The sequence below is a fragment of the Dendrobates tinctorius genome, unplaced genomic scaffold, assembly GCF_039654945.1.
Source record: "Dendrobates tinctorius isolate UK_male_01 unplaced genomic scaffold, ASM3965494v1 ptg000020l, whole genome shotgun sequence".
NCBI classification, from domain to species: domain Eukaryota; kingdom Metazoa; phylum Chordata; class Amphibia; order Anura; family Dendrobatidae; genus Dendrobates; species Dendrobates tinctorius.
Genome location: NW_027361688.1, coordinates 30274665 through 30418843, shown reverse-complemented (window position 1 = coordinate 30418843; position 144179 = coordinate 30274665).

Here is a 144179-nt window from a genome sequence, read left to right as displayed (position 1 = left end):
GATGTACCTAAACAGTGGAAACCCCCCACAAGTGACCCCATTTTGGAAACTAGACCCCCTAATGAACTTATCTAGATGTATGGTGAGCACTTTGAACCCCCAAGTGCTTCACACAAGTTTATAACGCCTGGGCGTGAAAATAAAAAAATCATTTTTTTCCGCAAAAATGATATTTTTGCCCCCAATTTTTTATTTTCCTAAGGGTAACAGGAGAAATTGGACCCCAAAAGTTGTTTTGTAATTTGTCCTGAGTAGGCTGATACCCCATATGTGGGGGTAAAACACTGTTTGGGCGCATGGCAGAGCTTGGAAGGGAAGGAGCACCATTTGACTTTTTCAACGCAGAATTGGCTGGAATTGAGATCAGACGCCATGTTGCCTTTGGAGAGCCCCTGATGTGCCCAAACAGTGGAAACCCCCAATTCTAACTCCAACCCTAACCCCAACACACTCCTAACCCTACTCTGAGCCCTAACCCTAGCCCTAACCCTAACCCTAATGGGAAGATGGAAATAAATACATTTTCTTTTAGTTTTATTATTTTTCCCTAACTAAGGGGGTGATAACGGGGGGTTTGATTTACTATTTATGGCGGTTTTTATGTTTGGCAGCTGTCAGACGCTAAAAGACGCTTTTTATTGTAAAAATAGTTTTTGCATCACCACATATTGTGAGCTGTAATTTTTCCGTATTTTGACCCACCGAGTCATGTGAGGTCTTATTTTTTGCGAGATGAGTTGATGTTTTCATTGGTATCATTTTCGGGCACATGACATTTTTTGATCGTTTTTTATTCCGATTTTTGGGACGCAGAATGAACAAAAACCAGCGTTTCATGAATTTCTTTTAGGTGGTGCGTTTACGCCGTTCCGCGTGCGATAAAATTGATAAAGTGGTTTTATTCTTCGGGTCAGTACAGTTACAGTGATACCTCATTTAGGTCGTTTTTTATGTTTTGTCGTTTTTTTGCAATGAAAACAATTTTATATAAAAAATAATTATTTTTGTATCGCTTTATTCTGCGAGTTATAACTTTTTTATTTTTTTGCGGATGATGCTGTATGGCGGCTCTTTTTTTGCAGGACAAGATGGCGTTTTCAGCGGTACCATGGATATTTATATGTATCTTTTTGATCGCGCATTATTGCACTTTTTGTTCGGTGGTATGATAATAAATCATTATTTTTTGCTTCGTTTTTTATTTTTATTTTTTAATGGGTTCGCTAAAGGGGTTAACTAATGGGACAGTTTTATAGGGCGGGTCGCTACGGACGCATCAATACCAAATATGTGTACTTTTATTGTTTTGGTTTTTTTTATTTTGAAAAAATGGATTTATTGGGGAATTTATTTATTTTTTTTTACTAATTTATTTAGCGATTTTTTTAAAATTATTTTTAACACTTTTTTTATTTTTTTTTACTTTATTACCTTGTCCCAGGTGCGACATCACTGTCCTGTGACAGATCGCTGATCTGTCACATCACAGATCACTGTGACAGATCAGCAATCTGTCACAGGCAGTTCTGCAGACTTCCTCATGCCTGCGCTTTGCAGGCAGTGAGGAAGTCAGCTCCCTACAGGCCCCTGAAGGCCCCCGTCGCCATCTTGGATCCGGGGGTGTGTAGGGAAAGAGACCCCCGCAGCAGCGCTGCACATTGCGCTGCCGTGGGGGGCTCAGGGAAGCAAGGAGGGAGCCCCCTCCCTGCCGATGCTTCCCTTTAACCCCCGGTACACCGCGATCCCGTTTGATCGCGGTGTACAAGGGGTTAACGTGTCGGGGGCGGTCCGTGACCGACCCTGACACATTGTGCTGGGTGTCAGCTGTGATAATCAGCTGACACCCGGCCGCGATCAGCGGCGCTCACCACGTGGGCGCCGCTGATCGCTAGGACATAATATTCCGTCCATGGTAATTAGGTCCAGGGTCACATGGACGGAATATTACGTCCCTTGTAGGTAAGGGGTTAAGGATGACCATAAATATGGTTATAACCAGCATACAGTATTTTTCGCAGTGTGGCATCGGATGTTTTTCGCCTCCTTAGGCCTGTTTCACACTTACGTTTTTTCTGTCAGTTGCAATCCGTTGAAAAGGCGGAGAACGGATCCGTGGCCATTGAGACACCAACAGGTGCCACCGGACCGTTGTTTTCATGGATCCGCCGAAGTCTGCATTTTAAAGGAACCGCAGCCAAGAGAGAGAGATTTTCGACGCTCCCAGAACGGCATTTCATGGTTAAAATGCCTCCCGGAGTAAAGCTCCCGGCATGCGCACTTAAAAATAGCGGACCGTCAAGGCAAAAAAAAGTTGCATTGTCCTTCTCATCCGCCCGGGAGCCGCTAAAATCTTGGCGGAACCCTTAAAATAAGGGGTGGGAAGAACGACCGTCAGTCAAGATCCACCACTAATATAAGTCTATGGAGGATAAAAGCGGATCCGCCCATTTTTCGGCGGATCCGTTTTTTTCTAAAATTGGCGGATTTTGACTGACGACAAACAACGGACGTGTGAAACAGCCCATAGCTGTAAATATGACTGCAGCCTCTGAACTCATTATTTAAATTACTTACGGTAATTAGCAATTGCGCAGGAAAAAAAATTATATTAAAAAAAACAGGGTGTAATTACTCTTCTGTACTGATCTCAAAGGGACATCTTAATTATAAGTCAAATAACATGCATTTATTTATCAGGTGTTATATTCCAGAGCTGCACTCATAATTCTGCATGGAGGTAGAAGTACACTACCGGGCTAATAAAATAAGCTATTTCTAACTAGCTGAAGAGCCCGACGTTGCCTGGGCATAGTAACTAACTGTGGTTAGTTACAACAAATGATAATGATTATATTGCACATAAAAACATTTCACATCATATATTCAACACATTCAAGAGCCTTTTGATAAACAACATTTTTGGTTTTTCCTTTTGGCGCAAAGATGAACAGATTTTTGGCAGTTCCAACTTTTGAACAGGCCACGTAAAGTTGACCATGAGAAAAGCATGGAGATTGCAAATCGATCCCTACTCCTTTCAAGGCCTGTCCCTGAGCCTTGTTAACGGACATTGCAAATGCCAATCGAACTGGAAACTGGAGGCACTTAAAATCAAAAGGCAAATCAGATGGAATGAGTGGAATTCTTGTAATGAAAATGTCCTCTCCTTTGGCACATTCTGTTGCTGAGCTGTGTATCTAATCCTATCCTGTGTGATACTATCTGCTGAGCTGTCTATCCTGTGTGACACTGTCTGCTGAGCTGTGTATCTAATCCTATTCTGTGTGACACTCTCTGCTGAGCTGTGTATCTAATCCTCCCCTGTGTGATACTGACTGCTGATCCGTGTATCTAATCCTCTCCTGTGTAATACAGTCTTCTGCTCCGAGTATCTAATCATATCCTGTGTGATACTGGGTTTCCCCTGCAGTCTGTGTCAGAGGGTGGTCTGTGTCAGCATGGTAATAAATTGTTATTTCCAGCTTTAAAGAAGGACGATAACACCATAGACATAAGAATAATAGGCCTCATTTACCACAACTGTCTACAAGGAAAACTGTTGCTCATGGCAACCAATCACAGCTCAGGTTTCACCTTTTAAACAGCTCTGGGGTGAAATAAAAGATGCTTAGTGATTGGTTAGTATGTGGAGTAGGCATGGCTTGATACATACATACACTCAGTTTTATACACTGTGTTCCAAATTATTATGCAAATTGGATTTAAGTGTCATAAAGATGTTATTTTTTGTTTTTCAAATAAACTCATAGATGGTATTGTGTATCAGGGCTCTTTGGATCACTGAAATCAATCTCAAATGCCTGTGATAATTAGTTTGCCAGGTGAGCTCAATTAAAGGAAAACTACTTAAGAATGATGTTCCACATTATTAAGCAGGGCACAGGTTTCAAGGAATTTAGGAAATAAAAAGGATCTCTCTGCTGCTGAAAAGCATCAAATAGTGCAATGCCTTGTTCAAGAGATGAAAACATTAGATATTTCCCAAAAATGTAAACGTGATCATTGTACTGTTAAGAGATTTGTGGTTGATTCTGAGCACAGACATGTTTGTGCTGATAAAGGCAGAATGAGGAAGGTTTCTGCCAGGCAAGTTCATTGGATTAAGAGAGTGGCTGCTAAAAAGCCATTACAAACTAGCAAACAGATATTTAAAGCTGCTGGTGCCTCTGGAGTCCCTCGAACCTCAAGGTGTAGGATCCTTCAAAGGCTTGCTGTGGTGCATAAACCTATTATTCGGCCACCCCTAAACAGTGCTCACAAGCAGAAACGGTTGCAGTGGGCCCAGACATACACGAAGACTAATTTTCAAACAGTCTTGTTTACTGATGAGTGTTGAGCAACCCTGGATGGTCCAGATGGATGGAGTAGTGGATGGTTGGTGGATGGCCACCATGTCCCAACAAGGCTGCGATGTCAGCAAGGAGGTGGAGGAGTCATGTTTTGGGCCGGAATCATGGGGAAACAGCTGGTAGGGCTCTTTAAGGTTCCTGAAGGTGTGAAAATGACCTCTGCAAAGTATATAGAGTTTCTGACTGACAGCTGTCTTCCATGGTATAAAAAGCAGAAACGTGCCTTCAGGAGCAAAATCATCTTCATGCATGACAATGCACCATCTCATGCTGCAAAGAATACCTCTGAGTCATTGACTGCTATAGGCATAAAAGGAGATAAACTCATGGTGTGGCCACCATCTTCCCCTGACCTCAACCCTATAGAGAACCTATGGAGTATCATCAAGCAAAAGATCTATGAGGGTGGGAGGCAGTTCACATCAAAACAGCAGCTCTGGGAGGCTATTCTGACTTCATGCAAAGAAACACAAGCAGAAACTCTCCAAAAACTCACAATTTCAATGGATGCAAGAATTGAGAAGGAGATATCAAAGAAGGGTTCTTATGTTAACATGTCACTTGGCCTGTTAAGCTATTTAACTCCAAAATATCCTTTTTGTTTAGTGAATGTGACCTCCTAATGCTGCAAATTCCACAAATGAGCATTTTCAGTTCTTTAAAACATATCAAATGTTTAGAAATTCTACTGTGCCTAATAATTTGGAACAGTGCAATTTGAGTTTTTATTCATTTTGGAGATTATACTGTTATTATTATTTGATGCATACTAACGGGTGATGACTTTTATTAGACTGACTGTCATTTGTACCGACTATTTAGGAAAATCAGAGAAAAATATCATTTGCATAATAATTTGGAACACAGTGTATACGGTATATAGATTTCAATGCATAAATATAATTAGGCAATTTTGGAAAGTCACTTAAAAGTTGTTAAAGGGGATTCCCAGGACTTTAACCTCTTCATCACCAGGCAATTTTTCTTTGTTTATGCTTTTTTTCCCCCTTCTATCGAGATTTTTTTTTTAATTTTTATGTTGATATAGTCACATGAGGGTTTGTTTTTAGCGGGTGAGAATGATTCATTTTACAGTATAATCTGAAAAATAGGGGAGAACATACAGTAACTACATTGGGTAAAAGGGTGAAGAAAAAACTTTCTCAAATTTTTTTTTCTTTGGGTGTTTGTTTTTTATTTTCATGTATTCATTGAGCAATAAAAAAAACAATCTGGTAAAGGTCAGTACAATTACATTGATACTAAACTTTAGTTTTCTTTAATACTCCTGGGGCTTAAAAAAAATTCCAAGCTATGTTATATAAAAAAAAATATATATATATTTATTTTTTTTTTTGTTTTTTTTTGAGGGAAGATGTGGCAACCAAATCCCAGAAATTTTTAGTTTTCAAATTTGTTTCCTTGTTTACCATATGTTTAAAATAATTTTAGATTTTGATTGATTTTACACCTTTGTGGGCATTGTTTTTTTTAAAAAACCAACACTTTTTAGCAGGGCTGTGGAGTCGGTAAGCCACAGTTGCGACTCCGACTCCTGGATTTTATCAGGCTCCGACTCCGACTCCGGCTCCGACTCCGACTCCTTCATAAATGGCCAATTCATAACAACAAATTTACTGTTGTAAAATATTAAACATCGTGATTATTCAGTTTCTCACCATCATATAAGTAATCAGACCACTTAGAGCAAAAACTACATTTATTAGAATACAATTAGAATATAGCAAATAACTTTTATAAACTTTTCTAAACTGTAAGTAAATATGCAATAAACACTTTTATGCAGTTAATAAGAAGAAATCTATAAATTTGTCCTCAGAAAAAGTATTGCCTCTGTCAGATCCTCCTTCATGGATGCCCTCAAATCTGATCTAATTATTTTGAGAGCAGAGAACAACCTCTCTACACTAACTTGTGTTGGTGGCAAAGCAGTAACCACTCGGGCAACATCTCTGACAATGTCAGGATACAGAGGAATCGCTTGTTGCACTGTTATTTTTGATGAACGGTCAAATTTCTCAATTTCTTTTAGTGCACATGAAAAAGTCTGCTGAAATGTACTGGCTGTGTTCCTTGATGGGGATGACTCTTCTTCTATGCGGGAACGCTTTGCACGGTCCTTGTGATCCAAATATTTTTCGAAATTAAATTCTTCATCAGTTGATGATGAGGGTGAAGATGTGGCAGGACGACCAAATTCTTCTTGTTCCTCCTGACTGTTCTGCAACCCTTTCATCCTTACTGCTATTTCAAACAGAGCTTCTTTTCCTTTACTTAGCTGTTGATCATCTAGAAGAATCCGATGCATTGGGTCTACATAAACAGCTGCCAAAAGAATGTTATTTTGTAATAGTAGCTCCTCTCTCCGTTTCATTGATGTAGCAATGCCACTTGCAATTAACCCTCCTCTTTGGGACAGGCAAAATATCAGGTTCTTCCACTCCTTTAAGAAAATACCTGGAGTTAAGTCCTCTGCTTGTAATTTTTTAGTCACTGTAAATGGGTGCTCTAGCAATTTTTCCAGCTCAGTCACCTGATTCCACTGACTTTCATTTAGCGTCAGTTGAGGGTTAGCCATGTCTACAAGAAAGGTTTTCAGTTGAACCAAGCGCTGAATCATTAAGTACTGCCCCATCGTGTGGCTTGATCAATAATTGCCCCTTTTCCAGCACGTCTCTTCAAAATTGAGTCAACTTTAGGGGTTCTGGCAACAGTAGCCAATTTTCTCACCTTGCCAATCAGTGCAGCAGCATGTCCTTCTTGCAGACTGTCTCTTATAGCCAGCTGTAGCGTATGCACAACACAGCGCATGTGATGAATGAAAGAACATATTGACACAGTTTCAACAAGATCATCTAAACTATCATGTTGCTGTTCATCTGAAGCAACTTCAGTTTGCTCCTCAGTTACAATACTGTGTTCCTCTATTTCAAACTTTCTGTGTCTGTGGACCCAGAATGTTCTTCTAGCTGCTGGTCACCATCATTACTCTCATTCATTAGCTTAATAGTACTTATCATATTTGAAGCATTGTCAGTTACGACAGAAAGAACTTGCTCTTTTTTAAGTTCATAGTCTTGCAGAACCTTTTCCACCAAGACCTGGAGAAACTCACTGGTGTGATGAGCTTTGGTGACTTTACTGCCAATGTCTTGGTAACTACAGTGGGGAAAAAAAGTATTTAGTCAGTCAGCAATAGTGCAAGTTCCACCACTTAAAAAGATGAGAGGCGTCTGTAATTTACATCATAGGTAGACCTCAACTATGGGAGACAAACTGAGAAAAAAAAATCCAGAAAATCACATTGTCTGTTTTTTTTTTCATTTTATTTGCATATTATGGTGGAAAATAAGTATTTGGTCAGAAACAAAATTTCATCTCAATACTTTGTGATATATCCTTTGTTGGCAATGACAGAGGTCAAACGTTTTTGTAAGTCTTCACAAGGTCGCCACACACTGTTGTTGGTATGTTGGCCCATTCCTCCATGCAGATCTCCTCTAGAGCTGTGATGTTTTTGGCTTTTCGCTTGGCAACACGGACTTTCAACTCCCTCCAAAGGTTTTCTATAGGGTTGAGATCTGGAGACTGGATAGGCCACTCCAGGACCTTGAAATGCTTCTTACGAAGCCACTCCTTCGTTGCCCTGGCGGTGTGCATGTTGAAAGACCCAGCCACGTTTCATCTTCAATGCCCTTGCTGATGGAAGGAGGTTTGCTCTCAAAATCTCATGATACATGGCCCCATTCATTCTTTCATGTACCCGGATCAGTCGTCCTGGCCCCTTTGCAGAGAAACAGCCCCAAAGCATGATGTTTCCACCACCATGCTTTACAGTAGGTATGGTGTTTGATGGATGCAACTCAGTATTCTTTTTCCTCCAAACACGACAAGTTGTGTTTCTACCAAACAGTTCCAGTTTGGTTTCATCAGACCATAGGACATTCTCCCAAAACTCCTCTGGATCATCCAAATGCTCTCTAGCAAACTTCAGACGGGCCCGGACATGTACAGGCTTAAGCAGTGGGACACGTCTGGCACTGCAGGATCTGAGTCCATGGTGGCGTAGTGTGCTACTTATGGTAGGCCTTGTTACATTGGTCCCAGCTCTCTGCAGTTCATTCACTAGGTCCCCCCGCGTGGTTCTGGGATTTTTGCTCACCGTTCTTGTGATCATTCTGACCCCACGGGGTGGGATTTTGCGTGGCGCACCAGATCAAGGGAGATTATCAGTGGTCTTGTATGTCTTCCATTTTCTAATTATTGCTCCCACAGTTGATTTCTTCACTCCAAGCTGGTTGGCTATTGCAGATTCAGTCTTCCCAGCCTGGTGCAGGGCTACAATTTTGTTTCTGGTGTCCTTTGACAGCTCTTTGGTCTTCACCATAGTGGAGTTTGGAGTCAGACTGTTTGAGGGTGTGCACAGGTGTCTTTTTATACTGATAACAAGTTTAAACAGGTGCCATTACTACAGGTAATGAGTGGAGGAAAGAGGAGACTCTTAAAGAAGAAGTTACAGGTCTGTGAGAGCCAGAAATCTTGATTGCTTGTTTCTGACCAAATACTTATTTTCCACCATAATATGCAAATAAAATGAAAAAAAACCAGACAATGTGATTTTCTGGATTTTTTTTTCTCAGTTTGTCTCCCATAGTTGAGGTCTACCTATGATGTAAATTACAGACGCCTCTCATCTTTTTAAGTGGTGGAACTTGCACTATTGCTGACTGACTAAATACTTTTTTTCCCCACTGTATTTCATTTTTGTCACAAACAAATCGGACATTGATGGCAAAATAGTTCACTCTGTTACGTATGCAGGCATCCATTTTAAGAAACAGAAAGCGTCCCTAGAGAGTTTTTTTAAGTTCTTCCTTTTGTTTAAAAGCTTCTTCGATTACTAATTTTCTAATACTCTCTCTCTCCAGAGAAACACCAAGCTTGCGGGCCATTTCCCCATTCAGACACATAAAAGCTGGTCGTGAAAATAATGAAATAGGCACACTATCCTTTACAACAAGCTCTATGATCTGTTTTTTAAATGTATCTACTGTCATTGTCACAGTAACTTTGTCACTGACAAAATATCTTGCAACTGATGGCTGCAAAGTTCTCTGCTCCTTTGTTTGGCTGGAAGAGCTGGGCACTGGTTCATTGGTTTGAATGCAGTCTTTCTCATCCACTGCTTTCAGTACTTCTGGATGAAAGCGCTGTAAATGTCTCTTTAGATTAGAAGCTCTGGTAGGAGCATTTTTATCTTTGCCTGAATATGCACTCATCTTGGCTTCACAGCATTTGTTTTCGTCTGGATCATTTGTCATACACTGACAGACATAATGTTTTCTATCTTGAGTGATGGTGAAATGTTCAAATACAGCTGATTTAATGTGATGCTTCTTTGACATTCTCAGGTTTTTAATTCTGCATTCACAATCCAAATGACAATTGTTTTTCCTAAAAACAATTGTACAACATTATTGCCAGGTCGTACAACTGATATAGTGGTCAGTAATACTGTTATTATTCCTCATGTACTCACAGTTAACTGATGCAAAGTTTGTTGAAAGGATAATACTTCTTACAGTCTTCCTCTTCTGAGTAGCAGGCAGCTGTGAGATGCTTGGAAGACGCACGCCTAGTATGATCTAGTCTAGAGGAGGAGCTTTACTACTAAGAATTTGCAACACATTTTCACTTTCAGTTTCATACATTGTAAGTAGGGGGGTTGGGGCAGCATGAGGTTAACCAAGTATAAGATTAGATAAGGGCAGTGGAGAACAGTGACACACAAGAAGTCAGAAATGTCTCTATCTCCAGCAGAACTGCTTATCACTGTTGTTCATAGTTTGATAGAACATATATATTTGAGTAACATTTATAAAATTCATATGAAAGTTCAATTATGAAATATTAATACATTTTTTTTAAAGCTGGAGTCGGAGTTGGTACATTTCTACCGACTCCGACTCCAACCAAAACTAACTCCGACTCCACGACTCCGACTCCGACTCCACAGCCCTGCTTTTTAGTGGCGCTGTAAGATACTGATAGCAGTATCTAAGGGGGTAAACAGGAGCGAACATAACCAACTCCGGTCGCTGCTGTTAGAGACAGGCACTCACATGAGCCGTGCGATATTTTTTCTCACTCCCATTGGCAAGTCTCGGCCGATATACAGTGGGTATGGAAAGTATTCAGACCCCTTTAAATTTTTCACTGTTTCATTGCAGCCATTTGGTAAATTCAAAAAGTTTTTTTTTTCATTAATGTACACTCTGCACCCCATCTTGACTGAAAAAAACAAACAAATGAACTTTCTGCAAATTTATGAAAAAAGAAAAACTGAAACATCACATGATCATAAATATTCAGACCCTTTGCTCTGACATTCATATTTAAGTCATATGCTTTCCATTTACTTGTGATCCTCCTTGACATGCTTCTACTCCTTCATTGGAGTCCTGCTGTGTTTAATTAAACTGATAGGACTTGATTTGTAAAGGCACACACCTGTCTATATAAGACCTCACAGCTCACAGTGCATGTCAGACCAAATGAGAATCATGAGGTCAAAGGAACTGGCCAAGGAGCTCAGAGACAGAATTGTGGCAATGCACAGATCTGGACAAGGTTACAAAAGAATTTCTGCAGTGCTCAAGGTTCCTAAGAGCACAGTGGCCTCCATAATCCTTAAATGGAAGAAGTTTGGGACCACCAGAAGTCTTCCTAGACATGGCCGTCCAGCCAAACAAAGCAATTGTGGGAGAAGTGCCTTGGTGAGAGAGGTAAAGAAGAACCCCAAGATCACTGTGGCTGAGCTCCACAGATGCAGTAGGGAGATAGTTAAACTTTGTGGAACTTTCTTCTATCACTGCAGCCCTCCACCAGTTGGGCCTTTATGGCAGAGAGACCTGACGGAAGCCTCTCCTAAGTGAAAGACATATGAAAGCCCGCATAGAGTCTGCTGAAGAACACATGAAGGACTCTCAGACTGTGAGAAATAAGATTCTCTGGTCTGATGAGACAAAGATAGAACTTTTTGGTGATAATTCTAAGCGGTATGTGTAAAGAAAACCAGGCACTGCTCATCACCTGCCCAATACAATCCCAAAAGTGAAACATGGTGGTGGCAGCATCATGCCATGGGGTGTTTTTGCTGCAGGGACAGGACAACCGGTTGCAATTGAAGGAAACATGAATGTGGCCAAGTACAGAGATATCCTGGATGAAAACCTCTTCCAGAGTGCTCTGGACCTCAGTCTTAGCCGAAGGTTCACCTTCCAACAAGACAATGACCCTAAGCGGACAGCTAAAATAACAAAGGAGTGGCTTCAGAACAACTCTGTGACTGTTCTTGACTGGCCCAGCCAGAGCCCTGACCTAAAGCCTGTCAGGGTCCTGACAGCCCCGGCGTACAGCCTCTGCTAAGCATGGACTCACCGGCACCGTAGGGACCCCTGGGGACAAGAACAGCCGGACAATAAAGATGCACGGGACCTGAATGTAGAAATTTAGAAAGCCGGCACAGGACCTACGGTCATGTGAACGGTCATGTGACTGCAAGGGGGCAGGGCTTAGCGTCCTGCTTTGAGAGGAGGAAGAAAACTCAGTCGGGCAAAGCAGAGGTCAGGCACAATCCAGGCAAGCGAGGTACAGCAGGGATAAACAGACGGAAGGTCAGACAAAGCCAAAGGTCATACACAAGATATCAATACAGTACCAGGGATGAGACAGAACGGACAGTCAGGGCCAAGCAGAGATCAAAAACCAAACGGACGTAGAAGGTACCAAGCAAAATCCAAAGCGATATCCAGAGAACAGACTGAGTCATACACAGGGAATCAAGCAACCAGAACACAGCACTAACACACTCAGGGGTCACCACACAATGCCAAGGGCAAAAGTATAACTGACGGGGGATGGGAACTTCCTGACTTCCTGAGAAGCCTCCCTAGAACCAATGAGAGGCCACCCTAATAGGTCCCAGGTGTGCAGGTGAGAGTCTGCACTGCGATCAGAACATTGACCCCAGAAGTGCCAGTCACCCAACAATGGTATCATGACAGTACCCTCCTCTCAACGGGGGGCCTCTGGACCCCCAGGTTTGCCCGGGTACCTAGCATGGAAAGCCCGAGCCAGACGATCCGCATGCATCAACCGGGCCGGCACCCAGGACCTGTCATCCGGCCCATACCCCTTCCAATGAACTAGGTACTGTACTGACCGCCGTACCAACCTAGAATCTACAATGTGACCAATCTCATATTACACATATCCATCAACCGAAACCGGAGGAGCAGCGGACTCGGATTCTCCCCGGACTGCTTCAAACGGCTTCAGTAGAGATCTATGGAAGACGTTAGGGATCTTGAAAGAGGGTGGGAGGCACAGCCTGTACGCTACCGGGTTGATTTTTTCCACAATCTTGTACGGGCCAAGGAATTTGGGGCCCAACTTGGCTTACGGAACCTTTAACTTAATGTTTCGCGTGGAGAGCCAAACTTTCTCTCCCACCTGAAACATGGGACCAGGTGTTCGTTTCCTGTCCGCGAAAAACTTATACCTGCCTTGAGACCTAGATATACGCCGCTGGACTAATGCCCATGTATCTTTTAACCGGTGAACAGAGTCCTCAGCCCCGGGGCCCCCCGAATCCAGACGAGAAAACTCACCAAAATGAGGACTGAACCCATAGTTGATGAAGTAAGGGGACATACCAGTGGACTGACTCACCCGACTATTGAAGGCGAATTCAGCCAATGGCAGTATATCACACCAGTCATTCTGTCTAGCAGAAGTCTGAGGATCTGTTCCACAGACTGATTAGTGCGTTCCATCTGACCATTACTCTCAGGATGGTATGCAGACGAAAAGGACAGAGATATCCCTAATTTTTAACAGAAAGCATGCCAAAACTTAGCCACAAACTGCACACCACGATCAGACACCACATTCAGGGGTACCCCATGCAAGCGGACCACATGCTGCACAAACAATCTGGACAAGATCTCAGCAGAAGGTAATGCTGGCAGGGGTACAAAATGAGCCTGCTTACAAAATCTGTCCACCACTACCCATACCACCGTTTTACCCCTGGAGGAGGGAAGATTGGTAATAAAATCCATGGACAGATGGGTCCACGGTCTTTCAGGAACTTCCAAGGGCATCAGCTCCCCCGCCGGCCGGCTATGGGAGCTTTTAGAACGAGCGCAGACCCCACAACCAGAAATGAATTTCTTTATATCAGAACCCAGAGTAGGCCACCAGAAGATCCTAGCCACCGCCAGTTGCGTGGCTGATATACCAGGGTGAGCACACAACTTGGATTCGTGGAACTCTTGCAAGAGTATAAGGCGAAGTTGTTCTGGGACAAACAACTTGCCCCCTGGTTTGGTCGCAGGAGCCAGCTGTCAGAGACACCGCACTACACTTGCTCATAAAGCCAGTGCGTGTGTCCTGAGTACAGAAGCAGTGCTAAGAGTTACCTGGGGAGCAGGGCAGCAGAGGTGACCAGGCGTGCTTCAACTAATAGTGTCAGGGTCCAGAGAACTCAGATTATGGCAAAGCAGAAGTCATGCACAGTACAGACCAGCGAGGTACAGGAGGGATAAACAGACGGGAGGTCAGACAAAGCCAAAGGTCATACACAGGATCACAGTACAGTACCAGGGAGGAGACAGAGCGGATAATCAGGGCCAAGCAGAGATCAAAACCAAACAGACATATAAGGTACCAGGCAGGATCCAATGCGATATCCAGGGAACAGACCGAATCATACACAGAGAAACAAGTAACCAGAACACAGCACTAACACACTCAGGGGTCACCACACAATGCCAAGGGCGAAAGTATAACTGACAGGGATGGGAGCGTCCTGAGGCTATAAGAAGCCTCCCCCAGAACCAGGGAGAGGCCACAATCATAGCCCCAGGTGTGCAGGTAAGCCTGCACCGGGATCACAACCTTTAACCCCAGAAATGCCAGTCATCAGCACTGGTTCCAGACATTAACCCCACGTGTGCGAGTCAAACCCGCACTGAGATCATGACAGTACCCCCTCTCTACGGGGGGCCTCTGGACCCCCAGGCTTGCCCGGGTACTTAGCATGGAAAGCCCGCACCAGGCGATCAGCATGCATCAACCGGGCCGGTACCCAGGACCTGTCCTCCGGTCCATACCCCTTCCAATGAACCAGGTACTGTACCAACCGCCGTACCAACCTGGAATCTACGATATGACCAACCTCGTACTCCACCTGCCCCTCGACCAAAACCGGAGGAGCAGCAGACTCGGAGTCTCCCCGGACTGCTTCAAAAGGTTTCAGTAGAGATTTGTGGAAGACGTTAGGGATCTTGAAAGAGGGTGGAAGGCACAGCCTATACGCCACGGGATTGATTTTTTCCACAATCTTGTACGGGCCAATGAATTTGGGTCCCAACTTGGCTGACGGAATCTTTAGCTTAATGTTTCGCGTGGAGAGCCAAACTTTCTCTCCCACCCGAAACATGGGACCAGGTGTTCGTTTCCTGTCCGCGAAAAACTTATACCTGCCTTGAGACCTAGATATGCACCGCTGGACTTCTGCCCATGTATCTTTTAACTGCTGAACAGAGTTCTCAGCCCCGGGACACCCCGAATCCAGACGAGAAAACTCACCAAAATAAGGACTGAACCCATAGTTAATCAAGAAAGGGGACCTACCAGTGGATTGACTCACCCGACTATTGAAGGCAAATTCAGCCAACGGCAGTGCATCGCACCAGTCATTCTGTCTAGCAGAGGTTAGACACCTGAGGATCTGTTCCAGGGACTGGTTAGTGCGCTCCGTCTGCCCATTGCTCTCAGGATGGTTTGCAGACGAAAAGGACAGAGACATACCTAATTTTTTACAGAAAGCACGCCAAAACTTAGCCACAAACTGCACACCACGATCAGACACCACATTCAGGGGTACCCCATGCAAACGGATCACATGCTGCACAAACAACCTGGACAACGTCTCAGCTGACGGTAGTGCGGACAGGGGTACGAAATGAGCCTGCTTAGAAAACCTGTCCACCACTACCCATACCACTGTATTACCCTTAGATGGAGGGAGATTGGTAACAAAATCCATGGATAAGTGAGTCCATGGCCTTTCGGGCACTGCCAAGGGTATCAGCTCCCCTGCCGGCCGGCTATGAGAGCTTTTAGAACGAGCGCAGACCCCACAACCAGCAACAAATTTTTTTATGTCCGAACCGAGGGTAGGCCACCAAAAGATCCTAGCCACCGCCAGACGTGTGGCTGAAATACCAGGGTGAGCACTCAGCTTGGATTCATGGAACTCCTGCAAGAGTTTCAGGCGAAGTTGCTCTGGGACAAACAACTTCCCCTCCGGCTTGGCCGCCGAGGCCTGCGACTGGGCCCCCAGAATCTCCCGTTCCAATTCAGATGCGACCTCTGCTATCACAACCCCAGGGTGAAGAATGGAGGACGGTGGCTCAGGGGGCGACACCGGCTGAAAACTGCGTGATAAGGCGTCAGCCTTGACATTCTTAGATCCTGGACGAAATGTAATCGTAAACTGAAAACGGGAAAAAAAAAAGTGACCAACGGGCCTGTCTGGGCGTTAGTCTATTAGCAGACTCAATGTACGACAAATTTTTGTGATCCGTGATCACCGTAACCGGGTGACTGGCCCCCTCCAAAAAGTGCCTCCATTCTTCAAACGCCAATTTGACCGCAAGAAGCTCTCTATTGCCTACGTCGTAATTTCTTTCCGCAGCAGAGAACTTCTGGGAAAAGAAAGCACATGGCCTGAGGTTTGTTAGAGTGGCAGGCCCTTGGGACAACACCGCCACCACCTCAGAGGCGTCCACTTCCACGACGAATGGTTTGGACGGATCTGGCTGCACTAACACAGGAGCAGACATAAAACATTTTTTCAGCATTGCAAAGGCCTCTTTTGCGAGCGAGGACCAATTTCTCACATCCGCACCTTTGCATGTTAGATCCGTGAGAGGTTTGACCACTTGCGAAAACCCCCGGATAAATTTGCGGTAATAATTGGCGAACCCCAAGAAGCGCTGAAGACCCTTAAGATCTCGGGGTTGCAACCAATCCGCAATGGCCTGCACCTTCTTGGGGTCCATGCGAAAACCCTCACCGGATACAATTAACCCCAAAAAGGACAACTCTTGTACACAGAATACACTTTTCTCCAATTTGGCATACAAATGATTTTCTCTAAGCCTTTGGAGCACAGTTCGTACATGTTCCAAATGAGAATACATGTCGGGGGAATATATCAAAATATCATCCAAGTAGATAACGACAAAATGACCAATGAGATCCGAGAATACCACGTTGATGAAATTCTGAAATATGGCAGGGGCGTTGGTAAGACCAAACGGCATGACTAAATTTTCAAATAGTCCCTCGGTCGTGAGGAACGCGGTTTTCCATTCATCCCCCTCCCGGACCCTTATCAAATTATATGCCCCCCGAAGGTCCAGTTTAGAAAACCACTTTGCCCCTGATAGTTGGTTACATAAATCGGGAATCAACGGAAGGGGGTACGTATTCCGTACAGTAATTTGATTAAGCTCCCGGAAGTCGAGACAGGGACGTAACCCGCCATCTTTTTTCTTTACAAAAAAGAAACCTGCCGCCACAGGTGAGACTGAAGGACGTATGTGTCCTTTGCGCAGACTTTCAGTAATGTACTCCTTCATAGCCAAGCGCTCAGGACCGGACAAATTAAACAGACGGGCTTTGGGTAATTTAGCCCCCGGGACCAGCTCAATAGCGCAGTCAAAGGGTCTATGTGGCGGTAACGTCTCGGCCTCGCTTTCGGAGAATACATCTTCGAAGTCCTTCAGGCATTCCGGAATACCTTCCAGCTCGACAGATGATACAGACACAGATTTAACTGGTTCAACCAGCAGTGCGGATTTATCACATAACTCAAAATCATTAAACCCCCATTGAACAATCTCCCCCGTTTTCGAGTTAATAACTGGGTTATGGCGTTGTAACCAGGGCATGCCCAACACCAACCCTGCAGGTAGATTGTCCAGCACAAAACAACTTATGTTTTCCACATTAATAGCGCCCACTCTGAGCGAAAACACATCAGACATAAAGCGAATTCCCTCCTTAGTGAGGGGAGATGAGTCAATGGCCATCACCTTGATCGGAACCTTGAGCCTAACTGTCCCTATCTTGCAGTGTGTGACCAATTGGGAGTCAATGAGGTTAATAGATGATCCGCAGTCCACGAAGGCTGTAGAGGAAAAAGAACTACCGTCCACAAATAGTTCCACAGGCAGTAATACTTTAGAAAACGAGGAAAATGGTACCTGAGGGTCTGAGCAGCCTCCCCGTTGACTACCCAGACCTAGTCGTTTCCCGTTGACCGGGTTTGAAGACGGGCAATTCGGGCACTCCCTTTTCCAATGTCCCGTTTTACCGCAGTAAAAGCATAACTGCTTGTCCTTCCGGCGTTTCCTCTCCGTATCCTTCAGGGAGAGGGCGCCTACATCCATGGGCTCAGGGGCAGTCTCTTTTCCACTGGGGAATAATGGAGTATCAACCTGCATCACCCCTCTGGCCCGCAGCCTGCGGTCCATCCGGACGGCCTGGGTCATGGCGTTGTCGAGAGAGTTAGGTGGGGGATGTAACGACAAGGCATCCTGCAGCCGCTCGGACAAGCCTCTGCGAAAGAGTCCTCGGAGTGCGGCGTCGCTCCAAGAGACCTCTGCCGCCCAGCGGCGGAACTCAGAACAAAACCACTCAGCTGAGTGTTTCCCCTGACAGACACTCATCAACATATCCTCTGCCAATCGCACTCGGTCAGGTTCATCATAAATGTGCCCGAGGGCCTCAAAGAATGCGTTCACTGACATACGTTCAGGAGCAGAGGAAGACAGAGAGAAAACCCATGCTTGCGGAGCCCCCCGAAGTAGGGAAATAATGACCCCCACCCTCTGGAACTCATCCCCGGAGGAGCGGGGCCTTAGAGAAAAAAAAAGCTTGCATCCTTCTCTGAAAGACCTGAACTCCTTTTTGTCCCCTGAGAAAAGGTCTGGCAATTTGACCGGAGATTCGGGGGACGCTAATGACACATCCCTACCCCCAGAACTAGAAGCCCCTGCATCGACAGCCCCTGCACAGTAACCACCAACTGTTGCTGGGTCTGGGCCATCATGCGTTGTTCCACATTGAGCTTATGGAACATTTGGGTCAGGTGCTTGACCTGATCAGACAAGGCTAGTATGGGATCCATGAGGATAACACACACCTTTTTTTTTTTCTTCAGACAAAAAAAAAAACTGAAATGGTCAGTTATAATGTCAGAGACACCACACTACTCTTGCTCATAGAGCCAGTGCGTGTGTCCTGAGTACAGAAGCAGTGCTAAGAGTTACCTGGGGAGCAGGGCAGCAGAGGTGACCAGGCGTGCTTCAACTAATAGTGTCAGGGTCCAGAGAACTCAGATTATGGCAAAGCAGAAGTCATGCACAGTACAGACCAGCGAGGTACAGGAGGGATAAACAGACGGGAGGTCAGACAAAGCCAAAGGTCATACAGAGGATCACAGTACAGTACCAGGGAGGAGACAGAGCGGATAATCAGGGCCATGCAGAGATCAAAACCAAACAGACATATAAGGTACCAGGCAGAATCCAATGCGATATCCAGGGAACAGACCGAGTCATACACAGAGAATCAAGTAACCAGAACACAGCACTAACACACTCAGGGGTCACCACACAATGCCAAGGGCGAAAGTATAACTGACAGGGATGGGAGCGTCCTGAGGCTATAAGAAGCCTCCCCCAGAACCAGGGAGAGGCCACAAACATAGCCCCAGGTGTGCAGGTAAGCCTGCACCGGGATCACAACCTTTAACCCCAGAAATGCCAGTCATCAGCACTGGTTCCAGACATTAACCCCACGTGTGCAAGTCAAACCCGCACTGAGATCATGACACCAGCGACTGGGCCCCCTCAATTTCCCGTTCCAATTCAGACGAGATCCCTGCTAACCACCACCCCAGGGTGCAGAATGGAGGACGGTGGCTCAGGGACAGACACAGGGTGAAAACTACGAGATAAGGCATCAGCCTTGACATTCTTTGACCCTGGACGGAATGTAATAGTAAACTGGAAACGAGAAAAAAAAAGTGACCAACGGGCCTGTCTGGGCGTTAATCTTTTAGCAGACTCGAAGTAAGACAAATTTTTGTGATCAGTGATCACAGTAACCGGGTGACTTGCCCCCTCCAAAAAGTGCCTCCATTCCTCAAACGCCAACTTAACCGCAAGAAGCTCTCTATTGCCTACATCATAATTTCTTTCAGCAGCAGAGAACTTCTTGGAAAAGAAGGCACATGGCCTGAGGTTTGTTAGAGTGGCAGGCCCCTGAGACAACACCGTCCCCACCCACCCCCACCTCGGAGGCGTCCAACTCCACCACAAATGGCTTGGAAGGATCTGACTGTATAAAGACAGGAGCAGACATAAAACATTTTTTCAGCGTCGCAAAGGCCTCTTTTGCAAGTGAGGACCAATTTCTCACATCCGTACCTTTGCATGTTAGATCCGTGAGAGGTTTGACCACTTGCGAAAACCCCCGGATAAATTTGCGGTAATAATTGGCGAACCCCAAGAAGCGCTGAAGACCCTTAAGATCTCGGGGTTGCACCCAATCCCCAATGGCCTGCACCTTCTTGGGGTCCATGCAAAAACCCTCCCCGGATACAATTAACCCCAAAAAAGACAATTCTTGCACACAGAATACACATTTCTCCAATTTGGCATACAGATGATTTTCTCACAGTCTTTGGAGAACTGTTCGTACATGTTCCAAATGAGAATGCTTGTCGGTGGAGTATATCAAAATATCATCTAAATAGATAACGACAAAACGACCAATGAGATCCGAGAATACCACGTTGATGAAATTCTGAAATATGGCGGGGGCGTTGGTAAGACCAAATGGCATGACTAAATTTTCAAATAGTCCCTCGCTCGTGAGGAACGCGGTTTTCCATTCATCCCCCTTTCGGACCCTTATCAAATTATATGCCCCCCGAAGATCCAGTTTAGAAAACCACTTTGCCCCTGATAGTTGGTTACATAAATCGGGAATCAACGGAAGGGGGTACGTATTCCGTACAGTAATCTGATTAAGCTCCCGGAAGTCGAGACAGGGACGTAACCCGCCATCTTTTTTCTTTACAAAAAAGAAACCTGCCGCCACAGGTGAGACTGAAGGATGTATGTGTCCTTTGCGCAGACTTTCAGCAATCTACTCCTTCATAGCCAATCGCTCAGGACCGGACAAATTAAACAGAAGGGCTTTAGGTAATTTAGCCCCCGGGACCAGCTCAATAGCGCAGTCAAAGGGTCTATGTGGCGGTAACGTCTCGGCCTCGCTTTCGGAGAATACATCTTCGAAGTCCTTCAGGCATTCCGGAATACCTTCCAGCTCGACAGATGATACAGACACAGATTTAACAGGTTCAACCAGCAGTGCGGATTTATCACATGACTCAAAATCATTAAACCCCCATTGAACAATCTCCCCCGTTTTCCAGTTAATAACTGGGTTATGGCGTTGTAACCAGGGCATGCCCAACACCAACCCTGCAGGTAGATTGTTCAGCACAAAACAACTTTGGTTTTCCACATGAGTAGCGCCCACTCTGAGTGAAAACAAGTCAGACATAAAGCGAAATCCCTCCTTAGTGACGGGAGAGGAGTCAATGGCCATCACCTTGATCGGAACCTTGAGCCTAACTGTCCCTATCTTGTAGTGTGTGACCAAATGGGAGTCAATGAGATTAATCGATGACCCGCAGTCCACGAAGGCTGTAGAGGAAAAAGAACTACCGTCCACAAACAGTTCCACAGGCAGTAACACTTTAGAAAATGAGGAAAAGGGTACCTGATGGTCTGAGCAGTCTCCCCGTTGACTACCCAGACCTAGTCGTTTCCCGCCGACCGGGTTTGAAGACGGGCAATCAGGACACTCCCTTTTCCAGTGTCCCGTTTTACCGCAGTAAAAGCATAACTGCTTGTCCTTCCGGCGTTTCCTCTCCATATCCTTCAGGGAGAGGGCGCCTACATCCATGAGCTCAGGGGCAGTCTCTTTTCCACTGGGGAACAATGGAGTTTCCACCTGCATCACCCCTCTGGCCCGCAGCCTGTGGGCCATCCGGACGGCCTGGGTTATGGCGTCCTCAAGAGAGTTAGGTGGGGGATGTAACGCCAAGGCATCCTGCAGCTGCTCGGACAAGCCTTTGCGAAAGAGTCATCGGAATGCGGCGTCGTTCCACGAGACCTCTGCAGCCCAGCGGCGGAACTCAGTACAAAACCACTGAGTGTTTCCCCTGACAGACACTCATCACCATGTCCTCTGCCAATCGCACTCGGTCAGGCTCATCATAAATGTGCCCGAGGGCCTCAAAGAATGCATTCACAGACACTCTCTCAGGGGCAGTTGGAGAAAGGGAGAAAGCCCAAGCTTGTGGTGATCCTCTTAATAGAGACATAACAACCCCGACCTTCTGACTTTCGTCCCCAGAGGAACGTGGTTTCAAACTAAAAAAAAGTTTGCACCCCTCCATGAAGACCCTGAACTCCTTTTGGTTTCCAGAAAAAAAGTCAGGCAGTTTAACAGGTTGTTCTGGGGACACCAAAACAACACTCGACCAAGCCCCCAGAGACCCAGGAGCTAAAGCCCCCCGCACTGTCTCAGAAACCTGCTGCTGAGAGCGAGCCAGAGCTTGCTGCTCCAGAGAAACCCTGAAACATCTGACTCAGACTTTTCATCCGGTCAGCCAGAGACTGTATGGGATCCATAACTCTCTGCACAAAAAACCCCCAAAAAACTTAATGGTCAGTTATAATGTCAGGGTCCTGAGAGCGCCGGCGTACAGCCTCTGCTAAGCAGGGACTCACCCGCACCGTAGGGACCCCTGGGGACAAGAACAGCCGGACAATAAAGATGCACAGGACCTGAATGTAGAAGTTTAGAAAGCCGGCACAGGACCTACGGTCATGTGAACGGTCATGTGACTGCAAGGGGGCGGGGCTTAGCATCCTGCTTTCAGAGGAGGAAGAAAACTAAGAGTCGGGCAAAGCAGAGGTCAGGCACAATCCAGGCAAGCGAGGTACAGGAGGGATAAACAGACGGGAGGTCAGACAAAGCCAAAGGTCATACACAAGATATCAATACAGTACCAGGGACGAGACAGAATGGACAGTCAGGGCCAAGTAGAGATCAAAAAACCAAACGGACGTAGAAGGTACCAAGCAGAATCCAAAGCAAAATCCAGAGAACAGACCGAGTCATACACAGGGAATCAAGCAACCAGAACACAGCACTAACACACTCAGGGGTCACCACACAATGCCAAGGGCGAAAGTATAACTGACGGGGGATGGGAGCATCCTGAGGCTATAAGAAGCCTCCCCAGAACCAATGAGAGGCCACCATAATAGGTCCCAGGTGTGCAGGTGAGAGTCTGCACTGAGGTCAGAACATTAACCCCAGCAGTGCCAGTCACCCAGCACTGGTATCATGACAAACCCAAATGAGCATCTCTGGACAGAACTGAAAATGGCTGTCCACCAACGTTCACCATCCAACCTGACGGAACTGGAAATGATCTGCAAGTAAGAATGGCAGAGGATCCCCACATCCAGGGGTGAAAACTTGTTGCATCATTCCCAAGAAGACTCATGGCTGTACTAGCTCAAAAGGGTGCTTCTACTCAATACTGAGCAAAGGGGATGAATACTTATGACCATGTGGTGATGTTTCAGTTTTTATTTTTAAATAAATTTGCAAAAATGTCTACATTTCTGTTTTTTTTCAGTGAAGATGGGGTGCAGAGTGTACATTAATGAGAAAAAATGAACTTTTTTGAATTTACTAAAAGGCTGCAATGAAATAAAGTGAAAAATGTAAAGGGGTCTGAATACTTTCCGTACCCACTGTATGTGGCCAATTGCAGGATGCTGTGATTTTGTTCTCAGTCCGTTCTAAGCTGAGGAAAATAAAAAAGAAAATTAAAAAAGAAAAAATGAGCAGAGAATCACAAAACAACATTAGTCAGGGTGTAATCTGATTTTTTTTTTACAAAAAGGCTGAAATAACTCACATGTTGCGTTTTCCCACAATGTACGTCATATGTCGTAAATGGGTTAAAGAATAGAAAACTCTCTCTAAAATCTAAGATGTGTATATATTTATACTGGCTGTTATAAAGGGGTTGTAGCAAGTGTAGCATTACTTTCAGCAGACCTGTAGATAATGAGAGTGCATGTAAGTAATCGTGATGAGCAAGCGTGCTTGGATAAGGCGTTATCTGAGCATGCCTGTGCGCTAACAGAGTGCCTTCAGCGTGCTCGAATAATGTATATTAATGTATAATAATGCATGTCCTGTCGCAGTTTGCCAGCTGCAACACATGCAGGGATTGTCTGTTAGGAAATCCCTGCATGTGTTGCGGCTGTCGAACAGCCGCGGGGACTCAGGCAATGTACGTGGCCCCGGCATCTTCACCTTCAGAAGTAACTCGGGGAACATATTATTCGAGCACGCTGAAGACACTCGGTTAGCACCCGAGCATGCTTGGGTAATCTCTTATCCCAGCACGCTCGCTCATCACTAGTAAGCCTGAAAAGTTCCAGTTTTGTTTCATCGCTCTGAATCCCAAATCTTCCGTGACGTATTTATATGGTTTTGTGCTTACTGAAGGCGACTTCCCTTGTGCTTTTGGGTCTGAAGAAATTATGTCTTGTTTGGGCAAGGAGACCTTCAGCATTTACTGTGCAACCTTAATCCTCAGTGCCCGCTGCAACCACATTCTGCACCAGGTCTTTTGCCTTCACTCCAGTTTTTGATCACCTGCTGCCTCTGGGATCTGGGGGAAGCTTCCACGGTCAGTTACTGCACCTCTATCTTTTTTGGACCAATTTCTTAACAACCCAAGAATATTAGTAATCTGGATGCCATTGCCCTTGAGGAATAGACTAAAATGCCTTAGGAAGGTTGCCAGAAGTCTGCCTGTGCGTCACAATTACAGCAGGTTACAACAGCCAGAGGGGCTCATCTAAGTACTAAAGATGCTCGAAGCCTTACTAAGTATCTAAGCATTTTCTCTTTTATATCTGCATCCCAGAAATCCCTTACAGATGGGTTCTCCGACCTGGAAATGAATCACGTAAGACCTAGGGATTCATGGTGTTACTTTTATTACAACAAACTACAGGCTTTCTATGCATTTTTTAGACAAAAACAGAGGCACTTCAAACAGCAAATTCATTTCAACTGTGCGGAACTCCATATAATCAGATACCCCCGACGACTAAGGAACATACAGACAGGTCCCCGACTGTTGCTCCACCGTCTCGTCATAAAAGGTTGGGATGTAAGTGACATAAGGCCATGACAGCGCAGGTTATTCTCTGATCTGAAAAATAAAGAATTGAATCAGATTTGAAGAATTCAAGGGAGAAAATGGGAAAAAAAAAAAGGAACATTCGGATATTATTTGTACTGTGCTGCGAGTCCACACAGAACTGGACAGAAGATCAAAACTGCCGGAGGCTGAAGAACAGCGCCATCTGGTGGCTGGTTGTAAACACAAACTTTTGGAAGCCTGAATAGTGGCTAGATGCCATTCAGGTACTTGGACAAACCCTTGTAAATCCCTGTGTTCCCTCCCCACAAGTAAAATAAAACAGAAACTTATACTCCTCTCTGGTGCCAGCCCTGTTCCCGCGGCGTTGGCACTGCCTCTCCCAAGGATCACGTAACATTTATGTCACACAATCCCTAACACCAATCAGCATTGCCATCATTCTCCCTTCCAGCTGATGTGATTTGACATGCCAAGGAAGTCAGAGCTGCGGCTGTTGTCACTACCAGTAGATTTCTTGATTTGTCCAAAAGTGGAGAGAATGAAGCCAACGCCGACTGGCCTCAGGGATCGTGTGACATAACAGTGATAGGTGATCCCTTGGAAAGCCAGTGCCAACACCGCGGGAACAGCGCCGATTGGGCACTGGGCTCACATGACATAACCACTGCAGGACAGCCCCGGTAACATGAGTGCAGAAACCGCTGGAATGGCACCAGAGGTGAGAATAATGTTTTCTATTTTATCAGAGCAAAACATTCAGATTGAGAAAGGGTTGTCCACTACTAGGAGTAACTAACTTCGTTAAGGTTGCGGGGTATATGACGATGCGTGGCGGTAGGGGCGTCGGGCATATGACGATGCGTGGCGGTAGGGGCGTCGTGCATATGACGATGCGTGGCAGTAGAGGCGCCGGGCATATGACGATGCGTGGCGGTTGAGGCGTCGGGCATATGACGATGCGTGGCGGTAGAGGCGCCAGGCATTTGATGATGCGTGGCGATAAAGGCGTCGGGCATTTAATAATGCGAGGCGGTAGGGCCGCCGGGTATATAACGATGCGTGGCGGTAGGGGCGCCGGGCATATGACGATGCGTGGCGGTAGGGGCGCCGGGCATATGACGATGCGTGGCGGTAAAGGCGCCGGGCATATGACGATGCATGGCGGTAAAGGCGCCGGGCATATAACGATGCGTGGCGGTAGGGCCGCCGGGCATATGACGATGCGTGGCGGTAAGGGCGCTGGGCATATAACGATGCGTGGCGGTAGGGCCGCCGGGCATATGACGATGCGTGGCGGTAGGGGCGTCGGGCATATGACGATGCGTGGCGGTAGGGCAGCCGGGTATATGACGATGCGTGGCGGTAGGGGCGCTGGGCTTATAACGATGCGTGGCGGTAGGGGTGCCGGGTATATGAAGATGCGTGGCAGTAGTGGCGCCGGGCATATGACGATGCGTAGCGGTAGGGGCGCCGGGCATATGGCGATGCGTGGTGGTAGGGCAGCCGCACATGATATTTACCACTATTTAGAGACATGCGCCTGGCACTACAGCTGGTATGTTACGAGCAGCCCTTCACATTTTGTGACCCTGTAATGTATACACGGGTCGACCTCTTGCCACCATTTAAAGGGATTGTCCAGACCTAGGGTACAAGTCTGCAACCACTCCTGTCAGTGTGCACACTGCCATTATTCTCAATTTGTGGGCGCGGCGGGCACGTGACCATAAGTGTGCAGTTTGCATAAATGCAGCCACTGCAGACTAGACGTATGTGGCCTTTCTCAATACAAGTGAATTGAGTGAGGCCAGACACGTCTAGTTGGAATGTGGCCGGGAGTATACAAATCACATACTTACAGTCATATGACCAGTGAATCCTGACAGTGCGCTCTTTTCCCTTCCATCAGAACGCAGTAAAGACGGACCACACTGGGCACGTCAGGACGAAGCACACAGCATGTGAACGAGCCCCTACAGTCACACACAGGACAGGGAGCAAAAGGGATGGAAACACGGCTGAGTTCTTCACACTCATTTAGGAGATTTCTTGTTTCCGTTTTTGATGTGTTTTTTTATTTTCTCATTCATTTGAATGGGTGGAAAAAAGCTTCAGAAAACACCGAACTGTTCCCCTCTCCCATCAGTGGGGGATAAGTTATTAACCCCTTTAATTTTCAGGTAGTGAACTGTTAGGCCTCATAAAGGCATCCCTGTTTTTCACATAACCACTATAATGGGTTAAAAAAAATAACAGATGGTTTATACAGAGAAACTGATCGAACATTGAGGAAAACGCTCCATGTTTTTCACATACAAGAAAAGTTGATGTCTGAATGAAGCCCAAAGATGTGTTCTCCACCAAAACCAAAGTAATTGGCAGGAAACAGGACATGTACAATACTTGACTTTTTTGGCTAAAATGAATAAACGAGTGAAAAAAAAATTGTTAGAAAAAAAGAATTTATGTGCAGCAGATTAAAAAAAAAACAAAAAACAAAGCCTCATGTGTAGGCATTGCAAGACCTTAGGTATCCATGGTTCTGACGACTAGCAACTAACCGTCACTATATGAGTGGTCGTATCCCTGGATACCCAAGTTACTGCAACGCCTGCACGTGAGGAAAGACAGAGCGAATCAGAAGAACTATACAGTACATTACTAATTGGAGGTATTTGCTAATATTATTATTATTATAACACCTACTACATATTGGGAAAGGATCTTGGAGATGGGAGTACCCCTTTATTTAGCAGAGGTTAGGGTCGGGTAGCAGATTGTAAAGATACTGGAGCTCTGTTGCGCAGAAATTCGGATTACTATGCACATTTGACTCATGAGTAGATGGACGGGCGTACCAGCGCAGGCCTCGGCTCCTTTTTGCTTCTCCCCACTGTCTTCGTATCTGTTTACATAGTGGAGACACAGGCTCTGCTGCAGGACGTCACCTCTGCTCACCACCGTCAGGCAAGAGCCGGGGCGGCACCAGAGGGCAGAAGTGAAGAGGAGCCAAGGACTGCGTGGGGGCGCCAGTATGTCTGTCCACCGGGGCACTTTCACACCCAATTTGTTTGTACAAGAAAGAAACACAAATATTTGGAGTAACGGAGCGCTGGATAACAATGGATCCATGGAAATACAATCCTGTGGTGCCTCACATTGCCTAGGCACCTTCTTACGGACAGTTTCCCTTTAAAGTGGTTGTGTGGCACTTTAACCACTTCACCAGTTTCCATTTCTGCTCCTTAATATTTTCCTCCCCTTCTTCCCAGAGCCATAACTTTTTTATTTGTCCTTCAATATGGCCATGTGAGGGCTTGTTTTTTGCGGGAAAAGTTGTAATTTTGAACGACACCAATGGTTTTACCATATAGTGTATTGGAAAACTGGAAAAAAATTCAAAGTTCAGTGAAATTGCAAAAAGTGCCATCCCACACTTACTTTTTTTTTTTTTTTTTTTTGCTAGGCTCACTAAATGCTATATCTGACCTGCCATTATGATTCTCCAGGTCATTATGAGTTCACAGACACCAAACATGTCTAGGTTCCTTTTTTATTTAAGTGGTGGAAAAAAAAAATCCAAATTTGTAAGCGATCTTGTCATTTTCCTAGATCCGCAGCGTCTCCATTTTTCAGGTTCTGGCCCCGAGTGAGGGCTTATTTTTTGCGCCTTAGCTGACGTTTTTATTGATACCATTTTGATTTTTTTTCTCCTGACACCGTTTACCTATCGGATTAATTATTTTTATACTTTGATAGATCAGACGTTTCTGAATGAGGCGATACCAATTATGTGTATTTATTTGTTTTTATTGTTCTATTTTGAATGAGGAAAAAGAGTGGTTTCAGTTTGTGTTTTTTAATATGTTTTAAAACTTTTTTTTTCCTTCCTTCAATAGTCACCTTAAAAGATTTGAAGCTGTGATCATCTAATCTCCTGTGCTTCAGCCCTTCTATGTGTAGCATAAATCATGAGATTTTCATTGAGAGGCACAGGGGTCTTCTGCAGACCCCCCGGCTGTCATGGCAACCCATCGGGGCCCCGTAATCAGGTGACAGGGGCGCCGATGGGCATGTTTTATGAAGTGTTTCTGGCTGGTGAGTGCTTGATGCCTCTGTCAGAGATTGTTAGAGTCACATGAAAACTTCTCAGATCAGCTGTCACCTACGGGGTAAGATGCAGGCTCAGCGCCGGAGCCCGCATCAAGTGTGGGAACACAACTTTATACGTCCAAGGTCGTGAAGGGGTCAACATTGATGGCCTAAATTGATGGCCTACACTTAGGTCATCAATATCTGATTGGTGGTGGTGCGACACCCAGAAACCCCCGTCGATCAGCTGTTCCCGATGTGGTTGGCGGCCAGAACTGCTCAGTTGTGGAGCTGCACAGCACAGCTCTGCTGACGGTATAGTGGCCGCCGGTCGGGTACTGCACATGCACCACCCATTCAAATCAATAGCAGGTGGATGTGCAGTACCCGGCCACTATTCTGACGACGGATCTGTGCTGTGCAGCTCCACAACTGAGCAGTTCCAGCCGACACCGGGATCAGCTGATCAGCGGGGTGTGCCCAGTGTTGCACCATCACCAATCACACATCTATATTAAAGTCCCGGACAGCCCCTTTAAGAGAAGACACACTGGGATAGGCTTTATTGTTAGCATTTCCGCTGTGACATATTCACCGTCTCACTCTTCCTCCTTCGCCACATTATTTGGTACATAAGTGTTTGACTTCTTTTCCAGTCTTCTTCAGGGTCTCCAGCAATTGGTCCACGGAGTGACTACCGGACTCGATCACCACCTTCTTATTCGGCAAATCAATTTCATACTGAACATCTGAAGGAGAAACAACCTCAATCAATAAATGAATAGCGGTCGGGGGACGTACGATACATGGGCAGCAGCGACATTCACATAAAGGCAAGTTATGTGATTACGCAACACAATCCCCTTGAGATGTAAAGGGAATCCGTCAGCAGGTATTTGCTATGTAATCTGAGAGCAGCATGATGTAGGGGCTGAGACCCTGATACCAGCAATGTTTCACTTACTGGACTGCTTGCTGTAGTTTATGATAATCTAGAACAATTCTGTTACAGGAGGACTAGTGTCATGTAGTCCTCCATGTGTGTGACCTCTGTTTAACCCCGTTCCCACCACTGACTAGCAGCTGTGCACACTGTGCATAGGCAGAAAGCTGCCAATCAGTGGTATGGGTGGAGCTGTCTATTAAGTAGAGTGGGAGGAGATTTGGTTTATCTTTAAAAAAAAGCTAAAATATTGTACTGGAAAAATGACCTGAACTTTCAAAATAAGTACACCAGTTTGATCAGGTCCAATAGATCTTTTTAATATTGTATGCAGTTTGTATTGTGAAATCTGGCGACAGATCTACTTTGATCCTACCTTTTCATATTGCACTCAGAGCTTAGAAATATCAAGAAATCTCAGCATTCAGAGAACTGCTAGATCTGCAGCAGATAAAACAGTGATGATATCAAAACTGCAGCGAGTAGCTTAGTGATACATCGCTAGAATCAGAATCTGACTTTACATCATGCTGCTCTTAGATGGGGTAGCAAAAATCTGGGGACGGATTCCCTTACAAAAAAAAAGTTGATGCCTGTAGTTGCCACTAGAGGGAGCTTGCTGTATAATGTGTATTCACTGAACTTAAAGGGGTTGTCCAGACTTCCAAAATTTATGACCCATCTACAGGACAGTTGGTGTCCAACGCTTAAAATCTGAATTACTCAACTGTTATTCGCTATTTAATTACCCAAAATTAGATTTGCAGGAAGCTCCTCTGTCCCTTGCAAACTTACTACAACGTTTCTTTTAGGAATTTGCAAAAAATCTTGCAGACTTGACTAGATGAGAGACTTAGGACTGGGATCTAAGCGGTAACATTTCTACTTGTGGAGAACGACGAGCCAGGACTAGCAGCTATTCCTGTCTTAAGCATCCTACTTAACCAAATCAGATCTCATACTTTGCTCTGATGAGGGGCAACACACAGAAACATGTGTCTGCAAATAGAGATTCCGGATTGGCTTTTAGAATCATAGAATCATAGAATCGTAGAGTTGGAAGGGACCTCCTGGGCCATCTGGTCCAACCCCCTGCTCAAAGCAGGATTCGCTAAATCATCCCAGTTAGATGTCTGTCCAGCCTCTGTTTGAAGACTTCCATTGAAGGAGAACTCACCACTTCTCGTGGCAGCCTGTTCCACTCATTGATCACTCTAACTGTCAAAAAGTTTTTTCTAATATCTAATCTGTGTCTCCTCCCATTTTGTCCTAAGTCATGTGACAAGGCTCATTATAGGGTCGATATTGACTTTTAGGATTGCTGCTTCCAATAGGTGGTGCTAAAGTTCAAGTCCTCCTCCTCTCTGAAGACTCAATTTGCATCACACACCAGACTGACCTCGCAATGGGGTATAACCACGCACCAGACTGGCGTATGTGCAAACAGCAAACATAAATACCTGGTGTACCTCTCTTGCCACTCCTACCTTGTGTATGAAAAAGCTCTGTCGTTAACCCCTTCACCCCCAAGGGTGGTTTGCACGTTCATGACCGGGCCAATTTTTACAATTCTGACCACTGTCCCTTTATGAGGTCATAACTCTGGAACGCTTCAATGGATCCCGGTGATTCTGACATTGTTGTCTCGTGACATATTGTACTTCATGATAGTGGTAAAATTTCAGTCAAATAACTTGCGATTATTTGTGAGAAAAATGAAAATTTGGCAATTTTCCAACTTTGAATTTTTATTCCCTGAAATCACAGAGATACGGCACACAAAAAACTTGATAACTAACATTTCCCACATGTTTACTTTACATCAGCACAATTTTGGAACCAACATTTTTTTTTTAGGAAGTTATAAGGGTTAAAAATTGACCAGCGATTTCTCATTTTTGCAACACCATTATATTTTTACGGACCACATCACATTTGAAGCCACTTTGAGGGGTCTATATGATAGAAAATACCCAAAAGTGACACCATTCTAAAAACTGCACCCCTTAAGGTGCTCAAAACCACATTCAAGACATTTATTAACCCTTTACGTGCGTCACAGGAATTTTTTTGAATATTTAAAAAAAAATGAACATCTAACTTTTTCACAAAAAAATTACTTCAGGTTCAATTTTTTTTATTTTACCAAGGGTAACAGGAGAAATTGGACTGCAAAAGTTATTGTGCAATTTGTCCTGAGTACGCTGATACCTGATATGTGGGGGGGAACGACTGTTTCGGCGCATGGCAGAGCTCAGAATGGAAGGAGCGCCGTTTGACTTTTTCAATGCAAAATTGGCTGGAATTCAGATCGGACGCCATGTCACGTTTGGAGAGTCCCTGATGTACCGAAACAGTGGAAACCCCCTACAAGTGACCCCATTTTGGAAACTAGACCCCTAAGGAACTTATCTATTTATGTGGTGAGAACTTTAAACCCACAAGGGCTTCACAGAAGTTTATCAAGTACAGCGGTACAATTAATAAATCATATTTTTTCCACAAAAATGATCTTTTCACCCCCAATTTTTATTTTCCCACGGGTAACAGGACCCTAAAAGTTATTGTGCAATTTGTCCTGAGTACGCTGATACCCCACATGTGGGGGTAAACCACTATTTGGGCGCATGGCAGAGCTCGGAATGGAAGCAGCGCCATTTGACGTTTTTGGCTGGAATTGAGATCGGACACCATGTCGCGATTGGAGAAACCCTGATGTACCAAAACAGTGAAAACCCCCCACAAATGACACCATTTTGGAAACTAGACCCCCTAAGGAACTTATCTAGATATGTGGTAAGAACTTTGAACCCACAAGGGCTTCACAGAAGTTTATAACGTACAGCGGTACAATTAAAAAAATCATATTTTTTCCACAAAAATGATCTTTTCACCCCCAATTTTTATTTTCCCTCGGGTAACAGGACCCTAAAGGTTATTGTGAAATTTGTCCTGAGTACACTGATACCCCACATGTGGGGGTAAACCACTATTTGGGCGCATGGCAGAGCTCGGAAGGGAAGCAGCGCCATTTGACGTTTTTGGCTGGAATTGAGATCGGACACCATGTCGCGATTGGAGAAACCCTGATGTACCAAAACAGTGAAAAACCCCCACAAATGACACCATTTTGTAAACTAGACCCCCCAAGGAACTTATCTAGATGTGTGGTGGGCACTTTGAACCCCCCAGTGCTTCACAGAAGTTTATAACGCCCGGGCGTGAAAATAAAAAATTCATATTTTTTCCACAAACATGATCTTTTAGTCACCATTTTTTTTATTTTCCCAAGGGTACCAGGAGAAATTGGACCCCAAAAGTTGTTGTCCAATTTGTCCTGAGTATGCTGATACCCCATATGTGGGAGAAAACTACTGTATGGGCACACGTCGGGGCTCGGAAGGGAAGTAGTGACGTTTTGGAATGCAGACTTTGATGGAATGGTCTGCGGGTGTCATGTTGCCTTTGGAGAGCCCCTAATGTACCTAAACAGTGGAAACCCCCCACAAATGACCCCATTTTGAAAACTAGACCCCCTAAGGAACTTATCTAGATGTGAGGTGAGCATTTTGAACCCCCAAGGGCTTCACAGAAGTTTATAATGCCAGGGCATGAAAATGAAAAAATCGTATTTTTTCCACAAACATGATCAATTAGTCCCCAATTTTTTTTATTTTCCCAAGGGTAACAGTAGAAATTGACCCCCAAAAGTTGTTGTCCAATTTGTCATGAGTACGCTGACACCCCATATGTGGGAGAAAACTACTGTATGGACACACGTCGGGGCTCGGAAGGGAAGTAGTGACGTTTTGGAATGCAGACTTTGATGGAATGGTCTGCGGGTGTCATGTGCGTTTGGAGAGCCCCTGATGTACCTAAACTATTGAAACTCCCCATAAGTGACCCCATTTTGGACACTAGACCCCCCACGGAACTTATCTAGATGTGTGGTGAGCACTTTGAACCCCCAAGTGCTTCACAGAAGTTTATAACGCTCGGGCGTGAAAATAAAAAAATCATTTTTTTCCACAAAAATGATATTTTTGCCCCCAATTTTTTATTTTCCTAAGGGTAACAGGAGAAATTGGACCCCAAAAGTTGTTTTGCAATTTGTCCTGAGTAGGCTGATACCCTACGTGTGGGGGTAAAACACTGTTTGGGCACATGGCAGAGCTTGGAAGGGAAGGAGCACCATTTTACTTTTTCAACTCAGAAGTCGCATGCTAAAAGACGCTTTCTATTGTAAAAATAGTTTTTGCATCACCACATATTGAAAGCTATAATTTTTCCATATTTTGACCCACCGAGTCATGTGAGGTCTTATTTTTTGCGGGACAAGTTGACGTTTTTATTGGTACCATTTTCGGGCACGTGACATTTTTTTGATCGTTTTTAATTCCGATTTTTGGGATGCAGAATGAACAAAAACCAGCGTTTATCGGTCGTCCATGACAGCACCACCTGAGAGAGGGGATCCGCTCTTCAGGAACAGGAAACCTACAGATACAAAAGGGCGGCACCTCTCCCATGCATCAGTTGGTTTCCTGTTCCTAGAGGACGGGACTTCCTTCAGATCGTCCATCATGGAGTCGCGGAGGGATTCCCAGGCCAGCTGACCGACCCAGGTAGCGAGGGGGTCTCCTACCTCGGTCAAGCTCGGGTCCCTGGAAGAGCCACGGTGGGGCCGGTTAGGTCGCCACGACGGTGGTAAGAGCAGGTGGAGCCAAGGGTCCGGTGGACAGCCGCCTCCATAATGCCGGCACCAGGAGGTATGTATGTCCCGGACCCCTCCTGGTGCGCTCTCCCCGTGGTCCGGTATCTCTTCCTGTCCGGGCCGGCGGTGGCGCCCGGTCGGTGGGCGCAGGTTGGCGCGCGTGGGGGCTGTGGCCTTGCCTGAGCTGGGGGTGCCGTGCCGGCTCCCTCTGCGCACTCCCCGCAGTCCTCAGACGGGCGGCGGAAGTGACGCGGTGGAAGGGGCGGGGCCGGGGACGCCGAAACCGGAAGTTGGGTGCCGGCCGGCTTCCAGCGTGCGCTGCGTGTGCACGGCGGTACTGGGCGGCGCGCTGTGCCCGGGGATGACCGGAGCATGCGGGGGGAGGTCGCGGGGGGTCCCGGGTGGGAGGTGCCGCGCCAGAACCCTGCTGACCCTGACAATGAGGCCTTAAAAGGCAGGAGGTGACGCTGCTGGGGTGCTTCTGAAGGCCCAGCGATGGATACGACAGAAGCCCCCATAGAGCAGCTGGACAAGGTGCAGGAGCACCCACAGAAACAGGCCACAGTGAAACCGCATGCGAGTGGCCAGCAGAAGAAGAAACGGACGGGCGAACAAAGCCACAGAAGTTCCTCCAGGCTAAAGGACCCTCCTGCTTCCCTCCGTGATCCAGTACCTGCCTCATCTGCATGGGTAAGAGAACTCCGTGAATGTACCCTGATGCAGTGTTCCCTTATGGGTTTTTTTCGCAGGGGAGGAAAGCTACGGAAAAACAGAAGCACATGGAATGTGCTCTCTGTAGTTGCCCCTTGCCGGACGGCCACCCTAAAAAGTTGTGTCAGCCATGTGTGAGACAAACGGTAGGGGTGGTAGGGGACGTTGGCCCAGGGGTAGATTGACAGGCCCTTACACTCTCCCCCATCCATACAGGTAGCGGAAGAAACGCCGGACTTCACCACAAACCTGAGGGAGATAATCAGGACAGAGATAAAGGCCCTATCTAAAAAGGATTCTTCTAGGAGAAGATAATTTAGTTTCTCAGGTTCAGAGTCCTCGACCGCCCTAAAGATCGATGACTCCTCAGATTCCCCGGCCTCCACTTCGTCTTCTTCGGAGGAAGACTCGAGTCGATTCTGCTTCCCCTTAGACCAGATGGATAAGCTAGTTAAAGCAATAAGGTCCCCCATGGGGGTAGCAGACACAAAGCCGGAACTTTCAGCTCAGGACGTGATGTTCGGGGGTCTAGATCCCAGGAAGCGGAAGGCCTTTCCATTAAATGATAAGGTCCAGAGCCTAATAGATAGGGAATGGAAGAGACCTGAAAAAAGGGGCTCCTTACCTCCTGCCTTCAAGCGGAGGTACCCGTTTGACGACCCAGTGGTAAACAGATGGGATAAGGCCCCTAAGCTGGACGCGGCAGTAGCCAAAGCCTCCAAAAAATCCTCCATACCCTTCGACGACATGGCCTCCTTAAAAGACCCGCTAGATAAGAAAGCGGATTCTTTTTTGAAGGGAACATGGGAGATGTCAGCAGGTGCTCTAAGACCAGCGATAGCTGCCACATGTACGGCCAGATCCATGATGGTCTGGCTAGACCAATTGGATTCCCAACTAAAGGACGGAGTCTCAAGAGCATCTATCCGGAAAACTCTGCCAATCATCCAAAGTGCGGCAGCTTTTTTGGCTGATGCTTCAGCGGACTCTGTGAGGATGGCAGCTAGAACTGTGAGTTTATCTAACGCAGCTCGAAGGGCCCTTTGGTTAAAATGCTGGCCGGGAAATATCCAGGCCAGATCATGACTCTGCTCCATTCCATGTGAGGGTGAATATCTGTTTGGCCCCGTCTTGGATGAACTTTTAGAGAAAGCCGGGGATGATAAAAAGAAGTTCCCCAGTCTACCGAATCCTTCTTACAGACGTCCCTTTACCAGGAACGGCTATTTCCGTAGAAGGCCGTCCAGAGATCAGGGCAGATGGGATGACAAAAGGAGAGGTACAGGTTTCATGTTCGGAGGAGGGGGGCGCCAAGAAGGTCCAGCACGTGACACTAAAAAACCGCCCCAATGACTAGTTGCTGCGGTAGGGGGGAGACTAGCTGCCTTCTACCCAGCCTGGTCCATGATTTCTAATAGTAAATGGATACTGGGGGTGATAGCTGCGGGTCTACGCCTAGAATTCGCCCGGGTTCCCCAAGATCGATTTAAGGTCACCCTGCTCAGGTCTTCCACATCAGAACAAGCTGCCCTGGAGGCCGAGGTGCATGATCTTTGCCGCAATAGAGTCCTAACGGTGGTCCCAGAGGGAGAAACAGGGAAAGGGTTTTACTCCCCCCTGTTCCTGGTCCGTAAACCAGACGGGTCCTTTAGGACTATAATAAATCTTAAATCCCTCAACGAATTCCTGGTCATACACCCGTTTAAGATGGAGACATTTAAATCAACAATAAAATTGCTGTTTGAAAACTGTTTTATGGTGGTGTTAGATTTAAAGGACGCTTACTACCATATTCCCATTCATGCAGCTCATCAGCGGTTTCTCAGGGTGGCGGTTCAGCTGGATGGATCAGTCCAACATTTCCAATACGCGGCCCTCCCCTTTGGGGTGGCAGTCGCTCCCCATGTGTTTACCAAAGTAGTAGCGGAAGTTATGGCCCATCTACGTGAATCAGACATTCTTGTCATCCCCTACTTAGATGACTTCCTGATCGTAGGGAAAACGGCAAAACATTGTTTGGAACAGCTACAAAGGGCAATGTCTGCCCTAGAGGGGTTAGGATGGCTGCTTAACATTAAAAAGTCTCGGTTACAGCCGGTGAGAGTCCAACAATTCTTGGGCCTGATCCTAGATTCTGAGAAACAGGAATGCCGTCTGCCCCCGGAGAAGCTTGTTCGCCTACACCATCAGGTCCTGAACGCTTGCAATAACCCCACCATGTCCCTCAGGAAAGCCATGTCCCTTCTGGGTTCCCTTTCGGCCTGTATCCCGGCAGTCCAGTGGGCCCAGTTTCATTCAAGAACACTACAGGGCGAGGTCTTAAGGCATCAAAGAATCCTTGAGGGTTACTTAGAGGGCCAGCTAACCTTGTCCCGAAACACAAGGGAGTCCCTAGAGTGGTGGCTAGACAAGGATAATTTATCCAAAGGGGTCCCCTGGGAGTGTGACATATCCCGCACAATCACCATGGATGCTAGCCCTACCGGTTGGGGGGCTCATATGGGGGAGATCCTAGTCCAGGGCCTATGGGAGCATCATCAGATAGAAATGTCATCTAACCTGAAAGAGTTAACAGCAGTAGAGCAGGCAGCTAAGGAGCTACTTGTGTATCTACAGGGCCATCATGTGCGAGTGTTCTCCGACAATCAGGTCACCGTGGCTTATATCAACCACCAAGGTGGGACTCGTTCCAAACCCCTGATGAATGTGGCAGAATGGTTGTTCTGGCTAGCAGAGCAGCATTTTCAATCTTTAACAGCTCTACATATAAAAGGGAAGGAAAATATCACAGCAGATTTCCTAAGCCGCAATCCACTTAAACAAGGAGAATGGTCCCTAAGCACCTCCATCTTCGACCTGATTGTACAAAAATGGGGACAACCAGAGGTAGACCTCTTCGCTACCAGGGAAAGCAGAAAATTAAAATAATTTTGCTCCCTAAATCCCAGAGAGAACCCCCTGGCGGTATATGCCTTTCTGATAAAGTGGGACTTCAGACTAGCATACGCCTTCCCTCCCCTATCGCTACTACCCCTGGTGATGAAGAAAATCAGGAGAGACAAAGCAAGGGTGATAGTTGTCGCTCCATTTTGGCCCAGGAGGGCTTGGTTTTCTTGCCTCAGGACCATGTCGGTGTCCGACCCTTGGGTCCTTCCGGACATCCCGGATCTCCTATCCCAGGGCCCAGTGTTCCATCCTCAGGTGGCTGGCCTACATCTGACGGCGTGGAGTTTGAATGGACACTGCTGAGAGAAAAAGGCTTCTCCCCAGACCTGATTAACACCCTACTTAAAAGTAGAAAAGTCATCACTACCAAAATCTATGTCAGAATTTGGAAAAAATTCCTGCAGAACTCTGGAGTGGTCGCTGGCGGCTCGGCACCTGTAAACCAAATCTTAGAGTTTCTTCAGAAAGGTCTGGATATAGGGCTCTCCACTAGTACCCTTAAAGTACAAGTATCAGCCTTGGGGGCCCTCTTTAGCTGCAACATTGCGGGTAATTACTGGATCAGTAGATTCATTAAGGCAGCAGGTAGATCCAGGCCAATAGCGAAAGATAGATTCATGCCGTGGGACTTGAGCCTAGTCCTCACGGCTATGACAGAAGCCCCATTCGAACCTATCTCATCAGCTTCCGTAAAAAACCTGTCCCTCAAAGTAGCCTTCTTGGAGCTCTAACCTCAGCTCGTAGGGTAAGCGACAACCAGGCATTATCTAGACGTCCTCCTTATATACAGTTCAAGGACGATAGGGTAATACTCAGACCGGAGCCGGCGTATTTACCTAAGGTAGTTTCCAGCTTTCATAGGACACAGGAGATAGTCCTTCCATCTTTCCTCCCTAATCCAGCTAATGAGAAGGAAGAGAAACTTCACACCTTGGATGTTAGGAAATGCCTCATAGAATATCTTGCAGTTACCGATCCCTGGAAAAAAGATAATGCCCTGTTTGTCTCCCATCAAGGCCCTAGGAAAGGTTGTAGAGCGTCAAAAAATACACTAGCCAGGTGGATTAGAGAAGCGATCTCAATAGCATACACCTCAAAAGGCAGGTCGCCACCCCGGAAGCTGAGGGCGCATTCCACCAGAGCCATGGCGACCTCGTGGGCCGAGAGATCAGAAGTTTCCATTGACCAGATATGTAAGGCGGCTACTTGGTCCTCTCCGGGCACCTTTTATAGTCATTATAGGCTAGACTTGGGTGCTTCCACAGACCTCTCCTTTGGTATAAGGGTGCTGCAGGCTTTAGTCCCTCCCTAAATAGTTATTACTCTCTGTAAGTCTCTCAGGTGGTGCTGTCATGGACGGCCGATAAAGTCTTAGTTACTCACCGGTTAACGGTGTTTTTCGGAGTCCATGACAGCACCCGTATATTCCCTCCCTTTAGTTTGGGTGTGCACTTCTTCCTCTTGTATGTACACTGGTTTTATGTTTTGGTGGTTTTATGCAATGAAAACTATTTTATATAAAAAATAATTATTTTTGCATCGCTTTATTCTGCGAGCTATAACTTTTTTTATTTTTTCGCTGATGATGCTGTATGGCGGCTCGTTTTTTGCGGAACAAGATGACGTTTTCAGCGGTACCATGGATATTTATATGCGTCTTTTTGATCGCGCGTTATTACACTTTTTGTTTGGCGGTATGATAATAAATCATTATTTTTTGCTTTGTTTTTTATTTTTTAAGTGGTTCGCTAAAGGGGTTAACTAATGGGACAGTTTTATAGGGCGGGTTGTTACGGACGCGGCGATACCTAATATGTGTACTTTTATTGTTTTGGTTTTTTTTTATTTCCAAAAAATGGATTTATTGGGGGGAATATTTTTTTTTTTTTTCTAATTTATTTAGCAATTTTTTAAAATTATTTTAACACTTTTTTTTATTTTTTTATTACTTTATTACATAGTCCCAGGTGGGACATCACTGTCCTGTGACAGATCACTGATCTGTCACATCACAGATCACTGTGACAGATCAGCGATCTGTCAAAGGCACTACTGCAGACTTCCTCATGCCTGCGCTTTGCAGGCACTGAGGAAGCCAGCTCCCCTGCAGGCCCCCGAAGGCCCCCGTCGCCATCTTGGTTTCGGGTGCCTGCAGGGAAAGAGCCCCCCGCAGCAGCGCTGCACATTGCGCTGCTGTGGGGGGCTCAGGGAAGCACGGAGGGAGCCCCCTCCCTGCCAATGCTTCCCTTTAACCCCTGGTACACCGCGATCATGTTTGATCACGGTGTGCAAGGGGTTAACATGTCGGAGGTGGTCCGTGACCGCCCCTGACACATAGTGCCGGGTGTCAGCTGTATAATCAGCTGACACCTGGCCGCGATCACCGGCGCTCACCACGTGGGCACCGCTGATCGTGCTAGCGTACTATCCCGTCCAAGGGCATAGGGGCCCGGGTCCCATGGACGGGATAGTACGTCTGATGTTAGAAAGGGGTTAATACTGTTCAGGTAGAGCTATCCGATAGTGCTATCCATGAAGAAAGTGATCGGATAGAGCTATCCCATAGCTCTATTCCTAAAGGAAATGAACCGGTAGAGCTATCCGATAGCTCTATTCCTAAAGGAAATAAACGGGTAGAGCTATCCGATAGCGCTATCCCTCAGTGATCCTGAGCATAAGTTATTTCACATGGTTGAGCGCACTTGGGATCTGCCCCCAAGGCCCTGCCCATGCCCAATGTTTGGTCCGTAGACCGCGGCTAGGAGTTAGTCCCGCTTTTGACCTTCAGCACTCAGGAGAGGGAAAACCTCCAGTGGAGGAAACCTCTAGGGCACCATAGCTGAAAGGCTGCTCTTCCCTTAAGCTGTAGATGTTCATTGATGAGAACAGAGACCGAACCCGGAATCTGCCTCGATGTGCAGTAGGACACCCACTTGTTCAGTGAGTGCATCTAGCTGCAGAAAGTCCAGTAAAGTCATATCCAATTGTGGAGAACAGAGACCGAGCCCGGAATCTGCCTCATTGTGCAGTAGGACACCCACTTGTTCATTGAGTGCGCCTAGCTGCAGAAAGTCCAGTAATGTCATATCCAGTGGTGGAGAACAGACACTGAGCCCGGAATCTGCCTCGTTGTGCAGTAGGACACCCACCTGTTCAGTGAGTGCATCTAGCTGCAGAAAGTCCAGTAATGTCATATCCAATGGTGGAGAACAGAGACCGAGCCCGGAATCTGTCTCGTAGTGCAGTAGGACACCCACTTGTTCAGTGAGTGCATCTAGCTGCAGAAAGTCCAGTAATGTCGTATCCTGTTGTGGAGAACAGAGACCAAACCTGGAATCTGCCTCTTTTTGCTGATGTAAAGTTGTCGTCTCCAGCTGGATCCCATGTTCATTGTGGGTTCACAGCGAGACCCTGCTCTGCCTCACCTGCAATATAAGTGTCACAAAATTAGTAAAACAGTAAAGATTAATATATGTACAAGCAGACAGATTATAATGAGAGGGGCAACAGAAGACATTTACATGTCATCCTTTATCTATAGGTTATAATACTGTACTATGTAATACATAATGGGTATTATTTAATGTCTGTGTTCAGGTATGTTCTACATCCTATCAGTGCTGTGATATGAATAGCACCCTGCTTATTATTTTAGGATCTTCTATGTTTAGATTACAGCTTACTAGCAATCCCTCCCTCATGGTATATATACAGTACTGCACCTTGTTCCTATATCCCCATGAAAAAGCTGTGATTAATGGTGAAACAAGTGTCAGGGTTAGGTGGTGGAGTGGCAGTTTTGGTACTATAGCATGCTTAATTGTACTTAGTACTGACTTGAGTTTTTACTATTAGTTTTCTGTGTTACTAAAGCTTAGCATTTGTACAAGTATTTGCTTATGGCATCTGGTAGTACATTGGATATAGAGCACTTTTTATTCTGCCGTCAGCTCTTTTGATTTTTTACATTTGCACTTTAAGTCAGTATTGCTATGTATAAAATGTGATCATGATTAAATATTCATCTGTTTGCTTTTGCCATGACCACCCACTGTAGTTTGTGTTTTTTATTTGTAGTCATATACTCATCCAATATTGTTATGTATTGTGATTTATTAAAGATGATTTATATTATTCTTTATTGTATTTGTGATTTGAGAATGACAACTCCCATTCTCCTGTAGTCCAGCCAATCTTGGCTCACAGACTGATGATATAGCTTGCATAAAGAAAAGTAACGCATCGATATTTAGGCCATTAGTGCCCAATTCCTAATTATTTAGCCTATTGCCTGTTAATACTAATACATAACATAGATCATAAAACATATTTATAAAGCTCTAAAACCTTACATTCGGTTTTTGTTGGCATAGGCCAGAAGTTCCTGAAAAACAAACTTCATGACGACTTTATATTTCTCTCTGTCTTTGTCCAGGACAAGATGTTTCTCAAAATATTGAGGAGGCGGAGGAGTAGACAAAGGAGGAGTCAGAGGAGGAGGCGGAATAAGTCCTCTGCCCTCTTGTTTTGTAAATGATAGTGTATAAATAATGAGTTGTTCATTAATGGACATTGATTCTACTCTGTCGCTCTGAGATTGAGGGCCGGGAAATTTTAAGAAATTGCTTGAACTGCAGTTCAATAATATATTGCTTAGGATGGCAGATTTTTAGTTTATGCAAGTTATGGAGATTAGAACAGATTATATTCATGGTAGTAAGCATTCTTCTTATCAACATGAAGAAAAAAGGAACTTACTGTCCGAGGCGGCGACCACAGTCTAATCTGGCATGTAGATGGTTACATAATCGGGGCCAGGCGTAGAGATGTCGGTGTTTTCGGCAGTGGGTCCATGAGCAACTTCGTCATTTACAATATTTCTATTATCCCAATGTTCTCCTGTAAGGTGTAACATTCAAATTAACATTACTAAAATAAAAGCTTCTATGTTTGTTAAAGAATATCAACATTTTACAGGTTTTATAACGACTAATTTGTAAAGTATGGAAACAGAAGGATCAAACAACCAGTTATCTCCTTATAGAGATTTTATATTGGGCTGCGGTTTTTCTATTACGCATATGTTAGAAAAGCCTGAGAACTTACTGTCAAAGATGATCACATCCTCATCTGAATCTATAGTGTACAACATATAATCAGGGCCTGTAACACAAAACATTGAAATCAGCATTTCAAAAGAAAAATATTCGATGTTTCTTCTAGATTGTTTCCTTTTTGTCTACAGTAAATTCACTGTCAAGATCTATTATGAGATTATTTTTAGTGTAAAATGTGGCTTTTGTGTTTTTTTATGCTAATTTTCAGTTGCGGTTTACATTACTAGGAAATTGTATGAGATTTCAGAAATCTCCTGCGCACATTGCTGATTAGTCATCGGTATTTTGTGCTTTGCAGGTTTCTTTGGACATAAAGCATGTCACTTCTTTTAGTGTTTTTTCATCCATTGACTTCAATGGGTGGTGAAAAACCCCAGAAAATCCGCACCAAAAATGCAAGTATCGTGTTTTCCTGTATTTTTTTGTGTGCTAAAACCAGATTCTATGGAATAGGACTTTTTTTTAACACTAACCTTTATCAGCATGCTCAAGAGATAAATCGAGCACGCCAAAACCGCTGCCAGAAACACACAAAAAAGCATCAAAAATGCTGCAAAATGCATTAATGTCAGATTAGTGAGGCTGTACGTACCATCAGGATCAGCCCTATTCTCTGTATCTGCCTTCGTGGTGTCTTTTCCTGTATCTTTTCTCCAGCATTTCTTTATCAAAAGTCTATAAAATGATAAAACAGAAGTCATGTAGCAAATTGTAAAGTACAGTCTATCTGTGTTCTGCAGAATGTTATGAAGACATTTATTTTTCGTCGTCTATTTTGTCTCTCCCGATCTGCAGTCATTTTTGTGATCTATGACAATCAGCATTTTTTTCAGTTATACAGAAAAGTCCATTGTGCTCGGACCGGTCAGAGCCGGCTTATGACCCACTAAACATCTTCTCTAGATTATTCCCTTTCCTGAATCGTGTGATGACCTGAAGATGAGATGTTTCTTCTATAGACTCCCGTGTAGCCCACAAATCAGTATAAGACTTACCCACAGATGATGGTACAGGCGACACCGGAGACGAATCCAAGGAAGAAGTAGACGGCAGGATGTAGAATAACCATAATGAAGTATTCTATTGGAAAAAAAGAATAGACGTCAGATATCTGGAGCTACTAATATAGACATTATATTTTGCACCTCATTTATGTAACCAGACCTAGGATCATTCCTATGAGTAAGGGGACACATACACAACACATAGCTGTCGGCCCATGGTTCAGCTGATCTGTTCAGCCGGCAGATATTTCTCCTGACTCCTCCATGCACAGGAGCGCTAAGTGTTATGATGAGTCACCGAAGGAGGAAAAAACAAAATACTAGTTAAGTCCAGAAAAACCAGAGAGGTTGGCAGCTATCGGATTGCAGACCCCTGAACCTATCCACAACAACTAGCAGTAGCCGTGGGGGGTTCCTACGGTGCCCTAGACCCCTCGATCACAGCCAGAGAACTACATAGCCTAAAGACAGAAAGGGGAAAAACTAAACTGCCCCAGAGCAGACCCCAAAGCAATAGGCAGCCCCCAACATATAATGACGGTGAAGCAAGATGAAAACACTAACACAGATAGAAAGATAGGTTGAGCAAATGATGGGGCCCAAGCTAACTAAATAGGCCAGGATAGGAAAGCCGCTGTCTGCCATCCGCAAAAACCCTATCCAAAATGTGCCAACCGACTGATAGGAAAAAGAGGCCCTGAAGTCGCTAGGCTTCAAAAGACTATATCAGCACTCAGGTATATTCTGAAGACAGAGCAAAAGATCAACAGATCAGAGACAAAAATGGAATTCAGCTAACCCCCGGTCGGGGATGGCAGAACTCCCAAAAAACAAGGCAAAACAAAAACAAAACTGAAGTGTACAAAGCAGAGCAGAAAAACTTAGCTTTGAGACGCAGGAATCAGACTGGTCTCCAAGAATCCAGCAGGATCATCAGCAAGGCAGAAGGGCATCGGCTGCCTTATATCCAGTCCTCAATTCCAGCCACCCAGTCATCATCTAGCTGCCCAGGTATTTGGTAATCAGCCTCACTACCTTCCTTCACCAGAGGAGGGAGTTCATCAGACCTCGACGGTGAAGGAAAAATGAAGTCACAACAGCTATGTCTGCCGATCGGACCAGTGTTCTATGTAAGAAAGCCGCTGGTTGATTCCTCTGGCGGTGGCTTATTTAGCTGGGAACAAAAGGATCAACACTTGGACTGTCGGCAGAGCTGCTGATATTTGGGAATTGGTCTGTCACTGGTCTCATGTGTATGGGGGTCTGAACTCTAAGACTGAACAGATCAGGAAAATAGTAAATACCAACAAGTTGGATAAATTCCCCAATTACCTGTAATGCAACTACGAAGCACCACCACCGGGGGGAGCTGTTATGGGAAAAAAGTTTTGCACTTACTGTATACAGATAGGGTATACAGATCACTTGCTCAAACCAACGACCAGAGCTATCACTGACAAAGGCTACCAAAAACAGCACCAATACATAGCCACCCAAGAACCAAAAAGAGGCAGGAAAAGTTAACCCCTCCATGACCAGGCCAGGGAAAGAAAAGCAAGAATCAAACCCCGACCTGGATCATGACATTAATATAAATTTGTAATTATTTTCCCCTAAAGTATTGATGAAGTCACACATATGAAGATCAGAGAGACACGTGACTGATTTTTCTCTTACAGGGGATCTCCATTCAAGCTTACAATTTGTTTGAGCCTGGAATATGGAATATATCATGGGAGAAGGCTCCGGGAATTACAAGTGACACATGAAGAATCCTCCAAGAAATGCACCATGTGACTTACTAACAATAACCCCATGTTGGATAAATATCTGGGAAAACACTTACCTCCAGGGGCCAAAGCCCGGAATGCTGGCGGCGGATGTTGATAGGAGCGCCTTGCACAGTTCTTATTAGCTCAGTCACAATCAGAAGAAATCAAAACAGCAGTTTATCCCGGAGGAATATCGCTAGTTGTGTAACACACAGTGAGTCTTTCCAGACAAAGACTCTTCCTGCAGTGTCACTCCTTATAACCCCTCAGTCCGTGAGGTCACAATGGTGTTCTAAGTGTGACATCACAGAGGAGCGGAACACGAGTGACATCACAGAGGAGCGGAACACGAGTGACATCACAGAGGAGCGGAACACGAGTGATGTCAGATACTTGTAGCCACTAAAGATTAAGCAGCTTCATTCATTTATATTATATGTGTTTCTTAACCCCTTTATCCCCAAGGGTGGTTTGCACGTTAATGACCGGGCCAATTTTTACAATTCTGACCACTGTCCCTTTATGAGGTCATAACTCTGGAACGCTTGCAAGGATCTTGGTGATTCTGACATTGTTTTCTCGTGACATGTTGTGCTTAATGTTAGTGGTAAAATTTCATTCATGTAGCTTGCGTTTATTTGTGAAAATAATGGAAATTTGGTAAAAATTTTGAAAATTTAGTATTTTTCCAACTTTGAATTTTTATGCCCTTAAATCACAGAGATTTGGCACCCAAATAACTTAATAAATAACATTTCCCACATGTTTACTTTACATCAGAACAATTTTGGAACAAAATTTTTTTTTTTTAGGAAGTTATAAGGGTTAAAATTTGACCAGCGATTTCTCATTTTTACAGCACCATTTTTTTAGGGACCACATCACATTTGGAGTCACTTTAAGGGGTCTATATGATAAAAAATACTGAAAAGTGACACCATTCTAAAAACTGCACCCCTCAAGGTGCTCAGAACCATATTTAAGAAGTTTATTAACCCTTCAGGTGCTTCACAGGAATTTTTTGAATGTTTAAAAAAAAAAAAAGAAAAAAGAGAACATTTAACTTTTTTTCACAAAAAAAATACTTCAGGTCCAATTTTTTTTTATTTTACCAAGGGTAACAGGAGAAATTGGACTGCAACCGTTATTGTGCAATTTGTCCTGAGTATGCTGATACCTGAGATATTTGTAGACATCTATTAAATCTCCTCTCAGTCTTTTCTTTTGCAGGCTAAACATTCCCAAATCCTGTAACTGTTCCTCATAGGACAGGGTTTGCAGACCGGTCACCATTCTGGTCAGTCTTCTCTGAACTTGCTCCAGTTTGTTGATGTCTTTTTTAAAATGTGGCGCCTAAAACTGGACACAGTATTCCCGATGAGGTCTGACCAAAGAGGAGTAGAGGGGGATAATGACTTCACGTGATCTATGCTTCTGTTAATACATCCTAGAATTGCATTTGCCTTTTTTGCTGCTACATCACATTGTTGACTCATATTCAGTCTTTTTCACATGTGCTGTTATTTAACCCTATTCATCACATTCTGTATATGCTTTTTTATTTTTTATTGCCCAGATGTAGTACTTTAAATTTTTCCCTGTTAAAACCATTCTGTTAGTTGCTGCCCACTGCTCCAGTTTATTTATATCTTTTTGAATCCTCTCTCTCTCTTCTCTAGTATTAGCTATCCCTCCTAGCTTTGTGTCATCAGCAAATGTAATCAGTTTACCCTCAATCCCTTCATCTAAATCATTGATAAAGATGTTGAACAATACAGGGCCCAGGACAGAGCCCTGTGGTACCCCACTTGAGACATTCTTCCAACTGGATGTGCAGCCATTTACGACCACTCTTTGGGTCCGATCACTAAGCCAGTTATGAATCCACCTAACAGTTGCCTTGTCCATTCCATACTTAGTCATTTTTTCAATAAGGATTGTGTGAGATACTTTGTCAAATGCTTTGCTGAAGTAAAGATATACTATATCTACAGCATTTCCCTGATCCACCCAGTCAGTGATATACTTTATTTATTCGCGTAAAAAGATATACGTGCCAGTAATAAGGCCTTTACAATAGAAGAGAAGGGAGAAATACTGCGGCCAATACAGGGGTACGCATGATGACACTGCGTCCAAAAATCATAAATGTGCACATCAGCATTAAAGTGTAACAGGGCAAGTCCTAAGCAATATCTTTACACAAAAGAATGAGCAAATATACAATGAGATGATGCATAACAATAATCAAATCATTATGCCCATGCATAGTATTGTAAGTATCGCTTACCCATAGTCGTTACAGGGAGGTACACTGACGCACCAGCGACTATGGGTAAGCGATACTTACAATACTATGCATGGGCATAATGATTTGATTATTGTTATGCATCATCTCATTGTGTATTTGCTCATTCTTTTGTGTAAAGATATTGCTTAGGACTTGCCCTGTTACACTTTAATGCTGATGTGCACATTTATGATTTTTGGCCGCAGTGTCATCATGCGTACCCCTGTATTGGCCGCAGTATTTCTCCCTTCTCTTCTATTGTAAAGGCCTTATTACTGGCACGTATATCTTTTTACGCGAATAAATAAATTATATATTGCTATTTACTGGATGGTGTTTTTTGCTCCGTTTTTTCTCTGTTTTGTACATTCGTAGTGGGAGCATTTCCATTTTTCCACTTGTTGATAGGCACCATGCCTTAGTCTTCGGATTGAAGTTGTATCTTCAGTAATGATTATAAATAATTTGTGCTTATTTTGCCTTATTCGTTCTCATAGATAGATAATAGATAGATATTAAAAAAATGGAGGCAGCACACCATTCAAAGTGAAAAAAATAGAAGTGATTCTGTTTAATAGCCCATCATGGTGACATTTCGGCTCACACTGAGCTTGTATAGACAGATAGAGATAGACAGATAGATAATAGATAGATGATAGATAATAGATAGATGATAGATAAGGGACAGATCGTTAGATAGATAATAGATAGATCGTTAGATAGATAATAGATTGATGGTAGGTGATGTGCGCTGTAGTTGTGATCCCTCCACCTCAGCCAAAACGCAAAAACTGACTGGAATGGAGAAGGTCAGTAATATCTGTGTTCAGTTTTGGATTGAGGTGCTAAGGGCCCACCAGAAATCAACTCCAGGGCCCCACGTTTCAGCTACATGTAAATGTGACATCATCCTCAATCACAAATTTGTACAACAATTAGTGACGAGGGAACGTGCTGGGATAAGGTGTTATCTGAGCATGCTCGGGTGCTAACCGAATGTCTCAGGCATGCTCAAATAATATGTTTGAGTCCCCGTGGCAGCATGTCTTGTGGATGTTTGATAGCTTCAACACATGCAGGGATTGACTAACAAACAGGGAATCCCTGCATGTGTTGTGCCTGTCGAACAGCAACAAGACACAGCCATATTTTTTGAGCACGCCGAAGACACTCGGATAGCACCTGAGCATGCTCAGATAACACCTTATCCCAACATGTTCGCTCATCACTAATAACAATGAACTGAGTAGATTAAAGAAACAACAACCATAACAAAATGAATGGATTGTAATGCCTCGTAGCATTGTTAGAAGCTATCATTTACTGTCTTGTACAAGTCTATAAAAAGTCCCATAAAATGCAGACAGAACAAAATGTATTCATCTGATGCATTCCTCCAAAATGACTCACAGCAGAATAGGAAACGTAAGCGTTTTCAAGCTCAAGCTTCAGCCACGTCACATAATCTACAATCTGCATTCAGTGCACAGCCATAACGGGAGACAGAGTTTATAGGTTAGGTAGCATAAGATCCCATGTAGACCAAACAATGAGCCTGATTCTAGAATGACAGCAGTGACATCCTCAGTGTTAGGGCTCATGCCAGGGCTGCCACTAGGAATTTCGGGGCCCCATACTGGCAAAATTTTTGGGGCCCCCTTTAGACTCCGCCCAGGCTCCATCCAGCCCCGCCTCCACCACTCGAACTGTCCACAGTCCCACCGCTCTCTCTTGGATAAACTCCACTTCTCACCTATCACACATTAACAGTTCCCATCACCAGGTCACACATATAGCCAGCAGCTTTTGCTTTGGCCAAAAGATTGTTTTAAGTCGCCACCATAACAGGGTAGACACTTTTGGTCAGGCCCTACTCTACTGTAACCTATTAAATATTTGTTAAAATATGCAATACAATTTAGGTATATTTTTATTTATTTTTCAATTTTTTAAAATGACCAATAATATCACATACAAGGAACAAATACCACCGCACCATGTCCAGACCACAACTTACCACCACATACAAGGAACAAATACCGCTACACCATGTCCAGACCACATATTACCACCACATAGTGACCTATAATAAGACATACAAGGAACAAATACCGCCATACCATGACCAGACCACATATTACTACCATAGTGACCGAATAATATCACATACAACGAACAAATACCACCGCACCATGAACAGACCGCAAATTACCACCACAAAGTGACCAAATAATAGAATATACAAGGGACAAATACCACTGCACCATGCCCAGACCACATATTACCACCACATGGAGACTGAATACTACAATACTGACATTAATTAAAAAAACATAATACTATGACCATAAGAGACATTATACACACAAGATCTGTACTTAGTATGCAGTGTCTGTGTACAGGTAATATAGTGATCAATGACATTATACACAGGAGCTCTGTATATAATGTACAGGTAACACAGTGATCACCGGTGACATTATACACAGGACCTCTGTACATAGTGTCAGTGTACAGGTAACACACTAACTCACCAGTGATGTCTCTAGGTGAAGTCCTTCATCTTTGGTTTTCATCTTTCATCCAGCACAGATCGCCATCACGTCTTCCAGCCAGGACTTGTCTCTGCAGGAAATAACACAGTTATCTAGAGCTCCGCTTGCAGAACACATTACTTATTTTTTCCCAACTTCTACATTACACCACATGAAGAAAAAAAGGCGACATAGTATCACTCTGCACAGTAACAGGACCGCCCCCCCATTTACAACAGTATCCTCAAGAAAATAAAATAAATACATCACTGCAGTAATAATATCCCTTAATCAGCCCCTATGGTAATAATATCCCCCATCCTGACTCCCGTGTGTCTCATTCCTGGCTTTAGCCATATGTTCTCCCATCCCACCCTCATCAGTATCCATTCTGCCCCATATGATCTCCCCTCCTGACCAATCTGTCTAAATCGTATCCATCCTGCCCCATGACCCTGCTCCATCTATCTCCAATCATGCCCAGTGTCTCACATTCTGCCCCCTCCTGTGTCTCACTGTCACATTCTGCCCCCTCCTGTGTCTCACTGTCACATTCTGCCCCCTCCTGTGTCTCACTGTCACATTCTGCCCCCTTCTGTGTCTCACTGTCACATTCTGCCCCCTTCTGTGTCTCACTGTCACATTCTGCCCCCTCCTGTGTCTCACTGTCACATTCTGCCCCCTCCTGTGTCTCACTGTCACATTCTGCCCCCTCCTGTGTCTCACTGTCACATTCTGCCCCCTCCTGTGTCTCACTGTCAAATTCTGCCCCCTCCTGTGTCTCACTGTCACATTCTGCCCCCTCCTGTGTCTCACTGTCACATTCTGCCCCCTCCTGTGTCTCACTGTCACATTCTGCCCCCTTCTGTGTCTCACTGTCACATTCTGCCCCCTCCTGTGTCTCACTGTCACATTCTGCCCCCTCCTGTGTCTCACTGTCACATTCTGCCCCCTCCTGTGTCTGTCACATTCTGCCCCCTCCTGTGTCTCACTGTCACATTCTGCCCCCTCCTGTGTCTCACTGTCACATTCTGCCCCCTTCTGTGTCTCACTGTCACATTCTGCCCCCTTCTGTGTCTCACTGTCACATTCTGCCCCCTCCTGTGTCTCACTGTCACATTCTGCCCCCATGTCCAGCATTCTGCCCCAGTGTCTTGCATTCTACCCCCAGCGTCCACCATTCTGCCCGCAGCATCCAACATTCTGCCCCAGCTCACAGCCTGCCCCCATGTCCAGCATTCTGCCCCTAGCGTCCAGCATTCTGCCTCAGTCTCCAGCATTCTGCCCCAGCTTCGAGCATTCTGCCCCATGTCCAGAATTCTGCCCCAGCGTCCAGTATTCTTCTGCCCCATGTCCAGCATTCTGCCCCGTCTCACAGGCTGCCCTCATATCCATCATTCTGCCACCAGCGTCCAGCATTCTGTCCCCAGCGTCCAGCATTCTGCCCCATGTCCATTCTGCCCCCAGTGTCCAGCATTATGCCCCATGTCCAGCATTCTGCCCCATGTCAATTCTGCCCCCAGTGTCCAGCATTATGCCCTATGTCCAGCATTCTGCCCCAGCGTCCAGCATTCTGCCCCAGCGTCCAGCATTGTGCCCCATGTCCATTCTGCCCCCAGCATTCCTGCCCCATGTCCAGCATTCTGCCCCCAGCATTCTGCCCCCAGCATCCAGCATTCTGCCCCCAGCATTCTGCCCCCAGCGTCCAGCATTCTGCCCCCAGCATTCTGCCCCCAGCGTCCAGCATTCTGCCCCCAGAATTCTGCCCCCAGCATCCAGCATTCTGCCCCCAGCGTCCAGCATTCTGCCCCCAGCATTCTGCCCCAGCGTCCAGCATTCTGCCCCATGTCCATTCTGCCCCCAGCATTCCTGCCCCATGTCCAGCATTCTGCCTCCAGCATTCTGCCCCCAGCATCCAGCATTCTGCCTCCAGCATTCTGCCCCCAGCGTCCAGCATTCTGCCTCCAGCATTCTGCCCCCAGCGTCCAGCATTCTGCCCCCAGCGTCCAGCATTCTGCCCCCAGCATTCTGCCCCCAGCATCCAGCATTCTGCCCCCAGAATTCTGCCCCCAGCATCCAGCATTCTGCCCCCAGCATTCTGCCCCCAGCGTCCAGCATTCTGCCCCCAGTGTCCAGCATTCTGCCCCCAGCATTCTGCCCCCAGCGTCCAGCATTCTGCCCCCAGAATTCTGCCCCCAGCATCCAGCATTCTGCCCCCAGCATTCTGCCCCCAGCGTCCAGCATTCTGCCCCCAGCATTCTGCCCCAGCGTCCAGCATTCTGCCCCATGTCCATTCTGCCCCCAGCATTCCTGCCCCATGTCCAGCATTCTGCCCCCAGCATTCCTGCCCCATGTCCAGCATTCTGCCTCCAGCATTCTGCCCCCAGCATCCAGCATTCTGCCTCCAGCATTCTGCCCCCAGCGTCCAGCATTCTGCCTCCAGCATTCTGCCCCCAGCGTCCAGCATTCTGCCCCCAGCGTCCAGCATTCTGCCCCCAGCATTCTGCCCCAGCGTCCAGCATTGTGCTCCGGGCCCCCTGGTTAGCCGCTCTCAAAAAAAAAAAAATTCTTCTTACCTTGTTATCTGGCTGTGCTCCAGCGGCGAGGCTCCCTCCCTCTCCCAGACCCACGTGGCACACTGACTGAATGAGGAAGTGGAGGAGCAGAGCAGTGTGTGACGTCAGGTGAGGGCGGAGCTGTGGCTGGACCATTGTGCAGGGGGGGATTTCGGCGCTGGCTGGACCATGGTGCGGGGGGGACCTGCCCGAGGGGCCCGGGGGGCCCGGCAGGCGCTGAGTCTGAATTTAAAATAAAGCTGCAGAAGCCTGTATAAAATGTAGGGGGGCCCCAGCGCGGATCGGGCTGCCAGCATGGTCGGGCCCCCCTAATCACCGGGCCCCATACACATGTAAGGCCTGTCATGCCCTGATGGCGGCCCTGGCTCATGCAGACGAGCGTATAAATAGAACGTGTTCTGTCCGTTTTTTTATTGTCTGCCCTGCTGACGTCACGTTGACAGAGCGGCGGCTTCATTTCTGCTCTGCTCTGTCGACAGGGTGGGACTGCCAACATCATCCTGATTGACAGCTGGTTCCCTGCTTTCAGACTCCGTCAGCAGAGCAGGGCAGAAAAGAAGCCGCTGGCAGAGGCAGCTGAATTGCCGGCATTAGCGGTCTGTGACTGCTCTGTACCAGCTAAGAATGGCACCAGGACAACAGGCAGGTAGGTAGAAACTACTGCATGTGAAGCTGCTAATGCCCTTTAAAGGTGACTTGTCGTTTATAATAAATGTTTGGCTTTTCACCAAGTGTAAGTCCCGCCGTTCTCCTGAACCCGGCGCTGTTTTTCTTTTGTTCCTGCTCCTCTCCGATCCTGAGATATGGCCCTTTCTTTCCTTTATATAAATCTACTTTATGCAGTCCAGGGGGCGTGGTCCTCACCTCTTTCCTGTAGATGTCTACATGAGGACCACACCCCCTGGGCTACATAGAGTAGATTTATATAAAGGAAAGAACGGACCATATCTCAGGAACGGAGAAGAACAGGAACAAAAGAAAAACACAGTATTCAGGACAACAGCGGCATTTACACCATGCAAAAAAAATTACATATTTATAGCAAGTGATTAACTCCCTTGAAATGGAGCTAAACATCAATATCCTTTTAAAAAGGTTGCTAACTTATAGACCAGCCATCTACAGGTCACAGCAGCTAAGCTTCAGTTCAATTAATAAAAATATTTCTGCCGTATAACACAGCCGAGTGCTTTCCGAGTTTTAATAGAGAGTACTAGGACCAATGTTATAGTATGGGGCAGTGCCAATCAGCGATTCAGCATATATAAGTAAATTTGACATCCGTTACTGGTAGCTTATGACTTCAGGGGTGCGGTTTACAGAACAAGAGGAAAGGAGCTATTACATTTTATATATACAGTGGGGCAAAAAAGTATTTAGTCAGTCAGCAATAGTGCAAGTTCCACCACTTAAAAAGATGAGAGGCGTCTGTAATTTACATCATAGGTAGATCTCAACTATGGGAGACAAACTGAGAAAAAAAAATCCAGAAAATCACATTGTCTGTTTTTTTTTCATTTTATTTGCATATTATGGTGGAAAATAAATATTTGGTCAGAAACAAAATTTCATCTCAATACTTTGTGATATATCCTTTGTTGGCAATGACAGAGGTCAAACGTTTTCTGTAAGTCTTCACAAGGTTGCCACACACTGTTGTTGGTATGTTGGCCCATTCCTCCATGCAGATCTCCTCTAGAGCAGTGATGTTTTTGGCTTTTCGCTTGGCAACACGGACTTTCAACTCCCTCCAAAGGTTTTCTATAGGGTTGAGATCTGGAGACTGGCTAGGCCACTTCAGGACCTTGAAATGCTTCTTACGAAGCCACTCCTTCGTTGCCCTGGCGGTGTGCTTTGGATCATTGTCATGTTGAAAGACCCAGCCACGTTTCATATTCAATGCCCTTGCTGATGGAAGGAGGTTTGCACTCAAAATCTCACGATACATGGCCCCATTCATTCTTTCATGTACCCGGATCAGTCGTCCTGGCCCCTTTGCAGAGAAACAGCCCCAAAGCCTGATGTTTCCACCACCATGCTTTACAGTAGGTATGGTGTTTGATGGATGCAACTCAGTATTCTTTTTCCTCCAAACACGACAAGTTGTGTTTCTACCAAACAGTTCCAGTTTGGTTTCATCAGACCATAGGACATTCTCCCAAAACTCCTCTGGATCATCCAAATGCTCTCTAGCAAACTTCAGACGGGCCCGGACATGTACAGGCTTAAGCAGTGGGACACGTCTGGCACTGCAGGATCTGAGTCCATGGTGGCGTAGTGTGTTACTTATGGTAGGCCTTGTTACATTGGTCCCAGCTCTCTGCAGTTCATTCACTAGGTCCCCCCGCGTGGTTCTGGGATTTTTGCTCACCGTTCTTGTGATCATTCTGACCCCACGGGGTGGGATTTTGCGTGGAGCACCAGATCGAGGGAGATTATCAGTGGTCTTGTATGTCTTCCATTTTCTAATTATTGCTCCCACAGTTGATTTCTTCACTCCAAGCTGGATGGCTATTGCAGATTCAGTCTTCCCAGCCTGGTGCAGGGCTACAATTTTGTTTCTGGTGTCCTTTGACAGCTCTTTGGTCTTCACCATAGTGGAGTTTGGAGTCAGACTGTTTGAGGGTGTGCACAGGTGTCTTTTTATACTGATAACAAGTTTAAACAGGTGCCATTACTACAGGTAATGAGTGGAGGAAAGAGGAGACTCTTAAAGAAGAAGTTACAGGTCTGTGAGAGCCAGAAATCTTGATTGCTTGTTTCTGACCAAATACTTATTTTCCACCATAATATGCAAATACAATGAAAAAAAAACAGACAATGTGATTTTCTGGATTTTTTTTTCTCAGTTTGTCTCCCATAGTTGAGGTCTACCTATGATGTAAATTACAGACGCCTCTCATCTTTTTAAGTGGTGGAACTTGCACTATTGCTGACTGACTAAATACTTTTTTGCCCCACTGTATATAATACGGAAACGTAGGGAGTGTTTATAAAAATATACAAAGATGATATAAAAATGGAACAAAACTATACGGTATATACAATTACACAAAATAAAAGGAATGACGAAAGAAAATTACTAAACCTAGTGTCACGGAAATGGCTCAGAGCTTAGCGGAGGGATCTACTCCTTAGGAAAATGGACAGAACCCACAGCAAGCTGTACCTTCCTCATATGTGGGATGCTTGTGGGATGTGCTATGTCTGTTTGAATTTTAAGAGATCCTTAACTTCTAGAATATCTTTGCACCTGGGGGTCCTAGGAGGTAGAAATTGTCATCATGTTTCCTATTGCAATTTTACAATTCTAAAGATATGAAATATGGCATGGATAGCATCATCCATCCGAACAATATTAAGTTGAAGGGTTTAGAGTGGTCATACGGTAATGTGAATGTGTTATGTTTATCCCCTCACTGCGACCCCAAAATATATTTCCCATAAATATTAGATTAATGCAAACTGCAATATTCCTCACTGACCACTGGCTCCAAAGTATCGCAGGCAAGCTCTTTGAACAGAGGAAGCTTTTGCCTCAAAAGTGTACTTCACCTCTGAGTAAACAAATCCTTGTTCTAGTGACTGGTTCTCAGAGCAGATCTCTGCTGTAATTACCTGGTTGTTGCAGGAGGTCCCAACTTCAATGTAGGTTCAAGTGTCAGCTCTTTCTCACTTCCCCAGCTATAATAATCCCATATCTTCAATGTGAGGTCCTACCTCATTGAAAATTGAAGTGTCAGCTCTTTCTCACTTCCCCAGTTACATTTAATCCGATATGTTCAATGTGATTGGGGAACGTCCCCTCTCCGGAGATGTCTTTTTGGATTTTAATTTTTCTCTATGGCAAATAAGCGTTCTGGATTCATGGGAAATCCAACAAGCCTTGCCAAAGTCTACTGGCAGTAAGATATTCCTGAAGGTTTATTGTATGAAAATAGGCAAAGAGATATGGAGGGACATAGTGCAGCAACAGAGGGTGAAGAAGTATAATTTATAACTAGACCCTGGATTCTGGGGTCCAAAGAACCTTCTGTCAGATATAAAAATACAAGATTATACCTGCTATATGGTAGGTGGAGGTTCAGTTGCAAAACCAGCATTGGAGCCCAAGAGCTATGAAAGGGACTTATCACTTGCCACAGATAAATATTTTCCCCCCTGGTGTAAATGCTGCTGTTTTCCAGAATACGGCGTTGTTTTTCGGTTGTTCCTGCGATATTGCTCTCTCTACTCCCTGTATATTTAGAGGCTTGTTAGCCAAGTGGGTGTAGGCATCAGCTCTTCTTTGTGAGTGCATTCCTGAAGTTCACACCCACTTGTAACAAGACTAGATTTATATACAGGAAAGATAGGGCCATATCTCAGGAACGGAGAGGAGCAGGAACAAAGGAAAGACAGCGCCGGGAAAAACAGCTGCCAATGGGACGAGACACCAGGTTGAGACCCATTACAGTCTACAGCCAGACTTGAAATCTCTTCTAATAAGTGAGGAAGAAGGAAGCTATAGGGGAACTTTTCCAAGGTTAGTGGGAGAGATTTGCATTTGCATGTATTACCATATGGATTTTCTCGCAGTTTTTTCAGTGGTACAAGTGTGAACAAAGCCTAACTATTCTGGACAGAATAGATAATAGGCTCATCAATAGCATTTTTCCTTGTCCATCCGGCAACGTTGTTGTGGTCCGCATGCCGCAGCGCTCCTACTCCATACACAGAGCAGGAACTGCTGGTTAAATACAACACATTCTCAAATCCATTGTACAATTCCTGTCTTCACCTATGAAAAGAAGTGAAATCCAGCCTGTACCAGCAAACAGCGAGAACTGAACAGGCAGGGGGTGCAGCTATATGAGGCGTGGAGGTAAATGAAGTACCCGGCCCCGATGTGTGAGAGCCCCCAATGGCTTCTCTGCCATTTGAAAAGATGCCGGTGTTATAAATGCTTTATAGTAAGAGTGCATAGTAGGTGGGGGCACTGTAATTGTGCATAGTAGGTGGGGGTCCCTGTAATGGTACAAAATAGGTGGGGTCTTAGTAATGGTACTACATAGTAGGTGGGGCCCTGTAATGGTACATAGTACATGGGGGGAGGGCTGTAATGGTACATAGTAGATGGGGGGCCCTTAATAGTACATAGTAGGTGGAGATCATGCAATGGCACATAGTAGTTGGGGATCTCTGTAATGGTGCATAGTAGGTTGGGGACCCTGCAATGGTACATAGCAGGTGGGGGGGCCTGTAATGTTACTGTAATGGTACATAGTCGGTGGAGATCATGTAATGGTACATAGTAGGTGGGGGGCCCTGTAATGGTGCATAGTAGGTGGGGGGCCCTGTAATGGTGCATACTAGGTGGGGGCCCTGTAACGGTACATAGTAGGAGGGGGCCCTGTAATTGTACATAGTAGGTGGGGGCCCTGTAATGGTACATAGTAAGTAGGGGGCCTGTAATGGTACATAGTAGGAGGGGGCCCTGTAATTGTACATAGTAGGTGGGGGCCCTGTAATTGTACATGGTAGGTGGGGGCCCTGTAATGGTACATAGTAAGTAGGGGGCCTGTAATGGTACAGAGTAGGTAGGGGGGACTGTAATGGTACATAGTAGGTGGGGGGGACTGTAATGGTAGATAGTAAGTGGGGGGTCCTGTAATGGTACATAGTAGGTGGGGGCCTGTAATGGTACATAGTGGGGGGGGCTCGGTAATGTTACTTAGTAGGTGGAGATCATGTAATGGGTACATAGTAGGTGGGGAACCTGTATATTGTGTATAGTAGGTGGGGAGGGTCATGTAACAGATTTTGTGTCAGGGCATCAGGTGTGTTGCTTACATCTGACCGCCTTTAAGGATGGCCATAAATATGGTTATTGTCACGTCGCCCTCGGACTCGGAGCCTGCTGTCCCGACCTCGGCCACTAGGAGACGCCGGACTGTCACGTCGCCGTCGGACTCGGGGCCTTCTGTTCCGGCCTTGGCCACTAGGAGGCGCCGTGGTTCGGCCCTGAGTAATGGCGGTGACAGAGAAGGGGCCCCTGCGCAGGCATCTGATGGACGCAGGCTCCGCTCCTCAGTCGGTCGTGGAAGGGTTGGTGCATCGCCATCTGGCCTGCTCCTGGGGGCGGCCCTGATGACATCAGCAGTCTGGGAGCCTGTGAGAAATGACCTGATCCCTCAAATACTTTGGGACTGGTCTTGCAAGCCGCCGGATATATTCTCGGTTCCCCTATGTGCTACTGTGTGATTGACTATTGTTTGACTCTGACCTCAGCCTGGATTTCTGACCCCTCTTGCCTGACGATTTTGTACTTCTGCTATTCTCCCGGTTTGTGACCTTGGCCTGGATATTCGACTCTGCTACTGCCTGCCGTTTTTGCACCTTTACCGCCCTCCCGTTTTGTGACCTTGGCCTGGACTCTCGACTCTCCCACTGCCTGACGTTTCTGTACCTCCACTGCTCGCCCGGTTTCTGACTACGATTTTGGCTCCCTGCCTTCTTCACTATTGGCGACCGTTCTGCTCTGGCGCACTGCTTCTACACAGCCACCCCCTGGGCCTTGCTACAATTCCAGATCCCTGTATAGGGGTTAAGGGTTTCGGGGTGCTGTCCCTACTGCATCCAGATCCGCGGAGGGACGTTACAGTTATAAACAGCATACAGTATTTTTCGCAGTGTTTATGTAGCATCGGATGTTTTTTGCCTCCTGTCCTTAGCAGTAAATATGACTGCAGCCTCTGAACTCAATATTTAAATTACTTACGGTCAGGGTCGGACTGGGGTGCCTAGGGACCACCAGGGGAATTGACTCTAGGGGCCCACCCTATGGCTACCATAAATGGTTTTATTATGTGTTCATTTTTTGGCCTCTCCCACTAAAACGTGTGCCATTTAGCAAGCTGTACAGTGTGCAAAAGAGAACACTCTCAGCCTCCTATATATCGTACACACTGTACTCTTGGCATCCTATATCACATACAGACCGCACTCTCGGTCTCCTATAACAGATACTTTCTATAAGAGGCTGAGAGTGTGGTATGTACAGTGTATAGGATGCCAATATTGCGATATGTACGGCATATTGGCCTCGTATATGACATGCAGACTGTCGGCCTCCTATTAGGCCCCCTATAAGACATACTGAGTGTCGGGCTCCTATTAGGCCCCCTATAAGACATACAGACTGTCAGCCTCCTATTAGGCCCCCTATAAGACATACTGAGTGTCGGCCTCCTATTAGGCCCCCTATAAGACATACTGAGTGTCGGCCTCCTATTAGGCCCCCTATAAGACATACTGAGTGTCGGGCTCCTGTTAGGCCCCCTATAAGACATACTGAGTGTCGGCCTCCTATTAGGCCCCCTATAAGACATACTGAGTGTCGGCCTCCTATTAGGCCCCCTATAAGACATACTGAGTGTCGGCCTCCTATTAGGCCCCCTATAAGACATACTGAGTGTCGGCCTCCTATTAGGCCCCCTATAAGACATACTGAGTGTCGGCCTCCTATTAGGCCCCCTATAAGACATACTGAGTGTCGGCCTCCTATTAGGCCCCCTATAAGACATACTGAGTGTCGGCCTCCTATTAGGCCCCCTATAAGACATACAGAGTGTTGCCTCTTAGATACTGTACAGACCGTACTCTCTGCCTATGTACGGCATACAGGAGGATGATAGTGCGGTCTGTACGGTCGGTATACAGGCCTCATATGACATATTAGGCCATATAAGAGTGTGCTGCATGTGTATCTTATCTAGGAGGCACTGACTGAGATTGTGATCTGTGATGCTGCATCATGTCATGTGTATGAGCAGGGACAGATTTAGGCAAAGTGGGGCCCTAGGCCAATTTTAAAATGGGGCCCCAAATGCTAACATATTGCACATCACACAGAAGCATTTCGGTTGTAGTTACATGCGCTGAGTTCAGGACGCTGAATCAGTGTGATCGACAATATTGAAGTCGTTCAACACTTGTTTCCTGGCCTCTTTCCACCGTCTGAGAAAGAATGATGGGGACAGAACAATCACTAATGGATTAATCTGTCCCCATACAGTATCATGTTATCAGCAGCACATCTACAGTTTACACCCCATAGTCCTCCATTCAATATAATGTCCCCCATAGTCCTCCATATAATATATTCTGCCCCATAGTCCTCCATATAGTATAATACACTCCTCAGTCCCACATATAACATAATGCAGCCACCCCATAGAACATAATGCAGCCACCCCACAGAGTATAATGCAGCCCTGCCATACAATATAATGTAACCCCCATAGAATATAATGCAGCCCCCCTCTTATAGTATAATGCAGCCACCCCTTAGAGCATAATGTAGCCACCCCACAGAATACAATGTAACCCCGGATAGAATATAATGCAGCCCCCCTCATATAGTATAATGCAGCCCCTCCATAGAATATATGGCAACCTCTTATATAGTGTAATGTAGCCCCTCCATAGAATACAATGTAGCCCTCCTCATATAGTATGAAAAAGACCCTATTGTCTACTCCAGAGAAGCTATACTGCTCCTTAGGGATACAAAAAGGCAGCATGCTGCTAATAGACCAGAGGACATTCTACCAGAAATAAGGAGGACTAAGAGAAGAGGTTGCAGAGCTGGAGCCCTCAGGAAAGCTAGAAGAAGGCGCTATAGACCTGCTCTTCCCTCCGTCATTATGGGCTATGTGAGGTCACTCGGGAATAAGTTGGACGAACTGTCGGCGCTGACCAGACATCATCGGGAATTAAGGGAGTGCAGTATGTTGCTGTTTACAGAGACCTGGCTCACCTAAGGTACTCTGGACACTTGTCTCATTGGATGGCTTTAAACTCATTTGCGCGGACAGGACAAGGGAGAACGGTGAAGTCGGAGGGCTGGCGATATTTGTGAATGATAGATGGTGTGACTCTAGGCACATCGTGGTCAAAGAGCAAACATGCTGTAAGGACATTGAGCTGTTAGCTGTGGGCATGAGACCTTTTTATTTATTGAGGGAACTTTCGCATGTAATCATGATAGCTGCATACGTCCCCCCTTCTGCGAAAGCTGATGCCGCCACTGAGGTCCTACAATCCACAGTGAGCATGATGCAGTCCCTTCACCCCCAAGCACTCCTTCTGGTTTCGGGAGACTTCAATCGTGTCTCCAGCATCCATACTACCCGGTTGCACACAGTATGTTACCTGCCTCAATAGAGACAACAAAATATAGGACTTGTTCTTTGCCAATGTGAGAGGGGCATATGCCTCGTCAGCCTTACCGCCCCTTGGAAGATCGGATCACAACCTAGTGCACCTCCAACCCGTGTACAAGCCACTTGTACAGAGAGAACCTGCTGTCACTCGCACAGTGAGGATATGGACTGAGGAGAGTGATGATGCTCTGAGAGACTGCTTTGAAACAACCACTTGGGATGTGTTGCAAGATTCCTATGGTGATGACATGGATGGTCTCACACACTGTATAACGGACTACGTTAATTTCTGTGTAGACAACACGGTACCCACAAAAGTAGTGAGGTGCTTCTCTAACAATAAACCATGGATCAGCCCCAGAATAAAGCCTCTTCTCAAAGAGAAGAAGTTGGCCTTCAGATTAGGTGACAAGGGCAGGCTGAGAGGTGCAGAAAGATCTGAAGAATCTAATCAGGCAGGGAAAGGCTAATTATAAGAGAAAGATAGAACTGAAATTGTCACAGAAAAGGATTCATGAAGTCTGGGAGGGTCTAAAGTCTATATCTGGGCATAGACAGACTGTCTCCAGGATGATTGTAGATAAAAAGGGGCTTAATGAACTTAATCTATTCTTTAACAGATTTAATCACACACTGGTTGCTCCTGCCCCTGCATACTATTCACACCTCTCTACTACAATAACCTCACCCCCTGCTGCAACTTGTCAACTGAGCCAGGGTCTGTTCTTCACAAGTACCCAGGTTGCAAAAGAACTGGATAAGATCAAAGTTTTGAAGGCTGCAGGTCCTGACGGCATCAGTGCAAGGCTAATCAAAACCTGCGGGCACCAGCTGAGTGAGATCATTACATATCTGTTCAATATGAGCCTGAGAATAGGTATAGTACCACAACTGTGGAAATTATCGTGTGTGGTACCAGTTCCGAAGAAACCTTATCCGAAAGACCTTAATGACTATAGACCTGTAGCATTGACATCACACCTGATGAAGGTACTAGAGAGATTGGTTCTCACACGTCTCCGTCCTCTAGTGAGCTCGGATATGGACCCTCTCCAGTTTGCCTACAGGCCGGGCATTGGTGTGGATGATGCAATTATCCACCTTCTAGATAGGACTCTCTCTCACCTGGAGAAACCTGGGAACACTGTGAGAATAATGTTCTTCGATTTCTCTAGTGATTTTAATACCATACAGCCAGGTCTACTGAGAGACAAGCTGGGCCTTGTTGGCGTGGACCTCCAACTCTCCACCTGGATCCTTAACTACCTCACAAACCGACCTCAGTTTGTAAAGGTTCGGGACAGTGTGTCAGACACGGTGATCTGCAATACAGGGGCACCTCAAGGTACAGTTCTTGCCCCTTTTCTCTTCACACTGTACACTGCGGATTTTAAGTGCAACTCATCTAGCTTCTACTTGCAGAAGTATTCTGATGACTCTGCAATAGTAGGCCTCATCACAGGAGGAGATGAAAGAGAGTACAGAGATACTAACCAAGCTTTTGTGGAGTGGTGTCAGAGGAACCACCTTAGGATTAATTCCGGGAAGACCAAGGAATTGGTGGTGGACTTTCGCAAGGGAAAAAATCCACCAGTAGTGGTGAACATTCAGGGAAATGACATTGAGATAGCCGACACCTATAAGTACCTTGGTGTGATACTCAATAATAAGCTTGACTGGGCCCATCACTTGGATGCAGTGTACAGGAAGGGCCACAGTAGGCTTTTTCTGCTCAGAAGGCTGTTAGGGGGGCACTCAGAGTTAGGGGGGCACTCCTTGCATTCTTCTTCAACTCTGTTGTGGCATCAGTCATTTTCTTTGGTGTGGCGTGCTGGGGTAGTGGCATATCAACCAGGGACAGGAATAGGCTGGACAAACTGATTAGAAGGGCCAGCTCTGTCCTGGGATGCCCCCTTGATCCAGTTCAGGAAGTAGGCGACAGGAGGATACTGGCCAAGGTGAGCTACATGGTGCAGAATGATTCCCATCCCATGCATGAGACCGTGACAAAGATGTGCAGTAGTGTCAGTGACTGGCTACTTCATCCTAAATGTGAGAGGGAGCGCTATCGAAAGTCCTTCCTTCCTGCTGCAGTTAGGCTGTATAACCAGCACTGTCCAAAACGGAGAACGACCCAAACAGTGAACTGATAGATCCAAAGTTGTGATAGTCTGGTTATATCTTTTTCTTTCGTATATGTACCTACCTACTGTCAATGTAATGTCTTTATGCATCTGTATCTGTACTTGTTCTTGCCTTGCTGCTGTAATGCTCTGAATTTCCCCATGGTGGGACGATTAAAGGATTATCTTATCTTATCTTACAATGCAGCCCCAATAGAATATAATGTAGCCCCCTCATGAAGTATAATAAATCCCCCTACAATATAATCTAGCCCCCCATAAAATATAATGCAGCCCCTGTAGAATACAATGTAGCCTCCTCATATAGTATAATGTAGCCCCTTCATAGAGTATGATGCAATCACCACCATAGAATATATAATGTAGCCCCGAATAGAATATAATACAGCCCACCTCCCCATAGAATATAATGTAGCCCCCCATATTATATATCACAGCCTCCCCCATAGAAAATAATGTATAATGTACCCCCCATGGTATTAAACACAGTCACATAGCATATAGCACAGCCCCACATGGTATATAGCACAGTCCCACATGGTATACAGCAGAGCACGATGGCATACAGCACAGTCCCCCATTGGTATACAGCACAGCCCCCCATTGTTATACAGCACAGCCCCCCATTGGTATACAGCAGAGCGCCATGGTATACAGCACAGCCCCACATGGTAAATAGCACAGGCCCACATAGTATAAAGCACAGCCCCACATGTTATACAGCACAACCCCCCATTGGTATACAGCACATCCCCCATTGGTATACAGCACATGCCCCCATTGGTATACAGCACAGCCTCTCATTGGTATACAGCACAGCCCCCCATTAGTATACAGCACAGCCCCACATGGTATAAAGCACAGGCCCACATGGTATAAAGCGCAGGCCCACATGGTATAAAGTGCAGCCCCACATGGTATATATCACAGAATCACATGGTTTACAGCACAGCCCCATGGTATACAGCACAGCCCCACATGGTATACAGCACAGGCCCACATAGTATAAAGCACAGCATCACATGGTATACAGCACCATGGTATACAGCACAGCCCCACATGATATACAGCACAGGCCTCAGCCTCCTCCGGACCCCTCTTCCCTCCTCTTCCTCCTCCAGACCTCTCTGGCCTCCACTTACTTCTCCAGACCCCTCTTCCCTCCTCTTCCTCCTCCGGACCCCTCTGGCCTCTACCATGGAGACTCTTTGTTCCCCCTCCTCTCCAGGGACACAGACCACCCGTCACCCACTCACTCTAGACTCTACTCACCGGACCACAGCAGAGTAGGAGTGGGAGCAGCAGCAGGGAGAGCAGAGCTCAGCGGCTTCCTCTTGTCTCACACGCTGGCTGCTATGCTATTAGTCAGCCAGCTACAGAGCCGGAAAGCAGAGCGCGGGGTGTTTCACCCCCCATCAAGAACAGCGCTGATGTCACGTGGCAAGGTCCTGGGGCTGGGTGAGTCATCAGAGAGACCCAGAGCCAGCAAGAGGGCCGCCCGACGCCGCGTCAGCGCCTCAGACTGGGGTATGCCGGGCCCGCGCCGCCTCGCGCTATGGTATGTGCACGCGTGCGTCCCTTCAAATCATGGGATGCGCTTTTAAAGGGCCCACGCACTTAAAGGGGCAGCATTTTTAAAGGGCCCCAGTGACCCTCGGGGCCCACCGGGCATTTACCCGGTACCTCGCCAGGCCAGACCGAGCTTGCTTACGGTAATTAGCAATTGCACAAGAAAAAAAAATTACATGTACTGCATGTACAGCAGTTTTTTTTTTATTGGAAAAGCCCAAATTCGCCACTTCACTCCAGAGCGGCATTCATAATTCTACAGTCTTTGCAGCGGCACTTTTTTTTAGTATCTTACATATGATGTATTATTGAATTAGATATTTAGCGAACGGTATTTATTCTATTTCCACATAGGCAGAATAACATTTTTCCAAACACCTGTCTCCGTGAGATACATCTTGACTCTGCGTGCAAAACATAACCTGCTGGATCACATGTGGACAGTCAGCAAAATATTTCCTGTTCTGTAGTAGATGGTTAGGTTTCACTTACCTTATATATGAGCGCCATCTGGTGGTTGTTTTTTATATACTTTTAAAAGGGTAATCGCAGTCTTGGAACCATTTTTATTTCTAACTAGCTGAAAAGCCCGGCGTTGGTACATAGTAGGTTGGGGGCCCTGTAATGGTACATAGTAGGTGGGGGGCCCTGTAATGGTACATAGTAGGTGGGGGCCCTGTAATGGTACATGGTAGGTGGGGGCCCTGTAAAGGTACATAGTAGGTGGGGGGCTCTGTAATGGTACATAGTAGGTGGGGGCCCTGTAATGGTACATAGTAGGTGGGGGCGCTGTAAAGGTACATAGTAGGTGGGGGGCCCTGTAATGGTACATAGTAGGTGGGGTGCCCTGTAATGGTACATAGTAGGTGGGGGGCTCTGTAATGGTACATAGTAGGTGGGGGGCCCTGTAATGGTGCATAGTAGGTGGGGGCCCTGTAATGGTACATGGCAGGTGAGGGGCTCTGTAATGGTGCATAGTAGGTGGTGGTCCCTGTAATGGTACTACATAGTAGGTGGGGGGCCCTGTAATGGTACTACATAGTAGGTGGGGGGAGGGCTGTAATGGCACATAGTAGGTGGGGGGCCCTGTAATAGTACATAGTAAGTGGGGGCTCTGTAATAGTACATAGTAGGTGGGGGCTCAGTAATGGTATATAGTAGGTTGGGGTCCCTGTAATGGTACTGCATAGTAGGTGGGGGGCCCTGTAATGGTACTACATAGTAGGTGGGGGGAGGGCTGTAATGGCACATAGTAGGTGGGGGGCCCTGTAATAGTACATAGTAAGTGGGGGCTCTGTAATAGTACATAGTAGGTGGGGGCTCAGTAATGGTATATAGTAGGTTGGGGTCCCTGTAATGGTACTGCGTAGTAGGTGGGGGGCCCTGTAATAGTACATAGTAGGTGGGGGGCTCTGTATTGGTACATGGCAGGTGGAGATCATATAATGGTAGATAGTAGGTGGGGGCCCTGTATATTGTGTATAATAGGTGGGGGCCCTGTATATTGTGTATAGTAGGTGGGGGGCCTGTATATTGTGTATAGTAGGTGGGGGCCCTGTATATTGTGTATAGTAGGTGGGGGGCCTGTATATTGTGTATAGTAGGTGGGGGCCCTGTATATTGTGTATAGTAGGTGGGGGCCCTGTATATTGTGTATAATAGGTGGGGGCCCTGTATATTGTGTATAGTAGGTGGGGGCCCTGTATATTGTGTATAGTAGGAGGGGAGGGTCATGTAACAGATTGTGTCAGGGCATCAGGTATGTTGCTTACATCTGACCGTCTTTAACCCCTTCACTACCAAGGGTGGTTTGCACGTTAACTCCCGGGCCAATTTTTACAATTCTGACCACTGTACATTTATGAGGTCATAACTCTGAAACGCTTCTATGGATCCCGGTGATTCTGACATTGTTTTCTCGTGACATATTGTACTTCATGTTAGTGGTAAAATTTCATTCAAATAACTTGCTTTTATTTGTGAAAAAAATGGAAATTTGGCGAAAATTTTGAAAATTTCGCAATTTTCCAACTTGAAATTTTTTTGCCCTTAAATCACAGCGATACGGCACACAAAAAACTTAATAAATAACATTTCCCACATGTTTACTTTACATCAGCACAATTTTGGAACCAAAATTTTTTTTTGTTAGGAAGTTATAAGGGTTAAAAATTGACCAGCGATTTCTCATTTTTGCAACATCATTTTATTTTTAGGGACCACATCACATTTGAAGCCACTTTGAGGGGTCTATATGATAGAAAATACCCAAAAGAGACACCATTCTAAAAACTGCACCCCTTATGGTGCTTAAAACCACATTCAAGAAGTTTATTAACCCTTTAGGTGCGTCACAGGAATTTTTTGAATATTTAAAAAAAATGAACATTTAACTTTTTTTCACAAAAAAATACTTCAGGTTCAATTTTCTTTATTTTACCAAGGGTAACAGGAGAAATTGGACTGCAAAAGTTATTGTGCAATTTGTCCTGAGTACGCTGATACCTGATATGTGGGGGGAACCACTGTTTCGGCGCATGGCAGACCTCAGTAGGGAAGGAGCACCGTTTGACTTTTTCGATGCAAAATTGGCTGGAATTCAGATCGGACGCCATGTCGCGTTTGGAGAGCCCCTGATGTACCTAAACAGTGGAAACCCCCCCAAGTGACCCCATTTTGGAAACTAGACCCCCCAAGGAACTTATCTAGATATGTGGTGAGAACTTTGAACCCACAAGAGCTTCACAGAAGTTTATAACGTACAGCGGTACAATTAAAAAATCCTATTTTTTCCACAAAAATGATCTTTTCACCCGCAATTTTTATTTTTCCAAGGGTAACAGGACCCTAAAAGTTATTGTGCAATTTGTCCTGAGTACGCTGATACCCCATATGTGGGTGTAAATGACTATTTGGGCGCATAGCAGAGCTCGGAAGGGAAGCAGCGCCATTTGACGTTTTGGCTAGAATTGAGATCGGACACCATGTCGCGATTGGAAAACCCCTGATGTACCAAAACAGTGGAAACCCTCCACAAATGACACCATTTTGGAATCTATACCCCCAAGGAACTTATCTAGATGTGTGGTGAGAACTTTGAACCCCCAAGGGCTTCACAGAAGTTTATAACATACAGCCGTACAATTAAAAAATCATATTTTTTCCACAAAAATGATCTTTTCACCCTCAATTCTTATTTTTCTAAGAGTAACAGGACCCTAAAAGATATTGTGCAATTTATCCTGAGTGCGCTGATACCCCACATGTGGGGGTAAACCACTATTTGGGTGCATGGCAGAGCTCGGAAGGGAAGCAGCACCATTTGACGTTTTTGGCTGGAATTGAGATCGGACACCATGTCGCGTTTGGAAAGCCCCTGATGTACCAAAACAGTAGAAACCCCCCACAAATGACACCATTTTGGAAACTAGACCCCCTGAGGAACTTATCTAGATGTGTGGTGAGCACTTTGAACCCCCAAGGGCTTCACAGAAGTTTATAATGCCCAGGCATGAAAATAAAAAAATCGTATTTTTTCCACAAACATGATCAATTAGTCTCCAATTTTTTTATTTTCCCAAGGGTAACAGGAGAAATTGGACCCCAAAAGTTGTTGTCCAATTTGTCCTGAGTACGCTGATACCTCATATGTGGGAGAAAACTACTGTATGGGCACACGTCGGGGCTCGGAAGGGAAGTAGTGACGTTTTGGAATGCAGACTTTGATGGCATGGTCTGCGGGTGTCATGTTGCTTTTGGAGAGCCCCTGATGTACCTAAACAGTGGAAACCCCCCACAAGTGACCCCATTTTGGAAACTAGACCCCCTAATGAACTTATCTAGATGTGTGGTGAGCACTTTGAACCCCCCAGTGCTTCACAGAAGTTTATAACGACCGGGCGTGAAAATAAAAATATCGTATTTTTTCAACAAACATCATCTTTTAGTCCCCATTTTTTTATTTTCCCAAGGGTAACAGGAGAAATTGGACCCCAAAAGTTGTTGTCCAATTTGTCCTGAGTACGCTGATACCTCATATGTGGGAGAAAACTACTGTAAGGGCACACGTCAGGGCTTGGAAGGGAAGTAGTGACGTTTTTGAATGCAGACTTTGATGGATTGGTCTGCGGGTGTCATGTGCGTTTGGAGAGCCCCTGATGTACCTAAACTATTGAAACTCCCCACAAGTGACCCCATTTTGGAAACTAGACCCCCCACGGAACTTATCTAGATGTGTGGTGAGCACTTTGAACCCCCAAGTGCTTCAAACAAGTTTATAACGCCTGGGCGTGAAAATAAAAAAATCATTTTTTTCCGCAAAAATGATATTTTTGCCCCCAATTTTTTATTTTCCTAAGGGTAACAGGAGAAATTGGACCCCAAAAGTTGTTTTGTAATTTGTCCTGAGTAGGCTGATACCCCATATGTGGGGGTAAAACACTGTTTGGGCGCATGGCAGAGCTTGGAAGGGAAGGAGCACTATTTGACTTTTTCAACGCAGAATTGGCTGGAATTGAGATCAGACGCCATGTTGCCTTTGGAGAGCCCCTGATGTGCCCAAACAGTGGAAACCCCCCAATTCTAACTCCAACCCTAACCCCAACACACTCCTAACCCTAATCTGAGCCCTAACCCTAGCCCTAACCCTAACCCTAATGGGAAAATGGAAATAAATACATTTTCTTTTAGTTTTATTATTTTTCCCAAACTAAGGGGGTGATAACGGGGGGTTTGATTTACTATTTATGGCGGTTTTTATGTTTGGCGGCTGTCAGACGCTAAAAGACGCTTTTTATTGTAAAAATAGTTTTTGCATCACCACATATTGTGAGCTGTAATTTTTCCGTATTTTGACCCACCGAGTCATGTGAGGTCTTATTTTTTGCGAGATGAGTTGACGTTTTCATTGGTACCATTTTCGGGCACGTGACATTTTTTGATCGCTTTTTATTCCGATTTTTGGGACGCAGAATGAACAAAAACCAGCGTTTCATTAATTTCTTTTGGGTGGTGCGTTTACGCTGTTCCGCGTGCGATAAAATTGATAAAGTGGTTTTATTCTTCGGGTCAGTACAGTTACAGTGTTACCTCATTTAGGTCTTTTTTTATGTTTTGTCAGTTTTTTGCAATGAAAACAATTTTATATAAAAAATAATTATTTTTGTATCGCTTTATTCTGCGAGCTATAACTTTTTTATTTTTTTGCGGATGATGCTGTGTGGCGGCTCTTTTTTTGCAGGACAAGATGGCGTTTTCAGCGGTACCATGGATATTTATATGCATCTTTTTGATCGCGCATTATTGCACTTTTTGTTCGGTGGTATGATAATAAATCATTATTTTTTGCTTCGTTTTTTATTTTTATTTTTTAATGGGTTCGCTAAAGGGGTTAACTAATGGGACAGTTTTATAGGGCGGGTCGCTACGGACGCGTCGATACCAAATATGTGTACTTTTATTGTTTTGGTTTTTTTTATTTTGAAAAAATGGATTTATTGGGGAATATTTTTTTTTTTTTTTTACTAATTTATTTAGCGATTTTTTTAAAATTATTTGTAACACTTTTTTTTATTTTTTTTACTTTATTACCTTGTCCCAGGTGCGACATCACTGTCCTGTGACAGATCGCTGATCTGTCACATCACAGATCACAGGGCTGTAGGGAAAGAGACCCCCGCAGCAGCGCTGCACATTGCGCTGCCGTGGGGGGCTCAGGGAAGCAAGGAGGGAGACCCCTCCCTGCCGATGCTTCCCTTTAACCCCCGGTACACCGCGATCGCGTTTGATCGCGGTGTACAAGGGGTTAACGTGCGCCGCTGATCGCTGGGACGTAATATTCCGTCCATAGTAATTAGGTCCAGGGTCACATGGACGGAATATTACGTCCCTTGTAGGTAAGGGGTTAAGGATGACCATAAATATGGTTATAACCAGCATACAGTATTTTTCACAGTGTGGCATCGGATGTTTTTTGCCTCCTTAGGCCTGTTTCACACTTACGTTTTTTCTGTCAGTTGCAATCCGTGAAAAAGGCGGAGAACGGATCCGTGGCCGTTGAGACACCAACAGGTGCCACCGGACCGTTGTTTTCATGGATCCGCCGAAGTCTGCATTTTAAAGGAACCGCAGCCGAGAGAGAGAGATTTTCGACGCTCCCAGAACGGCATTTCATGGTTAAAATGCCTCCCGGAGTAAAGCTCCCAGCATGCGCACTTAAAAATAGCGGACCGTCAAGGCAAAAAAAAGTTGCATTGTCCGTCTCATCCGCCCGGGAGCCGCTAAAATCTTGGCGGAACCCTTAAAATAAGGGGTGGGACGAACGACCGTCAGTCAAGATCCACCACTAATATAAGTCTATGGAGGATAAAAGCGGATCCGCCCATTTTTTGGCGGATCCGTTTTTTTCTAAAATTGGCGGATTTTGACTGACGACAAACAACGGACGTGTGAAACAGCCCATAGCTGTAAATATGACTGCAGCCTCTGAACTCATTATTTAAATTACTTACGGTAATTAGCAATTGCGCAGGAAAAAAAATTATATTAAAAAAAACAGGGTGTAATTACTCTTCTGTACTGATCTCAAAGGGACATCTTAAATATAAGTCAAATAACATGCATTTATTTATCAGGTGTTATACTCCAGAGCTGCACTCATAATTCTGCATGGAGGTAGAAGTACAATACCGGGCTAATAAAATAAGCTATTTCTAACTAGCTGAAGAGCCCGGCATTGCTTGGGCATAGTAACTAACTGTGGTTAGTTACAACAAATTATAATGATTTTATTGCACATAAAAACATTTCACTTCATATATTCAACACATTCAAGAGCCTTTTGATAAACAACATTTTTGGTTTTTCCTTTTGGTGCAAAGATGAACAGATTTTTGGCAGTTCCAACTTTTGAACAGGCCACGTAAAGTTGACCATGAGAAAAGCATGGAGATTGCAAATCGATCCCTACTCCTTTCAAGGCCTGTCCCTGAGCCTTGCTAATGGACATTGCAAATGCCAATCAAACTGGAAACTGGAGGCACTTAAAATCAAAAGAAAAAAGAAGGACGATAACACCATAGACATAAGAATAATAGGCCTCCGTTACCACAACGGTCTACAAGGAAAACTGTTGCTCATGGCAACCAATCACAGCTCAGGTTTCACCTTTTAAACAGCTCTGGGGTGAAATGAAAGATGCTTAGTGATTGGTTAGTATGTGGAGTAGGCGTGGCTTGATACATACATACACTCAGTTTTATACACTGTGTTCCAAATTATTATGCAAATTGGATTTAAGTGTCATAAAGATGTTATTTTTTGTTTTTCAAATAAACTCATAGATGGTATTGTGTATCAGGGCTCTTTGGATCACTGAAATCAATCTCAAATGCCTGTGATAATTAGTTTGCCAGGTGAGCTCAATTAAAGGAAAACTACTTAAGAATGATGTTCCACATTATTAAGCAGGGCACAGGTTTCAAGGAATTTAGGAAATAAAAAGGATCTCTCTGCTGCTGAAAAGCATCAAATAGTGCAATGCCTTGGTCAAGAGATGAAAACATTAGATATTTCCCAAAAATTTAAACGTGATCAATGTACTGTTAAGAGATTTGTGGTTGATTCTGAGCACAGACATGTTTGTGCTGATAAAGGCAGAATGAGGAAGGTTTCTGCCAGGCAAGTTCATTGGATTAAGAGAGTGGCTGCTAAAAAGCCATTACAATCTAGCAAACAGATATTTAAAGCTGCTGGTGCCTCTGGAGTCCCTCGAACCTCAAGGTGTAGGATCCTTCAAAGGCTTGCTGTGGTGCATAAACCTATTATTCGGCCACCCCTAAACAGTGCTCACAAGCAGAAACGGTTGCAGTGGGCCCAGACATACATGAAGACTAATTTTCAAACAGTCTTGTTTACTGATGAGTGTCGAGCAACCCTGGATGGTCCAGATGGATGGAGTAGTGGATGGTTGGTGGATGGCCACTATGTCCCAATAAGGCTGCGATGTCAGCAAGGAGGTGGAGGAGTCATGTTCTGGGCCGGAATCATGGGGAAACAGCTGGTAGGGTTCTTTAAGGTTCCTGAAGGTGTGAAAATGACCTCTGCAAAGTATATAGAGTTTCTGACTGACCGCTGTCATGGTATAAAAAGCAGAAACTTGCCTTCAGGAGCAAAATCATCTTCATGCATGACAATGCACCATCTCATGCTGCAAAGAATACCTCTGAGTCATTGACTGCTATAGGCATAAAAGGAGATAAACTCATGGTGTGGCCACCATCTTCCCCTGACCTCAACCCTATAGAGAACCTATGGAGTATCATCAAGCAAAAGATCTATGAGGGTGGGAGGCAGTTCACATCAAAACAGCAGCTCTGGGAGGCCATTCTGACTTCATGCAAAGAAACACAAGCAGAAACTCTCCAAAAACTCACAATTTCAATGGATGCAAGAATTGTGAAGGTGATATCAAAGAAGGGTTCTTATGTTAGCATGTAACTTGGCCTGTTAAGCTATTTAACTCCAAAATATCCTTTTTGTTCAGTGATTGTGACCTCCTAATGCTGCAAATTCCACAAATGAGCATTTTCAGTTCTTTAAAACATATCAAATGTTTAGAAATTCTACTGTGCCTAATAATTTGGAACAGTGCAATTTGAGTTTTTATTCATTTTGGAGATTATACTGTTATTATTATTTGATGCATACTAACGGGTGATGACTTTCATTAGACTGACTGTCATTTGTACCGACTATTTAGGAAAATCAGAGAAAAATATCATTTGCATAATAATTTGGAACACAGTGAATAAGGTATATAGATTTCAATGCATAAATATAATTAGGCAATTTTGGAAAGTCACTTAAAAGTTGTTAAAGGGGATTCCCAGGACTTTAACCTCTTCATCACCAGGCAATTTTTCTTTGTTTATGCTTTTTTTCCCCCTTCTATCGAGATTTTTTTTTTAATTTTTATGTTGATATAGTCACATGAGGGTTTGTTTTTAGCGGGTGAGAATGATTCATTTTACAGTATAATCTGAAAAATAGGGGAGAACATACAGTAACTACATTGGGTAAAAGGGTGAAGAAAAAACTTTCTCAAATTTTTTTTTCTTTGGGTGTTTGTTTTTTATTTTCATGTATTCATTGAGCAATAAAAAAAACAATCTGGTAAAGGTCAGTACAATTACATCGATACTAAACTTTAGTTTTCTTTAATACTCCTGGGACTTAAAAAAAATTCCAAGCTATGTTATATGAAAAAAAATATATATATATTTATTTTTTTTTTGTTTTTTTTTGAGGGAAGATGTGGCAACCAAATCCCAGAAATTTTTAGTTTTCAAATTTGTTTCCTTGTTTACCATATGTTTAAAATAATTTTAGATTTTGATTGATTTTACACCTTTGTGGGCATTGTTTTTTTTAAAAAACAACACTTTTTAGCAGGGCTGTGGAGTCGGTAAGCCACAGTTGCGACTCCGACTCCGACTCCTGGATTTTATCAGGCTCCGACTCCGACTCCGGCTCCGACTCCGACTCCGGCTCCGGCTCCGACTCCTTCATAAATGGCCAATTCATAACAACAAATTTACTGTTGTAAAATATTAAACATCGTGCTTATTCAGTTTCTCACCATCATATAAGTAATCAGACCACTTAGAGCAAAAACTACATTTATTAGAATACAATTAGAATATAGCAAATAACTTTTATAAACTTTTCTAAACTGTAAGTAAATATGCAATAAACACTTTTATGCAGTTAATAAGAAGAAATCTATAAATTTGTCCTCAGAAAAAGTATTGCTTCTGTCAGATCCTCCTTCATGGATGCCCTCAAATCTGATCTAATTATTTTGAGAGCAGAGAACAACCTCTCTACACTAACTTGTGTTGGTGGCAAAGCAGTAACCACTCGGGCAACATCTCTGACAATGTCAGGATACAGAGGAATCGCTTGTTGCACTGTTATTTTTGATGAACGGTCAAATTTCTCAATTTCTTTTAGTGCACATGAAAAAGTCTGCTGAAATGTACTGGCTGTGTTCCTTGATGGGGATGACTCTTCTTCTATGCGGGAACGCTTTGCACGGTCCTTGTGATCCAAATATTTTTCGAAATTAAATTCTTCATCAGTTGATGATGAGGGTGAAGATGTGGCAGGACGACCAAATTCTTCTTGTTCCTCCTGACTGTTCTGCAACCCTTTCATCCTTACTGCTATTTCAAACAGAGCTTCTTTTCCTTTAATTAGCTGTTGATCATCTAGAAGAATCCGATGCATTGGGTCTACATAAACAGCTGCCAAAAGAATGTTATTTTGTAATAGTAGCTCCTCTCTCCGTTTCATTGATGTAGCAATGCCACTTGCAATTAACCCTCCTCTTTGGGACAGGCGAAACATCAGGTTCTTCCACTCCTTTAAGAAAATACCTGGAGTTAAGTCCTCTGCTTGTAATTTTTTAGTAACTGTAAATGGGTGCTCTAGCAATTTTTCCAGCTCAGTCACCTGATTCCACTGACTTTCATTTAGCATCAGTTGAGGGTTAGCCATGTCTACAAGAAAGGTTTTCAGTTCAACCAAGCTCTGAATCATTAACTAAGTACTGCCCCATCGTGTGGCTTGATCAATAATTGCCCCTTTTCCAGCACGTCTCTTCAAAATTGAGTCAACTTTAGGGGTTCTGGCAACAGTAGCCAATTTTCTCACCTTGCCAATCAGTGCAGCAGCATGTCCTTCTTGCAGACTGTCTCTTATAGCCAGCTGTAGCGTATGCACAACACAGCGCATGTGATGAATGAAAGAACATATTGACACAGTTTCAACAAGATCATCTAAACTATCATGTTGCTGTTCATCTGAAGCAACTTCAGTTTGCTCCTCAGTTACAATACTGTGTTCCTCTATTTCAAACTTTCTGTGTCTGTGGACCCAGAATGTTCTTCTAGCTGCTGGTCACCATCATTACTCTCATTCATTAGCTTAATAGTACTTATCATATTTGAAGCATTGTCAGTTACGACAGAAAGAACTTGCTCTTTTTTAAGTTCATAGTCTTGCAGAACCTTTTCCACCAAGACCTGGAGAAACTCACTGGTGTGATGAGCTTTGGTGTCTTTACTGCCAATGTCTTGGTAACTATTTCATTTTTGTCACAAACAAATCGGACATTGATGGCAAAATAGTTCACTCTGTTACGTGTGCAGGCATCCATTTTAAGAAACAGAAAGCGTCCCTAGAGAGTTTTTTTAAGTTCTTCCTTTTGTTTAAAAGCTTCTTCGATTACTAATTTTCTAATACTCTCTCTCTCCAGAGAAACACCAAGCTTGCGGGCCATTTCCCCATTCAGACACATAAAAGCTGGTCGTGAAAATAATGAAATAGGCACACTATCCTTTACAACAAGCTCTATGATCTGTTTTTTAAATGTATCTACTGTCATTGTCACAGTAACTTTGTCACTGACAAAATATCTTGCAACTGATGGCTGCAAAGTTCTCTGCTCCTTTGTTTGGCTGGAAGAGCTGGGCACTGGTTCATTGGTTTGAATGCAGTCTTTCTCATCCACTGCTTTCAGTACTTCTGGATGAAAGCACTGTAAATGTCTCTTTAGATTAGAAGCTCTGGTAGGAGCATTTTTATCTTTGCCTGAATATGCACTCATCTTGGCTTCACAGCATTTGTTTTCGTCTGGATCATTTGTCATACACTGACAGACATAATGTTTTCTATCTTGAGTGATGGTGAAATGTTCAAATACAGCTGATTTAATGTGATGCTTCTTTGACATTCTCAGGTTTTTAATTCTGCATTCACAATCCAAATGACAATTGTTTTTCCTAAAAACAATTGTACAACATTATTGCCAGGTCATACAACTGATATAGTGGTCAGTAATACTGTTATTATTCCTCATGTACTCACAGTTAACTGATGCAAAGTTTGTTGAAAGGATAATACTTCTTACAGTCTTCCTCTTCTGAGTAGCAGGCAGCTGTGAGATGCTTGGAAGACGCACACCTAGTATGATCTAGTCTAGAGGAGGAGCTTTACTACTAAGAATTTACAACACATTTTCACTTTCAGTTTCATACATTGTAAGTAGGGGGGTTGGGGCAGCATGAGGTTAACCAAGTATAAGATTAGATAAGGGCAGTGGAGAACAGTGACACACAAGAAGTAAGAAATGTCTCTATCTCCAGCAGAACTGCTTATCACTGTTGTTCATAGTTTGATAGAACATATATATCTGAGTAACATTTATAAAATTCATATGAAAGTTCAATTATGAAATATTAATACATTTTTTTTAAAGCTGGAGTCGGAGTTGGTACATTTCTACCGACTCCGACTCCGACTCCAACCAAAACTAACTCCGACTCCACGACTCCGACTCCGACTCCACAGCCCTGCTTTTTAGTGGCGCTGTAAGATACTGATAGCAGTATCTAAGGGGGTAAACAGGAGCGAACATAACCAACTCCGGTCGCTGCTGTTAGAGACAGGCACTCACATGAGCCGTGAGCTGTGCGATATTTTTTCTCACTCCCATTGGCAAGTCTCGGCCGATATACAGTGGGTATGGAAAGTATTCAGACCCCTTTAAATTTTTCACTGTTTCATTGCAGCCATTTGGTAAATTCAAAAAGTTTTTTTTTTCATTAATGTACACTCTGCACCCCATCTTGACTGAAAAAAAAACCAAATGAACTTTCTGCAAATTTATGAAAAAAGAAAAACTGAAACATCACATGATCATAAATATTCAGACCCTTTGCTCTGACATTCATATTTAAGTCATATGCTTTCCATTTACTTGTGATCCTCCTTGACATGCTTCTACTCCTTCATTGGAGTCCTGCTGTGTTTAATTAAACTAATAGGACTTGATTTGTAAAGGCACACACCTGTCTATATAAGACCTCACAGCTCACAGTGCATGTCAGACCAAATGAGAATCATGAGGTTAAAGGAACTGGCCAAGGAGCTCAGAGACAGAATTGTGGCAATGCACAGATCTGGACAAGGTTACAAAAGAATTTCTGCAGTGCTCAAGGTTCCTAAGAGCACAGTGGCCTCCATAATCCTTAAATGGAAGAAGTTTGGGACCACCAGAAGTCTTCCTAGACATGGCCGTCCAGCCAAACAAAGCAATTGTGGGAGAAGAGCCTTGGTGAGAGAGGTAAAGAAGAACCCCAAGATCACTGTGGCTGAGCTCCACAGATGCAGTAGGGAGATAGTTAAACTTTGTGGAACTTTCTTCTATCACTGCAGCCCTCCACCAGTTGGGCCTTTATGGCAGAGAGACCTGACGGAAGCCTCTCCTAAGTGAAAGACATATGAAAGCCTGCATAGAGTCTGCTGAAGAACACATGAAGGACTCTCAGACTGTGAGAAATAAGATTCTCTGGTCTGATGAGACAAAGATAGAACTTTTTGGTGATAATTCTAAGCGGTATGTGTAAAGAAAACCAGGCACTGCTCATCACCTGCCCAATACAATCCCAAAAGTGAAACATGGTGGTGGCAGCATCATGCCATGGGGTGTTTTTGCTGCAGGGACAGGACAACCGGTTGCAATTGAAGGAAACATGAATGTGGCCAAGTACAGAGATATCCTGGATGAAAACCTCTTCCAGAGTGCTCTGGACCTCAGTCTTAGCCGAAGGTTCACCTTCCAACAAGACAATGACCCTAAGCGGACAGCTAAAATAACAAAGGAGTGGCTTCAGAACAACTCTGTGACTGTTCTTGACTGGCCCAGCCAGAGCCCTGACCTAAAGCCTGTCAGGGTCCTGACAGCCCCGGCATACAGCCTCTGCTAAGCAGGGACTCACCGGCACCGTAGGGACCCCTGGGGACAAGAACAGCTGGACAATAAAGATGCACGGGACCTGAATGTAGAAATTTAGAAAGCCGGCACAGGACCTACGGTCATGTGAACGGTCATGTGACTGCAAGGGGGCAGGGCTTAGCGTCCTGCTTTGAGAGGAGGAAGAAAACTCAGTCGGGCAAAGCAGAGGTCAGGCACAATCCAGGCAAGCGAGGTACAGCAGGGATAAACAGACGGAAGGTCAGACAAAGCCAAAGGTCATACACAAGATATCAATACAGTACCAGGGATGAGACAGAACGGACAGTCAGGGCCAAGCAGAGATCAAAAACCAAACGGACGTAGAAGGTACCAAGCAAAATCCAAAGCGATATCCAGAGAACAGACTGAGTCATACACAGGGAATCAAGCAACCAGAACACAGCACTAACACACTCAGGGGTCACCACACAATGCCAAGGGCAAAAGTATAACTGACGGGGGATGGGAACTTCCTGACTTCCTGAGAAGCCTCCCTAGAACCAATGAGAGGCCACCCTAATAGGTCCCAGGTGTGCAGGTGAGAGTCTGCACTGCGATCAGAACATTGACCCCAGAAGTGCCAGTCACCCAACAATGGTATCATGACAGTACCCTCCTCTCAACGGGGGGCCTCTGGACCCCCAGGTTTGCCCGGGTACCTAGCATGGAAAGCCCGAGCCAGACGATCCGCATGCATCAACCGGGCCGGCACCCAGGACCTGTCATCCGGCCCATACCCCTTCCAATGAACTAGGTACTGTACTGACCGCCGTACCAACCTAGAATCTACAATGTGACCAATCTCATATTACACATATCCATCAACCGAAACCGGAGGAGCAGCGGACTCGGATTCTCCCCGGACTGCTTCAAACGGCTTCAGTAGAGATCTATGGAAGACGTTAGGGATCTTGAAAGAGGGTGGGAGGCACAGCCTGTACGCTACCGGGTTGATTTTTTCCACAATCTTGTAAGGGCCAAGGAATTTGGGGCCCAACTTGGCTTACGGAACCTTTAACTTAATGTTTCGCGTGGAGAGCCAAACTTTCTCTCCCACCTGAAACATGGGACCAGGTGTTCGTTTCCTGTCCGCGAAAAACTTATACCTGCCTTGAGACCTAGATATACGCCGCTGGACTAATGCCCATGTATCTTTTAACCGGTGAACAGAGTCCTCAGCCCCGGGGCCCCCCGAATCCAGACGAGAAAACTCACCAAAATGAGGACTGAACCCATAGTTGATGAAGAAAGGGGACATACCAGTGGACTGACTCACCCGACTATTGAAGGCGAATTCAGCCAATGGCAGTATATCACACCAGTCATTCTGTCTAGCAGAAGTCAGACATCTGAGGATCTGTTCCACAGACTGATTAGTGCGTTCCATCTGACCATTACTCTCAGGATGGTATGCAGACGAAAAGGACAGAGATATCCCTAATTTTTAACAGAAAGCATGCCAAAACTTAGCCACAAACTGCACACCACGATCAGACACCACATTCAGGGGTACCCCATGCAAGCGGACCACATGCTGCACAAACAATCTGGACAAGATCTCAGCAGAAGGTAATGCTGGCAGGGGTACAAAATGAGCCTGCTTACAAAATCTGTCCACCACTACCCATACCACCGTTTTACCCCTGGAGGAGGGAAGATTGGTAATAAAATCCATGGACAGATGGGTCCACGGTCTTTCAGGAACTTCCAAGGGCATCAGCTCCCCCGCCGGCCGGCTATGGGAGCTTTTAGAACGAGCGCAGACCCCACAACCAGAAATGAATTTCTTTATATCAGAACCCAGAGTAGGCCACCAGAAGATCCTAGCCACCGCCAGTCGCGTGGCTGATATACCAGGGTGAGCACACAACTTGGATTCGTGGAACTCTTGCAAGAGTATAAGGCGAAGTTGTTCTGGGACAAACAACTTGCCCCCTGGTTTGGTCGCAGGAGCCAGCTGTCAGAGACACCGCACTACACTTGCTCATAAAGCCAGTGCGTGTGTCCTGAGTACAGAAGCAGTGCTAAGAGTTACCTGGGGAGCAGGGCAGCAGAGGTGACCAGGCGTGCTTCAACTAATAGTGTCAGGGTCCAGAGAACTCAGATTATGGCAAAGCAGAAGTCATGCACAGTACAGACCAGCGAGGTACAGGAGGGATAAACAGACGGGAGGTCAGACAAAGCCAAAGGTCATACACAGGATCACAGTACAGTACCAGGGAGGAGACAGAGCGGATAATCAGGGCCAAGCAGAGATCAAAACCAAACAGACATATAAGGTACCAGGCAGAATCCAATGCGATATCCAGGGAACAGACCGAATCATACACAGAGAATCAAGTAACCAGAACACAGCACTAACACACTCAGGGGTCACCACACAATGCCAAGGGCGAAAGTATAACTGACAGGGATGGGAGCGTCCTGAGGCTATAAGAAGCCTCCCCCAGAACCAGGGAGAGGCCACAATCATAGCCCCAGGTGTGCAGGTAAGCCTGCACCGGGATCACAACCTTTAACCCCAGAAATGCCAGTCATCAGCACTGGTTCCAGACATTAACCCCACGTGTGCGAGTCAAACCCGCACTGAGATCATGACAGTACCCCCCTCTCTACGGGGGGGCCTCTGGACCCCCAGGCTTGCCCGGGTACTTAGCATGGAAAGCCCGCACCAGGCGATCAGCATGCATCAACCGGGCCGGTACCCAGGACCTGTCCTCCGGTCCATACCCCTTCCAATGAACCAGGTACTGTACCGACCGCCGTACCAACCTGGAATCTACGATATGACCAACCTCGTACTCCACCTGCCCCTCGACCAAAACCGGAGGAGCAGCAGACTCGGAGTCTCCCCGGACTGCTTCAAAAGGTTTCAGTAGAGATTTGTGGAAGACGTTAGGGATCTTGAAAGAGGGTGGAAGGCACAGCCTATACGCCACGGGATTGATTTTTTCCACAATCTTGTACGGGCCAATGAATTTGGGTCCCAACTTGGCTGACGGAATCTTTAACTTAATGTTTCGCGTGGAGAGCCAAACTTTCTCTCCCACCCGAAACATGGGACCAGGTGTTCGTTTCCTGTCCGCGAAAAACTTATACCTGCCTTGAGACCTAGATATGCACTGCTGGACTTCTGCCCATGTATCTTTTAACCGCTGAACAGAGTCCTCAGCCCCGGGACACCCCGAATCCAGATGAGAAAACTCACCAAAATAAGGACTGAACCCATAGTTAATCAAGAAAGGGGACCTACCAGTGGATTGACTCACCCGACTCTTGAAGGCAAATTCAGCCAACGGCAGTGCATCGCACCAGTCATTCTGTCTAGCAGAGGTTAGACACCTGAGGATCTGTTCCAGGGACTGGTTAGTGCGCTCCGTCTGCCCATTGCTCTCAGGATGGTATGCAGACGAAAAGGACAGAGACATACCTAATTTTTTACAGGAAGCACGCCAAAACTTAGCCACAAACTGCACACCACGATCAGACACCACATTCAGGGGTACCCCATGCAAACGGATCACATGCTGCACAAACAACCTGGACAACGTCTCAGCTGACGGTAGTGCGGACAGGGGTACGAAATGAGCCTGCTTAGAAAACCTGTCCACCACTACCCATACCACTGTATTACCCTTAGATGGAGGGAGATTGGTAACAAAATCCATGGATAAGTGAGTCCATGGCCTTTCGGGCACTGCCAAGGGTATCAGCTCCCCTGCCGGCCGGCTATGAGAGCTTTTAGAACGAGCGCAGACCCCACAACCAGCAACAAATTTATTATGTCCGAACCAAGGGTAGGCCACCAAAAGATCCTAGCCACCGCCAGACGTGTGGCTGAAATACCAGGGTGAGCACTCAGCTTGGATTCATGGAACTCCTGCAAGAGTTTCAGGCGAAGTTGCTCTGGGACAAACAACTTCCCCTCCGGCTTGGCCGCCGAGGCCTGCGACTGGGCCCCCAGAATCTCCCGTTCCAATTCAGATGAGACCTCTGCTATCACAACCCCAGGGTGAAGAATGGAGGACGGTGGCTCAGGGGGCGACACCGGCTGAAAACTGCGTGATAAGGCGTCAGCCTTGACATTCTTAGATCCTGGACGAAATGTAATCGTAAACTGAAAACGGGAAAAAAAAAGTGACCAACAGGCCTGTCTGGGCGTTAGTCTATTAGCAGACTCAATGTACGACAACTTTTTGTGATCCGTGATCACCGTAACCGGGTGACTGGCCCCCTCCAAAAAGTGCCTCCATTCTTCAAACGCCAATTTGACCGCAAAAAGCTCTCTATTGCCTACGTCGTAATTTCTTTCCGCAGCAGAGAACTTCTGGGAAAAGAAAGCACATGGCCTGAGGTTGGTTAGAGTGGCAGGCCCTTGGGACAACACCGCCACCACCTCAGAGGCGTCCACTTCCACGACGAATGGTTTGGACGGATCTGGCTGCACTAACACAGGAGCAGACATAAAACATTTTTTCAGCATTGCAAAGGCCTCTTTTGCGAGCAAGGACCAATTTCTCACATCCGCACCTTTGCATGTTAGATCCGTGAGAGGTTTGACCACTTGCGAAAACCCCCGGATACATTTTCGGTAATAATTGGCGAACCCCAAGAAGCGCTGAAGACCCTTAAGATCTCGGGGTTGCAACCAATCCGCAATGGCCTGCACCTTCTTGGGGTCCATGCGAAAACCCTCACCGGATACAATTAACCCCAAAAAGGACAACTCTTGTACACAGAATACACTTTTCTCCAATTTGGCATACAAATGATTTTCTCTAAGCCTTTGGAGCACAGTTCGTACATGTTCCAAATGAGAATACTTGTCGGGGGAATATATCAAAATATCATCCAAGTAGATAACGACAAAACGACCAATGAGATCCGAGAATACCACGTTGATGAAATTCTGAAATATGGCAGGGGCGTTGGTAAGACCAAACGGCATGACTAAATTTTCAAATAGTCCCTCGGTCGTGAGGAACGCGGTTTTCCATTCATCCCCCTCCCGGACCCTTATCAAATTATATGCCCCCCGAAGGTCCAGTTTAGAAAACCACTTTGCCCCTGATAGTTGGTTACATAAATCGGGAATCAACGGAAGGGGGTACGTATTCCGTACAGTAATTTGATTAAGCTCCCGGAAGTCGAGACAGGGACGTAACCCGCCATCTTTTTTCTTTACAAAAAAGAAACCTGCCGCCACAGGTGAGACTGAAGGACGTATGTGTCCTTTGCGCAGACTTTCAGTAATGTACTCCTTCATAGCCAAGCGCTCAGGACCGGACAAATTAAACAGACGGGCTTTGGGTAATTTAGCCCCCGGGACCAGCTCAATAGCGCAGTCAAAGGGTCTATGTGGCGGTAACGTCTCGGCCTCGCTTTCGGAGAATACATCTTCGAAGTCCTTCAGGCATTCCGGAATACCTTCCAGCTCGACAGATGATACAGACACAGATTTAACAGGTTCAACCAGCAGTGCGGATTTATCACATGACTCAAAATCATTAAACCCCCATTGAACAATCTCCCCCATTTTCCAGTTAATAACTGGGTTATGGCGTTGTAACCAGGGCATGCCCAACACCAACCCTGCAGGTAGATTGTTCAGCACAAAACAACTTTGGTTTTCCACATGAGTAGCGCCCACTCTGAGTGAAAACAAGTCAGACATAAAGCGAATTCCCTCCTTAGTGACGGGAGAGGAGTCAATGGCCATCACCTTGATCGGAACCTTGAGCCTAACTGTCCCTATCTTGCAGTGTGTGACCAAATGGGAGTCAATGAGATTAATCGATGACCCGCAGTCCACGAAGGCTGTAGAGGAAAAAAGAACTACCGTCCACAAACAGTTCCACAGGCAGTAACACTTTAGAAAATGAGGAAAAGGGTACCTGATGGTCTGAGCAGTCTCCCTGTTGACTACCCAGACCTAGCCGTTTCCCGCCGACCGGGTTTGAAGACGGGCAATCAGGACACTCCCTTTCCAGTGTCCCGTTTTACCGCAGTAAAAGCATAACTGCTTGTCCTTCCGGCGTTTCCTCTCCATATCCTTCAGGGAGAGGGCGCCTACATCCATAAGCTCAGGGGCAGTCTCTTATCCACTGGGGAACAATGGAGTTTCCACCTGCATCACCCCTCTGGCCCGCAGCCTGTGGGCCATCCGGACGGCCTGGGTTATGGCGTCCTCAAGAGAGTTAGGTGGGGGATGTAACGCCAAGGCATCCTGCAGCTGCTCGGACAAGCCTTTGCGAAAGAGTCATCGGAGTGCGGCGTCGTTCCACGAGACCTCTGCAGCCCAGCGGCGGAACTCAGTACAAAACCACTGAGTGTTTCCCCTGACAGACACTCATCACCATGTCCTCTGCCAATCGCACTCGGTCAGGCTCATCATAAATGTGCCCGAGGGCCTCAAAGAATGCATTCACAGACACTCTCTCAGGGGCAGTTGGAGAAAGGGAGAAAGCCCAAGCTTGTGGTGATCCTCTTAATAGAGACATAACAACCCCGACCTTCTGACTTTCGTCCCCAGAGGAACGTGGTTTCAAACTAAAAAAAAGTTTGCACCCCTCCATGAAGACCCTGAACTCCTTTTGGTTTCCAGAAAAAAAGTCAGGCAGTTTAACAGGTTGTTCTGGGGACACCAAAACAACACTCGACCAAGCCCCCAGAGACCCAGGAGCTAAAGCCCCCCGCACTGTCTCAGAAACCTGCTGCTGAGAGCGAGCCAGAGCTTGCTGCTCCAGAGATAAACCCTGAAACATCTGACTCAGACTTTTCATCCGGTCAGCCAGAGACTGTATGGGATCCATAACTCTCTGCACAAAAAACCTCCCAAAAACTTAATGGTCAGTTATAATGTCAGGGTCCTGAGAGCGCCGGCGTACAGCCTCTGCTAAGCAGGGACTCACCCGCACCGTAGGGACCCCTGGGGAAAAGAACAGCCAGACAATAAAGATGCACAGGACCTGAATGTAGAAGTTTAGAAAGCCGGCACAGGACCTACGGTCATGTGAACGGTCATGTGACTGCAAGGGGGCGGGGCTTAGCATCCTGCTTTCAGAGGAGGAAGAAAACTAAGAGTCGGGCAAAGCAGAGGTCAGGCACAATCCAGGCAAGCGAGGTACAGGAGGGATAAACAGACGGGAGGTCAGACAAAGCCAAAGGTCATACACAAGATATCAATACAGTACCAGGGACGAGACAGAATGGACAGTCAGGGCCAAGTAGAGATCAAAAACCAAACAGACGTAGAAGGTACCAAGCAGAATCCAAAGCAAAATCCAGAGAACAGACCGAGTCATACACAGGGAATCAAGCAACCATAACACAGCACTAACACACTCAGGGGTCACCACACAATGCTATAAGAAGCCTCCCCAGAACCAATGAGAGGCCACCATAATAGGTCCCAGGTGTGCATGTGAGAGTCTGCACTGAGGTCAGAACATTAACCCCAGCAGTGCCAGTCACCCAGCACTGGTATCATGACAAACCCAAATGAGCATCTCTGGACAGAACTGAAAATGGCTGTCCACCAACGTTCACCATCCAACCTGACGGAACTGGAAATGATCTGCAAGTAAGAATGGCAGAGGATCCCCACATCCAGGGGTGAAAACTTGTTGCATCATTCCCAAGAAGACTCATGGCTGTACTAGCTCAAAAGGGTGCTTCTACTCAATACTGAGCAAAGGGGATGAATACTTATGACCATGTGGTGATGTTTCAGTTTTTATTTTTAAATAAATTTGCAAAAATGTCTACATTTCTGTTTTTTTCAGTGAAGATGGGGTGCAGAGTGTACATTAATGAGGAAAAATGAACTTTTTTGAATTTACTAAAAGGCTGCAATGAAATAAAGTGAAAAATGTAAAGGGGTCTGAATACTTTCCGTACCGACTGTATGTGGCCAATTGCAGGATGCTGTGATTTTTTTCTCAGTCCGTTCTAAGCTGAGGAAAATAAAAAAGAAAATTAAAAAAGAAAAAATGAGCAGAGAATCACAAAACAACATTAGTCAGGGTGTAATCTGATTTTTTTTTTACAAAAAGGCTGAAATAACTCACATGTTGCGTTTTCCCACAATGTACGTCATATGTCGTAAATGGGTTAAAGAATAGAAAACTCTCTCTAAAATCTAAGATGTGTATATATTTATACTGGCTGTTATAAAGGGGTTGTAGCAAGTGTAGCATTACTTTCAGCAGACCTGTAGATAATGAGAGTGCATGTAAGTAATCGTGATGAGCAAGCGTGCTTGGATAAGGCGTTATCTGAGCATGCCTGTGCACTAACAGAGTGCCTTCAGCATGCTCGAATAATGTATAATAATGTATAATAATGCATGTCCTGTCGCAGTTTGCCAGCTGCAACACATGCAGGGATTGTCTGTTAGGAAATCCCTGCGTGTGTTGCGGCTGTCGAACAGCCGCGGGGACTCAGGCAATGTACGTGGCCCCGGCATCTTCACCTTCAGAAGTAACTCGGGGAACATATTATTCGAGCACGCTGAAGACACTCGGTTAGCACCCGAGCATGCTTGGGTAATCTCTTATCCCAGCACGCTCGCTCATCACTAGTAAGCCTGAAAAGTTCCAGTTTTGTTTCATCGCTCTGAATCCCAAATCTTCCGTGACGTATTTATATGGCTTTGTGCTTACTGAAGGCGACTTCCCTTGTGCTTTTGGGTCTGAAGAAATTATGTCTTGTTTGGGCAAGAAGACCTTCAGCATTTACTGTGCAACCTGAATCCTCAGTGCCCGCTGCAACCACATTCTGCACCAGGTCTTTTGCCTTCACTCCAGTTTTTGATCACCTGCTGCCTCTGGGATCTGGGGGAAGCTTCCACGGTCAGTTACTGCACCTCTATCTTTTTTGGACCAATTTCTTAACAACCCAAGAATATTAGTAACCTGGATGCCATTGCCCTTGAGGAATAGACTAAAATGCCTTAGGAAGGTTGCCAGAAGTCTGCCTGTGCGTCACAATTACAGCAGGTTACAACAGCCAGAGGGGCTCATCTAAGTACTAAAGATGCTCGAAGCCTTACTAAGTATCTCAGCATTTTCTCTCTTATATCTGCATCCCAGAAATCCCTTACAGATGGGTTCTCCGACCTGGAAATGAATCACGTAAGACCTAGGGATTCATGGTGTTACTTTTATTACAACAAGCTACAGGCTTTCTATGCATTTTTTAGACAATAACAGAGGCACTTCAAACAGCAAATTCATTTCAACTGTGCGGAACTCCATATAATCAGATACCCCCGACGACTAAGGAACATACAGACAGGTCCCCGACTGTTGCTCCACCGTCTCGTCATAAAAGGTTGGGATGTAAGTGACATAAGGCCATGACAGCGCAGGTTATTCTCTGATCTGAAAAATAAAGAATTGAATCAGATTTGAAGAATTCAAGGGAGAAAATGGGAAAAAAAAAGGAACATTCGGATATTATTTGTACTGTGCTGCGAGTCCACACAGAACTGGACAGAAGATCAAAACTGCCGGAGGCTGAAGAACAGCGCCATCTGGTGGCTGGTTGTAAACACAAACTTTTGGAAGCCTGAATAGTGGCTAGATGCCATTCAGGTACTTGGACAAACCCTTGTAAATCCCTGTGTTCCCTCCCCACAAGTAAAATAAAACAGAAACTTATACTCCTCTCTGGTGCCAGCCCTGTTCCCGCGGCGTTGGCACTGCCTCTCCCAAGGATCACGTAACATTTATGTCACATAATCCCTAACACCAATCAGCATTGCCATCATTCTCCCTTCCAGCTGATGTGATTTGACATGCCAAGGAAGTCAGAGCTGCGGCTGTTGTCACTACCAGTAGATTTCTTGATTTGTCCAAAAGTGGAGAGAATGAAGCCAACGCCGACTGGCCTCAGGGATCGTGTGACATAACAGTGATAGGTGATCCCTTGGAAAGCCAGTGCCAACACCGCGGGAACAGCGCCGATTGGGCACTGGGCTCACGTGACATAACCACTGCAGGACAGCCCCGGTAACATGAATGCAGAAACCGCTGGAATGGCACCAGAGGTGAGAATAATGTTTTCTATTTTATCAGAGCAAAACATTCAGATTGAGAAAGGGTTGTCCACTACTAGGCGTAACTAACTTCGTTAAGGTTGCGGGGTATATGACGATGCGTGGCGGTAGGGGCGTCGGGCATATGACGATGCGTGGCGGTAGGGGCGTCGGGCATATGACGATGCGTGGCGGTAGGGGCGTTGTGCATATGACGATGCGTGGCAGTAGAGGCGCCGGGCATATGATGATGCGTGGCGGTTGAGGCGTCGGGCATATGACGATGCGTGGCGGTTGAGGCGCCAGGCATTTGATGATGCGTGGCGATAAAGGCGTCGGGCATATAATAATGCGAGGCGGTAGGGCCGCCGGGTATATAACGATGCGTGGCGGTAGGGGCGCCGGGAATATGACGATGCATGGCGGTAGGGGCGCCGGGCATATGACGATGCGTGGCGGTAAAGGCGCCGGGCATATGACGATGCATGGCGGTAAAGGCGCCGGGCATATAACGATGCGTGGCGGTAGGGCCGCCGGGCATATGACGATGCGTGGCGGTAGGGGCGCCGGGCATATGACGATGCGTGGCGGTAAAGGCGCCGGGCATATGACGATGCGTGGCGGTAAGGGCGCCGGGCATATAACGATGCGTGGCGATAGGGCCGCCGGGCATATGACGATGCGTGGCGGTAGGGGCGTCGAGCATATGACGATGCGTGGCGGTAGGGCAGCCGGGTATGTGACGATGCGTGGCGGTAGAGGAGCCAGGCATATGAGGATGCGTGGCGGTAGGGCAGCCGGGTATATGACGATGCGTGGCGGTAGGGGCGCTGGGCTTATAACGATGCGTGGCGGTAGGGGTGCCGGGTATATGAAGATGCGTGGCAGTAGTGGCGCCGGGCATATGACGATGCGTGGCGGTAGGGCAGCCGCACATGATATTTACCACTATTTAGAGACATGCGCCTGCCACTACAGCTGCTATGTTACGAGCAGCCCTTCACATTTTGTGACCCTGTAATGTATACACGGGACGACCTCTTGCCACCATTTAAAGGGATTGTCCAGACCTAGGGTACAAGTCTGCAACCACTCCTGTCAGTGTGCACACTGCCATTATTCTCAATTTGTGGGCGCGGCGGGCACGTGACCATAAGTGTGCAGTTTGCATAAATGCAGCCACTGCAGACTAGACGTATGTGGCCTTTCTCAATACAAGGTGAATTGAGTGAGGCCAGACACGTCTAGTTGGAATGTGGCCGGGAGTATACAAATCACATACTTACAGTCATATGACCAGTGAATCCTGACAGTGCGCTCTTTTCCCTTCCATCAGAACGCAGTAAAGACGGACCACACTGGGCACGTCAGGACGACGCACACAGCATGTGAACGAGCCCCTACAGTCACACACAGGACAGGGAGCAAAAGGGATGGAAACACGGCTGAGTTCTTCACACTCATTTAGGAGATTTCTTGTTTCCGTTTTTGATGTGTTTTTTTTATTTTCTCATTCATTTGAATGGGTGGAAAAAAGCTTCAGAAAACACCGAACTGTTCCCCTATCCCATCAATGCGGGATAAGTTATTAACCCCTTTAATTTTCAGGTAGTGAACTGTTAGGCCTCATAAAGGCATCCCTGTTTTCACATAACCACTATAATGGGTTAAAAAAAAATAACAGATGGTTTATACAGAGAAACTGATCGAACATTGAGGAAAACGCTCCATGTTTTTCACATACAAGAAAAGTTGATGTCTGAATGAAGCCCAAAGATGTGTTCACCACCAAAACCAAAGTAATTGGCAGGAAACAGGACATGTACAATACTTGACTTTTTTTTGGCTAAAATGAATAAACGAGTGAAAAAAAATTGTTAAAAACAAAGAATTTATGTGCAGCAGATTAAAAAAAACAAAAACCTCATGTGTAGGCATTGCAAGACCTTAGGTATCCATGGTTCTGACGACTAGCAACTAACCGTCACTATATGAGTGGTCGTATCCTTAGATACCAAAGTTACTGCAACACCTGCACGTGAGGAAAGACAGAGCGAATCAGAAGAACTGTACTACATTACTAATTGGAGGTATTTGCTAATATTATTATTATTACACCTACTACATATTGGGAAAGGATCTTGGAGATGGGAGTACCCCTTTATTTAGCAGAGGTTAGGGTCGGGTAGCAGATTGTAAAGATACTGGAGCTCTGTTGCGCAGAAATTCGGATTACTATGCACATTTGACTCATGAGTAGATGGACGGGCGTACCAGCGCAGGCCTCGGCTCCTTTTTGCTTCTCCCCACTGTCTTCGTATCTGGTTACATAGTGGAGACACAGGCTCTGCTGCAGGACGTCACCTCTGCTCACCACCGTCAGGCGAGAGCCGGGGCGGCACCAGAGGGCAGAAGTGAAGAGGAGCCAAGGACTGCGTGGGGGCGCCAGTATGTCTGTCCACCGGGGCACTTTCACACCCAATTTGTTTGTACAAGAATGAAACACAAATATTTGGAGTAACGGAGCGCTGGATAACAATGGATCCATGGAAATACAATCCTGTGGTGCCTCACATTGCCTAGGCACCTTCTTACGGACACTTTCCCTTTAAAGTGGTTGTGTGGCACTTTAACCACTTCACCAGTTTCCATTTCTGCACCTTAATATTTTCCTCCCCTTCTTCCCAGAGCCATAACTTTTTTATTTGTCCCTTCAATATGGCCATGTGAGGGCTTGTTTTTTTGCGGGAAAAGTTGTAATTTTGAACGACACCAATGGTTTTACCATATAGTGTATTGGAAAACGGGAAAAAAATTCAAAGTTTAGTGAAATTGCAAAAAGTGCAATCCCACACTTACTTTTTTTTTTTTTTTTTGCTAGGCTCACTAAATGCTATATCTGACCTGCCATTATGATTCTCCAGGTCATTATGAGTTCACAGACACCAAACATGTCTAGGTTCCTTTTTTATTTAAGTGGTGAAAAAGAAAAATCCAAATTTGTAAGCGATCTTGTCATTTTCCTAGATCCGCAGCGTCTCCATTTTTCAGGTTCTGGCCCCGAGTGAGGGCTTATTTTTTGCGCCTTAGCTGACGTTTTTATTGATACCATTTTGATTTTTTTTCTCCTGACACCGTTTACCTATCGGATTAATTATTTTTATACTTTGATAGATCAGACGTTTCTGAATGAGGCGATACCAATTATGTGTATTTATTTGTTTTTATTGTTTTATTTTGAATGAGGAAAAAGAGTGGTTTCAGTTTGTGTTTTTTAATATATTTTAAAACTTTTTTTTTCCTTCCTTCAATAGTCACCTTAAAAGACTTGAAGCTGCGATCATCTGATCTCCTGTGCTTCAGCCCTTCTATGTGTAGCATAAATCATGAGATTTTCATTGAGAGGCACAGGGGTCTTCTGCAGACCCCCCGGCTGTCATGGCAACCCATCGGGGCCCCGTAATCAGGTGACAGGGGTGCCGATGGGCATGTTTTATGAAGTGTTTCTGGCTGGTGAGTGCTTGATGCCTCTGTCAGAGATTGTTAGAGTCACATGAAAACTTCTCAGATCAGCTGTCACCTACGGGGTAAGATGCAGGCTCGGCACCGGAGCCCGCATCAAGTGTGGGAACACAACTTTATACGTCCAAGGTCGTGAAGGGGTCAACATTGATGGCCTAAATTGATGGCCTACACTTAGGTCATCAATATCTGATTGGTGGTGGTGCGACACCCAGAAACCCCCGTCGATCAGCTGTTCCCAGTGTAGTTGGCAGCCAGAACTGCTCAGTTGTGGAGCTGCACAGCACAGCTCTGCTGACGGTATAGTGGCCGCCGGTCGGGTACTGCACATGCACCACCCATTCAAATCAATAGCAGGTGGATGTGCAGTACCCGGCCACTATTCTGACGACGGATCTGTGCTGTGCAGCTCCACAACTGAGCAGTTCCAGCCGACACCGGGATCAGCTGATCAGCGGGGTGTGCCCAGTGTTGCACCATCACCAATCACACATCTATATTAAAGTCCCGGACAGCCCCTTCAAGAGAAGACACACTGGGATAGGCTTTATTGTTAGCATTTCCGCTGTGACATATTCACCGTCTCACTCTTCCTCCTTCGCCACATTATTTGGTACATAAGTGTTTGACTTCTTTTCCAGTCTTCTTCAGGGTCTCCAGCAATTGGTCCACGGAGTGACTACCGGACTCGATCACCACCTTCTTATTCGGCAAATCAATTTCATACTGAACATCTGAAGGAGAAACAACCTCAATCAATAAATGAATAGCGGTCGGGGGACATACGATACATGGGCAGCAGCGACATTCACATAAAGGCAAGTTATGTGATTACGCAACACAATCCCCTTGAGATGTAAAGGGAATCCGTCAGTAGGTATTTGCTATGTAATCTGAGAGAAGCATGATGTAGGGGCTGAGACCCTGATACCAGCAATGTTTCACTTACTGGACTGCTTGCTGTAGTTTTTGATAATCTAGAATAATTCTGTTACAGGAGGACTAGTGTCATGTAGTCCTCCATGTGTGTGACCTCTGTTTAACCCCGTTCCCACCACTGACTAGCAGCTGTGCACACTGTGCATAGGCAGAAAGCTGCCAATCAGTGGTATGGGTGGAGCTGTCTATTAAGTCGAGTGGGAGGAGATTTGGTTTATCTTTAAAAAAAAGCTAAAATATTGTACTGGAAAAATGACCTGAACTTTCAAAATAAGTACACCAGTTTGATCAGGTCCAATAGATCTTTTTAATATTGTATGCAGTTTGTATTGTGAAATCTGGCGACAGATCTACTTTGATCCTACCTTTTCATATTGCACTCAGAGCTTAGAAATATCAAGAAATCTCAGCATTCAGAGAACTGCTAGATCTGCAGCAGATAAAACAGTGATGATATCAAAACTGCAGTGAGTAGCTTAGTGATACATCGCTAGAATCAGAGTCTGACTTTACATCATGCTGCTCTTAGATGGGGTAGCAAAAATCTGGGGACGGATTCCCTTACAAAAAAAAAGTTGATGCCTGTAGTTGCCACTAAAGGGAGCTTGCTGTATAATGTGTATTCACTGAACTTAAAGGGGTTATCCAGACTTCCAAAATTTATGACCCATCTACAGGACAGTTGGTGTCCAATGCTTAAAATCTGAATTACTCAACTGTTATTGGCTATTTAATTACCCAAAATTAGATTTGCAGGAAGATCCTCTGTCCCTTGCAAACTTACTACAACGTATTTGTCATGGTCACTGTGTGTCTGGGCGCAGGTGTTACCGCAAGGCGAACCCATAACACACGTGATCCTGGATACAGCGCCTCCAGTGGGGCGAATTTAAATAATAATACGTGCAGGTGGATACGCCGCCTCCACCTGGCGAATTTAGGTATTACACGTTAATAAACATTCTGGAAACCCCGCCTCCAGTACGGCGAATTTAAAGAATAAGGGGGACCTGGGAAACATTAACAATGGTGGGCCCTGCGATAGGGAATGGGGACATGGAGACCTCCTGAACTCCCCTGAGCCAGTGTCCCTGCACTCCTCACATTCCCTATACAGGCTCCGCACCTGTCGCTGCACGCGAACCTTAAACCCTTGCTCGCCCTGACCCTAAACCCTCACTAGGGAATCGGTCGGTGCAGAGACTAATCCCACCACTGCACTAGAGACACAAAAGGAAAGAAGACAATACAGGGGAAGCACCACTTAGCTTGATGCTCTGTGCTTATGCTCCTGCAACAGAGGCCCACCACCTGCGTGCGTCTTCTCCTCCACCCGGATCCATCACCATCCTGGATCCTACACCATAGTGCAGCCTTGGAGCAGAGTCCATCACCAGTTGCAGCAGTCCAGTCACAGAGTCCCAAGGATGAGTCAGCCTCTGCCAAGAATCTAAGCATGCTTGAGTCCAGCTCTCGGCAACCAAGTCGAGCATGCCGAGTGCAACTCTCTCCATAGTCGCCATTCCACCAAGCCATGCACGCACTTCCCGCCGACACCATAAACTGCGACTCCTCCACGCCATGCCAGCAATTCCTGCAGACACCATTAGCTGCCACTCGTCTCCTCTGGCTGACTGCGCAGGACTCCTCTTCAGCTCCATCCTTCCACCAGGCTCTCACAAACTCAGAATCAATGAATGAATATCACCAGCAGTGATTGCACACCCTGAGACTCATTTATAGAGCCCCACACCTGATTCATAATTACGTGCGCATTAAACCTAAAGTGTGATACCACTAACCACCACCGGGGACAGTCAAGTCACCTTGGCAACTTGCCAAAAGGAAAAAAAAGTTCACACAGTGCTTTTAAAACTGTCAGATCACTTCAGATCATGACAGTATCTTTTAGGAATTTGCAAAAAATCTTGCAGACTTGACTAGATGAGAGACTTAGGACTGGGATCTAAGCGGTAACATTTCTACTTGTGGAGAACGACGAGCCAGGACTAGCAGCTATTCCTGTCTTAAGCATCCTACTTAACCAAATCAGATCTCATACTTTGCACTGATGAGGGGCAACACACCGAAACATGTGTCTGCAAATAGAGATTCCGGATTGGCTTTTGTCCTAAGTCATGTGACAAGGCTCATTAAAGGGTCGATATTGACTTTTAGGATTGCTGCTTCCAATAGGTGGTGCTAAAGTTTAAGTCCTCCTCCTCTCTGAAGACTCAATTTGCATCACACACCAGACTGACCTCGCAATGGGGTATAACCACGCACCAGACTGGCGTATGTGCAGACTAACAGCAAACATAAATACCTGGTGTACCTCTCTTGCCACTCCTACCTTGTGTATGAAAAAGCTCTGTCGTTAATACTGTTCAGGTAGAGCTATCCGATAGTGCTATCCATGAAGAAAGTGATCGGATAGAGCTATCCCATAGCTCTATTCCTAAAGGAAATGAACAGGTAGAGCTAACCGATAGCGCTATCCCTCAGTGTTCCTGAGCGTAAGCTATTTCACATGGTTGAGCGCACTTGGGATCTGCCCCCAAGGCCCTGCCCATGCCCAATGTTTGGTCCATAGACCGCGGCTAGGAGTTAGTCCCGCTTTTGACCTTCAGCACTCAGGAGAGGAAAAACCTCCAGTGGAGGAAACCTCTAGGGCACCATGGCTGAAAGGCTGCTCTTCCCTTAAGCTGTAGATGATCATTGATGAGAACAGAGACCGAGCCCGGAATCTGCCTCGATGTGCAGTAGGACACCCACTTGTTCAGTGAGTGCATCTAGCTGCAGAAAGTCCAGTAAAGTCATATCCAATGGTGGAGAACAGAGACCGAGCCCGGAATCTGCCTCGTTGTGCAGTAGGACACCCACTTGTTCATTGAGTGTGTCTAGCTGCAGAAAGTCCAGTAATGTCATATCCAATGGTGGAGAACAGACACCGAGCCCGGAATCTGCCTCGTTGTGCAGTAGGACACCCACTTGTTCAGTGAGTGCATCTAGCTGCAGAAAGTCCAGTAATGTCATATCCAATGGTGGAGAACAGAGACCGAGCCCGGAATCTGCCTCGTAGTGCAGTAGGACACCCACTTGTTCAGTGAGTGCATCTAGCTGCAGAAAGTCCAGTAATGTCGTATCCTGTGGTGGAGAACAGAGACCAAGCCTGGAATCTGCCTCTTATTGCTGATGTAAAGTTGTCGTCTCCAGCTGGATCCCATGTTCATTGTGGGTTCACAGCGAGACCCTGCTCTGCCTCACCTGCAATATAAATGTCACAAAATTAGTAAAACAGTAAAGATTAATATATGTACAAGCAGACAGATTATAATGAGAGGGGCAACAGAAGACGTTTACATGTCATCCTTTATCTATAGGTTATAATACTGTACTATGTAATACATAATGGGTATTATTTAATGTCTATGTTCAGGTATGTTCTACATCCTATCAGTGCTGTGATTTGAATAGCACCCTGCCTATTATTTTAGGATCTTCTATGTTTAGATTACAGCTTACTAGCAATCCCTCCCTCATGGTATATATACAGTACTGCACCTTGTTCCTATATCCCCATGAAAAAGCTGTGATTGACGGTGAAACAAGTGTCAGGGTTAGGTGGTGGAGTGGCAGTTTTGGTACTATAGCATGCTTAATTGTACTTAGTACTGACATGAGTTTTTATTATTAGTTTTCTGTGTTACTAAGTCTTAGCATTTGTACAAGTATTTGCATATGGCATCTGGTAGTACATTGGATATAGAGCACGTTTTATTCTGCCATCAGCTCTTTTGATTTTTTACATTTGCACTTTAAGTCAGTATTGCTATGTATAAAATGTGATCATGATTAAATATTCATCTGTTGTTTTTGCCATGACCACCCACTGTAGTTTGTGTTTTTTATTTGTAGTCATATACTCATCCAATATTGTTATGTATTGTGATTTATTAAAGATGATTTATATTATTCTTTATTGTATTTGTGATTTGAGAATGACAACTCCCATTCTCCTGTAGTCCAGCCAATCTTGGCTCACAGACTGATGATATAGCTTAAAAGTTCAGGATATTTGTGTTTTTTGCTTTTTGTTTTGATGATATAGCTTGCATAGAGAAAAGTAACGCATCGATATTTAGGCCATTAGTGCCCAATTCCTAATTATTTAGCCTATTGCCTGTTAATACTAATACATAACATAGATCATAAAACATATTTATAAAGCTCTAAAACCTTACATTCGGTTTTTGTTGGCATAGGCCAGAAGTTCCTGAAAAACAAACTTCATGACGACTTTATATTTCTCTCTGTCTTTGTCCAGGACAAGATGTTTCTCAAAATTTTGAAGAGGCGGAGGAGTAGACAAAGGAGGAGTCAGAGGAGGAGGTGGAGTAAGTCCTCTGCCCTCTTGTTTTGTAAATGATAGTGTATAAATAATGAGTTGTTCATTAATGGACATTGATTCTACTCTGTCGCTCTGAGATTGAGGGCCGGGAAATTTTAAGAAATTGCTTGAACTGCAGTTCAATAATATATTGCTTAGGATGGCAGATTTTTAGTTTATGCAAGTTATGGAGATTAGAAGAGATTATATTTATGGTAGTAAGCATTCTTCTTATCAACATGAAGAAAAAAGGAACTTACTGTCCGAGGCGGCGACCACAGTCTAATCTGGCATGTTGATGGTTACATGATCGGGGCCAGGCGTAGAGATGTCGGTGTTTTCAGTATGTGGGTCCATGAGCCTCTTCCTCATTTCAGTATTTATATAATCCAAATATTCTCCTGTAAGGTGTAACATTCAAATTAACATTACTAAAATAAAAGCTTCTATGTTTGTTAAAGAATATCAACATTTTACAGTTTTTATAACGGCTAATTTGTAAAGTATGAAAACAGAAGGATCAAACAACCAGTTATCTCCTTATAGAGATTTTATATTAGGCTGCGGTTTTTCTATTAAGCATATGGTAGAAAAGCCTGAGAACTTACTGTCAGAGGAGAAGATCATATCCTCATCTGAATCTATAGGGTAGGACATATGACCAAGGCAAGATGAAGAGTTATCCTGTTTTCCTGTAACACAAAACATTGAAATCAGCATTTCAAAAGAAAAATATTCGATGTTTCTTCTAGATTGTTTCCTTTTTGTCTACAGTAAATTCACTGTCAAGATCTATTAAGAGATTATTTTTAGTGTAAAATGTTGCTTTTGTGTTTTTTTATGCTAATTTTCAGTTGCGGTTTACATTACTAGGAAATTGTATGAGATTTCAGAAATCTCCTGCGCACATTGCTGATTAGTCATCGGTATTTTGTGCTTCACAGGTTTCTTTGGACATAAAGCATGTCACTTCTTTTAGTGTTTTTTTATCCATTGACTTCAATGGGTGGTGAAAAACCCCAGAAAATCCGCACCAAAAATGAAAGTATCGTGTTTTGCTGTATTTTTTTTGTGCTAAAACCAGATTCTATGGAATAGGACTTTTTTTTAACACTAAACTTTATCAGCATGCTCAAGAGATAAATCGAGCACGCCAAAACCGCTGCCAGAAACACACAAAAAAGCATCAAAAATGCTGCAAAATGCATTAATGTCAGATTAGTGAGGCTGTACGTACCGTCAGGATCAGCCCTATTCTCTGTATCTGCCTTCGTGGTGTCTTTTCCTGTATCTTTTCTCCAGCATTTCTTTATCAGAAGTCTATAAAATGATAAAACAGAAGTCATGTAGCAAATTGTAAAGTAAAGTCTATCTGTGTTCTGCAGAATGTTATGAAGACATTTATTTTTCGTCGTCTATTTTGTCTCTCCTGATCTGCAGTCATTTTTGTGATCTATGACAATCAGCATTTTTTTCAGTTATACAGAAAAGTCCATTGTGCTCGGACCGGTCGGAGCCAGTTTATGACCCACTAAACATCTTCTCTAGATGTTTCCCTTTCCTGAATCGTGTGATGACCTGAAGATGAGATGTTTCTTCTATAGACTCCCGTGTAGCCCACAAATCAGTATAAGACTTACCCACAGATGATGGTACAGACGACACCGGAGAAGAATCCAAGGAAGAAGTAGACGGCAGGATGTAGAGTATCCATAATGAAGTATTCTATTGGAAAAAAAGAATAGACGTCAGATATCTGGAGCTACTAATATAGACATTATATTTTGCACCTCATTTATGTAACCAGACCTAGGATCATTCCTATGAGTAAGGGGACACATACACAACACATAGCTGTCGGCCCATGGTTCAGCTGATCTGTTCAGCCGGCAGATATTTCTCCTGACTCCTCCATGCACAGGAGCGCTAAGTGTTATGATGAGTCACCGAAGGAGGAAAAAACAAAATACTAGTTAAGTCCAGAAAAACCAGAGAGGTTGGCAGCTATCGGATTGCAGACCCCTGAACCTATCCACAACAACTAGCAGTAGCCGTGGGGGGTTCCTACGGTGCCCTAGACCCCTCGATGACAGCCGGAGAACTACATAGCCTAAAGACAGAAAGGGGAAAAACTAAACTGCCCCAGAGTAGACCCCAAAGCAATAGGCAGCCCCCAACATATAATGACGGTGAAGCAAGATGAAAACACTAACACAGATAGAAAGATAGGTTGAGCAAATGATGGGGCCCAAGCTAACTAAATAGGACAGGATAGGAAAGCCGCTGTCTGCCATCCGCAAAAACCCTATCCAAAATGTGCCAACCGACTGATAGGAAAAACAGGCCCTGAAGTCGCTAGGCTTCAAAAGACTATATCAGCACTCAGGTGTATTCTGAAGACAGAGCAAAAGATCAACAGATCAGAGACAAAAATGGAATTCAGCTCACCCCCGGTCGGGGATGGCAGAACTCCCAAAAAACAAGGCAAAACAAAAACAAAACTGAAGTGTACAAAGCAGAGCAGAAAATCTTAGCTTTGAGACGCAGGAATCAGACTGGTCTCCAAGAATCCAGCAGGATCATCAGCAAGGCAGAAGGGCGTCGGCTGCCTTATATCCAGTCCTCAATTCCAGCCACCCAGTCATCATCTAGCTGCCCAGGTATTTGGTAATCAGCCTCACTACCTTCCTTCACCAGAGGAGGGAGTTCATCAGACCTCGACGGTGAAGGAAAAATGAAGTCACAACAGCTACGTCTGCCGATCGGACCAGTGTTCTATGTAAGAAAGCCGCTGGTAGATTCCTCTGGCGGTGGCTTATTTAGCTGGGAACAAAAGGATCAACACTTGGACTGTCGGCAGAGCTGCTGATATTTGGGAATTGGTCTGTCACTGGTCTCATGTGTATGGGGGTCTGAACTCTAAGACTGAACAGATCAGGAAAATAGTAAATACCAACAAGTTGGATAAATTCCCCAATTACCTGTAATGCAACTACGGAGCACCACCACCGGGGGGAGCTGTTATGGCAAAAAAGTTTTGCACTTACTGTATACAGATAGGGTATACAGATCACTTGCTCAAACCAAGGACCAGAGCTATCACTGACAAAGGCTACCAAAAACAGCACCAATACATAGCCACCCAAGAACCAAAAAGAGGCAGGAAAACCCTCCTTGACCAGGCCAGGAAAAGGCAGGAAAACCCCTCCATGACCAGGCCAGGGAAAGAAAAGCAAGAATCAAACCCCGACCTGGATCATGACATTAATATAAATTTGTAATTATTTTCCCCTAAAGTATTGAAGAAGTCACACATATGAAGATCAGAGAGACACGTGACTGATTTTTCGCTTACAGGGGATCTCCATTCAAGCTTACAATTTGTTTGAGCCTGGAGTATGGAATATATCATGGGAGAAGGCTCCGGGAATTACAAGTGACACATGAAGAATCCTCCAAGAAATGCACCATGTGACTTACTAACAATAACCCCATGTTGGATAAATATCTGGGAAAACACTTACCTCCAGAGGCCAAAGCCCGGAATGCTGGCGGCGGATGTTGATAGGAGCGCCTTGCACAGATCTTATTAGCTCAGTCACAATCAGAAGAAATCAAAACAGCAGTTTATCCCGGAGGAATATCGCTAGTTGTGTAACACACAGTGAGTCTTTCCAGACAAAGCCTCTTCCTGCAGTGTCATTCCGTATAACCCCTCAGTCCGTGAGGTCACAATGGTGTTCTAAGTGTGACATCACAGAGGAGCGGAACACGAGTGACATCACAGAGGAGCGGAACACGAGTGACATCACAGAGGAGCGGAACACGAGTGACATCACAGAGGAGCGGAACACGAGTGATGTCAGATACTTGTAGCCACTAAAGATTAAGCAGCTTCATTCATTTATATTATATGTGTTTCTTAACCCCTTTACCCCCCAAGGGTGGTTTGCACGTTAATGACCGGGCCAATTTTTACAATTCTGACCACTGTCCCTTTATGAGGTCATAACTCTGGAACGCTTGCAAGGATCCTGGTGATTCTGACATTATTTTCCCGTGACATGTTGTGCTTAATGTTAGTGGTAAAATTTCATTCATGTAGCTTGCGTTTATTTGTGAAAATAATGGAAATTTGGTAAAAATTTTGAAAATTTAGTATTTTTCCAACTTTGAATTTTTATGCCCTTAAATCACAGAGATTTGGCACCCAAATAACTTAATAAATAACATTTACCACATGTTTACTTTACATCAGAACAATTTTGGAACAAAATTTTTTTTTTTAGGAAGTTATAAGGGTTAAAATTTGACCAGCGATTTCTCATTTTTGCAACACCATTTTTTTAGGGACCACATCACATTTGGAGTCACTTTAAGGAGTCTATATGATAGAAAATACTGAAAAGTGACACCATTCTAAAAACTGCACCCCTCAAGGTGCTCAGAACCATATTTAAGAAGTTTATTAACCCTTCAGGTGCTTCACAGGAATTTTTTGAATGTTTAAAAAAAAAAAAAGAAAAAAGAGAACATTTAACTTTTTTTCACAAAAAAAATACTTCAGGTCCAATTTTTTTTTATTTTACCAAGGGTAACAGGAGAAATTGGACAGCAACCGTTATTGTGCAATTTGTCCTGAGTACGCTGATACCTGAGATATTTGTAGACATCTATTAAATCTCCTCTCAGTCTTTTCTTTTGCAGGCTAAACATTCCCAAATCCTGTAACTGTTCCTCATAGGACAGGGTTTGCAGACCGGTCACCATTCTGGTCAGTCTTCTCTGAACTTGCTCCAGTTTGTTGATGTCTTTTTTAAAATGTGGCACCTAAAACTGGACATAGTATTCCCGATGAGGTCTGACCAAAGAGGAGTAGAGGGAAATAATGACTTCACGTGATCTATGCTTCTGTTAATACATCCTAGAATTGCATTTGCCTTTTTTGCTGCTACATCACATTGTTGACTCATATTCAGTCTTTTTCACATGTGCTGTTATTTAACCCTATTCATCCCATTCTATATATGCTTTTTTCATTTTTATTGCCCAGATGTAGTACTTTAAATTTTTCCCTGTTAAAATCAATTCTGTTAGTTGCTGCCCACTGCTCCAGTTTATTTATATCTTTTTGAATCCTCTCTCTCTCTTCTCTAGTATTAGCTATCCCTCCTAGCTTTGTGTCATCAGCAAATTTAATCAGTTTACCCTCAATCCCTTCATCTAAATCATTGATAAAGATGTTGAACAATACAGGGCCCAGGACAGAGCCCTGTGGTACCCCACTGGAGACATTCTTCCAACTGGATGTGCAGCCATTTACGACCACTCTTTGGGTCCGATCACTAAGCCAGTTATGAATCCACCTAACAGTTGCCTTGTCCATTCCATACTTAGTCATTTTTTCAATAAGGATTGTGTGAGATACTTTGTCAAATGCTTTGCTGAAGTCAAGATATACTATATCTACAGCATTTCCCTGATCCACCCAGTCAGTGATATACTTTATTTATTCGCATAAAAAGATATACGTGCCAGTAATAAGGCCTTTACAATAGAAGAGAAGGGAGAAATACTGCGGCCAATACAGGGGTACGCATGATGACACTGCGTCCAAAAATCATAAATGTGCACATCAGCATTAAAGTGTAACAGGGCAAGTCCTAAGCAATATCTTTACACAAAAGAATGAGCAAATACACAATGAGATGATGCATAACAATAATCAAATCATTATGCCCATGCATAGTATTGTAAGTATCGCTTACCCATAGTCGTTACAGGGAGGTACACTGACGCACCAGCGACTATGGGTAAGCGATACTTACAATACTATGCATGGGCATATTGATTTGATTATTGTTATGCATCATCTCATTGTATATTTGCTCATTCTTTTGTGTAAAGATATTGCTTAGGACTTGCCCTGTTACACTTTAATGCTGATGTGCACATTTATGATTTTAGGCCGCAGTGTCATCATGCGTACCCCTGTATTGGCCGCAGTATTTCTCCCTTCTCTTCTATTGTAAAGGCCTTATTACTGGCACGTATATCTTTTTATGCGAATAAATAAAGTATATATTGCTTTTTACTGGATGGTGTTTTTTGCTCCGTTTTTTCTCTGTTTTGTACATTCGTAGTGGGAGCATTTCCATTTTTCCACTTGTTGATAGGCACCATGCCTTAGTCTTCGGATTGAAGTTGTATCTTCAGTAATGATTATAAATAATTTGTGCTTATTTTGCCTTATTCGTTCTCATAGATAGATAATAGATAGATATTAAAAAAATGGAGACAGCACACCATTCAAAGTGAAAAAAATAGAAGTGCTTCTGTTTAATAGCCCATCATGGTGACATTTCGGCTCACACTGAGCTTGTATAGACAGATAGAGATAGACAGATAGATAATAGATAGACAGATAGATAATAGATAGATTATAGATAAGCGACAGATAGTTAAATAGATAATAGATAGATCGTTAGATAGATAATAGATAGATCGTTAGATAGATAGATCGTTAGATAGATAGATAATAGATAGATGGTAGGTGATGTGCGCTGTAGTTGTGATCCCTCCACCTCAGCCAAAGCGCAAAAACTGACTGGAATGGAGAAGGTCAGTAATATCTGTGTTCAGTTTTGGATTGAGGTGCTAAGGGCCCACCAGAAATCAACTCCAGGGCCCCACGTTTCAGCTACATGTAAATGTGACATCATCCTCAATCACAAATTTGTACAACAATTAGTGACGAGGGAACGTGCTGGGATAAGGTGTTATCTGAGCATGCTCGGGTGCTAACCGAATGTCTCAGGCATGCTCAAATAATATGTTTGAGTCCCCGTGGCAGCATGTCTTGTGGATGTTTGATAGCTTCAACACATGCAGGGATTGACTAACAAACAGGGAATCCCTGCATGTGTTGTGCCTGTCGAACAGCAACAAGACACAGCCATATTTTTTGAGCACGCCGAAGACACTCGGATAGCACCTGAGCATGCTCAGATAACACCTTATCCCAACATGTTCGCTCATCGCTAATAACAATGAACTGAGTAGATTAAAGAAACAACAACCACAACAAAATGAATGGATTGTAATGCCTCGTAGCATTGTTAGAAGCTATCATTTACTGTCTTGTACAAGTCTATAAAAAGTCCCATAAAATGCAGACAGAACAAAATGTATTCATCTGATGCATTCCTCCAAAATGACTCACAGCAGAATAGGAAACTCAAGCGTTTTCAAGCTCAAGCTTCAGCCACGTCACATAATCTACAATCTGCATTCAGTGCCCAGCTATAACGGGAGACAAAGTTTATAGGTTAGGTAGCATAAGATCCCATGTAGACCAAACAATGAGCCTGATTGTAGAATGACAGCAGTGACATCCTCAGTGTTAGGGCTCATGCAGACGAGCGTATAAATAGGACGTGTTCTGTCCGTTTTTTTATTATCTGCCCTGCTGAAGTCACGTTGACAGAGCGGCGGCTTCATTTCTGCTCTGCTCTGTTGACAGGGTGGGACTGCCAACATCATCCTGATTGACAGCTGGTTCCCTGCTTTCACACTCCGTCAGCAGAGCAGGGCAGAAAAGAAGCCGCTGGCAGAGGCAGCTCAATTGCCGGCATTAGCGGTCTGTGACTGCTCTGTACCAGCTAAGAATGGCACCAGGACAACAGGCAGGTAGGTAGAAACTACTGCATGTGAAGCTGCTAATGCCCTTTAAAGGTGACTTGTCGTTTATAATAAATGTTTGGCTTTTCACCAAGTGTAAGTCCCGCCGTTCTCCTGAACCCGGCACTGTTTTTCTTTTGTTCCTGCTCCTCTCCGATCCTGAGATATGGCCCTTTCTTTCCTTTATCTAAATCTACTCTATGTAGCCCAGGGGGCGTGGTCCTCACCTCTTTCCTGTAGATGTCTACATGAGGACCACACCCCCTGGGCTACATAGAGTAGATTTATATAAAGGAAAGAACGGACCATATCTCAGGAACGGAGAAGAACAGGAACAAAAGAAAAACAACACAGTATTCAGGACAACAGCGGCATTTACACCATGCAAAAAAAATTACATATTTATAGCAAGTGATTAACTCCCTTGAAATGGAGCTAAACATCAATATCCTTTTAAAAAGGTTGCTAACTTATAGACCAGCCATCTACAGGTCACAGCAGCTAAGCTTCAGTGATTACCTCCTTATAAGAAACCAGCGTGACTTTCTAATTAATAAAAATATTTCTGCCGTATAACACAGCCGAGTGCTATCCGAGTTTTAATAGAGAGTACTAGGACCAATGTTATACTATGGGGCAGTGCAAATCAGCGATTCAGCATATATAAGTAAATTTGACATCCGTTACTGGTAGCTTATGACTTCAGGGGTGCGGTTTACAGAACAAGAGGAAAGGAGCTATTACATTTTATATATACAGTGGGGCAAAAAAGTATTTAGTCAGTCAGCAATAGTGCAAGTTCCACCACTTAAAAAGATGAGAGGCGTCTGTAATTTACATCATAGGTAGACCTCAACTATGGGAGACAAACTGAGAAAAAAAAATCCAGAAAATCACATTGTCTGTTTTTTTTTCATTTTATTTGCATATTATGGTGGAAAATAAATATTTGGTCAGAAACAAAATTTCATCTCAATACTTTGTGATATATCCTTTGTTGGCAATGACAGAGGTTAAACGTTTTCGCTTTGGCTTTTCGCTTGGCAACACGGACTTTCAACTCCCTCCAAAGGTTTTCTATAGGGTTGAGATCTGGAGACTGGCTAGGCCACTCCAGGACCTTGAAATGCTTCTTACGAAGCCACTCCTTCGTTGCCCTGGCGGTGTGCTTTGGATCATTGTCATGTTGAAAGACCCAGCCACGTTTCATATTCAATGCCCTTGCTGATGGAAGGAGGTTTGCACTCAAAATCTCACGATACATGGCCCCATTCATTCTTTCATGTACCCGGATCAGTCGTCCTGGCCCCTTTGCAGAGAAACAGCCCCTAAGCATGATGTTTCCACCACCATGCTTTACAGTAGGTATGGTGTTTGATGGATGCAACTCAGTATTCTTTTTCCTCCAAACACGACAAGTTGTGTTTCTACCAAACAGTACCAGTTTGGTTTCATCAGACCATAGGACATTCTCCCAAAACTCCTCTGGATCATCCAAATGCTCTCTAGCAAACTTCAGACGGGCCCGGACATGTACAGGCTTAAGCAGTGGGACACGTCTGGCACTGCAGGATCTGAGTCCATGGTGGCGTAGTGTGTTACTTATGGTAGGCCTTGTTACATTGGTCCCAGCTCTCTGCAGTTCATTCACTAGGTCCCCCCGCGTGGTTCTGGGATTTTTGCTCACCGTTCTTGTGATCATTCTGACCCCACGGGGTGGGATTTTGCGTGGAGCACCAGATCGAGGGAGATTATCAGTGGTCTTGTATGTCTTCCATTTTCTAATTATTGCTCCCACAGTTGATTTCTTCACTCCAAGCTGGTTGGCTATTGCAGATTCAGTCTTCCCAGCCTGGTGCAGGGCTACAATTTTGTTTCTGGTGTCCTTTGACAGCTCTTTGGTCTTCACCATAGTGGAGTTTGGAGTCAGACTGTTTGAGGGTGTGCACAGGTGTCTTTTTATACTGATAACAAGTTTAAACAGGTGCCATTACTACAGGTAATGAGTGGAGGAAAGAGGAGACTCTTAAAGAAGAAGTTACAGGTCTGTGAGAGCCAGAAATCTTGATTGCTTGTTTCTGACCAAATACTTATTTTCCACCATAATATGCAAATACAATGAAAAAAAAACAGACAATGTGATTTTCTGGATTTTTTTTTCTCAGTTTGTCTCCCATAGTTGAGGTCTACTTATGATGTAAATTACAGACGCCTCTCATCTTTTTAAGTGGTGGAACTTGCACTATTGCTGACTGACTAAATACTTTTTTGCCCCACTGTATATAATACGGAAACGTAGGGAGTGTTTATAAAAATATACAAAGATGATATAAAAATGGAACAAAACTATACGGTATATACAATTACACAAAATAAAAGGAATGACGAAAGAAAATTACTAAACCTAGTGTCACGGAAATGGCTCAGAGCTTAGCGGAGGGATCTACTCCTTAGGAAAATGGACAGAACCCACAGCATGCTGTACCTTCCTCATATGTGGGATGCTTGTGGGATGTGCTATGTCTGTTTGAATTTTAAGAGATCCCTAACTTCTAGAATATCTTTGCACCTGGGGGTCCTAGGAGGTAGAAATTGTCATCATGTTTCCTATTGCAATTTTACAATTCTAAAGATATGAAATATGGCATGGATAGCATCATCCATCCGAACAATATTAAGTTGAAGGGTTTAGAGTGGTCATACGGTAATGTGAATGTGTTATGTTTATCCCCTCACTGCGACCCCAAAATATATTTCCCATAAATATTAGATTAATGCAAACTGCAATATTCCTCACTGACCACTGGCTCCAAAGTATCGCAGGCAAGCTCTTTGAACAGAGGAAGCTTTTGCCTCAAAAGTGTACTTCACCTCTGAGTAAACAAATCCTTGTTCTAGTGACTGGTTCTCAGAGCAGATCTCTGCTGTAATTACCTGGTTGTTGCAGGAGGTCCCAACTTCAATGTAGGTTCAAGTGTCAGCTCTTTCTCACTTCCCCAGCTATAATAATCCCATATCTTCAATGTGAGGTCCTACTTCATTGGAAGTTGAAGTGTCAGCTCTTTCTCACTTCCCCAGTTACATTTAATCCGATATGTTCAATGTGATTGGGGTACGTCCCCTCTCCGGAGATGTCTTTTTGGATTTTAATTTTTCTCTATGGCAAATAAGCGTTCTGGATTCATGGGAAATCCAACGAGTCTTGCCAAAGTCTACTGGCAGTAAGATATTCCTGAAGGTTTATTGTATGAAAATAGGCAAAGAGATATGGAGGGACATAGTGCAGCAACAGAGGGTGAAGAAGTATAATTTATAACTAGACCCTGGATTCTGGGGTCCAAAGAACCTTCTGTCAGATATAAAAATACAAGATTATACCTGCTATATGGTAGGTGGAGGTTCAGTTGCAAAACCAGCATTGGAGCCCAAGAGCTATGAAAGGGACTTATCACTTGCCACAGATAAATATTTTCCCCCCTGGTGTAAATGCTGCTGTTTTCCAGAATATGGCGTTGTTTTTCATTTGTTCCTGCGATATTGCTCTCTCTACTCCCTGTATATTTAGAGGCTTGTTAGCCAAGTGGGTGTAGGCATCAGCTCTTCTTTGTGAGTGCATTCCTGAAGATCACACCCACTAGTAACAAGACTAGATTTATATACAGGAAAGATAGGGCCATATCTCAGGAACGGAGAGGAGCAGGAACAAAGGAAAGACAGCGCAGGGAAAAACAGCTGCCAATGGGAAGAGACACCAGGTCGAGACCCATTACAGTCTACAGCCAGACTTGAAATCTCTTCTAATAAGTGAGGAAGAAGGAAGCTATAGGGGAACTTTTCCAAGGTTAGTGGGAGAGATTTGCATTTGCATGTATTACCATATGGATTTTCTCGCAGTTTTTTCAGTGGTACAAGTGTGAACAAAGCCTAACTATTCTGGACAGAATAGATAACAGGCTCATCAATAGCATTTTTCCTTGTCCATCCGGCAACGTTGTTGTGGTCCGCATGCCGCAGCGCTCCTCCTCCATACACAGAGCAGGAACTGCTGGTTAAATACAGCACATTCTCAAATCCATTGTACAATTCCTGTCTTCACCTATGAAAAGAAGTGAAATCCAGCCTGTACCAGCAAACAGCGAGAACTGAACAGGCAGGGGGTGCAGCTATATGAGGCGTGGAGGTAAATGAAGTACCCGGCCCCGATGTGTGAGAGCCCCCAATGGCTTCTCTGCCATTTGAAAAGATGCCGGTGTTATAAATGCTTTATAGTAAGAGTGCATAGTAGGTGGGGGCGCTGTAATTGTGCATAGTTGTGGGGCACTGTGAATGATACATGGTAGATGGGGGACGATGAAATGGTACATAGTAAGTGGGGACTCTGTAATGGTACATTGTAGGTGGGGGTCTCTGTAATGGTACACAGTAGGTGGGGTGCTCTGTAATGGTACATAGTAGGTGGGGGGCTCTGTAATTGTACATAGTAAGTGGGAACCCTGTACTGGTACATAGTAGGTGGGGGCCCTGTAATGGCACATAGTAGGTGGGGGCTCTGCATGGTACATAATAGGTGGTGGGCCTGTAATGGTACAAAGTAGGTGGGGGCCTGTAATAGTACATAGTAGGTGGGGTGCTCTGTAATGGTACTTAGTAGGTGGGGGCCCTGTAATGGTACATAGTAGGTGGGGGGGCTGTAATAGTACATAGAAGGTGGGGGTCCCTGCAATGGTACATAGTAGGTGGGGGCTCTGTAATGGTACATGGCAGGTGGGGGGGCTCTGTAGTGGTACATAGTAGGTAGGGGGGCCTGTAATGGCACATAGTAGATGGGGGTCCCTGTAAAGGTACTACATAGTAGGTGGAGGGCCTGTAATAGTGCATAGTAGGTTGGGGGGCCTGTAATAGTACATAGTAGGTGGGGGGCTCTGTAATGGTACATAGTAGGAGGGGGTCCCTGTAATGGTACAAAATAGGTGGGGTCTTAGTAATGGTACTACATAGTAGGTGGGGCCCTATAATGGTACATAGTACATGGGGGGAGGGCTGTAATGGTACATAGTAGATGGGGGGCCCTTAATAGTACATAGTAGGTGGAGATCATGCAATGGCACATAGTAGTTGGGGATCTCTGTAATGGTGCATAGTAGGTTGGGGACCCTGCAATGGTACATAGCAGGTGGGGGGGCCTGTAATGTTACTGTAATGGTACATAGTCGGTGGAGATCATGTAATGGTACATAGTAGGTGGGGGGCCCTGTAATGGTGCATAGTAGGTGGGGGGCCCTGTAATGGTGCATACTAGGTGGGGGCCCTGTAACGGTACATAGTAGGAGGGGGCCCTGTAATTGTACATAGTAGGTGGGGGCCCTGTAATTGTACATGGTAGGTGGTGGGCCCTGTAATGGTACATAGTAAGTAGGGGGCCTGTAATGGTAGATAGTAAGTGGGGGGTCCTGTAATGGTACATAGTAGGTGGGGGCCTGTAATGGTACATAGTGGGGGGGGCTCGGTAATGTTACTTAGTAGGTGGAGATCATGTAATGGGTACATAGTAGGTGGGGAACCTGTATATTGTGTATAGTAGGTGGGGAGGGTCATGTAACAGATTTTGTGTCAGGGCATCAGGTGTGTTGCTTACATCTGACCGCCTTTAAGGATGGCCATAAATATGGTTATTGTCACGTCGCCCTCGGACTCGGAGCCTGCTGTCCCGACCTCGGCCACTAGGAGACGCCGGACTGTCACGTCGCCGTCGGACTCGGGGCCTTCTGTTCCGGCCTTGGCCACTAGGAGGCGCCGTGGTTCGGCCCTGAGTAATGGCGGTGACAGAGAAGGGGCCCCTGCGCAGGCATCTGATGGACGCAGGCTCCGCTCCTCAGTCGGTCGTGGAAGGGTTGGTGCATCGCCATCTGGCCTGCTCCTGGGGGCGGCCCTGATGACATCAGCAGTCTGGGAGCCTGTGAGAAATGACCTGATCCCTCAAATACTTGGACTGGTCTTGCAAGCCGCCGGATATATTCTCGATTCCCCTATGTGCTACTGTGTGATTGCCTATTGTTTGACTCTGACCTCAGACTGGATTTCTGACCCCTCTTGCCTGACGATTTTGTACTTCTGCTATTCTCCCGGTTTGTGACCTTGGCCTGGATATTCGACTCTGCTACTGCCTGCCGTTTTTGCACCTTTACCGCCCTCCCGTTTTGTGACCTTGGCCTGGACTCTCGACTCTCCCACTGCCTGACGTTTCTGTACCTCCACTGCTCGCCCGGTTTCTGACTACGATTTTGGCTCCCTGCCTTCTTCACTATTGGCGACCGTTCTGCTCTGGCGCACTGCTTCTACACAGCCACCCCCTGGGCCTTGCTACAATTCCAGATCCCTGTATAGGGGTTAAGGGTCTCGGGGTGCTGTCCCTACTGCATCCAGATCCGCGGAGGGACGTTACAGTTATAAACAGCATACAGTATTTTTCGCAGTGTTTATGTAGCATCGGATGTTTTTTGCCTCCTGTCCTTAGCAGTAAATATGACTGCAGCCTCTGAACTCAATATTTAAATTACTTACGGTCAGGGTCGGACTGGGGTGCCTAGGGACCACCAGGGGAATTGACTCTAGGGGCCCACCCTATGGCTGCCATAAATGGTTTTATTATGTGTTCATTTTTTGGCCTCTCCCACTAAAACGTGTGCCATTTAGCAAGCTGTACAGTGTGCAAAAGAGAACACTCTCAGCCTCCTATATATCGTACACACTGTACTCTTGGCATCCTATATCACATACAGACCGCACTCTCGGTCTCCTATAACAGATACTTTCTATAAGAGGCTGAGAGTGTGGTATGTACAGTATATAGGATGCCAATATTGCGATATGTACGGCATATTGGCCTCGTATATGACATGCAGACTGTCGGCCTCCTATTAGGCCCCCTATAAGACATACTGAGTGTCGGGCTCCTATTAGGCCCCCTATAAGACATACAGACTGTCAGCCTCCTATTAAGCCCCCTATAAGACATACTGAGTGTCGGCCTCCTATTAGGCCCCCTATAAGACATACTGAGTGTCGGGCTCCTATTAGGCCCCCTATAAGACATACTGAGGGTCGGGCTCCTATTAGGCCCCCTATAAGACATACTGAGTGTCGGCCTCCTATTAGGCCCCCTATAAGACATACTGAGTGTCGGCCTCCTATTAGGCCCCCTATAAGACATACTGAGTGTCGGGCTCCTATTAGGCCCCCTATAAGACATACAGACTGTCAGCCTCCTATTAAGCCCCCTATAAGACATACTGAGTGTCGGCCTCCTATTAGGCCCCCTATAAGACATACTGAGTGTCGGGCTCCTGTTAGGCCCCCTATAAGACATACTGAGTGTCGGCCTCCTATTAGGCCCCCTATAAGACATACTGAGTGTCGGCCTCCTATTAGGCCCCCTATAAGACATACTGAGTGTCGGCCTCCTATTAGGCCCCCTATAAGACATACTGAGTGTCGGCCTCCTATTAGGCCCCCTATAAGACATACTGAGTGTCGGCCTCCTATTAGGCCCCCTATAAGACATACAGAGTGTTGCCTCTTAGATACTGTACAGACCGCACTCTCTGCCTATGTACGGCATACAGGAGGATGATAGTGCGGTCTGTACAGTCGGTATACAGGCCTCATATGACATATTAGGCCATATAAGAGTGTGCTGCATGTGTATCTTATCTAGGAGGCACTGACTGAGATTGTGATCTGTGATGCTGCATCATGTCATGTGTATGAGCAGGGACAGATTTAGGCAAAGTGGGGCCCTAGGCCAATTTTAAAATGGGGCCCCAAATGCTAACATATTGCACATCACACAGAAGCATTTTGGTTGTAGTTACATGCGCTGAGTTCAGGACGCTGAATCAGTGTGATCGACAATATTGAAGTCGTTCAACACTTGTTTCCTGGCCTCTTTCCACCGTCTGAGAAAGAATGATGGGGACAGAACAATCACTAATGGATTAATCTGTCCCCATACAGTATCATGTTATCAGCAGCACATCTACAGTTTACACCCCATAGTCCTCCATTCAATATAATGTCCCCCATAGTCCTCCATATAATATATTCTGCCCCATAGTCCTCCATATAGTATAATACACTCCTCAGTCCCACATATAACATAATGCAGCCACCCCATAGAACATAATGCAGCCACCCCACAGAGTATAATGCAGCCCTGCCATACAATATAATGTAACCCCCATAGAATATAATGCAGCCCCCCTCTTATAGTATAATGCAGCCACCCCTTAGAGCATAATGTAGCCACCCCACAGAATACAATGTAACCCCGGATAGAATATAATGCAGCCCCCCTCATATAGTATAATGCAGCCCCTCCATAGAATATATGGCAACCTCTTATATAGTGTAATGTAGCCCCTCCATAGAATACAATGTAGCCCTCCTCATATAGTATGAAAAAGACCCTATTGTCTACTCCAGAGAAGCTATACTGCTCCTTAGGGATACAAAAAGGCAGCATGCTGCTAATAGACCAGAGGACATTCTACCAGAAATAAGGAGGACTAAGAGAAGAGGTTGCAGAGCTGGAGCCCTCAGGAAAGCTAGAAGAAGGCGCTATAGACCTGCTCTTCCCTCCGTCATTATGGGCTATGTGAGGTCACTCGGGAATAAGTTGGACGAACTGTCGGCGCTGACCAGACATCATCGGGAATTAAGGGAGTGCAGTATGTTGCTGTTTACAGAGACCTGGCTCACCTAAGGTACTCCGGACACTTGTCTCATTGGATGGCTTTAAACTCATTTGCGCGGACAGGACAAGGGAGAGCGGTGAAGTCGGAGGGCTGGCGATATTTGTGAATGATAGATGGTGTGACTCTAGGCACATCGTGGTCAAAGAGCAAACATGCTGTAAGGACATTGAGCTGTTAGCTGTGGGCATGAGACCTTTTTATTTATTGAGGGAACTTTCGCATGTAGTCATGATAGCTGCATACGTCCCCCCTTCTGCGAAAGCTGATGCCGCCACTGAGGTCCTACAATCCACAGTGAGCATGATGCAGTCCCTTCACCCCCAAGCACTCCTTCTGGTTTCGGGAGACTTCAATCGTGTCTCCAGCATCCATACTACCCGGTTGCACACAGTATGTTACCTGCCTCAATAGAGACAACAAAATATAGGACTTGTTCTTTGCCAATGTGAGAGGGGCATATGCCTCGTCAGCCTTACCGCCCCTTGGAAGATCGGATCACAACCTAGTGCACCTCCAACCCGTGTACAAGCCACTTGTACAGAGAGAACCTGCTGTCACTCGCACAGTGAGGATATGGACTGAGGAGAGTGAAGATGCTCTGAGAGACTGCTTTGAAACAACCACTTGGGATGTGTTGCAAGATTCCTATGGTGATGACATGGATGGTCTCACACACTGTATAACGGACTACGTTAATTTCTGTGTAGACAACCCACAAAAGTAGTGAGGTGCTTCTCTAACAATAAACCATGGATCAGCCCCAGAATAAAGCCTCTTCTCAAAGAGAAGAAGTTGGCCTTCAGATTAGGTGACAAGGGCAGGCTGAGAGAAGTGCAGAAAGATCTGAAGAATCTAATCAGGCAGGGAAAGGCTAATTATAAGAGAAAGATAGAACTGAAATTGTCACAGAAAAGGATTCATGAAGTCTGGGAGGGTCTAAAGTCTATATCTGGGCATAGACAGACTGTCTCCAGGATGATTGTAGATAAAAAGGGGCTTAATGAACTTAATCTATTCTTTAACAGATTTAATCACACACTGGCTGCTCCTGCCCCTGCATACTATTCACACCTCTCTACTACAATAACCTCACCCCCTGCTGCAACTTGTCAACTGAGCCAGGGTCTGTTCTTCACAAGTACCCAGGTTGCAAAAGAACTGGATAAGATCAAAGTTTTGAAGGCTGCAGGTCCTGACGGCATCAGTGCAAGGCTAATCAAAACCTGCGGGCACCAGCTGAGTGAGATCATTACATATCTGTTCAATATGAGCCTGAGAATAGGTATAGTACCACAACTGTGGAAATTATCGTGTGTGGTACCAGTTCCGAAGAAACCTTATCCGAAAGACCTTAATGACTATAGACCTGTAGCATTGACATCACACCTGATGAAGGTACTAGAGAGATTGGTTCTCACACGTCTCCGTCCTCTAGTGAGCTCGGATATGGACCCTCTCCAGTTTGCCTACAGGCCAGGCATTGGTGTGGATGCAAGAATAATGTTCTTAGATTTCTCTAGTGCTTTTAATACCATACAGCCAGGTCTACTGAGAGACAAGCTGGGCCTTGTTGGCGTGGACCTCCAACTCTCCACCTGGATCCTTAACTACCTCACAAACCGACCTCAGTTTGTAAAGGTTCGGGACAGTGTGTCAGACACGGTGATCTGCAATACAGGGGCACCTCAAGGTACAGTTCTTGCCCCTTTTCTCTTCACACTGTACACTGCGGATTTTAAGTGCAACTCATCTAGCTTCTACTTGCAGAAGTATTCTGATGACTCTGCAATAGTAGGCCTCATCACAGGAGGAGATGAAAGAGAGTACAGAGATACTAACCAAGCTTTTGTGGAGTGGTGTCAGAGGAACCACCTTAGGATTAATTCCGGGAAGACCAAGGAATTGGTGGTGGACTTTCGCAGGGAAAAAATCCACCAGTAGTGGTGAACATTCAGGGAAATGACATTGAGATAGCCGACACCTATAAGTACCTTGGTGTGATCCTCAATAATAAGCTTGACTGGGCCCATCACTTGGATGCAGTGTACAGGAAGGGCCACAGTAGGCTTTTTCTGCTCAGAAGGCTGAGAGCCTTCAGAGTTAGGGGGGCACTCCTTGCATTCTTCTTCAACTCTGTTGTGGCATCAGTCATTTTCTTTGGTGTGGCGTGCTGGGGTAGTGGCATATCAACCAGGGACTGGAATAGGCTGGACAAACTGATTATAAGGGCCAGCTCTGTCCTGGGATGCCCCCTTGATCCAGTTCAGGAAGTAGGCGACAGGAGGATACTGGCCAAGGTGAGCTACAGGGTGCAGAATGATTCCCATCCCATGCATGAGACCGTGACAAAGATGTGCAGTACTGTCAGTGACCGGCTACTTCATCCTAAATGTGAGAGGGAGCGCTATCGAAAGTCCTTCCTTCCTGCTGCAGTTAGGCTGTATAACCAGCACTGTCCAAAACGGAGAACGACCCAAACAGTGAACTGATAGATCCAAAGTTGTGATAGTCTGGTTATATCTTTTTCTTTCGTATATGTACCTACCTACTGTCAATGTAATGTCTTTATGCATCTGTATCTGTACTTGTTCTTGCCTTGCTGCTGTAATGCTCTGAATTTCCCCATGGTGGGACGATTAAAGGATTATCTTATCTTATCTTACAATGCAGCCCCAATAGAATATAATGTAGCCCCCTCATGAAGTATAATAAACCCCCCCTACAATATAATCTAGCCCCCCATAAAATATAATGCAGCCCCTGTAGAATACAATGTAGCCTCCTCATATAGTATAATGTAGCCCCTTCATGGAGTATGATGCAATCACCACCATAGAATATATAATGTAGCCCCGAATAGAATATAATACAGCCCACCTCCCCATAGAATATAATGTAGCCCCCCATATTATATATCACAGCCTCCCCCATAGAAAATAATGTATAATGTACCCCCCCATGGTATTAAACACAGTCACATAGCATATAGCACAGCCCCACATGGTATATAGCACAGTCCCACATGGTATACAGCAGAGCACGATGGCATACAGCACAGTCCCCCATTGGTATACAGCACAGCCCCCCATTGTTATACAGCACAGCCCCCCATTGGTATACAGCAGAGAGCCATGGTATACAGCACAGCCCCACATGGTAAATAGCACAGGCCCACATAGTATAAAGCACAGCCCCACATGTTATACAGCACAACCCCCCATTGGTATACAGCACATCCCCCATTGGTATACAGCACATGCCCCCCATTGGTATACAGCACAGCCTCTCATTGGTATACAGCACAGCCCCCCATTAGTATACAGCACAGCCCCACATGGTATAAAGCACAGGCCCACATGGTATAAAGCGCAGGCCCACATGGTATAAAGCTCAGCCCCACATGGTATATATCACAGAATCACATGGTTTACAGCACAGCCCCATGGTATACAGCACAGCCCCACATGGTATACAGCACAGGCCCACATAGTATAAAGCACAGCATCACATGGTATACAGCACCATGGTATACAGCACAGCCCCACATGATATACAGCACAGGCCTCAGCCTCCTCCGGACCCCTCTTCCCTCCTCTTCCTCCTCCAGACCTCTCTGGCCTCCACTTACTTCTCCAGACCCCTCTTCCCTCCTCTTCCTCCTCCGGACCCCTCTGGCCTCTACCATGGAGACTCTTTGTTCCCCCTCCTCTCCAGGGACACAGACCACCCGTCACCCACTCACTCTAGACTCTACTCACCGGACCACAGCAGAGTAGGAGTGGGAGCAGCAGCAGGGAGAGCAGAGCTCAGCGGCTTCCTCTTGTCTCACACGCTGGCTGCTATGCTATTAGTCAGCCAGCTACAGAGCCGGAAAGCAGAGCGCGGGGTGTTTCACCGCCCATCAAGAACAGCGCTGATGTCACGTGGCAAGGTCCTGGGGCTGGGTGAGTCATCAGAGAGACCCAGAGCCAGCAAGAGGGCCGCCCGACGCCGCGTCAGCGCCTCAGACGGGGGTATGCCGGGCCCGCGCCGCCTCGCGCTATGGTATGTGCACGCGTGCGTCCCTTCAAATCATGGGATGCGCTTTTAAAGGGCCCACGCACTTAAAGGGGCAGCATTTTTAAAGGGCCCCAGTGACCCTCGGGGCCCACCGGGCATTTACCCGGTACCTCGCCAGGCCAGACCGAGCTTGCTTACGGCAATTAGCAATTGCACAAGAAAAAAAAATTACATGTACTGCATGTACAGCAGTTTTTTTTTTATTGGAAAAGCCCAAATTCGCCACTTCACTCCAGAGCGGCATTCATAATTCTACAGTCTTTGCAGCGGCACTTTTTTTTTAGTATCTTACATATGATGTATTATTGAATTAGATATTTAGCGAACGGTATTTATTCTATTTCCACATAGGCAGAATAACATTTTTCCAAACACCTGTCTCCGTGAGATACATCTGGACTCTGCGTGCAAAACATAACCTGCTGGATCACATGTGGACAGTCAGCAAAATATTTCCTGTTCTGTAGTAGATGGTTAGGTTTCACTTACCTTATATATGAGCGCCATCTGGTGGTTGTTTTTTATATACTTTTAAAAGGGTAATCGCAGTCTTGGAACCATTTTTATTTCTAACTAGCTGAAAAGCCCGGCGTTGGTACATAGTAGGTTGGGGGCCCTGTAATGGTACATAGTAGGTGGGGGGCCCTGTAATGGTACATAGTAGGTGGGGGCCCTGTAATGGTACATGGTAGGTGGGGGCCCTGTAAAGGTACATAGTAGGTGGGGGGCTCTGTAATGGTACATAGTAGGTGGGGGCCCTGTAATGGTACATAGTAGGTGGGGGCGCTGTAAAGGTACATAGTAGGTGGGGGACCCTGTAATGGTACATAGTAGGTGGGGTGCCCTGTAATGGTACATAGTAGGTGGGGGGCCCTGTGATGGTACATAGTAGGTGGGGGGCTCTGTAATGGTACATAGTAGGTGGGGGGCCCTGTAATGGTGCATAGTAGGTGGGGGCCCTGTAATGGTACATGGTAGGTGAGGGGCTCTGTAATGGTGCATAGTAGGTGGTGGTCCCTGTAATGGTACTACATAGTAGGTGGGGGGCCCTGTAATGGTACTACATAGTAGGTGGGGGGAGGGCTGTAATGGCACATAGTAGGTGGGGGGCCCTGTAATAGTACATAGTAAGTGGGGGCTCTGTAATAGTACATAGTAGGTGGGGGCTCAGTAATGGTATATAGTAGGTTGGGGTCCCTGTAATGGTACTGCATAGTAGGTGGGGGGCCCTGTAATGGTACTACATAGTAGGTGGGGGGAGGGCTGTAATGGCACATAGTAGGTGGGGGGCCCTGTAATAATACATAGTAAGTGGGGGCTCTGTAATAGTACATAGTAGGTGGGGGCTCAGTAATGGTATATAGTAGGTTGGGGTCCCTGTAATGGTACTGTGTAGTAGGTGGGGGGGCCCTGTAATAGTACATAGTAGGTGGGGGGCTCTGTATTGGTACATGGCAGGTGGAGATCATGTAATGGTAGATAGTAGGTGGTGGCCCTGTATATTGTGTATAATAGGTGGGGGCCCTGTATATTGTGTATAGTAGGTGGTGGCCCTGTATATTGTGTATAGTAGGTGGGGGGCCTGTATATTGTGTATAGTAGGTGGGGGCCCTGTATATTGTGTATAGTAGGTGGGGGCCCTGTATATTGTGTATAGTAGGTGGGGGCCCTGTATATTGTGTATAGTAGGTGGGGGCCCTGTATATTGTGTATAGTAGGTGGGGGCCCTGTATATTGTGTATAGTAGGAGGGGAGGGTCATGTAACAGATTGTGTCAGGGCATCAGGTATGTTGCTTACATCTGACCGCCTTTAACCCCTTCACTACCAAGGGTGGTTTGCACGTTAACTCCCGGGCCAATTTTTACAATTCTGACCACTGTACATTTATGAGGTCATAACTCTGAAACGCTTCTATGGATCCCGGTGATTCTGACATTGTTTTCTCGTGACATATTGTACTTCATGTTAGTGGTAAAATTTCATTCAAATAACTTGCGTTTATTTGTGAAAAAAACGGAAATTTGGCGAAAATTTTGAACATTTCGCAATTTTCCAACTTGAAATTTTTTTGCCCTTAAATCACAGCGATACGGCACACAAAAAACTTAATAAATAACATTTCCCACATGTTTACTTTACATCAGCACAATTTTGGAACCAAAATTTTTTTTTGTTAGGAAGTTATAAGGGTTAAAAATTGACCAGCGATTTCTCATTTTTGCAACATCATTTTATTTTTAGGGACCACATCACATTTGAAGCCACTTTGAGGGGTCTATATGATAGAAAATACCCAAAAGAGACACCATTCTAAAAACTGCACCCCTTATGGTGCTTAAAACCACATTCAAGAAGTTTATTAACCCTTTAGGTGCGTCACAGGAATTTTTTGAATATTTAAAAAAAATGAACATTTAACTTTTTTTCACAAAAAAATACTTCAGGTTCAATTTTCTTTATTTTACCAAGGGTAACAGGAGAAATTGGACTGCAAAAGTTATTGTGCAATTTGTCCTGAGTACGCTGATACCTGATATGTGGGGGGAACCACTGTTTCGGCGCATGGCAGACCTCAGTAGGGAAGGAGCACCGTTTGACTTTTTCGATGCAAAATTGGCTGGAATTCAGATCGGACACCATGTCGCGTTTGGAGAGCCCCTGATGTACCTAAACAGTGGAAACCCCCCCAAGTGACCCCATTTTGGAAACTAGACCCCCCAAGGAACTTATCTAGATATGTGGTGAGAACTTTGAACCCACAAGAGCTTCACAGAAGTTTATAACGTACAGCGGTACAATTAAAAAATCCTATTTTTTCCACAAAAATGATCTTTTCACCCCCAATTTTTATTTTTCCAAGGGTAACAGGACCCTAAAAGTTATTGTGCAATTTGTCCTGAGTACGCTGATACCCCATATGTGGGTGTAAATGACTATTTGGGCGCATAGCAGAGCTCGGAAGGGAAGCAGCGCCATTTGACGTTTTGGGCTAGAATTGAGATCGGACACCATGTCGCGATTGGAAAACCCCTGATGTACCAAAACAGTGGAAACCCTCCACAAATGACACCATTTTGGAATCTATACCCCCCAAGGAACTTATCTAGATGTGTGGTGAGAACTTTGAACCCCCAAGGGCTTCACAGAAGTTTATAACATACAGCCATACAATTAAAAAATCATATTTTTTCCACAAAAATGATCTTTTCACCCTCAATTCTTATTTTTCCAAGAGTAACAGGACCCTAAAAGATATTGTGCAATTTATCCTGAGTGCGCTGATACCCCACATGTGGGGGTAAACCACTATTTGGGTGCATGGCAGAGCTCGGAAGGGAAGCAGCACCATTTGACGTTTTTGTCTGGAATTGAGATCGGACACCATGTCGCGTTTGGAAAGCCCCTGATGTACCAAAACAGTAGAAACCCCCCACAAATGACACCATTTTGGAAACTAGACCCCCTGAGGAACTTATCTAGATGTGTGGTGAGCACTTTGAACCCCCAAGGGCTTCACAGAAGTTTATAATGCCCAGGCATGAAAATAAAAAAATCGTATTTTTTCCACAAACATGATCAATTAGTCTCCAATTTTTTTATTTTCCCAAGGGTAACAGGAGAAATTGGACCCCAAAAGTTGTTGTCCAATTTGTCCTGAGTACGCTGATACCTCATATGTGGGAGAAAACTACTGTATGGGCACACGTCGGGGCTCGGAAGGGAAGTAGTGACGTTTTGGAATGCAGACTTTGATGGCATGGTCTGCGGGTGTCATGTTGCTTTTGGAGAGCCCCTGATGTACCTAAACAGTGGAAACCCCCCACAAGTGACCCCATTTTGGAAACTAGACCCCCTAATGAACTTATCTAGATGTATGGTGAGCACTTTGAACCCCCAAGTGCTTCACACAAGTTTATAACGCCTGGGCGTGAAAATAAAAAAATCATTTTTTTCCGCAAAAATGATATTTTTGCCCCCAATTTTTTATTTTCCTAAGGGTAACAGGAGAAATTGGACCCCAAAAGTTGTTTTGTAATTTGTCCTGAGTAGGCTGATACCCCATATGTGGGGGTAAAACACTGTTTGGGCGCATGGCAGAGCTTGGAAGGGAAGGAGCACCATTTGACTTTTTCAACGCAGAATTGGCTGGAATTGAGATCAGACGCCATGTTGCCTTTGGAGAGCCCCTGATGTGCCCAAACAGTGGAAACCCCCAATTCTAACTCCAACCCTAACCCCAACACACTCCTAACCCTACTCTGAGCCCTAACCCTAGCCCTAACCCTAACCCTAATGGGAAGATGGAAATAAATACATTTTGTTTTAGTTTTATTATTTTTCCCTAACTAAGGGGGTGATAACGGGGGGTTTGATTTACTATTTATGGCGGTTTTTATGTATGGCGGCTGTCAGACGCTAAAAGACGCTTTTTATTGTAAAAATAGTTTTTGCATCACCACATATTGTGAGCTGTAATTTTTCCGTATTTTGACCCACCGAGTCATGTGAGGTCTTATTTTTTGCGAGATGAGTTGATGTTTTCATTGGTATCATTTTCGGGCACATGACATTTTTTGATCGTTTTTTATTCCGATTTTTGGGACGCAGAATGAACAAAAACCAGCGTTTCATGAATTTCTTTTAGGTGGTGCGTTTACGCCGTTCCGCGTGCGATAAAATTGATAAAGTGGTTTTATTCTTCGGGTCAGTACAGTTACAGTGATACCTCATTTAGGTCGTTTTTTATGTTTTGTCGTTTTTTTGCAATGAAAACAATTTTATATAAAAAATAATTATTTTTGTATCGCTTTATTCTGCGAGTTATAACTTTTTTATTTTTTTGCGGATGATGCTGTATGGCGGCTCTTTTTTTGCAGGACAAGATGGCGTTTTCAGCGGTACCATGGATATTTATATGTATCTTTTTGATCGCGCATTATTGCACTTTTTGTTCGGTGGTATGATAATAAATCATTATTTTTTGCTTCGTTTTTTATTTTTATTTTTTAATGGGTTCGCTAAAGGGGTTAACTAATGGGACAGTTTTATAGGGCGGGTCGCTACGGACGCATCAATACCAAATATGTGTACTTTTATTGTTTTGGTTTTTTTTATTTTGAAAAAATGGATTTATTGGGGAATTTATTTATTTTTTTTTACTAATTTATTTAGCGATTTTTTTAAAATTATTTTTAACACTTTTTTTATTTTTTTTCACTTTATTACCTTGTCCCAGGTGCGACATCACTGTCCTGTGACAGATCGCTGATCTGTCACATCACAGATCACTGTGACAGATCAGCAATCTGTCACAGGCAGTTCTGCAGACTTCCTCATGCCTGCGCTTTGCAGGCAGTGAGGAAGTCAGCTCCCTACAGGCCCCTGAAGGCCCCCGTCGCCATCTTGGATCCGGGGGTGTGTAGGGAAAGAGACCCCCGCAGCAGCGCTGCACATTGCGCTGCCGTGGGGGGCTCAGGGAAGCAAGGAGGGAGCCCCCTCCCTGCCGATGCTTCCCTTTAACCCCCGGTACACCGCGATCCCGTTTGATCGCGGTGTACAAGGGGTTAACGTGTCGGGGGCGGTCCGTGACCGACCCTGACACATTGTGCTGGGTGTCAGCTGTGATAATCAGCTGACACCCGGCCGCGATCAGCGGCGCTCACCACGTGGGCGCCGCTGATCGCTAGGACATAATATTCCGTCCATGGTAATTAGGTCCAGGGTCACATGGACGGAATATTACGTCCCTTGTAGGTAAGGGGTTAAGGATGACCATAAATATGGTTATAACCAGCATACAGTATTTTTCGCAGTGTGGCATCGGATGTTTTTCGCCTCCTTAGGCCTGTTTCACACTTACGTTTTTTCTGTCAGTTGCAATCCGTTGAAAAGGCGGAGAACGGATCCGTGGCCATTGAGACACCAACAGGTGCCACCGGACCGTTGTTTTCATGGATCCGCCGAAGTCTGCATTTTAAAGGAACCGCAGCCAAGAGAGAGAGATTTTCGACGCTCCCAGAACGGCATTTCATGGTTAAAATGCCTCCCGGAGTAAAGCTCCCGGCATGCGCACTTAAAAATAGCGGACCGTCAAGGCAAAAAAAAGTTGCATTGTCCTTCTCATCCGCCCGGGAGCCGCTAAAATCTTGGCGGAACCCTTAAAATAAGGGGTGGGAAGAACGACCGTCAGTCAAGATCCACCACTAATATAAGTCTATGGAGGATAAAAGCGGATCCGCCCATTTTTCGGCGGATCCGTTTTTTTCTAAAATTGGCGGATTTTGACTGACGACAAACAACGGACGTGTGAAACAGCCCATAGCTGTAAATATGACTGCAGCCTCTGAACTCATTATTTAAATTACTTACGGTAATTAGCAATTGCGCAGGAAAAAAAATTATATTAAAAAAAACAGGGTGTAATTACTCTTCTGTACTGATCTCAAAGGGACATCTTAATTATAAGTCAAATAACATGCATTTATTTATCAGGTGTTATATTCCAGAGCTGCACTCATAATTCTGCATGGAGGTAGAAGTACACTACCGGGCTAATAAAATAAGCTATTTCTAACTAGCTGAAGAGCCCGACGTTGCCTGGGCATAGTAACTAACTGTGGTTAGTTACAACAAATGATAATGATTATATTGCACATAAAAACATTTCACATCATATATTCAACACATTCAAGAGCCTTTTGATAAACAACATTTTTGGTTTTTCCTTTTGGCGCAAAGATGAACAGATTTTTGGCAGTTCCAACTTTTGAACAGGCCACGTAAAGTTGACCATGAGAAAAGCATGGAGATTGCAAATCGATCCCTACTCCTTTCAAGGCCTGTCCCTGAGCCTTGTTAACGGACATTGCAAATGCCAATCGAACTGGAAACTGGAGGCACTTAAAATCAAAAGGCAAATCAGATGGAATGAGTGGAATTCTTGTAATGAAAATGTCCTCTCCTTTGGCACATTCTGTTGCTGAGCTGTGTATCTAATCCTATCCTGTGTGATACTATCTGCTGAGCTGTCTATCCTGTGTGACACTGTCTGCTGAGCTGTGTATCTAATCCTATTCTGTGTGACACTCTCTGCTGAGCTGTGTATCTAATCCTCCCCTGTGTGATACTGACTGCTGATCCGTGTATCTAATCCTCTCCTGTGTAATACAGTCTTCTGCTCCGAGTATCTAATCATATCCTGTGTGATACTGGGTTTCCCCTGCAGTCTGTGTCAGAGGGTGGTCTGTGTCAGCATGGTAATAAATTGTTATTTCCAGCTTTAAAGAAGGACGATAACACCATAGACATAAGAATAATAGGCCTCATTTACCACAACTGTCTACAAGGAAAACTGTTGCTCATGGCAACCAATCACAGCTCAGGTTTCACCTTTTAAACAGCTCTGGGGTGAAATAAAAGATGCTTAGTGATTGGTTAGTATGTGGAGTAGGCATGGCTTGATACATACATACACTCAGTTTTATACACTGTGTTCCAAATTATTATGCAAATTGGATTTAAGTGTCATAAAGATGTTATTTTTTGTTTTTCAAATAAACTCATAGATGGTATTGTGTATCAGGGCTCTTTGGATCACTGAAATCAATCTCAAATGCCTGTGATAATTAGTTTGCCAGGTGAGCTCAATTAAAGGAAAACTACTTAAGAATGATGTTCCACATTATTAAGCAGGGCACAGGTTTCAAGGAATTTAGGAAATAAAAAGGATCTCTCTGCTGCTGAAAAGCATCAAATAGTGCAATGCCTTGTTCAAGAGATGAAAACATTAGATATTTCCCAAAAATGTAAACGTGATCATTGTACTGTTAAGAGATTTGTGGTTGATTCTGAGCACAGACATGTTTGTGCTGATAAAGGCAGAATGAGGAAGGTTTCTGCCAGGCAAGTTCATTGGATTAAGAGAGTGGCTGCTAAAAAGCCATTACAAACTAGCAAACAGATATTTAAAGCTGCTGGTGCCTCTGGAGTCCCTCGAACCTCAAGGTGTAGGATCCTTCAAAGGCTTGCTGTGGTGCATAAACCTATTATTCGGCCACCCCTAAACAGTGCTCACAAGCAGAAACGGTTGCAGTGGGCCCAGACATACACGAAGACTAATTTTCAAACAGTCTTGTTTACTGATGAGTGTTGAGCAACCCTGGATGGTCCAGATGGATGGAGTAGTGGATGGTTGGTGGATGGCCACCATGTCCCAACAAGGCTGCGATGTCAGCAAGGAGGTGGAGGAGTCATGTTTTGGGCCGGAATCATGGGGAAACAGCTGGTAGGGCTCTTTAAGGTTCCTGAAGGTGTGAAAATGACCTCTGCAAAGTATATAGAGTTTCTGACTGACAGCTGTCTTCCATGGTATAAAAAGCAGAAACGTGCCTTCAGGAGCAAAATCATCTTCATGCATGACAATGCACCATCTCATGCTGCAAAGAATACCTCTGAGTCATTGACTGCTATAGGCATAAAAGGAGATAAACTCATGGTGTGGCCACCATCTTCCCCTGACCTCAACCCTATAGAGAACCTATGGAGTATCATCAAGCAAAAGATCTATGAGGGTGGGAGGCAGTTCACATCAAAACAGCAGCTCTGGGAGGCTATTCTGACTTCATGCAAAGAAACACAAGCAGAAACTCTCCAAAAACTCACAATTTCAATGGATGCAAGAATTGAGAAGGAGATATCAAAGAAGGGTTCCTATGTTAACATGTCACTTGGCCTGTTAAGCTATTTAACTCCAAAATATCCTTTTTGTTTAGTGAATGTGACCTCCTAATGCTGCAAATTCCACAAATGAGCATTTTCAGTTCTTTAAAACATATCAAATGTTTAGAAATTCTACTGTGCCTAATAATTTGGAACAGTGCAATTTGAGTTTTTATTCATTTTGGAGATTATACTGTTATTATTATTTGATGCATACTAACGGGTGATGACTTTTATTAGACTGACTGTCATTTGTACCGACTATTTAGGAAAATCAGAGAAAAATATCATTTGCATAATAATTTGGAACACAGTGTATACGGTATATAGATTTCAATGCATAAATATAATTAGGCAATTTTGGAAAGTCACTTAAAAGTTGTTAAAGGGGATTCCCAGGACTTTAACCTCTTCATCACCAGGCAATTTTTCTTTGTTTATGCTTTTTTTCCCCCTTCTATCGAGATTTTTTTTTTAATTTTTATGTTGATATAGTCACATGAGGGTTTGTTTTTAGCGGGTGAGAATGATTCATTTTACAGTATAATCTGAAAAATAGGGGAGAACATACAGTAACTACATTGGGTAAAAGGGTGAAGAAAAAACTTTCTCAAATTTTTTTTTCTTTGGGTGTTTGTTTTTTATTTTCATGTATTCATTGAGCAATAAAAAAAACAATCTGGTAAAGGTCAGTACAATTACATTGATACTAAACTTTAGTTTTCTTTAATACTCCTGGGGCTTAAAAAAAATTCCAAGCTATGTTATATAAAAAAAAATATATATATATTTATTTTTTTTTTTGTTTTTTTTTGAGGGAAGATGTGGCAACCAAATCCCAGAAATTTTTAGTTTTCAAATTTGTTTCCTTGTTTACCATATGTTTAAAATAATTTTAGATTTTGATTGATTTTACACCTTTGTGGGCATTGTTTTTTTTAAAAAACCAACACTTTTTAGCAGGGCTGTGGAGTCGGTAAGCCACAGTTGCGACTCCGACTCCTGGATTTTATCAGGCTCCGACTCCGACTCCGGCTCCGACTCCGACTCCGGCTCCGACTCCGACTCCTTCATAAATGGCCAATTCATAACAACAAATTTACTGTTGTAAAATATTAAACATCGTGCTTATTCAGTTTCTCACCATCATATAAGTAATCAGACCACTTAGAGCAAAAACTACATTTATTAGAATACAATTAGAATATAGCAAATAACTTTTATAAACTTTTCTAAACTGTAAGTAAATATGCAATAAACACTTTTATGCAGTTAATAAGAAGAAATCTATAAATTTGTCCTCAGAAAAAGTATTGCCTCTGTCAGATCCTCCTTCATGGATGCCCTCAAATCTGATCTAATTATTTTGAGAGCAGAGAACAACCTCTCTACACTAACTTGTGTTGGTGGCAAAGCAGTAACCACTCGGGCAACATCTCTGACAATGTCAGGATACAGAGGAATCGCTTGTTGCACTGTTATTTTTGATGAACGGTCAAATTTCTCAATTTCTTTTAGTGCACATGAAAAAGTCTGCTGAAATGTACTGGCTGTGTTCCTTGATGGGGATGACTCTTCTTCTATGCGGGAACGCTTTGCACGGTCCTTGTGATCCAAATATTTTTCGAAATTAAATTCTTCATCAGTTGATGATGAGGGTGAAGATGTGGCAGGACGACCAAATTCTTCTTGTTCCTCCTGACTGTTCTGCAACCCTTTCATCCTTACTGCTATTTCAAACAGAGCTTCTTTTCCTTTACTTAGCTGTTGATCATCTAGAAGAATCCGATGCATTGGGTCTACATAAACAGCTGCCAAAAGAATGTTATTTTGTAATAGTAGCTCCTCTCTCCGTTTCATTGATGTAGCAATGCCACTTGCAATTAACCCTCCTCTTTGGGACAGGCAAAATATCAGGTTCTTCCACTCCTTTAAGAAAATACCTGGAGTTAAGTCCTCTGCTTGTAATTTTTTAGTCACTGTAAATGGGTGCTCTAGCAATTTTTCCAGCTCAGTCACCTGATTCCACTGACTTTCATTTAGCGTCAGTTGAGGGTTAGCCATGTCTACAAGAAAGGTTTTCAGTTGAACCAAGCGCTGAATCATTAAGTACTGCCCCATCGTGTGGCTTGATCAATAATTGCCCCTTTTCCAGCACGTCTCTTCAAAATTGAGTCAACTTTAGGGGTTCTGGCAACAGTAGCCAATTTTCTCACCTTGCCAATCAGTGCAGCAGCATGTCCTTCTTGCAGACTGTCTCTTATAGCCAGCTGTAGCGTATGCACAACACAGCGCATGTGATGAATGAAAGAACATATTGACACAGTTTCAACAAGATCATCTAAACTATCATGTTGCTGTTCATCTGAAGCAACTTCAGTTTGCTCCTCAGTTACAATACTGTGTTCCTCTATTTCAAACTTTCTGTGTCTGTGGACCCAGAATGTTCTTCTAGCTGCTGGTCACCATCATTACTCTCATTCATTAGCTTAATAGTACTTATCATATTTGAAGCATTGTCAGTTACGACAGAAAGAACTTGCTCTTTTTTAAGTTCATAGTCTTGCAGAACCTTTTCCACCAAGACCTGGAGAAACTCACTGGTGTGATGAGCTTTGGTGACTTTACTGCCAATGTCTTGGTAACTACAGTGGGGAAAAAAAGTATTTAGTCAGTCAGCAATAGTGCAAGTTCCACCACTTAAAAAGATGAGAGGCGTCTGTAATTTACATCATAGGTAGACCTCAACTATGGGAGACAAACTGAGAAAAAAAAATCCAGAAAATCACATTGTCTGTTTTTTTTTTCATTTTATTTGCATATTATGGTGGAAAATAAGTATTTGGTCAGAAACAAAATTTCATCTCAATACTTTGTGATATATCCTTTGTTGGCAATGACAGAGGTCAAACGTTTTTGTAAGTCTTCACAAGGTCGCCACACACTGTTGTTGGTATGTTGGCCCATTCCTCCATGCAGATCTCCTCTAGAGCTGTGATGTTTTTGGCTTTTCGCTTGGCAACACGGACTTTCAACTCCCTCCAAAGGTTTTCTATAGGGTTGAGATCTGGAGACTGGATAGGCCACTCCAGGACCTTGAAATGCTTCTTACGAAGCCACTCCTTCGTTGCCCTGGCGGTGTGCATGTTGAAAGACCCAGCCACGTTTCATCTTCAATGCCCTTGCTGATGGAAGGAGGTTTGCACTCAAAATCTCATGATACATGGCCCCATTCATTCTTTCATGTACCCGGATCAGTCGTCCTGGCCCCTTTGCAGAGAAACAGCCCCAAAGCATGATGTTTCCACCACCATGCTTTACAGTAGGTATGGTGTTTGATGGATGCAACTCAGTATTCTTTTTCCTCCAAACACGACAAGTTGTGTTTCTACCAAACAGTTCCAGTTTGGTTTCATCAGACCATAGGACATTCTCCCAAAACTCCTCTGGATCATCCAAATGCTCTCTAGCAAACTTCAGACGGGCCCGGACATGTACAGGCTTAAGCAGTGGGACACGTCTGGCACTGCAGGATCTGAGTCCATGGTGGCGTAGTGTGCTACTTATGGTAGGCCTTGTTACATTGGTCCCAGCTCTCTGCAGTTCATTCACTAGGTCCCCCCGCGTGGTTCTGGGATTTTTGCTCACCGTTCTTGTGATCATTCTGACCCCACGGGGTGGGATTTTGCGTGGCGCACCAGATCAAGGGAGATTATCAGTGGTCTTGTATGTCTTCCATTTTCTAATTATTGCTCCCACAGTTGATTTCTTCACTCCAAGCTGGTTGGCTATTGCAGATTCAGTCTTCCCAGCCTGGTGCAGGGCTACAATTTTGTTTCTGGTGTCCTTTGACAGCTCTTTGGTCTTCACCATAGTGGAGTTTGGAGTCAGACTGTTTGAGGGTGTGCACAGGTGTCTTTTTATACTGATAACAAGTTTAAACAGGTGCCATTACTACAGGTAATGAGTGGAGGAAAGAGGAGACTCTTAAAGAAGAAGTTACAGGTCTGTGAGAGCCAGAAATCTTGATTGCTTGTTTCTGACCAAATACTTATTTTCCACCATAATATGCAAATAAAATGAAAAAAAACCAGACAATGTGATTTTCTGGATTTTTTTTTCTCAGTTTGTCTCCCATAGTTGAGGTCTACCTATGATGTAAATTACAGACGCCTCTCATCTTTTTAAGTGGTGGAACTTGCACTATTGCTGACTGACTAAATACTTTTTTTCCCCACTGTATTTCATTTTTGTCACAAACAAATCGGACATTGATGGCAAAATAGTTCACTCTGTTACGTATGCAGGCATCCATTTTAAGAAACAGAAAGCGTCCCTAGAGAGTTTTTTTAAGTTCTTCCTTTTGTTTAAAAGCTTCTTCGATTACTAATTTTCTAATACTCTCTCTCTCCAGAGAAACACCAAGCTTGCGGGCCATTTCCCCATTCAGACACATAAAAGCTGGTCGTGAAAATAATGAAATAGGCACACTATCCTTTACAACAAGCTCTATGATCTGTTTTTTAAATGTATCTACTGTCATTGTCACAGTAACTTTGTCACTGACAAAATATCTTGCAACTGATGGCTGCAAAGTTCTCTGCTCCTTTGTTTGGCTGGAAGAGCTGGGCACTGGTTCATTGGTTTGAATGCAGTCTTTCTCATCCACTGCTTTCAGTACTTCTGGATGAAAGCGCTGTAAATGTCTCTTTAGATTAGAAGCTCTGGTAGGAGCATTTTTATCTTTGCCTGAATATGCACTCATCTTGGCTTCACAGCATTTGTTTTCGTCTGGATCATTTGTCATACACTGACAGACATAATGTTTTCTATCTTGAGTGATGGTGAAATGTTCAAATACAGCTGATTTAATGTGATGCTTCTTTGACATTCTCAGGTTTTTAATTCTGCATTCACAATCCAAATGACAATTGTTTTTCCTAAAAACAATTGTACAACATTATTGCCAGGTCATACAACTGATATAGTGGTCAGTAATACTGTTATTATTCCTCATGTACTCACAGTTAACTGATGCAAAGTTTGTTGAAAGGATAATACTTCTTACAGTCTTCCTCTTCTGAGTAGCAGGCAGCTGTGAGATGCTTGGAAGACGCACGCCTAGTATGATCTAGTCTAGAGGAGGAGCTTTACTACTAAGAATTTGCAACACATTTTCACTTTCAGTTTCATACATTGTAAGTAGGGGGGTTGGGGCAGCATGAGGTTAACCAAGTATAAGATTAGATAAGGGCAGTGGAGAACAGTGACACACAAGAAGTCAGAAATGTCTCTATCTCCAGCAGAACTGCTTATCACTGTTGTTCATAGTTTGATAGAACATATATATTTGAGTAACATTTATAAAATTCATATGAAAGTTCAATTATGAAATATTAATACATTTTTTTTAAAGCTGGAGTCGGAGTTGGTACATTTCTACCGACTCCGACTCCAACCAAAACTAACTCCGACTCCACGACTCCGACTCCGACTCCACAGCCCTGCTTTTTAGTGGCGCTGTAAGATACTGATAGCAGTATCTAAGGGGGTAAACAGGAGCGAACATAACCAACTCCGGTCGCTGCTGTTAGAGACAGGCACTCACATGAGCCGTGCGATATTTTTTCTCACTCCCATTGGCAAGTCTCGGCCGATATACAGTGGGTATGGAAAGTATTCAGACCCCTTTAAATTTTTCACTGTTTCATTGCAGCCATTTGGTAAATTCAAAAAGTTTTTTTTTTCATTAATGTACACTCTGCACCCCATCTTGACTGAAAAAAACAAACAAATGAACTTTCTGCAAATTTATGAAAAAAGAAAAACTGAAACATCACATGATCATAAATATTCAGACCCTTTGCTCTGACATTCATATTTAAGTCATATGCTTTCCATTTACTTGTGATCCTCCTTGACATGCTTCTACTCCTTCATTGGAGTCCTGCTGTGTTTAATTAAACTGATAGGACTTGATTTGTAAAGGCACACACCTGTCTATATAAGACCTCACAGCTCACAGTGCATGTCAGACCAAATGAGAATCATGAGGTCAAAGGAACTGGCCAAGGAGCTCAGAGACAGAATTGTGGCAATGCACAGATCTGGACAAGGTTACAAAAGAATTTCTGCAGTGCTCAAGGTTCCTAAGAGCACAGTGGCCTCCATAATCCTTAAATGGAAGAAGTTTGGGACCACCAGAAGTCTTCCTAGACATGGCCGTCCAGCCAAACAAAGCAATTGTGGGAGAAGTGCCTTGGTGAGAGAGGTAAAGAAGAACCCCAAGATCACTGTGGCTGAGCTCCACAGATGCAGTAGGGAGATAGTTAAACTTTGTGGAACTTTCTTCTATCACTGCAGCCCTCCACCAGTTGGGCCTTTATGGCAGAGAGACCTGACGGAAGCCTCTCCTAAGTGAAAGACATATGAAAGCCCGCATAGAGTCTGCTGAAGAACACATGAAGGACTCTCAGACTGTGAGAAATAAGATTCTCTGGTCTGATGAGACAAAGATAGAACTTTTTGGTGATAATTCTAAGCGGTATGTGTAAAGAAAACCAGGCACTGCTCATCACCTGCCCAATACAATCCCAAAAGTGAAACATGGTGGTGGCAGCATCATGCCATGGGGTGTTTTTGCTGCAGGGACAGGACAACCGGTTGCAATTGAAGGAAACATGAATGTGGCCAAGTACAGAGATATCCTGGATGAAAACCTCTTCCAGAGTGCTCTGGACCTCAGTCTTAGCCGAAGGTTCACCTTCCAACAAGACAATGACCCTAAGCGGACAGCTAAAATAACAAAGGAGTGGCTTCAGAACAACTCTGTGACTGTTCTTGACTGGCCCAGCCAGAGCCCTGACCTAAAGCCTGTCAGGGTCCTGACAGCCCCGGCGTACAGCCTCTGCTAAGCATGGACTCACCGGCACCGTAGGGACCCCTGGGGACAAGAACAGCCGGACAATAAAGATGCACGGGACCTGAATGTAGAAATTTAGAAAGCCGGCACAGGACCTACGGTCATGTGAACGGTCATGTGACTGCAAGGGGGCAGGGCTTAGCGTCCTGCTTTGAGAGGAGGAAGAAAACTCAGTCGGGCAAAGCAGAGGTCAGGCACAATCCAGGCAAGCGAGGTACAGCAGGGATAAACAGACGGAAGGTCAGACAAAGCCAAAGGTCATACACAAGATATCAATACAGTACCAGGGATGAGACAGAACGGACAGTCAGGGCCAAGCAGAGATCAAAAACCAAACGGACGTAGAAGGTACCAAGCAAAATCCAAAGCGATATCCAGAGAACAGACTGAGTCATACACAGGGAATCAAGCAACCAGAACACAGCACTAACACACTCAGGGGTCACCACACAATGCCAAGGGCAAAAGTATAACTGACGGGGGATGGGAACTTCCTGACTTCCTGAGAAGCCTCCCTAGAACCAATGAGAGGCCACCCTAATAGGTCCCAGGTGTGCAGGTGAGAGTCTGCACTGCGATCAGAACATTGACCCCAGAAGTGCCAGTCACCCAACAATGGTATCATGACAGTACCCTCCTCTCAACGGGGGGCCTCTGGACCCCCAGGTTTGCCCGGGTACCTAGCATGGAAAGCCCGAGCCAGACGATCCACATGCATCAACCGGGCCGGCACCCAGGACCTGTCATCCGGCCCATACCCCTTCCAATGAACTAGGTACTGTACTGACCGCCGTACCAACCTAGAATCTACAATGTGACCAATCTCATATTACACATATCCATCAACCGAAACCGGAGGAGCAGCGGACTCGGATTCTCCCCGGACTGCTTCAAACGGCTTCAGTAGAGATCTATGGAAGACGTTAGGGATCTTGAAAGAGGGTGGGAGGCACAGCCTGTACGCTACCGGGTTGATTTTTTCCACAATCTTGTACGGGCCAAGGAATTTGGGGCCCAACTTGGCTTACGGAACCTTTAACTTAATGTTTCGCGTGGAGAGCCAAACTTTCTCTCCCACCTGAAACATGGGACCAGGTGTTCGTTTCCTGTCCGCGAAAAACTTATACCTGCCTTGAGACCTAGATATACGCCGCTGGACTAATGCCCATGTATCTTTTAACCGGTGAACAGAGTCCTCAGCCCCGGGGCCCCCCGAATCCAGACGAGAAAACTCACCAAAATGAGGACTGAACCCATAGTTGATGAAGTAAGGGGACATACCAGTGGACTGACTCACCCGACTATTGAAGGCGAATTCAGCCAATGGCAGTATATCACACCAGTCATTCTGTCTAGCAGAAGTCTGAGGATCTGTTCCACAGACTGATTAGTGCGTTCCATCTGACCATTACTCTCAGGATGGTATGCAGACGAAAAGGACAGAGATATCCCTAATTTTTAACAGAAAGCATGCCAAAACTTAGCCACAAACTGCACACCACGATCAGACACCACATTCAGGGGTACCCCATGCAAGCGGACCACATGCTGCACAAACAATCTGGACAAGATCTCAGCAGAAGGTAATGCTGGCAGGGGTACAAAATGAGCCTGCTTACAAAATCTGTCCACCACTACCCATACCACCGTTTTACCCCTGGAGGAGGGAAGATTGGTAATAAAATCCATGGACAGATGGGTCCACGGTCTTTCAGGAACTTCCAAGGGCATCAGCTCCCCCGCCGGCCGGCTATGGGAGCTTTTAGAACGAGCGCAGACCCCACAACCAGAAATTAATTTCTTTATATCAGAACCCAGAGTAGGCCACCAGAAGATCCTAGCCACCGCCAGTTGCGTGGCTGATATACCAGGGTGAGCACACAACTTGGATTCGTGGAACTCTTGCAAGAGTATAAGGCGAAGTTGTTCTGGGACAAACAACTTGCCCCCTGGTTTGGTCGCAGGAGCCAGCTGTCAGAGACACCGCACTACACTTGCTCATAAAGCCAGTGCGTGTGTCCTGAGTACAGAAGCAGTGCTAAGAGTTACCTGGGGAGCAGGGCAGCAGAGGTGACCAGGCGTGCTTCAACTAATAGTGTCAGGGTCCAGAGAACTCAGATTATGGCAAAGCAGAAGTCATGCACAGTACAGACCAGCGAGGTACAGGAGGGATAAACAGACGGGAGGTCAGACAAAGCCAAAGGTCATACACAGGATCACAGTACAGTACCAGGGAGGAGACAGACGGATAATCAGGGCCAAGCAGAGATCAAAACCAAACAGACATATAAGGTACCAGGCAGGATCCAATGCGATATCCAGGGAACAGACCGAATCATACACAGAGAAACAAGTAACCAGAACACAGCACTAACACACTCAGGGGTCACCACACAATGCCAAGGGCGAAAGTATAACTGACAGGGATGGGAGCGTCCTGAGGCTATAAGAAGCCTCCCCCAGAACCAGGGAGAGGCCACAATCATAGCCCCAGGTGTGCAGGTAAGCCTGCACCGGGATCACAACCTTTAACCCCAGAAATGCCAGTCATCAGCACTGGTTCCAGACATTAACCCCACGTGTGCGAGTCAAACCCGCACTGAGATCATGACAGTACCCCCTCTCTACGGGGGGCCTCTGGACCCCCAGGCTTGCCCGGGTACTTAGCATGGAAAGCCCGCACCAGGCGATCAGCATGCATCAACCGGGCCGGTACCCAGGACCTGTCCTCCGGTCCATACCCCTTCCAATGAACCAGGTACTGTACCAACCGCCGTACCAACCTGGAATCTACGATATGACCAACCTCGTACTCCACCTGCCCCTCGACCAAAACCGGAGGAGCAGCAGACTCGGAGTCTCCCCGGACTGCTTCAAAAGGTTTCAGTAGAGATTTGTGGAAGACGTTAGGGATCTTGAAAGAGGGTGGAAGGCACAGCCTATACGCCACGGGATTGATTTTTTCCACAATCTTGTACGGGCCAATGAATTTGGGTCCCAACTTGGCTGACGGAATCTTTAGCTTAATGTTTCGCGTGGAGAGCCAAACTTTCTCTCCCACCCGAAACATGGGACCAGGTGTTCGTTTCCTGTCCGCGAAAAACTTATACCTGCCTTGAGACCTAGATATGCACCGCTGGACTTCTGCCCATGTATCTTTTAACTGCTGAACAGAGTCCTCAGCCCCGGGACACCCCGAATCCAGACGAGAAAACTCACCAAAATAAGGACTGAACCCATAGTTAATCAAGAAAGGGGACCTACCAGTGGATTGACTCACCCGACTATTGAAGGCAAATTCAGCCAACGGCAGTGCATCGCACCAGTCATTCTGTCTAGCAGAGGTTAGACACCTGAGGATCTGTTCCAGGGACTGGTTAGTGCGCTCCGTCTGCCCATTGCTCTCAGGATGGTTTGCAGACGAAAAGGACAGAGACATACCTAATTTTTTACAGAAAGCACGCCAAAACTTAGCCACAAACTGCACACCACGATCAGACACCACATTCAGGGGTACCCCATGCAAACGGATCACATGCTGCACAAACAACCTGGACAACGTCTCAGCTGACGGTAGTGCGGACAGGGGTACGAAATGAGCCTGCTTAGAAAACCTGTCCACCACTACCCATACCACTGTATTACCCTTAGATGGAGGGAGATTGGTAACAAAATCCATGGATAAGTGAGTCCATGGCCTTTCGGGCACTGCCAAGGGTATCAGCTCCCCTGCCGGCCGGCTATGAGAGCTTTTAGAACGAGCGCAGACCCCACAACCAGCAACAAATTTTTTTATGTCCGAACCGAGGGTAGGCCACAAAAAGATCCTAGCCACCGCCAGACGTGTGGCTGAAATACCAGGGTGAGCACTCAGCTTGGATTCATGGAACTCCTGCAAGAGTTTCAGGCGAAGTTGCTCTGGGACAAACAACTTCCCCTCCGGCTTGGCCGCCGAGGCCTGCGACTGGGCCCCCAGAATCTCCCGTTCCAATTCAGATGCGACCTCTGCTATCACAACCCCAGGGTGAAGAATGGAGGACGGTGGCTCAGGGGGCGACACCGGCTGAAAACTGCGTGATAAGGCGTCAGCCTTGACATTCTTAGATCCTGGACGAAATGTAATCGTAAACTGAAAACGGGAAAAAAAAAAGTGACCAACGGGCCTGTCTGGGCGTTAGTCTATTAGCAGACTCAATGTACGACAAATTTTTGTGATCCGTGATCACCGTAACCGGGTGACTGGCCCCCTCCAAAAAGTGCCTCCATTCTTCAAACGCCAATTTGACCGCAAGAAGCTCTCTATTGCCTACGTCGTAATTTCTTTCCGCAGCAGAGAACTTCTGGGAAAAGAAAGCACATGGCCTGAGGTTTGTTAGAGTGGCAGGCCCTTGGGACAACACCGCCACCACCTCAGAGGCGTCCACTTCCACGACGAATGGTTTGGACGGATCTGGCTGCACTAACACAGGAGCAGACATAAAACATTTTTTCAGCATTGCAAAGGCCTCTTTTGCGAGCGAGGACCAATTTCTCACATCCGCACCTTTGCATGTTAGATCCGTGAGAGGTTTGACCACTTGCGAAAACCCCCGGATAAATTTGCGGTAATAATTGGCGAACCCCAAGAAGCGCTGAAGACCCTTAAGATCTCGGGGTTGCAACCAATCCGCAATGGCCTGCACCTTCTTGGGGTCCATGCGAAAACCCTCACCGGATACAATTAACCCCAAAAAGGACAACTATTGTACACAGAATACACTTTTCTCCAATTTGGCATACAAATGATTTTCTCTAAGCCTTTGGAGCACAGTTCGTACATGTTCCAAATGAGAATACATGTCGGGGGAATATATCAAAATATCATCCAAGTAGATAACGACAAAATGACCAATGAGATCCGAGAATACCACGTTGATGAAATTCTGAAATATGGCAGGGGCGTTGGTAAGACCAAACGGCATGACTAAATTTTCAAATAGTCCCTCGGTCGTGAGGAACGCGGTTTTCCATTCATCCCCCTCCCGGACCCTTATCAAATTATATGCCCCCCGAAGGTCCAGTTTAGAAAACCACTTTGCCCCTGATAGTTGGTTACATAAATCGGGAATCAACGGAAGGGGGTACGTATTCCGTACAGTAATTTGATTAAGCTCCCGGAAGTCGAGACAGGGACGTAACCCGCCATCTTTTTTCTTTACAAAAAAGAAACCTGCCGCCACAGGTGAGACTGAAGGACGTATGTGTCCTTTGCGCAGACTTTCAGTAATGTACTCCTTCATAGCCAAGCGCTCAGGACCGGACAAATTAAACAGACGGGCTTTGGGTAATTTAGCCCCCGGGACCAGCTCAATAGCGCAGTCAAAGGGTCTATGTGGCGGTAACGTCTCGGCCTCGCTTTCGGAGAATACATCTTCGAAGTCCTTCAGGCATTCCGGAATACCTTCCAGCTCGACAGATGATACAGACACAGATTTAACTGGTTCAACCAGCAGTGCGGATTTATCACATAACTCAAAATCATTAAACCCCCATTGAACAATCTCCCCCGTTTTCGAGTTAATAACTGGGTTATGGCGTTGTAACCAGGGCATGCCCAACACCAACCCTGCAGGTAGATTGTCCAGCACAAAACAACTTATGTTTTCCACATTAATAGCGCCCACTCTGAGCGAAAACACACCAGACATAAAGCGAATTCCCTCCTTAGTGAGGGGAGATGAGTCAATGGCCATCACCTTGATCGGAACCTTGAGCCTAACTGTCCCTATCTTGCAGTGTGTGACCAATTGGGAGTCAATGAGGTTAATAGATGATCCGCAGTCCACGAAGGCTGTAGAGGAAAAAGAACTACCGTCCACAAATAGTTCCACAGGCAGTAATACTTTAGAAAACGAGGAAAATGGTACCTGAGGGTCTGAGCAGCCTCCCCGTTGACTACCCAGACCTAGTCGTTTCCCGTTGACCGGGTTTGAAGACGGGCAATTCGGGCACTCCCTTTTCCAATGTCCCGTTTTACCGCAGTAAAAGCATAACTGCTTGTCCTTCCGGCGTTTCCTCTCCGTATCCTTCAGGGAGAGGGCGCCTACATCCATGGGCTCAGGGGCAGTCTCTTTTCCACTGGGGAATAATGGAGTATCAACCTGCATCACCCCTCTGGCCCGCAGCCTGCGGTCCATCCGGACGGCCTGGGTCATGGCGTTGTCGAGAGAGTTAGGTGGGGGATGTAACGACAAGGCATCCTGCAGCCGCTCGGACAAGCCTCTGCGAAAGAGTCCTCGGAGTGCGGCGTCGCTCCAAGAGACCTCTGCCGCCCAGCGGCGGAACTCAGAACAAAACCACTCAGCTGAGTGTTTCCCCTGACAGACACTCATCAACATATCCTCTGCCAATCGCACTCGGTCAGGTTCATCATAAATGTGCCCGAGGGCCTCAAAGAATGCGTTCACTGACATACGTTCAGGAGCAGAGGAAGACAGAGAGAAAACCCATGCTTGCGGAGCCCCCCGAAGTAGGGAAATAATGACCCCCACCCTCTGGAACTCATCCCCGGAGGAGCGGGGCCTTAGAGAAAAAAAAAGCTTGCATCCTTCTCTGAAAGACCTGAACTCCTTTTTGTCCCCTGAGAAAAGGTCTGGCAATTTGACCGGAGATTCGGGGGACGCTAATGACACATCCCTACCCCCAGAACTAGAAGCCCCTGCATCGACAGCCCCTGCACAGTAACCACCAACTGTTGCTGGGTCTGGGCCATCATGCGTTGTTCCACATTGAGCTTATGGAACATTTGGGTCAGGTGCTTGACCTGATCAGACAAGGCTAGTATGGGATCCATGAGGATAACACACACCTTTTTTTTTTTCTTCAGACAAAAAAAAAAACTGAAATGGTCAGTTATAATGTCAGAGACACCACACTACTCTTGCTCATAGAGCCAGTGCATGTGTCCTGAGTACAGAAGCAGTGCTAAGAGTTACCTGGGGAGCAGGGCAGCAGAGGTGACCAGGCGTGCTTCAACTAATAGTGTCAGGGTCCAGAGAACTCAGATTATGGCAAAGCAGAAGTCATGCACAGTACAGACCAGCGAGGTACAGGAGGGATAAACAGACGGGAGGTCAGACAAAGCCAAAGGTCATACAGAGGATCACAGTACAGTACCAGGGAGGAGACAGAGCGGATAATCAGGGCCATGCAGAGATCAAAACCAAACAGACATATAAGGTACCAGGCAGAATCCAATGCGATATCCAGGGAACAGACCGAGTCATACACAGAGAATCAAGTAACCAGAACACAGCACTAACACACTCAGGGGTCACCACACAATGCCAAGGGCGAAAGTATAACTGACAGGGATGGGAGCGTCCTGAGGCTATAAGAAGCCTCCCCCAGAACCAGGGAGAGGCCACAAACATAGCCCCAGGTGTGCAGGTAAGCCTGCACCGGGATCACAACCTTTAACCCCAGAAATGCCAGTCATCAGCACTGGTTCCAGACATTAACCCCACGTGTGCAAGTCAAACCCGCACTGAGATCATGACACCAGCGACTGGGCCCCCTCAATTTCCCGTTCCAATTCAGACGAGATCCCTGCTAACCACCACCCCAGGGTGCAGAATGGAGGACGGTGGCTCAGGGACAGACACAGGGTGAAAACTACGAGATAAGGCATCAGCCTTGACATTCTTTGACCCTGGACGGAATGTAATAGTAAACTGGAAACGAGAAAAAAAAAGTGACCAACGGGCCTGTCTGGGCGTTAATCTTTTAGCAGACTCGAAGTAAGACAAATTTTTGTGATCAGTGATCACAGTAACCGGGTGACTTGCCCCCTCCAAAAAGTGCCTCCATTCCTCAAACGCCAACTTAACCGCAAGAAGCTCTCTATTGCCTACATCATAATTTCTTTCAGCAGCAGAGAACTTCTTGGAAAAGAAGGCACATGGCCTGAGGTTTGTTAGAGTGGCAGGCCCCTGAGACAACACCGTCCCCACCCACCCCCACCTCGGAGGCGTCCAACTCCACCACAAATGGCTTGGAAGGATCTGACTGTATAAAGACAGGAGCAGACATAAAACATTTTTTCAGCGTCGCAAAGGCCTCTTTTGCAAGTGAGGACCAATTTCTCACATCCGTACCTTTGCATGTTAGATCCGTGAGAGGTTTGACCACTTGCGAAAACCCCCGGATAAATTTGCGGTAATAATTGGCGAACCCCAAGAAGCGCTGAAGACCCTTAAGATCTCGGGGTTGCACCCAATCCCCAATGGCCTGCACCTTCTTGGGGTCCATGCAAAAACCCTCCCCGGATACAATTAACCCCAAAAAAGACAATTCTTGCACACAGAATACACATTTCTCCAATTTGGCATACAGATGATTTTCTCACAGTCTTTGGAGAACTGTTCGTACATGTTCCAAATGAGAATGCTTGTCGGTGGAGTATATCAAAATATCATCTAAATAGATAACGACAAAACGACCAATGAGATCCGAGAATACCACGTTGATGAAATTCTGAAATATGGCGGGGGCGTTGGTAAGACCAAATGGCATGACTAAATTTTCAAATAGTCCCTCGCTCGTGAGGAACGCGGTTTTCCATTCATCCCCCTTTCGGACCCTTATCAAATTATATGCCCCCCGAAGATCCAGTTTAGAAAACCACTTTGCCCCTGATAGTTGGTTACATAAATCGGGAATCAACGGAAGGGGGTACGTATTCCGTACAGTAATCTGATTAAGCTCCCGGAAGTCGAGACAGGGACGTAACCCGCCATCTTTTTTCTTTACAAAAAAGAAACCTGCCGCCACAGGTGAGACTGAAGGATGTATGTGTCCTTTGCGCAGACTTTCAGCAATGTACTCC